Source organism: Somniosus microcephalus, chromosome 11, assembly GCF_052327205.1.
Source record: "Somniosus microcephalus isolate GS21.2 chromosome 11, FLI_Smic_1.0, whole genome shotgun sequence".
In the NCBI taxonomy this organism is placed as follows: domain Eukaryota; kingdom Metazoa; phylum Chordata; class Chondrichthyes; order Squaliformes; family Somniosidae; genus Somniosus; species Somniosus microcephalus.
Window position 1 is genome coordinate 232720588 of NC_140997.1, and position 118199 is coordinate 232838786.

A 118199-nucleotide genomic window follows, 5' to 3' on the forward strand; every position below is an offset into this window, starting at 1 on the left:
TTACTCTAACTTGGCCATCTCTCTGTGGAAGGACTGGGGGGGCATCCATGCTCACAACATGCTGTTAGTCTGAGTTCAGAGATTGTACCTAGCATCTGACTGTGGCAGCGGCTTCTCACCAAGTCCAACAAAACCACTGATTACCCGAGTCACTGATGTGCCAGGGACTTGTCAGTATGCACCCCCTCGTTCTCTTTTCCCCGCCCCCCCCCCCCCCCCCAAAAGTGGGAGGGAGTAGTTTCCAATTAAAATGGGAGAAAAATCATACACTTGGAGCTATACAATATAACTAGCCAAACCAGGGGGGGAAAACACTTCTGGAATGTTATATATTGTCAACTTTAATACAGCTCCTAAAACAAAAGCAAAATATGGTGGATGCTGGAGATCTGAAATAAAAACAGCAAGTGCTGCAAACACTCTGAAGCAATGTTCCTGCTAATTTTCTTTTGGGTGCGTAGGCACTTTAAGGGGCTGTGCGACCTGTTCAAATAACAGCGCACGTGCAGTTTTTACCATCAAAATGTGTTGAGCCGGCTGTGTGGGGCCTGCAGATTGGTCACCATCTGTGGAGAGAGGACAGACAGAGTTAACGTTTCAGGCCGATGACCTTTCGTCAGAACTTTTGAGAACCTGGGTTGGTCACGGTCACCAGCCTGCTCTACTGTGGCCAATCGCTACTCTTTCTCATTGGCTTCCAGCTATCTACTCAGTGGATCGGGTTCAGGATGATAAATGCACTTTTTTTTTTTTGAAGGGAAAGCCCAGTGTGGGGCTCAAACTCCAAACAATCCAACCTTTTCAATCCCTGCTCCCTATCACTTGTGCCTAATCGGCTCAAATCCATTTATACAGTTCAGTGCATAGGCCTTCCCTGGCAATCCAATTCCACAATCCTACTGCCCTTTGGGTGATGTTCCTACTGACTCCTTAAATGTCAATTAAGTTAACTCCATCTCCTTGTTGACCAATTTCTATTTTTTTTTATTCATTCACAGGATGTGGGCAAGGCTGGCATTTATTGCCCATCCCTAATTGCCCTCAAGTGGTGGTGAGCTGCCACCTTGAACTGCTACAGTTTTTTTGTAGTGGATAACTGAGTGGCTTGCTAGGCTATTTCAGAAGGCAGTTAAGAGTCAACCACCACAGTGTTTGGAGTCACACATAGACCAGACCGGGTGGCAGATTTCCTTCCCTAAGGGACATTAGTGAACGAGGTGGGTTTTTACAACAATCCAATAATTCCATGGTTACCATTACTGATGCTAGCTTTTTATTCCAGATTTATTTAATTAACTGAATTTAAATTCCCCAGCTGCCGTGGTGGGATTTGAACTCACATCTCTGGATCATTAGTCCAGGCCCCTGGATTACTAGTCCAGTAACATAACCACTATCCTACCATACCCTCCATTCCTCCTGTTGCTCACTTCTCTTCTATCATCATCCTAAGATGGAGAATCTATTGCAATGAATTGCCTGCCTTGTATTCCCTGGTGAGTGTACCTCCTGCGGGTTTAATTGTGCTAAAGTCTTTCAGTACAACCACATTGACATTGCCACATTCATTGGCTATGCAGTGCTTTGGAATATCCTGCAGTCATGAAAGGTGCCAACAGCAGTGTGGGAGCACCTTCACATGGACTGCAGCAGCTGAAGAAAATAATCACCACCACCTTCTCGGGGGCAAGTGCAGACGGGCAATAAACGCCAGCCTTACCTGTGACACCCACATTCCACGAATCAACTTTAAAAAAAAAAATTTCAATAGTTATCCCATAGAAATTGCTGATTGACCACAGCTAGGAGGACACAGGTTTAACCTCACGCACTAATTTTAGATGAAAATGCCTTGCACACAATACAGGTAAACGTACTTCACACGTAGATATTTACTGAACAAACATCTACCACCATTCAATAACCAAGGAAATAAAGCACTCTCAATGATCAAATAGTGCTCGTCTTACAATTTTACCAATAAATGCACAAAATAAAATGGTTGAAATTCATGCGACTATAAGCATTGAGATCGCAGGTTAATCCCCCTTCATAATTATGAAAACTTCAGTCAGGTCAACGCTAAGGCTGTTCTTTTCTAATGAGCCCCCAGGTATGTCCACTGTGAAAGTCTATCATGAGGCGCAAATAAAATGTTATATTAGTGTGACTATCATTAAAGAGGGGGTACCTGATGCCTGAGCCTCTTGGAACCAAGTGGTGTGGGGGACATCCACTTGCATCAGGTAATTGTGTGCTGTTTTGGTCGTCTTATCTGAGGAAGGATGTTCTTGCCATGGAGGGAGTGCAGCGAAGATTCACCAGACTGATACCTGGGATGGCAGGAATAACGTATGAGGAGAGATTGGGTCAATTGGGCTTATACTCGCTGGAGTTTAGAAGAATGAGAAGGGATCTCATTGAAACTTATAAAATTCTAACAGGACTAGACAGATTGGATGCAAGAAGGATGTTCCCGATGGTCGGGGAGTCCAGAACCAGGGGTCACAGTCTAAGGATAAGGGGTAAGCCATTTAGGACAGAGAAAACAAAAAAGGTGACTCAACCGTGGCTAACAAGGGATATTAGGGATAGCATAAGATCCAAGGAGAGGACATATAAATTGGCCAGAAAAAGGAATAACCTGAGGATTGGGAGCAGTTTAGGATTCAACAAAGGAGGACAAAGGGATTAATTAAGAAGGGGAAAATAGAATATGAGAGTAAGCTAGCAAGGAACATAAAAACTGACTGTAAAAGCTTTTATAGATATGTGAAGAGAAAAAGATTGGTGAAGTCAAGTGTAGGTCCCTTGCAGTCAGAATCAGGGGAATTTATAATAGGAAACAAAGAAATGGCAGACCAACTAAATTCATACTTTGGTTCTGTCTTCACAAAGGAGGACACAAATAACCTCCCAGAGATGCTGGGGAACATAGGGTCTGATGAAAGGGTGGAACTGAAAGAAATTAGTATTTGTAGGGAAATGGTGTTAGGAAAATTGATGGGACTGAAGGCCGATAAATCCCCAGGCCCTGATAATCTACATCCCAGGGTACTTAAGGAAGTGGCCCTAGAAATAGTAGATGCATTGCTGGTCATCTTCCAGAACTCGATAGACTCTGGAACAGTACCCATGGATTGGAGGGTAGCTAATGTTACCCCACTATTTAAAAAAGGTGGTAGAGAAAAAGCGGGGAATTATAGACCAGTAAGCCTGACAGCGGTAGTGGGGAAAATGCTAGAGTCTATTATAAAAGATGTAATAGCAGAGCACTTGTGTGGTAAACCTCTGTTTGTATTCCACTGTGTACATGTCTGTACATGCCTCGGCTGACTCCTCCCACGAGTCCAGGTATAAAGGTGACTGCTCCACAGTCCCTCTGTATTCTGGACTGGTCGACCACTCGAGGCATACCTTCATTCTCTTGTTAATAAAAGCCTGTTAGTTACTCGCTTAACCTCAGTCTTTTGAGTGATTGATAGCGCATCAACTTGGAAAGCAGTGACAGGATCAGACAAAGTCAACATGGATTTACAAAAGGTAAATCATGCTTGACTAATCTACTGGAATTTTTTGAGGATGTAACTGGTAAAATAGATAAGGGAGAACCAGTGGATGTGGTGTATTTGGACTTTCAGAAGGCTTTCGATAAGGTCCCACATAAGAGATTAGCGTGCAAAACTAAGGCACATGGGATTGGGGGCAAGGTATTGACTTGGATAGAGAACTGGTTGGCGGACAGAAAGCAAAGAGTTGGAATAAACGGGTCGTTTTCCGAGTGGCAGGCAGTGACTGGTGGGGTACCGCAAGGATCGGTCCTAGGACCCCAGCTGTTCACAATATATATTAATGATCTGGACGAGGGAATTGGATGTAATATCTCCAAATTTGCAGACAACACAAAGCTGGGTGGGAGGGTAAGCTGTGAGGAGGATGTTGTGAAACTCCAGTACGATTTGGACAGGTTGGGTGATTGGGCAGAAACATGGCAAATGCACTATAATGTGGATAAATGTGAGGTTATCCACTTTGGTGGCAAAAACAGGAAGGCAGACTATTATTTGAACGGCAATAGATTGGGAGAAGGGGAAGTGCAGCAAAGAGACCTGGGTGTTCTTGTGCACCAGTCACTGAAGGTAAGCATGCAGGTGCAGCAGGCGGTTAAGAAGGCAAATGGTATGTTGGCCTTCGTAGCAAGAGGGTTCGAGTACAGGAACAAGGATGTCTTGCTACAGTTGTACAGGGCCTTGATGAGACCGCACCTTAAGTATTGTGTGCAGTTTTGGTCGCCTTACCTGAGGAAGGACGTTCTTGCCATGGAAGGAGTGCAACGAAGATTCACCAGGCTGATACCTGGGATGGCAGGAATGACGTATGAGGAGAGATTGTGTCGATTGGGCTTATACTCACTGGAGTTTAGAAGATTGAGAGGGGATCTCATCGAAACCTATAAAATTCTGTCAGGCCTGGACAGACTAGATGCAGGAAGGATGTTTCTGATGGCCGGGGAGTCCAGAACCAGGGGTCATAGTCTAAGGATAAGGGGTAAGCCATTTAGGACTGAAATGAGGAGGAATTTCTTCACCCAGAGAGTGGTGAACCTGTGGAATTCTCTGCCACAGAGGGCGGTGGAGGCCAGTTCATTAAATATATTCAAGAAAGAGTTGGATATATCTCTTAAGGCTAAAGGGATCAAGGGATATGGGGAGAAGGCAGGGACAGGGTACTGAATTTGGATGATCAGCCATGATCTTATTAAATGGCGGAGCAGGCTCGAGGGGCCGAATGGCCTACTCCTGCTCCTATCTTCTATGTTTCTATGTAGAGCTCCATCCCTCTAGACATAGTCAAATACTCCAGGAGGCTATAAGCACACAACTCCCCACACCAAGCAACTCATCTATAGTTGAAGAATAAAAGCCGAAACTCTCGTTTAAACGGCAGCTAAATATCCAGAATTCTCTATTAACCGGCAAAATTCTCACTCCGAAAACAACACCTCAATAACCGGCAATGTTGCCGAGTCCGAGTCTCCCGCGGTGGCCGAGTTAGTCAGTGGGGGTAGTTCTCCAAACTGCCACTACTCGGCTTCTTGGCGCTGTCGGAAGTCGGAACACCTCAATAACAGGAGTCTGACTCTCCCGCGCTGCCGGAGTCTCTTCCGATCCGCCATTTTTCTGTGTCTCTCCATCTTTATCGTGAATTATCTCCCCCATCTTGCATTATGGAATTCCCAAAAGTTGGTCCAAGTACTGTACTTAATCAAGCATCTTCCACCATCCATTTAACACAGCATTCTGTAGGTGAGGACCCAATTACTGTATACTGCACATTTCTTGATATTTTTATTTTTGTTTGTTAAAAATAGCCTCGGTAGATAACCCTCTCCGTCATCCGGAATTTTTAATCAACCGGCACCATCCCGGCCCCGTCGGTGCCGGATTCCAAAGAGTTTCCTGTATTACGACAGGTGACCAAAGGTTTGGGTCAATGCAGTCGGTTTTAAGGAGTGTCTTATAAAGGAGGAGAGATCTAGGGAGGGAATTCCAGAGCTTGGGGCCCAGAGAGCTGCAGACACGGCCGCCATGGTAGGGCAAAGGGAGTCGGGGACATGCAAGAGTCAACACCCTTGGGTTAGGGAAGAATTAAAAGCAGACAGGTTTCCCAATCTTGCTCCCTGTGCAGTGACTCCTGCTGAATGGTGAGGACAGGGATGGGTTGAGGTATGATGTCCCTTCTGCTAAAACTCACTCTCTAGGCTCAGCTATGAAGAATGTTCTGACGAAGGGTCTTCGACCCGAAACGTTGACTCTATTTCTCTCTCCACGGATGTTGCCTGGCCTACTGAGTTTTTCCAGCATCTTCACAGAATCACAGAAACCCCACAGTGCAGATAGAGGCCATTTCGGCCCATCGAGCCTGCACCGACACATATCCCACCTGATCCCCGTAACCCCTACACCAACACATATCCCACCCTATCCCCGTAACCCCACGTATTTAATCCCCCTAACACTAAGGGTCAATTTATCATAGCCAATCAACCTAACCCGCACATTTTTGGACTGTGGGAGGAAACCGGAGCACCCGGAGTAAACCCACGCAAACACGGGGAGAATGTGCAAACTCCACACAGACAGTCGCCCGAGGCCGGATTCTAACCCGGGTCCCTGGCGCTGTGAGGCAACAGTGCTAACCACTATGCCACCGTGCTGCCCCTGTTGATCTTCTGTTGTTAGTTCGGATTTCCAGCATCTGCAGTATTTTGCTATCGTATGAAGAATGGTCGTTGTACTGGAGGGCAGCTGATGTCCGTCAGTCCAGGTGAAGCCCAGCGGAGACAGTCAGGAGAGGAGAGAAATGACATTGACTCTAACAAGTTATGTAGAGACTAGGGAAGATGGGATTGTTCTTCTTAGAGCCAATAAGATTAAGGGGAGATTTGTTAGAGGTGCTCAAAATCATGTGGGGTTTCGATAGAGTAAATAAAGAGAAACTGTTTCCATTGGCAGGAGGGTCGATAACCAGAGGACACAGATTTAAGATAATTGCAAAAAAACTGAGGGAGATGAGGAGCTTTTTTTTACACAGCGAGTTGTTGTGATCTGGAATGCGCTGCCTGAAAGCAGATTCAATAGTAACTTTCAAAAGAATTGTGTATATACTGACAAAGTTAAAATTTGCAGGGCTCTGGGGAAAGAGCAGGGGGGAGTGGGACTAATTGGAGAGCTCTTTCAAAGAGCCGGCACAGGCACGATGGGCCGAATGGCCTCTTTCAGTGCCATTAAGTAACCAACTCATCTTCAGCATCTCGCTTTAATAGGGAGACCCGAGGAATGAGAAAGGGTGCAAGAAATCTTCCAAAGATTGGATTAAAAAATGCACTAAATCCACCCATATTTGATGCAGCCAGGCACTGGGGGAGGTCTGTAACCCAACTGTAGAAATATCCCCAAACAGCGGCGTACAACGGCCGAGCGTTGGTGAAAGCACTTCGAAATGACAATGCAAGAGCAAGTCTTTCCCTGACACCCGTCCCTCGGCACGGTCCCTGGCGTCAATTAGCCCTGAATGGGGAATGGAGGCCAATTCATTAAATATATTCAAGAAGGAGTTGGATATATTTCTTAAGGCTAAAGGGATCAAGGGATATGGGGAGAAGGCAGGGACAGGGTACTGAGTTTGGATGATCAGCCATGATCTCATTGAATGGCGGAGCAGGCTGGAGGGGCCGAATGGCCGACTCCTGCTCCTATCTTCTATGTTTCTATGTAACTCTGATTTAACCGTTTACAATTTCGGTACTTTTTTTTTGCATTTTAAAAATCAAACTTTTAACGGGAAGGAGACGGCCGAGAACGGGTTAAATCTCAGTCTTGATGCATTTGCACCTTAAATTATTTATAAAATTAAGAAAAAGACATGCATTCTCACCTCCAGGGGCACAGCCAAAAGGCAAATTTAGCAAAACAAATTCTCTGCAGTATCTAACGAGATGAATTCCAACAAATGGTGTGATGCATGCAATTTGCATTATTGCCGATCAATTTGGATTTATAGGGAAATTGATATTGTAAAGATTTGCTGAATAGAACTTGCAGTAAAGGATGAAAAATATATATTTTTAAATCAAGGATCATTTATAAAAATCAAAAATCATTTTTTTTAACCAATTTGACCAAAAGAGAGATTTTGCATGCAGATTATCTTTACTGATGAACATGATTTTTGCAGCTTGTGAAGTTTGGATGGTTCCCAGTTCTTTCTGGGCTCGGATCTGGCTCTTGCTGTGAAATTGTAACTCACCCAATGGCCAGAGCCGCATTACCGCCGGCGGCCGCGCGGGGGCGCGCACTGTGTTTGTTGCAACAAATTAAAAGGCAATTTATTGTAAAGTTTTGCACCGAAAGTCGATAAATGCGCACCGGGCGGAGGGCGCGCCCTCCCTTTTATGTCGGGGCGCTGCTTTTAGGCGGACCCGACCCCCGGCAGGGTGCGAAATCCCCGCTTAAAGGGGCGACCCCCATCTCCAGGCGGCCGGTGTGCGTGGGGAGCCGGGGCCAGTTGCGGGATATTCGGCCTTTAACGCCGGCGGATCGGCCGCCCGCCCTGCCCAGCGGCTGGGAAACAGCCCGGGCTGCCCGCCTGGCCCCCGCCCGCTGCAATCGGGGCCGGGTTCCGGCCGGGAAGCCGCCGGGAAGGCGGTGCAAGAAACACAAGTTAATGCGGATCGTGGCCCGGGCTGTTGATGTTTTCATTGACGTTCGCTCCCAGCGGCCAAATAGCGGCTGCGCAAAAAAATCCTCCGCAGCCGGAGATTGCAGAGCAAGAATTGAGCATCAGAGCCAGAGGAGGAGGCATCGGAATCAGAATCACAGCCTTGCATTCGCGTTTCTGCAATCCAATTCCAATTGTTTGCAATTAATATTTTTTTGCAATTAACATTTGTTTTTTTTGCTTTGTGCTTTGCAATAATTTTGATTGCAATTTAAGAACAAATACCATGTCTGCAGAAGTGGAAACGCTGCCTGTTGCTCCCGCCGAGGAGGAGGAGGAGGAGGAGGAGAAAAGCCCGGCCAAGAAGGCAGCGGGATCCAAGAAGAAGAAATCGGGCAAGGGCAAGAACCAGCAGGGCAAGTACAGCGCCCTGCTGGTGGAGATCGTGCAGAGGCTGGGCGCCCGCAATGGCTCCTCGCTCGCCATCATCTACAAGGAGGCGAAGACGGTGCCCTGGTTTAACGAACAGCAAGGTCGCACCTACCTGCGGTACGCCCTGCGGGCGCTGCTGCTCAACGGCACCCTCAACCAGGTGAAGGGCAAAGGGGCCAATGGCTCCTTCAAGCTGACCAAGAAAGCGGAGGGCGGCCCGGCGGCCAAGAAGAAGAGGTCGGCCGCCACCACCAGCAGCTCCACCTCCAGCAGCTCCAGCAGCAGCTCCAGCAGCCGGGCCAGGAAACCCAGCAAGAAAGGCGCCGCCAGCAAGAAGGCGGAGACCAGAAAGAGCCGCTCGGGGACCCCCAGCAAAAGCAAGAAAGGCAAAGGGGCCAAGAAATCCAAATCCAAGAAAGCTTAAAGAGGCTTTTTTATTTTGGGGGTGGGGAGGGAGGGGATGTATTGTGTTGTTGCAAAATTAAAAAAAGAAATAAATGCAGCTGATTTTTTGATATTAACATTTTCCCGAGTCGTTGTCTAAACCTCTCTGGGGTTTGTTTTTTGTAGTTTGAGAAGGCGGGAAGTTTCATCTTGATATTATTTTTTGTATATTTTACTTTCTCCACAAAGCCGGTTGACATTTTCCGCTCCTCGGGATTGTAGCTTTTTTTTTAGTGATGTTTGTCCAACTAGAAGTTTATGTTTCTTTTTTTTTAATTCCGTAAGTTGTTTTAATTAATAACAATCATGATCACCAAACCTCGCGGGTGAAACAAACCTGGGTCCAACATTTTTTTGTTGTTAATTTCCTGTTGGGAACTTTTTTTTGGTGTTGCAACTTTTGCTACACTTTGAATTTGTATCTTTTTATAAATTGGTCGGAATAATCTGACTCGATCGCGGGGATGCAATTTGCTTTTTGTTCAAATGGCTCTTTTTTGACTCGTTCATAAGGGGGGGGGGGAAAACCGCGTTAGGAAAAAATAATTAGCAAGAAATAAATGTTTCCAGGAAAGAAATCCCGGCTGATTTTTAAAAATGTTCTCGCTGTTGTTTCCATTGTTTCTGCTTTAAATATATATATTTTTTAAAAAGAGGAGGAAGCCGCTCATTTGCTGATCCCTTGGTAACTGTCTCCTTGGTAACGCTGTCAGCCAATCACGGTGCAGCCCAAATAAAGGCGACACTGGAGGCGGGAGAAATCTCTGCGCTGATTGGTGGCTCCAATCTTTGCAACTTTAAGCTCCGGCTTTAAATTGTTTTTAAAACTCCCCCTTTTTTTTGTTTGAATCAAATTCCAATCGGGTGAAGAAATACAAAGTTTGTACCTAAAATTGCAAAAAAAAAAGGGACCAAAGGTGAGAATAATTCGCCTCCCACCCCCTTCACTTGATTTAAAAAAATGCAACTGACCAGCTGGGAAAAAATAAATCAGTTTGTTTGCAGACAGCCTTTGGATTCTTTGCAAAATGCACGGAGGGACTCAGAGTCCGAGGTGTCTGCAGGCTGTGTGTGTGTGTGCCGTGTGTCTCCGGTGCATTGCCAGAATCTCGCCAGGTGCCTTCTCTTGTTTCGGGTTCAGACCGATTTAAATCGGACGCTGCCTTGCCCGGGGATCCAAGGGAAAAGCGCCGTTCCTTTTTTGTTGTTGTGTTTCAGATTTTGATGTTTCCAAGCGAATATCTTGAGAACCAAGTGTTGAGCAGTTTGCATAAGTTGTCAGAACACTACAATGTTAATGCTGTAACTTCTGAACCCACAACTGTGCAGTCTACATGCAAAATTAATAAATGTTTTAAAAAGACAAAAAAAACACTGGACTTCCTGTCTTGCCCCTCACGCCTGGTTGGGGGGAGGGGGGGGGGGTGACCCCTTCAGGGGTGATGTCAGGAAGCATTTCACACAAAGGGTGGTGGAAATCTGGAACTCTCCCCCCGCCCAAAAAGAAAAGCTGGATGCCAGGGTCAAATTAACATTTCAAAACTGAGATTTTTATTAAGGGTTATGAAGTAAATGGAGCAGAGATGGAGATCATCCATAATCTAATTGAATGGTGGATCAGGCTCGACGGGCTGAATGGCCGCCTCCTGTTCCTATTCTCCTTTTTGTCCCGTGTATCTTGGGGTCCCATCACTAGATTTCCAACCACCTCTTCGCACCCTCTTCATTTTATTTAATTCTTCTTAGGCAGTCCCTCGGAACCGAGGATGACTTGCTTCCACATTAAAAATGAGCTCGCAGGTTACTGATGAGTCCAATGCGGGACCTACAGTCTCTGTCACAGGTGGGGCAGACGGCGGTTGAAGGGGCAGGTGGGTGGGGTACTTGGGTTGACGTGCGCTCCTTGCGCTGCCTGCGCTTGGCTTCCGCTTGCTCCCGGCGAAGAGACTCGAGGTGTTCGGCGCCTTCCCGGAAGCTTCTCCTCCACTTTGTGCGGTCTTGGGCCAGGGATTCCCAGGTGTCGGTGGGGATGTTGCACTTTTTCAAGGAGGCTTTCAGGGTGTCCTTGAAGCGTTTCCTCTGCCCACCTGGGGCTCTCTTGCCGTGTCGAAGCTCTGAGTATAGCGCTTGTTTCGGGAGTCTCGTATCGGGCATGCGGACAATGTGACCCGTCCATCGGAGCTGATCGAGTGTGGTCAAAGCTTCGATGCTGGGGATGTTGGCCTGAGCGAGAACACTGACGTTGGTGCGCCTATCCTGCCAATGGATTTGCAGGATCTTGCGGAGGCAGCGTTGGTGGTACCTCTCCAGTGCTTTGAGGTGCCTGCTGTACATGGTCCATGTCTCTGAGGCATACAGCAGGGCGGGTATCACTGCTGCTCTGTAGACCATGAGCTTAGTGCCGGGTTTGAGGTCCTGGTCTTATTAATACATTTCTTTGGTGTCACCATCCAGAAATAGGAGTCTGTTCCAGGCAATGTTCCCACTGGGCTGTGCAGTCACACGGCGGTCTGGAGGACCCGCGCAGGCCGCTCACTGGCTTTTATACGGGAGAAACTGGGCATGTGTGAAAATTTGATTGGGCCGCGCAGCCAGTTAACGGGACCACGCACCAAAAAAAAGGGAACATTGGCCCCAGGCATATTCCGAGGCCACCCGATGCTACCTCGCTGACATCTCTTGCCACGGCCTGATCGACAGTAAGATGTCGGTGAGTCAAAATTTCCTGCAGCGCAACGCTTGCAAGAAAACACCATCTGCTCCACTCCCCCCGGCGACTCCCAACAAACCCGGGCTGAGTTTGCAGAGTTGACGAACTGACCCTGAGCTGAGTGTCCATTCCTGCACCATTTCCACTGCCAAGATACCTAACCCTCCCCCACTCCACCGAAACCGCAAACGAAGGGGTGTCATAAGAACATAAGAAATAGGAGCAGGAGTAGGCCAATCGGCCCCTCGAGCCTGCTCCGCCATTCAATAAGATCATGGCTGATCTGATCCTAACCGCCAATCCACTATCACAGAACCATCTCCTGAATCTAACAGAATTAGACACACGAAATAGGAGCAGGATCAGTCTACATGACCCCTGGGCCCGCTCCGCTACCCACAGGGCCATGACTGATCCGAACCTAGACTCATGTCCAAATTCCTGCCCGCTCCCCGTAACCCTTACTTCCCTTTACTTCTAGGAAACTGTCTATTTCTGTTTTAAATTTATGTAATGATGTAGCTTCTACAGCTTTTTGGGGCAGCATATTCCGTGGACCTACCCTCTGAGTGAAGTAGCTCCTCCTCATCTCAGTTTTGAAAGAGCAGGCGCTTATCCTAAGACTATGCCCCCTAGTTCTAGTTTCACCCATCATCTGGAACATCTTCCCCGCATCCACCCGGTCCAACCCCTTCACAATCTTATATGTTTCAATAAGATCGCCTCTCATTCTTCTGAACTCCGATGAGTAGAGTCCCAATCTACTCAACCTCTCCTCATATGTCCATCCCCTCATCCCCGGGATTAACCGAGTGAACCTTCTTTGTACTGACTCGAGAGCAAGTATGTCCTTTCTTAAGTATGGACACCAAAACTGTACGCAGTATTCCAGGTGCGGTCTCACCAATACCTTGTACAACTGAAGCAATACCTCCCTATTTTTATATTCTATCCCCCTAGCAATGAAAGCCAACATTCCATTGGCCTTCTTAATCACTTGCTGGATGTCGAAGCACATCCCTCACCCAGCATCACTAAAACATGATCTGGTCATTTATCTCATTGCTGCTTGCTGTGCGCAAATTGGCTGCCGCGTTTCCTACATTACAACAGTGACGACAATACAATCAGCAGTTCACTGATGTCCTTTAGGGAAGGAAATCTGCTGTCCTTACCCGGTCTGGCCTACATGTGACTCCAGACCCACAGCAATGTGGTTGACTCTTAACTGCCGCTCTGAACTGGCTGAGCGAGACACTCGGTTGTATCAAACCATCAGGAAAAGCTTCACTACGCGGACTGCAGCGGTTCAAGAAGGCGGTTCACCACCAACTTCTCGAGGGTAATTAGGGATGGGCAATAAATGCTGGCCTTGCCAGCAACGCCCACATCCCATAAATGAAATTAAAAAGTACTTCTTTGGCTGTAAAGCGCTTTGGGACATTCTGAGGTTGTGAAAGGCAAGTTATTAATTTTCTACTGCTTTTAATGTTCACATGTAAGGTGTTGGTTCCCATCACCGGGGACACGGACCAGTCGGTGCCACAGAAGCCTCTCGGTGCCCGAATGCGGCTCAGCTCTGCCACCTACTGCAGGCCCACAGGTAGTGCACCTGTGCCTGGGCAGGTTTGTTCCCTGTCCAGAATCAGCAGCAGCAGCCGGGATGGGTTTAGTCCCTGCCTTCCGCAGGAGTCGTTCTTGCAATAAACAGAAAAAAATAGTTCCAGCTGCTCGAAATCTAGAAAGCAAATCAGGAAATGCCGGAAACATTCAACACCCGCAGCAAGAATGGCCAGTTGGTGTTTTGGACAATCCTGAAAAATAACAGACAAATAGGAATGGGATCAGAAAAAACAGACTGTACCCCAGTGAGAGTCAGTGTCTGTGGAACTGTACCCCAGTGAGAGTCAGTGTCTGTGGAACTGTACCCCAGTGAGAGTCAGTGTCTGTGGAACTGTACCCCAGTGAGAGTCAGTGTCTGTGGAACTGTACCCCAGTGAGAGTCAGTGTCTGTGGAACTGTACCCCAGTGAGAGTCAGTGTCTGTGGAACTGTACCCCAGTGAGAGTCAGTGTCTGTGGAACTGTACCCCAGTGAGTGTCAGTGTCTGTGGAACTGTACCCCAGTGAGAGTCAGTGTCTGTGGAACTGTACCCCAGTGAGAGTCAGTGTCTGTGGAACTGTACCCCAGTGAGAGTCAGTGTCTGTGGAACTGTACCCCAGTGAGAGTCAGTGTCTGTGGAACTGTACCCCAGTGAGAGTCAGTGTCTGTGGAACTGTACCCCAGTGAGAGTCAGTGTCTGTGGAACTGTACCCCAGTGAGAGTCAGTGTCTGTGGAACTGTACCCCAGTGAGAGTCAGTGTCTGTGGAACTGCACCCCAGTGAGAGTCAGTGTCTGTGGAACTGTACCCCAGTGAGAGTCAGTGTCTGTGGAACTGTACCCCAGTGAGAGTCAGTGTCTGTGGAACTGCACCCCAGTGAGAGTCAGTGTCTGTGGAACTGTACCCCAGTGAGAGGCAGTGCCTATGGAACTGAACCCAAGTGACAGTGTATGTGGAACAGTACCCCAGTGAGATTCAGTGTCTGTGGAACTGTACCCCAGTGAGTGCCTGTGGAACTGTACCCCAGTGACAGTCAGTGTCTGTGGAACTGTACCCCAGTGAGAGTCAGTGCCTATGGAACTGTACCCAAGTGACAGTGTCTGTGGAACAGTACCCCAGTGAGATTCAGTGTCTGTGGAACTGTTCCCCAGTGAGAGTCTGTGTCTGTGGAACTGTACCCCAGTGAGGGTCAGTGTCTGTGGAACTGTACCCCAGTGAGAGTCAGTGTCTGTGGAACTGTACCTGAGTGAGAGTCAGTGTGTGTGGAACTGTACCCCAGTGAGAGTCAGTGCCCGTGGAACTGTACCCCGGTGAGAGTCAGTGTCTGTGGTACTGTACCCCAGTGAGAGTCAGTGCCCGTGGAACTGTACCGCAGTGAGAGTCAGTGTGTGTGGAACTGTACCCCAGTGAGAGTCAGTGCCCGTGGAACTGTACCCCGGTGAGAGTCAGTGTCTGTGGTACTGTACCCCAGTGAGAGTCAGTGTCTGTGGAACTGTACCCCAGTGAGAGTCAGTGCCCGTGGAACTGTACCGCAGTGAGAGTCAGTGTGTGTGGAACTGTACCCCAGTGAGAGTCAGTGCCCGTGGAACTGTACCCCGGTGAGAATCAGTGTCTGTGGTACTGTACCCCAGTGAGAGTCAGTGTCTGTGGATCTGTACCCCAGTGAGAGTCAGTGTCTGTGGAACTGTACCCCAGTGAGAGTCAGTGTCTGTGGAACTGTACCCCAGTGAGAGTCAGTGTCTGTGGAACTGTACCCCAGTGAGAGTCAGTGTCTGTGGAACTGTACCCCAGTGAGAGTCCGTGTCTGTGGAACTGTACCCCAGTGAGAGTCAGTGTCTGTGGAACTGTACCCCAGTGAGAGTCAGTGTCTGTGAAACTGTACCCCAGTGAGAGTCAGTGCCTATGGAACTGTACCCAAGTGACAGTGTCTGTGGAACAGTACTCCAGTGAGATTCAGTGTCTGTGGAACTGTACCCCAGTGAGAGTCAGTGTCTGTGGAACTGTACTCCAGTGAGTGTCAGTGTCTGTGGAACTGTACCCCAGTGAGAGTCAGTGTCTGTGGAACTGTACCCCAGTGAGTGTCAGTGTCTGTGGAACTGTACCCCAGTGAGAGTCAGTGCCCGTGGAACTGTACCGCAGTGAGATTCAGTGTGTGTGGAACTGTACCCCAGTGAGAGTCAGTGTCTGTGGTGCTGTACCCCAGTGAGAGTCAGTGTCTGTGGATCTGTACCCCAGTGAGAGTCAGTGTCTGTGGTGCTGTACCCCAGTGAGAGTCAGTGTCTGTGGATCTGTACCCCAGTGAGAGTCAGTGTCTGTGGAACTGTACCCCAGTGAGAGTCAGTGTCTGTGGAACTGTACCCCAGTGAGAGTCAGTGTCTGTGGCACTGTACCCCAGTGAGAGTCCGTGTCTGTGGAACTGTACCCCAGTGAGAGTCCGTGTCTGTGGAACTGTACCCCAGTGAGAGTCAGTGTCTGTGGAACTGTACCCCAGTGAGAGTCAGTGTCTGTGGAACTGTACCCCAGTGAGAGTCAGTGCCTATGGCACTGTACCCAAGTGACAGTGTCTGTGGAACAGTACCCCAGTGAGAGTCAGTGTCTGTGGAACTGTACCCCAGTGAGAGTCAGTGTCTGTGGAACTGTACCCCAGTGAGAGTCAGTGCCTATGGAACTGTACCCAAGTGACAGTGTCTGTGGAACAGTACCCCAGTGAGATTCAGTGTCTGTGGAACTGTACCCCAGTGAGAGTCCGTGTCTGTGGAACTGTACCCCAGTGAGAGTCAGTGTCTGTGGAACTGTACCCGAGTGAGTGTCAGTGTCTGTGGAACTGTACCCCAGTGAGAGTCCGTGTCTGTGGAACTGTACCCCAGTGAGAGTCAGTGTCTGTGGAACTGTACCCCAGTGAGAGTCAGTGTCTGTGGAACTGTACCCCAGTGAGAGTCAGTGTCTGGAACTGTACCTGAGTGAGAGTCGGTGTCTGTGGAACTGTACCCCAGTGAGAGTCAGTGTCTGTGGAACTGTACCCCAGTGAGAGTCAGTGTCTGTGGATCTGTATCCCAGTGAGAGTCAGTGTCTGTGGAACTGTACCCCAGTGAGAGTCAATGTCTGTTGAACTGTACCCCAGTGAAAGTCAGTGTCTGTGGAACTGTACCACAGTGACACAAAGCTGGGTGCGCGTGTGTGCCAAGAAACTCCAGGATGATTTGGACAGGTTGGGTGATTGGGCAGATGCAATATAACGTCGATAAATGTGAGGTTATTCACTTTGGTGGCAAAAACAGGAAGGCAGATTATTATCTGAATGGCAATAGATTGGGAGAAGGGGAAGTGCAACGAGACCTGGGTGTCCTTGTGCACCAGTCGCTGAAGGTAAGCATGCAGGTGCAGCAGGCGGTTAAGAAGGCAAATGGTATGTTGGCCTTTGTAGCGAGAGGGTTTGAGTACAGGAACAAGGATGTCTTGCTGCAGTTGTACAGGGCCTTGGTGAGACCACACCTTGAGTATTGTGTGCAGTTTTGGTAGCCTTATCTGAGGAAGGATGTTCTTGCCATGGAAGGAGTTCAGCGAAGATTCACCAGGCTGAAAACTGGGATGGCAGGAATGACGTATGAGGAGAGATTGGGTCGATTGGGCTTGTACTCGCTGGAGTTTAGAAGAATGAGAGGGGATCTCATTGAAACTTACAAAATTCTGACAGGACTGGACAGACTAGATGCAGGAAGGATGTACCCGATGGTCGGGGAGTCCAGAACCAGGGGTCACAGTCTAAGGATAAGGGGTAGGCCATTTAGGACAGAAATGAGGAGGAATTTCTTCACCCAGAGAGTGGTGAACCTGTGGAATTCTCTACCACAGAAGGCAGTAGAGGCCAATACATTAAATATATTCAAGAAGGAGTTGGATATATTTCTTAAGGCTAAAGGGATCAAGGGGTATGGGGAGAAAGCAGGGACAGGCTACTGAATTTCGATGATCAGCCATGATCACATTGAATGGCGGAGCAGGCTCGAGGGGCCGAATGGCCTACTCCTGCTCCTATCTTCTACGTTTCTATGTTTCTATGAGTGTCAGTGTCTGTGGAACTGTACCCCAGTGAGAGTCAGTGTGTGTGGAACTGTACCGCAGTGAGAGTCAGTGTGTGTGGAACTGTACCCCAGTGAGAGTCAGTGCCCGTGGAACTGTACCCCGGTGAGAGTCAGTGTCTGTGGTATTGTACCCCAGTGAGAGTCAGTGTCTGTGGAACTGTACCCAGTGAGAGTCAGTGTCTGTGGAACTGTACCCCAGTGAGAGTCAGTGCCTATGAAACTGTACCCTTGTGAGATTCAGTGTCTGTGGAACTGTACACCAGTGAGAGTCAGTGCCTATGAAACTGTACCCTTGTGAGATTCAGTGTCTGTGGAATGTTACCCCAGTGAGAGTCAGTGCCTATGGAACTGTACCCAACTGACAGTCAGTGTCTGTGGAACTGTACCCCAGTGAGATTCAGTGTCGGTGGAACTGTGCCCCAGTGAGAGTCAGTGTCTGTGGGACTGTACCCGAGTGAGAGTCAGTGCCCGTGGAACTGTACCCCTGAAGGACGTCGCTTTTAACCGGGTCCACACCCAGATCCCAAGAGGACCCCCCCCCCCCCCGATCACCAAAGACCAACGGGATACAGACCAGGACTACTACAGAGACCACCACCACACCAACCGGGACCAGAGAGGATCCCCACGCACAACAACAATGTCGGACCTGCACCACTCCTGTCCTACAGGGGAACAGGACCACCCCCAGCCAGGCAGAGGGAGAGGTGCTCAGGGCGTACGCAATACCACAGGCAGAGACAATCCATTAAGAGACATAATGCAGACGATCAGCAGCATCCACTCCCGCCTTATGGATCAGAAAAAAATAAGGACTAGTTGTTAGAAAGAGTTGTAACCAATTATCCTCAGCGTTTATAGACAATTGAAATGTTCTTTTTTCCCCATTTAGACACGACAAACACATATCACTATTTATCATATTTTAACCCATCACAGTAAAAGATCAATTTTAGCATGAAATCCTTATATATCTCAACCTGGAATATCCAAGGTCTACGCTCTTCTATGCTTGGCATGAAGAGTGAGACTCCAGAGTTCCTAGATGAGATTAAAAATCTAGATATTATCTTTTTACAGGAAACCTGGTGTAGAGGAGAAGGACACACTGGCTGTCCCCATGGGTACACAGAGCTGGTGGTCCCCTCCAATAAATTGCCAGGAGTTACCCAGGGCAGAGAATCTGGACGCATACTGATTTGGCTTAAAGCAGAGCTTAGGAATTACATTAAATTTATAAAAAAGGGCGAAAACCACCTATGGCTCAAAATTAAGAGGGGCGTCATCTCCAGCATGAAAGATGTTTTCATTTGCACACTCTATATCCCCCCGACAGAATCCCCGTACTTTAAAGAGGACACCTTCTCCAACATAGAGAGGGAGATTATCCAATTCCAGGCCAAGGGAAATGTGTTGATCTGTGGGGACCTCAACTCAAGAACGGGAGAAGAACCAGACTTCACCAATAATCATGGGAATAATTACATATTTGGGAATAACCACTTTGATCTCCCTTCCCATCCACACAGGCATAACTGCGACAAACAGACAAATGCTAACGGAAAACAGCTCCTGCAGCTCTGTCGAAGCCTGGGTCTGTACATTGTCAATGGTAGGTTCATGGGAGACTACCTAGGAAGATCCACCTATTGCTCACCTCTTGGCTTCAGCACCGTAGACTATATGATTACCGATCTGGACCCATCCTCTTTCAGAGTATTCACAGTCAAACCACAAACAACACTGTCAGATCACAGTCAAATTACTGCATATCTTAAAAGGACAGAAACAACCAACACAGAAACACAACCCAGTAAACTGTACAACATTAAAAAATCCTACAGATGGGCCAAAAACAGCACGGAAAAATACCAGAAAGCAATTAGCAATCAATCAACTCAAGCTCTCTTGGACACCTTTCTGGAAAATACATAAACACACAATAAAGAAGGCGTAAACCGGGCAGTGAATAACCTAAATAATATTTTTGATAATTTGGCATCAATGTCAAACTTGAAAGTTCGCAAGAACAAACCCAAAACAAAAAACTACGAAAAATGGTTTGACTCCGATTGCCAGAACATAGAAACATAGAAACTAGGAGCAGGAGTAGGCCATTCGGCCCTTCGAGCCTGCTCCACCATTCAACGAGATCATGGCTATTCATCCAAACCCTAGCACCTGATCCCTACACCGACAGCCATCCCACCCAAGCCCTATCCCCGTAACCCCACATATTTAATCCCCCCTAACACTAAGGGCCAATTTTTATCATGGCCAATCAACCTAACCCGCACATCTTTGGAAAAAACTCAGAAAAATATCAAACCAAAAACACAGACAACCAGAAAACGAGGAATTACGCCTTACTTATTGTCAGGCACTAACGCAATACAAAAACACACTCAGAACCAAGAAAGAGCAGTATATTAAGAATACACTCATCTCCATTGAGGAATCCATTAATTCCAATTGTTTCTGGGACAACTGGAATACATTACACAAAAAACAACACGACGAATTGGCCATTCAAAATGGAGACACATGGGAAAACCATTTTGAAAAATTATACCAGAAAAACACACTAAGCCCAGAGCAATACCAAATATGCGAAAAACTGGAAAAGCTCGAATTTGCCATAAAAGATAACCAAAACCCGATAGACCCCATAATATCTGAAAAAGAACTATTTGAAAAACTCAAGGACCTGCGACCAGGAAAAGCTTGCGGTGCAGATGGCATCCTAAGCGAGATGATTAAACACACGGACGATAAAATGAAATTGGCTATACTGAAACTCTTCAACTTGGTTCTGAGTGTCGGTTACTTCCCTGATATCTGGAACAAAGGACTCATAACGCCCATATACAAAAGTGGAGACAAAGTTGACCCAAATAACTATCAAGGCATCTGTGTAAACAGTAACCTGGGGAAGGTTTTCTGTAGTATCATAAACAAAAGACTTATAAACTTCCTTGAGGAGCACAATGTCTTGAGTAAAAGCCAAATTGGATTCCTACCAAACTACAGAACATCAGATCATATCTTCACCCTGCAGACCCTAATTGACAAACATGTTCATCAAAACAAAAGCAACATTTTTGCCTGCTTTATACATTTCCAGAAGGCTTTCGATTCCATCTGGCACGACGGCCTATTCTTGAAACTTATTGAAAGTGGTGTAGGGGGAAAAACATATGATGTAATTAAATCAATGTATACAAACAATAAATGTGCAGTTAAAATTGGAGACAAACAAACAAAATACTTCCCACAGGGGCATGGTGTGACGCAGGGCTCGCCCATCTCACCGACACTCTTTAATATTTACATAAATGAATTGGCAAAACTACTTGAACAATCTACAGCACCCGGCCTCACCCTATATGAATCCAAGGTTAAATTCCTCCTCTATGCAGATGACCTGGTTCTGCTGTCACCAACTAAGGAGGGTCTACAGCAGAACCTGGATCTGCTAGAGTCATTCTGTCAGACCTGGGCCCTGACAAAAAAACCCAAAAAAACCAAAGTCCTTGTGTTCCAGCAAAGATCCAGACATCAGGGACCCAGAATAAATTTCACACTAGGAACAACTAAAATTGAACAAACCACTAACTACACATACTTGGGCTTAAAAATCAGCTCTACGGGAAATTTTCACCTGGCTGTGAATGAACTGAAAGAGAAAGCTAGAAGGGCTTTCTATGCCATTAAAAAATCAATCCAAATAGAAATCCCGATTAGCATTTGGCTCAAAATTTTTAAATCAGTAATTGAACCAATTGCACTCAATGGCAGTGAGGTGTGGGGACCGCTAACACAACAAGAATTTGCAAAATGGGACAAACACCCAATTGAGATCCTACATGCAGAATTCTGTAAAAGTATCCTCCGGACTCAAAGGAAAACAGTAAACAATGCATGCAGGGCAGAACTAGGCCAATATCCATTAATAATTACTATCCAAAAAAGAGCCACCAAATTTTGGAAACACCTAAAAATGAGCAACCCCCACTGCTATCATTACGAAGCCCTGAAATGCCAAGAGAGGACCATAAAGAAGAATACCCTCAGTCAACTAGTCCTGGGACTCAGTGAAGTAACTACTAACACTACTAACAATAACCAGCCCCAGGACAGTGACATCGTAGCACAGAGAATTCGACCCAACACAATTGTCACGAAGCAAAAGGAAAAATATCTGTCATATTGGGCAGAAACAACAAAAACCCAAAACAAACGCATTTGCTACTTGGCCCTAAACAGACAATACAACATGGCTGAATACCTGACCATGGTAAAGGATAGCAAACTGAGAAAAACCTTGACAAGGTACAGACTTAGTGAACATAGCCTGGCCATCGAAAAAGGCAGACACAGACAGACCCGGCTGCCAAGAGAGGACAGGATATGCTCTCATTGCAGACAGGGAGTGGTGGAGACAGAGATGCACTTCCTCACAGCTTGTGGAAAATATCAGGGCATCAGGGAGAATTTCTACCCAAAATTCACAAAAATATGCCCTGAATTCAGAAATTTGAATGACGACCAAAAACTCCCATACCTACTAGGGGAACAGAGAAATTGTGTAACCTTAGCGGCACACTATGTTACAGCTTGCCATAAACAGAGGGACAACCATTAAACCTAAGAAAAGAGTATATACAAATTATACGAATGTATATTTATACACTCAGGGATATATCTGTTTATACAATGTATGGCTAGATCTGCGTTTATGCGTCCAACCATAAATGTTTTTCAATGCTTTGGCAACATAAGATGTACCTTATCATGCCAATAAAGCGATTTGAATTGAATTGAATTGAATTGAGAGTCAGTCTGTGTGGAACTGTACCTCAGTGAGAGTCAGTGCCTGTGGAACTGTACCCCAGTGAGGGTCAGCGTCTGTGGAACTGTACCCCAGTGAGAGTCAGGGTCTGTGGAACTGTACCCCAGTGAGAGTCAGTGTCTGTGGAACTGTACCCCAGTAAGAGTCACTGTCTGTGGAACTGTACCCCAGTGAGAGTCAGTTTCTGCGGAACTGTACCCCAGTGAGAGTCAGTGTCTGTGGCACTGTACCCCAGTGAGAGTCAGTGTCTGTGGAACTGTACCCCAGTGAGATTCAGTGTCTGTGGAACCGTACCCCAGTGAGAGTAAGTGTCTGTGGAACTGTACCCCAGTGAGATTCAGTGTCTGTGGAACTGTACCCCAGTGAGAGCCAGTGCTTATGAAACTGTACCCTTGTCAGATTCAGTGTCTGTGAAACTGTACCCCAGTGAGAGTCAGTGCCCGTGGAACTGTACCCCCGTGAGAGTCAGTCTGTGTGGAACTATACCGCAGTGAGAGTCACTGTCTGTGGAACTGTACCCCAGTGAGAGTCAGTGTCTGTGGAACTGTACCCCAGTGAGAGTCAGTGCCTATGGAACTGTACCCCAGTGAGAGTCACTGCCTATGAAACTGTACCCCAGTCAGAGTCAGTGTCTGTGGAACTGTACCCAGTGAGAGTCAGTGTCTGTGGAACTGTACCCCAGTGAGAGTCAGTGTCTGTGGAACTGTACCCCAGTGAGAGTCAGTGCCTATGGAACTGTACCCCAGTGAGAGTCACTGCCTAAGAAACTGTACCCTAGTGAGAGTCAGTGTCTGTGTAACTGTACCCAGTGAGAGTCAGTGTCTATGGAACTGTACCCCAGTGAGAGTCAGTGTCTGTGGAACTGTACCACAGTGAGTGTCACTGTCTGCGGAACTGTACCCCAGTGAGAGTCAGTGTCGGTGGATCTGTACCCCAGTGAGAGTCAGTGTCGGTGGATCTGTACCCCAGTGAGAGTCAGTCTGTGTGGAACTGTACCCCAGTGAGAGTCAGTTTCTGCGGAACTGTACCCCCGTGAGAGTCGGTGTCTGTGGAACTGTACCACAGTGAGATTCAGTGTCTGTGGAACTGTACCCAAGTGAGAGTAAGTGTCTGTGGAACTGTACCCCAGTGAGAGTCAATGTCTGTGGAACTGTACCCCAGTGAGGGTCAGTGTCTGTGGAACTGTACCCAAGTGACAGTCAGTCTCTGTGGAACTGTACCCCAGTGAGATTCAGTGTCTGTGGAACTTTACCCCAGTGAGAGTCAGTGCCTATGGAACTGTACCCCAGTGAGATTCAGTGTCTGTGAAACTGTGCCCCAGTGAGAGTCAGTGTCTGTGGAACTGTACCTCAGTGAGAGTAAGTGCCTGTGGAACTGTACCTCAGTGAGGGTCAGCGTCTGTGGAACTGTACCCAAGTGACAGTCGGTGTCTGTAGAACTGTACCCCAAGTGACAGTCAGTGTCTGTGGAAATGTACCTCAGTGAGAGTAAGTGCCTGTGGAACTGTACCTCAGTGAGAGTCAGTGCCTGTGGAACTGTACCTCAGTGAGAGTCAGTGTCTGTGGAACTGTACCCTAGTGAGGGTCAGCGTCTGTGGAACTGTACACAAGTGACAGTCAGTGTCTGTGGAACTGTACCCCAGTGAGAGTCACTGCCTGTGAAACTGTACCCCAGTGAGAGTCAGTGTCTGTGTAACTGTACCGCTGTGAGAGTCAGTGTCTGTGGAACAGTACCCCAGTGAGAGTCAGTGTCTGTGGAACTGTACCCCAGTGAGAGTCAGTGTCTGTGGAACTCTACGCCAATGAGAGTCAATGTCTGTGGAACTGTACCGCAGTGAGTGTGACTGTCTGCGGAACTGTACCCAGTGAGATTCAGAGTCTGTGGAACTGTACCCCAGTGAGAGTCAGTGTCTGTGGAACTGTACCCCAGTGAGAGTCAGTGTCTGTGGAACTTGTACCTCAGTGAGAGTCACTGCCTGTGGAACTGTACCTGTGACAGTCAGTGTCTGTGGAACTGTACCCCAATGAGAGTCAGTGTCTGTGGAACTGTACCCGAGTGACAGGAAGTGTGTGTGGGACTGCACCCCAGTGAGAGTCAGTGCCCGTGGAACTGTACCACCGTGAGAGCCAGTCTGTGTGGAACTGTACCCCAGTGAGAGTCAGTGTCTGTGGAATTGTACCCCAGTGAGAGTCAGTGTCTGTGGAACTGTACCCCAGTGAGAGTCAGTGTCTGTGTAACTGTAACCCAGAGAGAGTCAGTGTCTGTGGAACTCTATCCCAATGAGAGTCACTGTCTGTGGAACTGTGCCCAGTGAGAGTCAGTGTCTGTGGAACTGTACCCGAGTGACAGGAAGTGTGTGTGGGACTGTACCCCAGTGAGAGTCAGTGCCCGTGGAACTGTACCCCAGTGAGAGTCAGTGTCTGTGGATCTGTACCACAGTGAGAGTCAGTGTCTGTGGAACTGTACCCCAGTGAGAGTCAGTGCCTATGAAATTGTACCGTTGTCAGATTCAGTGTCTGTGGAACTGTACCCCAGTGAGAGTCAGTGCCTGTGGAACTGTACCCGTGACAGTCAGTGTCTGTGGAACTGTACCCCAATGAGAGTCAGTGTCTGTGGAAATGTACCCGAGTGACAGTAAGTGTGTGTGGAACTGCACCCCAGTGAGAGTCAGTGCCCGTGGAACTGTACCACCGTGAGAGTCAGTCTGTGTGGAACTCTACCCCAGTGAGAGTAAGTGCCTGTGGAACTGTACCGCAGTGAGAGTCAGTGTCTGTGAAACTGTATGCCAGTGAGAGTTAGTGTCTGTAGAACTGTACCCCAGTGAGGGTCAGTGTCTGTGGAACTGTACCTATGTGACAGTCAGTCTCTGTGGAACTGTACAACAGTGAGATTCAGTGTCTGTGGAACTGTACCCCAGTGAGAGTCAGTGCCTATGAAACTGTACCGTTGTCAGATTCAGTGTCTGTGGAGCTGTACCCCAGTGAGAGTCAGTGCCTGTGGAACTGTACCCGTGACAGTCAGTGTCTGTGGAACTGTACCCCAATGAGAGTCAGTATCTGTGGAACTGTACCCGAGTGACAGTAAGTGTGTGTGGAACTGCACCCCAGTGAGAGTCAGTGCCTGTGGAACTGTACCACCGTGAGAGTCAGTCTGTGTGGAACTGTACCCCAGTGAGAGTAAGTGCCTGTGGAACTGTACCTCAGTGAGAGTCAGTGCCTGTGGAACTGTACCTCAGTGAGAGTCAGTGTCTGTGGAACTGTACCCTAGTGAGGGTCAGCGTCTGTGGAACTGTACCGCAGTGAGAGTCAGTGTCTGTGAAACTGTATGCCAGTGAGAGTTAGTGTCTGTGGAACTGTACCCCAGTGAGGGTCAGCGTCTGTGGAACTGTACCACAGTGAGAGTCAGTGTCTGTGGAACTGTAACCCAGTGAGGGTCAGTGTCTGTGGAACTGTACCCCAGTGACAGTCAGTCTCTGTGGAACTGTACCCCAGTGAGATTCAGTGTCTGTGGAACTGTACCCCAGTGAGAGACAGTGCCTATGAAACTGTACCCTTGTCAGATTCAGTGTCTGTGGAACTGTACCCCAGTGAGAGTCAGTGCCTATGGAACTGTACCCAAGCGACTGTCGTTGTCTGTGGAACTGTACCCCAGTGAGATTCAGTGTCTGTGGAACTGTACCCCAGTGAGAGTAAGTGTCTGTGGAACTGTACCCCAGTGAGAGTCAGTCTCTGTGGAACTGTACCCCAGTGAGATTCAGTGTCTGTGGAACTGTACCCCAGTGAGAGTCAGTGTCTGTGGAACTGTACCCCAGTGAGAGTCAGTGCCTATGGAACTGCACCCAAGCGACTGTCGTTGTCTGTGGAACTGTACCTCAGTGAGATTCAGTGTCTGTGGAACTGTACCTCAGTGAGAATCAGTGCCTGTGGAACTGTACCTCAGTGAGAGTCACTGTCTGTGGAACTGTACCCTAGTGAGGGGCAGCGTCTGTGGAACTGTACCCAAGTGACAGTCAGTGTCTGTGGAACTGTACCCAGTGAGATTCAGAGTCTGTGAAACTGTGCCCCAGTGAGAGTCAGTGTCTGTGGAACTGTACCCGAGTGAGAGTAAGTGTGTGTGGAACTGCACCCCAGTGAGAGTCAGTGTCTGTGGAACTGTACCTCAGTGAGAGTCAGTGCCTGTGGAACTGTACCTCAGTGAGAGTCGGTGCCTGTGGAACTGTACCCCAGTGACAGTCAGAGTCTGTGGAACTGTACCTCAGTGAGAGTCAGTGCCTGTGGAACTGTACCTCAGTGAGAGACAGTGTCTGTGGAACTGTACCCGAGTGAGGGTCAGCGTCTGTGGAACTGTACCCAAGTGACAGTCAGTGTCTGTGGAACTGTACCCCAGTGAGATTCAGTGTCTGTGGAACTGTATCTCAGTGACAGTCACTGCCTATGAAACTGTACCCCAGTGAGAGTCAGTGTCTGTGTAACTGTACCCCAGTGAGAGTCAGTGTCTGTGGAACTGTAACCCAGTGAGAGTCAGTGTCTGTGGAACTGTACCCCAGTGAGAGTCAGTGTCTGTGGAACTGTACCCCAGAGAGAGTCAGTGTCTGTGGAACTGTACCCCAGTGAGAGTCAGTGCCCGTGGAAATCTACCCGAATGAGAGTCAGTGTCTGTGGAACTGTATGCCAGTGAAAGTTAGTGTCTGTGGAACTGTACCCCAGTGAGGGTCAGCGTCTGTGGTACCGTAACCCAGTGAGATTCAGTGCCTGTGGAACTGTACCCCAGTGACAGTATGTGTCTGGGGAATTGTACCCCAGTGAGAGTCAGTGTCTGTGGAACTGTACCACAGTGAGAGTCAGTGTCTGTGGAACTGTACCCCAGTGAGAGTCAGTGTCTGTGGAACTGTACTGCAGTGAGAGTCAGTGCCTGTGGAACTGTACCTGAGTGAAAGCCGGTGCCTGTGGAACTGTAGCCCAGTGAGGGTCAGCGTCTGTGGAACTGTAACCCAGTGAGATTCAGTGTCTGTGGAACTGCACCCCAGTGAGAGTATGTGTCTGTGGAATTGTACCCCAGTGAGAGTCAGTGTCTGTGGAACTGTACCTCAGTGAAAGCCGGTGCCTGTGGAACTGTACCCCAGTGAGAGTCAGTGTCTGTGGAACTGTACCTCAGTGAAAGCCGGTGCCTGTGGAACTGTACCTCAGTGAGAGTCAGTGCCTGTGGAACTGTACCTCAGTGAAAGCCGGTGCCTGTGGAACTGTAGCCCAGTGAGGGTCAGTGTCTGTGGATCTTTACCCCAGTGACAGTCAATGTCTGTGGAACTGCACCCCAGTGAGAGTCAGTGTCTGTGGCACTGTACCGCAGTGAGAGTCAGTGTCTGTGGAACTGCACCCCAGTGAGAGTCAGTGTCTGTGGCACTGTACCGCAGTGAGAGTCAGTGTCTGTGAAACTGTATGCCAGTGAGAGTTAGTGTCTGTGGAACTGTACCCCAGTGAGGGTCAGCGTCTGTGGAACTGTAACCCAGTGACAGTCAGTGTCTGTGGAACTGTACCCCAGTGAGAGTATGTGTCTGTGGAATTGTACCCCAGTGAGATTCAGTGTCTGTGGAAAGGTACCCCAGTGAGAGTCAGTGCCTATGAAACTGTACCGTTGTCAGATTCAGTGTCTGTGGAACTGTACCCCAGTGAGAGTCAGTGTCTGTGGAACTGTACCCCAGTGAGAGTCAGTGCCCGTGGAACTGTACCACTGTGAGAGTCAGTCTGTGTGGAACTGTACTCCAGTGAGAGTCAGTGTCTGTGGAACTGTATCTCAGTGAGAGTCAGTGCCTGTGGTTCTGTACCTCTGTGAGAGTCGGTGCCTGTGGAACTGTACCCCAGTGAGGGTCAGCGTCTGTGGAACTGTCCCCAAGTGACAGTCAGTGTCTGTGGAACTGTTCCCCAGTGACAGTCAGTGTCTCTGGAACTGTACCTCAGTGAGAGTAAGTGCCTGTGGAACTGTACCTCAGTGAGAGTCAGTGCCTGTGGAACTGTACCTCAGTGAGAGTCAGTGTCTGTGGAACTGTACCCTAGTGAGGGTCAGCGTCTGTGGAACTGTACCCCAGTGAGAGTCAGTGCCTGTGGAACTCGACCCCAGTGAGAGTCAGTGTCTGTGGAACTGTACCGCAGTGAGAGTCAGTGTCTGTGAAGCTGTATGCCAGTGAGAGTTAGTGTGTGTGGAACTGTACCCCAGTGAGGGTCAGCGTCTGTGGAACTGTACCCCAGTGAGAGTAAGTGTCTGTGGAACTGTACCCCAGTGAGAGTCAGTGTCTGTGGAACTGTACCCCAGTGAGGGTCAGTATCTGTGGAACTGTACCCCAGTGACAGTCAGTCTCTGTGGAACTGTACGCAGTGAGATTCAGAGTCTGTGAAAGTGTACCCCAGTGAGAGTCAGTATCTGTGGAACTGTACCCCAGTGAGGGTCAGTTTCTGTGGAACTGTACCCCAGTGACAGTCAGTCTCTGTGGAACTGTACCCCAGTGAGATTCAGTGTCTGTGGAACTGTACCCCAGTGAGAGTCAGTGCCCGTGGAAATCTACCCGAATGAGAGTCACTGTCTGTGGAATTGTACCCAGTGAGAGTCAGTGTCTGTGGAACTGTACCCCGGTGAGAGTCAGTGTCTGTGGAACTGTACCCCAGTGAGAGTCAGTGTCTGTGGAACTGTACCTCAGTGAGAGTCAGTGCCTGTGGAACTGTACCTCAGTGAAAGCCGGTGCCTGTGGAACTGTAGCCCAGTGAGGGTCAGTGTCTGTGGATCTTTACCCCAGTGACAGTCAATGTCTGTGGAACTGTACCTCAATGAGAGTAAGTGCCTGTGGAACTGTACCTCAGTGAGAATCAGTGCCTGTGGAACTGTACCTCAGTGAGAGTCAGTGTCTGTGGAACTGCACCCTAGTGAGGGTCAGCGTCTGTGGAACTGTACCCAAGTGACAGTCAGTGTCTGTGGAATTGTACCCCAGTGAGATTCAGTGTCTGTGGAACTGTACCCCAGTGAGAGTCACTGCCTATGAAACTGTACCCCAGTGACAGTCAGTCTCTGTGGAACTGTACCCCAGTGAGATTCAGTGTCTGTGGAACTGTACCCCAGTGAGAGCCAGTGCCTATGAAACTGTACCCTTGTCAGACTCAGTGTCTGTGGAACTGTACCCCAGTGAGAGTCAGTGCCTATGGAACTGTACCCAAGTGACAGTCGTTGTCTGTGGAACGGTACCCCAGTGAGATTCAGTGTCTGTGAAACTGTGCCCCAGTGAGAGTCAGTGTCTGTGGAACTGTACCCGAGTGAGAGTCAGTCTGTGTGGAACTGTACCCCAGTGAGAGTCAGTGTCTGTGGAACTGTACCTCAGTGAGAGTCAGTGCCTGTGGAACTGTACCTCAGTGAAAGCCGGTGCCTGTTGAACTGTAGCCCAGTGAGGGTCAGTGTCTGTGGAACTTTACCCCACTGACAGTCAATGTCTGTGGAACTGTACCTCAGTGAGAGTAAGTGCCTGTGGAACTGTACCTCAGTGAGAATCAGTGCCTGTGGAACTGTACCTCAGTGAGAGTCAGTGTCTGTGGAACTGTACCCTAGTGAGGGTCAGCGTCTGTGGATCTGTACCCAAGTGACAGTCAGTGTCTGTGGAACTGTACCCAGTGAGATTCAGAGTCTGTGAAACTGTGCCCCAGTGAGAGTCAGTGTCTGTGGAACTGTACCCGAGTGAGAGTGAGTGTGTGTGGAACTGCACCCCAGTGAGAATCAGTGCCCGTGGAACTGTACCCCCGTGAGAGTCAGTCTGTGTGGAACTGTACCCCAGTGAGAGTCAGTGCCTGTGGAACTGTACCTCAGTGAGAGTCGGTGCCTGTGGAACTGTATCCCTGTGAGGGTCAGCGTCTGTGGAACTGTACCCAAGTGACAGTCAGTGTCTGTGGAACTGTACCCCAATGACAGTCAGTGTCTGTGGAACTGTACCTCAGTGAGAGTCAGTGCCTGTGGAACTGTACCTCAGTGAGAGACAGTGTCTGTGGAACTGTACCCTAGTGAGGGTCAGCGTCTGTGGAACTGTACCCAAGTGACAGTCAGTGTCTGTGGAACTGTACCCCAGTGAGATTCAGTGTCTGTGGAACTGTACCCCAGTGAGAGTCACTGCCTATGAAACTGTACCCCAGTGTGAGTCAGTGTCTGTGGACATGTACCTTAGTGAGAGTCAGTGTCTGTGGAACGGTACCCCAGTGAGAGTCAGTGCCTATGAAACTGTACCGTTGTCAGATTCAGTGTCTGTGGAACTGTACCCCAGTGAGAGTCAGTGTCTGTGGAACTGTACCCCAGTGAGAGTCAGTGCCCGTGGAACTGTACCACCGTGAGAGTCAGTCTGTGTGGAACTGTACTCCAGTGAGAGTCAGTGTCTGTGGAACTGTACCTCAGTGAGAGTCAGTGCCTGTGGTACTGTACCTCTGTGAGAGTCGGTGCCTGTGGAACTGTACCCCAGTGAGGGTCAGCGTATGTGGAACTGTCCCCAAGAGACAGTCAGTGTCTGTGGAACTGTTCCCCAGTGACAGTGAGTGCCTCTGGAACTGTACCTCAGTGAGAGTAAGTGACTGTGGAACTGTGATTCAGTGAGAGTCAGTGCCTGTGGAACTGTACCCCAGTGAGAGTCAGTGTCTGTGGAACTGTACCCTAGTGAGGGTCAGCGTCTGTGGAACTGTACCCCAGTGAGAGTCAGTGCCCGTGGAACTCGACCCCAGTGAGAGTCAGTGTCTGTGGAACTGTACCGCAGTGAGAGTCAGTGTCTGTGGAATTGTACCCCAGTGAGAGTCAGTGCCCGTGGAACTCTACCCCAATGAGAGTCACTGTCTGTGGAACTGTACCCCAGTGAGAGTCAGTGTCTGTGGATCTGTACCACAGTGAGAGTCAGTGTCTGTGGAACTGTACCCCAGTGAGAGTCAGTGTCTGTGGCACTGTACCGCAGTGAGAGTCAGTGTCTGTGAAACTGTATGCCAGTGAGAGTCAGTGTCTGTGGAACTGTACCCCAGTGAGAGTCAGTGTCTGTGGAACTGTACCGCAGTGAGAGTCAGTGTCTGTGAAACTGTATGCCAGTGAGAGTTAGTGTCTGTGGAACTGTACCCCAGTGAGGGTTAGCGTCTGTGGAACTGTAACCCAGTAAGATTCAGTGTCTGTGGAACTGTACCCCAGTGAGAGTATGTGACTGTGGAATTGTACCCCAGTGAGGGTCAGTGCCTGTAGAACTGTACCCGTGACAGTCAGTGTCTGTGGAACTGTACCCCAATGAGAGTCAGTGTCTGTGGAACTGTACCCCAGTGAGAGTCAGTGCCCGTGGAAATCTACCCGAATGAGAGTCACTGTCTGTGGAATTGTACCCAGTGAGAGTCAGTGTCTGTGGAACTGTACCCCAGTGAGAGTCAGTGTCTGTGGAACTGTACCCCAGTGAGTGTCAGTGTCTGTGGAACTGTACCTCAGTGAGAGTCAGTGCCTGTGGAACTGTACCTCAGTGAAAGCCGGTGCCTGTGGAACTGTAGCCCAGTGAGGGTCAGTGCCTGTGGAACTTTACCCCAGTGACAGTCAATGTCTGTGGAACTGTACCTCAATGAGAGTAAGTGCCTGTGGAACTGTACCTCAGTGAGAATCAGTGCCTGTGTAACTGTACCTCAGTGAGAGTCAGTGTCTGTGGAACTGCACCCTAGTGAGGATCAGCGTCTGTGGAACTGTACCCAAGTGACAGTCAGTGTCTGTGGAATTGTACCCCAGTGAGATTCAGTATCTGTGGAACTGTACCCCAGTGAGAGTCACTGCCTATGAAACTGTACCCCAGTGTGAGTCAGTGTCTGTGGACATGTACCTTAGTGAGAGTCAGTGTCTGTGGAACTGTACCCCAGTGAGAGTCAGTGGAACTGTACCCCAGTGAGAGTCAGTGCCTGTGGAACTGTACCCCAGAGAGAGTCAGTGCCTGTGGAATTGTACCCCAGTGAGAGTCAGTGTCTGTGGAACTGTACCACAGTGAGTGTCACTGTCTGTGGAACTGTACCCCAGTGAGAGTCAGTGTCTGTGGATCTGTACCACAGTGAGAGTCAGTGTCTGTGGAACTGCACCCCAGTGAGAGTCAGTGTCTGTGGCACTGTACCGCAGTGAGAGTCAGTGTCTGTGAAACTGTATGCCAGTGAGAGTTAGTGTCTGTGGAACTGTACCCCAGTGAGGGTCAGCGTCTGTGGAACTGGAACCCAGTGACAGTCAGTGTCTGTGGAACTGTACCCCAGTGAGAGTATGTGCCTGTGGAATTGTACCCCAGTGAGATTCAGTGTCTGTGGAAAGGTACCCCAGTGAGAGTCAGTGCCTATGAAACTGTACCGTTGTCAGATTCAGTGTCTGTGGAACTGTACCCCAGTGAGAGTCAGTGTCTGTGGAACTGTACCCCAGTGAGAGTCAGTGCCCGTGGAACTGTACCACTGTGAGAGTCAGTCTGTGTGGAACTGTACTCCAGTGAGAGTCAGTGTCTGTGGAACTGTATCTTAGTGAGAGTCAGTGCCTGTGGTTCTGTACCTCTGTGAGAGTCGGTGCCTGTGGAACTGTACCCCAGTGAGGGTCAGCGTCTGTGGAACTGTCCCCAAGTGACAGTCAGTGTCTGTGGAACTGTTCCCCAGTGACAGTCAGTGTCTCTGGAACTGTACCTCAGTGAGAGTAAGTGCCTGTGGAACTGTACCTCAGTGAGAGTCAGTGCCTGTGGAACTGTACCTCAGTGAGAGTCAGTGCCTGTGGAACTGTACCTCAGTGAGAGTCAGTGTCTGTGGAACTGTACCCTAGTGAGGGTCAGCGTCTGTGGAACTGTACCCCAGTGAGAGTCAGTGCCTGTGGAACTCGACCCCAGTGAGAGTAAGTGTCTGTGGAACTGTACCCCAGTGACAGTCAGTGTCTCTGGAACTGTACCTCAGTGAGAGTAAGTGCCTGTGGAACTGTACCTCAGTGAGAGTCAGTGCCTGTGGAACTGTACCTCAGTGAGAGTCAGTGTCTGTGGAACTGTACCCTAGTGAGGGTCAGCGTCTGTGGAACTGTACCCCAGTGAGAGTCAGTGCCTGTGGAACTCGACCCCAGTGAGAGTCAGTGTCTGTGGAACTGTACCGCAGTGAGAGTCAGTGTCTGTGAAGCTGTATGCCAGTGAGAGTTAGTGTGTGTGGAACTGTACCCCAGTGAGGGTCAGCGTCTGTGGAACTGTACCCCAGTGAGAGTAAGTGTCTGTGGAACTGTACCCCAGTGAGAGTCAGTGTCTGTGGAACTGTACCCCAGTGAGGGTCAGTATCTGTGGAACTGTACCCCAGTGACAGTCAGTCTCTGTGGAACTGTACGCAGTGAGATTCAGAGTCTGTGAAAGTGTACCCCAGTGAGAGTCAGTATCTGTGGAACTGTACCCCAGTGAGGGTCAGTTTCTGTGGAACTGTACCCCAGTGACAGTCAGTCTCTGTGGAACTGTACCCCAGTGAGATTCAGTGTCTGTGGAACTGTACCCCAGTGAGAGTCAGTGCCCGTGGAAATCTACCCGAATGAGAGTCACTGTCTGTGGAATTGTACCCAGTGAGAGTCAGTGTCTGTGGAACTGTACCCCGGTGAGAGTCAGTGTCTGTGGAACTGTACCCCAGTGAGAGTCAGTGTCTGTGGAACTGTACCTCAGTGAGAGTCAGTGCCTGTGGAACTGTACCTCAGTGAAAGCCGGTGCCTGTGGAACTGTAGCCCAGTGAGGGTCAGTGTCTGTGGATCTGTACCCCAGTGACAGTCAATGTCTGTGGAACTGTACCTCAATGAGAGTAAGTGTCTGTGGAACTGTACCTCAGTGAGAATCAGTGCCTGTGGAACTGTACCTCAGTGAGAGTCAGTGTCTGTGGAACTGCACCCTAGTGAGGGTCAGCGTCTGTGGAACTGTACCCAAGTGACAGTCAGTGTCTGTGGAATTGTACCCCAGTGAGATTCAGTGTCTGTGGAACTGTACCCCAGTGAGAGTCACTGCCTATGAAACTGTACCCCAGTGACAGTCAGTCTCTGTGGAACTGTTCCCCAGCGAGATTCAGTGTCTGTGGAACTGTACCCCAGTGAGAGCCAGTGCCTATGAAACTGTACCCCAGCGAGAGTCAGTGTCTGTGGAACTGTACCCCAGTGAGAGCCAGTGCCTATGAAACTGTACCCTTGTCAGACTCAGTGTCTGTGGAACTGTACCCCAGTGAGAGTCAGTGCCTATGGAACTGTACCCAAGTGACAGTCGTTGTCTGTGGAACGGTACCCCAGTGAGATTCAGTGTCTGTGAAACTGTGCCCCAGTGAGAGTCAGTGTCTGTGGAACTGTACCCGAGTGAGAGTCAGTCTGTGTGGAACTGTACCCCAGTGAGAGTCAGTGTCTGTGGAACTGTACCTCAGTGAGAGTCAGTGCCTGTGGAACTGTACCCCAGTGAGAGTCAGTGTCTGTGGAACTGTACCTCAGTGAGAGTCAGTGCCTGTGGAACTGTACCTCAGTGAAAGCCGGTGCCTGTTGAACTGTAGCCCAGTGAGGGTCAGTGTCTGTGGAACTTTACCCCACTGACAGTCAATGTCTGTGGAACTGTACCTCAGTGAGAGTAAGTGCCTGTGGAACTGTACCTCAGTGAGAATCAGTGCCTGTGGAACTGTACCTCAGTGAGAGTCAGTGTCTGTGGAACTGTACCCTAGTGAGGGTCAGCGTCTGTGGATCTGTACCCAAGTGACAGTCAGTGTCTGTGGAACTGTACCCAGTGAGATTCAGAGTCTGTGAAACTGTGCCCCAGTGAGAGTCTGTGTCTGTGGAACTGTACCCGAGTGAGAGTGAGTGTGTGTGGAACTGCATCCCAGTGAGAATCAGTGCCCGTGGAACTGTACCCCCGTGAGAGTCAGTCTGTGTGGAACTGTACCCCAGTGAGAGTCAGTGCCTGTGGAACTGTACCTCAGTGAGAGTCGGTGCCTGTGGAACTGTATCCCTGTGAGGGTCAGCGTCTGTGGAACTGTACCCAAGTGACAGTCAGTGTCTGTGGAACTGTACCCCAATGACAGTCAGTGTCTGTGGAACTGTACCTCAGTGAGAGTCAGTGCCTGTGGAACTGTACCTCAGTGAGAGACAGTGTCTGTGGAACTGTACCCTAGTGAGGGTCAGCGTCTGTGGAACTGTACCCAAGTGACAGTCAGTGTCTGTGGAACTGTACCCCAGTGAGATTCAGTGTCTGTGGAACTGTACCCCAGTGAGAGTCACTGCCTATGAAACTGTACCCCAGTGTGAGTCAGTGTCTGTGGACATGTACCTTAGTGAGAGTCAGTGTCTGTGGAACGGTACCCCAGTGAGAGTCAGTGCCTATGAAACTGTACCGTTGTCAGATTCAGTGTCTGTGGAACTGTACCCCAGTGAGAGTCAGTGTCTGTGGAACTGTACCCCAGTGAGAGTCAGTGCCCGTGGAACTGTACCACCGTGAGAGTCAGTCTGTGTGGAACTGTACTCCAGTGAGAGTCAGTGTCTGTGGAACTGTACCTCAGTGAGAGTCAGTGCCTGTGGTACTGTACCTCTGTGAGAGTCGGTGCCTGTGGAACTGTACCCCAGTGAGGGTCAGCGTATGTGGAACTGTCCCCAAGAGACAGTCAGTGTCTGTGGAACTGTTCCCCAGTGACAGTGAGTGCCTCTGGAACTGTACCTCAGTGAGAGTAAGTGACTGTGGAACTGTGATTCAGTGAGAGTCAGTGCCTGTGGAACTGTACCCCAGTGAGAGTCAGTGTCTGTGGAACTGTACCCTAGTGAGGGTCAGCGTCTGTGGAACTGTACCCCAGTGAGAGTCAGTGCCCGTGGAACTCGACCCCAGTGAGAGTCAGTGTCTGTGGAACTGTACCGCAGTGAGAGTCAGTGTCTGTGGAATTGTACCCCAGTGAGAGTCAGTGCCCGTGGAACTCTACCCCAATGAGAGTCACTGTCTGTGGAACTGTACCCCAGTGAGAGTCAGTGTCTGTGGATCTGTACCACAGTGAGAGTCAGTGTCTGTGGAAATGTACCCCAGTGAGAGTCAGTGTCTGTGGCACTGTACCGCAGTGAGAGTCAGTGTCTGTGAAACTGTATGCCAGTGAGAGTCAGTGTCTGTGGAACTGTACCCCAGTGAGAGTCAGTGTCTGTGGAACTGTACCGCAGTGAGAGTCAGTGTCTGTGAAACTGTATGCCAGTGAGAGTTAGTGTCTGTGGAACTGTACCCCAGTGAGGGTTAGCGTCTGTGGAACTGTAACCCAGTGAGATTCAGTGTCTGTGGAACTGTACCCCAGTGAGAGTATGTGACTGTGGAATTGTACCCCAGTGAGAGTCAGTGTCTGTGGAACTGTACCCCAGTGAGGGTCAGTGCCTGTAGAACTGTACCCGTGACAGTCAGTGTCTGTGGAACTGTACCCCAATGAGAGTCAGTGTCTGTGGAACTGTACCCCAGTGAGAGTCAGTGCCCGTGGAAATCTACCCGAATGAGAGTCACTGTCTGTGGAATTGTACCCAGTGAGAGTCAGTGTCTGTGGAACTGTACCCCAGTGAGAGTCAGTGTCTGTGGAACTGTACCCCAGTGAGTGTCAGTGTCTGTGGAACTGTACCTCAGTGAGAGTCAGTGCCTGTGGAACTGTACCTCAGTGAAAGCCGGTGCCTGTGGAACTGTAGCCCAGTGAGGGTCAGTGCCTGTGGAACTTTACCCCAGTGACAGTCAATGTCTGTGGAACTGTACCTCAATGAGAGTAAGTGCCTGTGGAACTGTACCTCAGTGAGAATCAGTGCCTGTGTAACTGTACCTCAGTGAGAGTCAGTGTCTGTGGAACTGCACCCTAGTGAGGATCAGCGTCTGTGGAACTGCACCCAAGTGACAGTCAGTGTCTGTGGAATTGTACCCCAGTGAGATTCAGTATCTGTGGAACTGTACCCCAGTGAGAGTCACTGCCTATGAAACTGTACCCCAGTGTGAGTCAGTGTCTGTGGACATGTACCTTAGTGAGAGTCAGTGTCTGTGGAACTGTACCCCAGTGAGAGTCAGTGGAACTGTACCCCAGTGAGAGTCAGTGTCTGTGGAACTGTACCCCAGAGAGAGTCAGTGCCTGTGGAATTGTACCCCAGTGAGAGTCAGTGTCTGTGGAACTGTACCACAGTGAGTGTCACTGTCTGTGGAACTGTACCCCAGTGAGAGTCAGTGTCTGTGGATCTGTACCACAGTGAGAGTCAGTGTCTGTGGAACTGCACCCCAGTGAGAGTCAGTGTCTGTGGCACTGTACCGCAGTGAGAGTCAGTGTCTGTGAAACTGTATGCCAGTGAGAGTTAGTGTCTGTGGAACTGTACCCCAGTGAGGGTCAGCGTCTGTGGAACTGGAACCCAGTGACAGTCAGTGTCTGTGGAACTGTACCCCAGTGAGAGTATGTGCCTGTGGAATTGTACCCCAGTGAGATTCAGTGTCTGTGGAAAGGTACCCCAGTGAGAGTCAGTGCCTATGAAACTGTACCGTTGTCAGATTCAGTGTCTGTGGAACTGTACCCCAGTGAGAGTCAGTGTCTGTGGAACTGTACCCCAGTGAGAGTCAGTGCCCGTGGAACTGTACCACTGTGAGAGTCAGTCTGTGTGGAACTGTACTCCAGTGAGAGTCAGTGTCTGTGGAACTGTATCTCAGTGAGAGTCAGTGCCTGTGGTTCTGTACCTCTGTGAGAGTCGGTGCCTGTGGAACTGTACCCCAGTGAGGGTCAGCGTCTGTGGAACTGTCCCCAAGTGACAGTCAGTGTCTGTGGAACTGTTCCCCAGTGACAGTCAGTGTCTCTGGAACTGTACCTCAGTGAGAGTAAGTGCCTGTGGAACTGTACCTCAGTGAGAGTCAGTGCCTGTGGAACTGTACCTCAGTGAGAGTCAGTGCCTGTGGAACTGTACCTCAGTGAGAGTCAGTGTCTGTGGAACTGTACCCTAGTGAGGGTCAGCGTCTGTGGAACTGTACCCCAGTGAGAGTCAGTGCCTGTGGAACTCGACCCCAGTGAGAGTAAGTGTCTGTGGAACTGTACCCCAGTGACAGTCAGTGTCTCTGGAACTGTACCTCAGTGAGAGTAAGTGCCTGTGGAACTGTACCTCAGTGAGAGTCAGTGCCTGTGGAACTGTACCTCAGTGAGAGTCAGTGTCTGTGGAACTGTACCCTAGTGAGGGTCAGCGTCTGTGGAACTGTACCCCAGTGAGAGTCAGTGCCTGTGGAACTCGACCCCAGTGAGAGTCAGTGTCTGTGGAACTGTACCGCAGTGAGAGTCAGTGTCTGTGAAGCTGTATGCCAGTGAGAGTTAGTGTGTGTGGAACTGTACCCCAGTGAGGGTCAGCGTCTGTGGAACTGTACCCCAGTGAGAGTAAGTGTCTGTGGAACTGTACCCCAGTGAGAGTCAGTGTCTGTGGAACTGTACCCCAGTGAGGGTCAGTATCTGTGGAACTGTACCCCAGTGACAGTCAGTCTCTGTGGAACTGTACGCAGTGAGATTCAGAGTCTGTGAAAGTGTACCCCAGTGAGAGTCAGTATCTGTGGAACTGTACCCCAGTGAGGGTCAGTTTCTGTGGAACTGTACCCCAGTGACAGTCAGTCTCTGTGGAACTGTACCCCAGTGAGATTCAGTGTCTGTGGAACTGTACCCCAGTGAGAGTCAGTGCCCGTGGAAATCTACCCGAATGAGAGTCACTGTCTGTGGAATTGTACCCAGTGAGAGTCAGTGTCTGTGGAACTGTACCCCGGTGAGAGTCAGTGTCTGTGGAACTGTACCCCAGTGAGAGTCAGTGTCTGTGGAACTGTACCTCAGTGAGAGTCAGTGCCTGTGGAACTGTACCTCAGTGAAAGCCGGTGCCTGTGGAACTGTAGCCCAGTGAGGGTCAGTGTCTGTGGATCTGTACCCCAGTGACAGTCAATGTCTGTGGAACTGTACCTCAATGAGAGTAAGTGCCTGTGGAACTGTACCTCAGTGAGAATCAGTGCCTGTGGAACTGTACCTCAGTGAGAGTCAGTGTCTGTGGAACTGCACCCTAGTGAGGGTCAGCGTCTGTGGAACTGTACCCAAGTGACAGTCAGTGTCTGTGGAATTGTACCCCAGTGAGATTCAGTGTCTGTGGAACTGTACCCCAGTGAGAGTCACTGCCTATGAAACTGTACCCCAGTGACAGTCAGTCTCTGTGGAACTGTACCCCAGTGAGATTCAGTGTCTGTGGAACTGTACCCCAGTGAGAGTCAGTGTCTGTGGAACTGTACCCCAGTGAGGGTTAGCGTCTGTGGAACTGTAACCCAGTGAGATTCAGTGTCTGTGGAACTGTACCCCAGTGAGAGTATGTGTCTGTGGAATTGTACCCCAGTGAGAGTCAGTGTCTGTGGAACTGTACCCCAGTGAGGGTCAGTGCCTGTGGAACTGTACCCGTGACAGTCAGTGTCTGTGGAACTGTACCCCAATGAGAGTCAGTGTCTGTGGAACTGTACCCGTGTGACAGTAAGTGTGTGTGGAACAGCAGCCCAGTGACAGTCAGTGCCCGTGGAACTGTACCACCGTGAGTGTCAGTCTGTGTGGAACTGTACCCCAGTGAGAGTCAGTGTCTGTGGAACTGTACCTCTGTGAGAGTCAATGCCTGTGGAACTGTACCTCTGTGAGAGTCAGTGTCTGTGGAACTGTACCCCAGTGAGAGTCAGTGTCTGTGGAACTGTACCCCTGAGAGAGTCAGTGTCTGTGGAATAGTACCCCAGTGAGAGTCAGTGCCCGTGGAACTCTATCCCAATGAGAGTCACTATCTGTGGAACAGTACCCCAGTGAGAGTCAGTGTCTGTGGAACTGTACCACAGTGAGTGTCACTGTCTGTGGAACTGTACCCCAGTGAGAGTCAGTGTCTGTGGATCTGTACCACAGTGAGAGTCAGTGTCTGTGGAACTGTACCCCAGTGAGAGTCAGTGTCTGTGGAACTGTACCGCAGTGAGAGTCAGTGTCTGTGAAACTGTATGCCAGTGAGAGTTAGTGTCTGTGGAACTGTACCCCAGTGAGAGTCACTGCCTATGAAACTGTACCCCAGTGTGAATCAGTGTCTGTGGACATGTACCTTAGTGAGAGTCAGTGTCTGTGTAACTGTACCCCAGTGAGAGTCAGTGTCTGTGAAACTGTACCCCAGTGAGAGTCGGTGTCTGTGGAACTGTACCCCAGTGAGAGTCAGTGTCTGTGGAACTGTGCCCCAGTGAGAGTCAGTGTCTGTGGAACTCCACCCCAATGAGAGTCAATGTCTGTGGAACTGTACCCAGTGAGAGTCGGTGTCTATGGATCAGTACCCTAGTGAGAGTCAGTGTCTGTGGAACTGTACCACAGTGAGTGTCACTGTCTGTGGAACTGTACCCCAGTGAGAGACAGTGTCTGTGGATCTGTGCCCCAGTGTGAGTCAGTTTCTGTGGAACTGTACCCCAGTGAGAGTCAGTGCCTGTGGAACAGTACCGTAGTGAGAGCCAGTGTCTGTGAAACTGTACGCCAGTGAGAGTTAGTGTCTGTGGAACTGTACCCCAGTGAGGGTCAGCATCTGTGGAACTGTACCCCAGTGAGATTCAGTGTCTGTGGAACTGTACCCCAGTGAGAGTGTCTGTGGAACTTTACCCCAGTGAGAGTCAGTGTCTGTGGAACTGTACCCCAGTGAGAGTCAGTGTCTGTGGAACTGTACCCCAGTGAGAGTCAGTGTCTGTGGAACTGTACCCCAGTGAGAGTCAGTGTCTGTGAAACTGTACACTAGTGAGAATCAGTGTCTGTGGAACTCTACCCCAGTAAGAGTCAGTGTCTGTGGAACTGTACCCCAGTGAGAGTCAGTGTCTGTGGAACTGTACCCCAGTGAGAGTCAGTGCCTGTGTAAATATACCCCAGTGCGAGTCAGTGTCTGTGGAACTGTACACCAGTGAGTATCAGTGTCTGTGGAACTGTACCCCACTGCGCGTCAGTGTCTGTGGAACTGTACCCCAGTGAGAGTCAATGCCTGTGGAACTGTACCTCTGTGAGAGTCAGTGCCTGTGGAACTGTACCTCAGTGAGAGTCAGTGTCTGTGGAACTGTACCCCAGTGAGAGTCAGTGTCTGTGGAACTGTACCCCTGAGAGAGTCAGTGTCTGTGGAATAGTACCCCAGTGAGAGTCAGTGCCCGTGGAACTCTACCCCAATGAGAGTCAATATCTGTGGAACAGTACCCCAGTGAGTGTCAGTGTCTGTGGAACTGTACCACAGTGAGTGTCACTGTCTGTGGAACTGTACCCCAGTGAGAGTCAGTGTCTGTGGATCTGTACCACAGTGAGAGTCAGTGTCTGTGGAACTGTACCCCAGTGAGAGTCAGTGTCTGTGGAACTGTACCGCAGTGAGAGTCAGTGTCTGTGAAACTGTATGCCAGTGAGAGTTAGTGTCTGTGGAACTGTACCCCAGTGAGAGTCACTGCCTATGAAACTGTACCCCAGTGTGAATCAGTGTCTGTGGACATGTACCTTAGTGAGAGTCAGTGTCTGTGTAACTGTACCCCAGTGAGAGTCAGTGTCTGTGAAACTGTACCCCAGTGAGAGTCGGTGTCTGTGGAACTGTACCCCAGTGAGAGTCAGTGTCTGTGGAACTGTGCCCCAGTGAGAGTCAGTGTCTGTGGAACTCCACCCCAATGAGAGTCAATGTCTGTGGAATTGTACCCAGTGAGAGTCGGTGTCTATGGATCAGTACCCTAGTGAGAGTCAGTGTCTGTGGAACTGTACCACAGTGAGTGTCACTGTCTGTGGAACTGTACCCCAGTGAGAGACAGTGTCTGTGGATCTGTGCCCCAGTGTGAGTCAGTTTCTGTGGAACTGTACCCCAGTGAGAGTCAGTGCCTGTGGAACAGTACCGTAGTGAGAGCCAGTGTCTGTGAAACTGTACGCCAGTGAGAGTTAGTGTCTGTGGAACTGTACCCCAGTGAGGGTCAGCATCTGTGGAACTGTACCCCAGTGAGAGTCAGTGTCTGTGGATCTGTACCCCAGTGAGAGTCAGTGTCTGTGGAACTGTACCCCAGTGAGAGTCAGTGTCTGTGGCACTGTACCGCAGTGAGAGTCAGTGTCTGTGAAACTGTATGCCAGTGAGAGTCAGTGTCTGTGGAACTGTACCCCAGTGAGAGTCAGTGTCTGTGGAACTGTACCGCAGTGAGAGTCAGTGTCTGTGAAACTGTATGCCAGTGAGAGTTAGTGTCTGTGGAACTGTACCCCAGTGAGGGTTAGCGTCTGTGGAACTGTAACCCAGTGAGATTCAGTGTCTGTGGAACTGTACCCCAGTGAGAGTATGTGACTGTGGAATTGTACCCCAGTGAGAGTCAGTGTCTGTGGAACTGTACCCCAGTGAGAGTCAGTGCCTGTGGAACCGTACCTCAGTGAGAGTCGGTGCCTGTGGAACTGTATCCCTGTGAGGGTCAGCGTCTGTGGAACTGTACCCAAGTGACAGTCAGTGTCTGTGGAACTGTACCCCAATGACAGTCAGTGTCTGTGGAACTGTACCTCAGTGAGAGTCAGTGCCTGTGGAACTGTACCTCAGTGAGAGACAGTGTCTGTGGAACTGTACCCTAGTGAGGGTCAGCGTCTGTGGAACTGTACCCAAGTGACAGTCAGTGTCTGTGGAACTGTACCCCAGTGAGATTCAGTGTCTGTGGAACTGTACCCCAGTGAGAGTCACTGCCTATGAAACTGTACCCCAGTGTGAGTCAGTGTCTGTGGACATGTACCTTAGTGAGAGTCAGTGTCTGTGGAACGGTACCCCAGTGAGAGTCAGTGCCTATGAAACTGTACCGTTGTCAGATTCAGTGTCTGTGGAACTGTACCCCAGTGAGAGTCAGTGTCTGTGGAACTGTACCCCAGTGAGAGTCAGTGCCCGTGGAACTGTACCACCGTGAGAGTCAGTCTGTGTGGAACTGTACTCCAGTGAGAGTCAGTGTCTGTGGAACTGTACCTCAGTGAGAGTCAGTGCCTGTGGTACTGTACCTCTGTGAGAGTCGGTGCCTGTGGAACTGTACCCCAGTGAGGGTCAGCGTATGTGGAACTGTCCCCAAGAGACAGTCAGTGTCTGTGGAACTGTTCCCCAGTGACAGTGAGTGCCTCTGGAACTGTACCTCAGTGAGAGTAAGTGACTGTGGAACTGTGCCTCAGTGAGAGTCAGTGCCTGTGGAACTGTACCCCAGTGAGAGTCAGTGTCTGTGGAACTGTACCCTAGTGAGGGTCAGCGTCTGTGGAACTGTACCCCAGTGAGAGTCAGTGCCCGTGGAACTCGACCCCAGTGAGAGTCAGTGTCTGTGGAACTGTACCGCAGTGAGAGTCAGTGTCTGTGGAATTGTACCCCAGTGAGAGTCAGTGCCCGTGGAACTCTACCCCAATGAGAGTCACTGTCTGTGGAACTGTACCCCAGTGAGAGTCAGTGTCTGTGGATCTGTACCACAGTGAGAGTCAGTGTCTGTGGAACTGTACCCCAGTGAGAGTCAGTGTCTGTGGCACTGTACCGCAGTGAGAGTCAGTGTCTGTGAAACTGTATGCCAGTGAGAGTCAGTGTCTGTGGAACTGTACCCCAGTGAGAGTCAGTGTCTGTGGAACTGTACCGCAGTGAGAGTCAGTGTCTGTGAAACTGTATGCCAGTGAGAGTTAGTGTCTGTGGAACTGTACCCCAGTGAGGGTTAGCGTCTGTGGAACTGTAACCCAGTGAGATTCAGTGTCTGTGGAACTGTACCCCAGTGAGAGTATGTGACTGTGGAATTGTACCCCAGTGAGAGTCAGTGTCTGTGGAACTGTACCCCAGTGAGGGTCAGTGCCTGTAGAACTGTACCCGTGACAGTCAGTGTCTGTGGAACTGTACCCCAATGAGAGTCAGTGTCTGTGGAACTGTACCCCAGTGAGAGTCAGTGCCCGTGGAAATCTACCCGAATGAGAGTCACTGTCTGTGGAATTGTACCCAGTGAGAGTCAGTGTCTGTGGAACTGTACCCCAGTGAGAGTCAGTGTCTGTGGAACTGTACCCCAGTGAGTGTCAGTGTCTGTGGAACTGTACCTCAGTGAGAGTCAGTGCCTGTGGAACTGTACCTCAGTGAAAGCCGGTGCCTGTGGAACTGTAGCCCAGTGAGGGTCAGTGCCTGTGGAACTTTACCCCAGTGACAGTCAATGTCTGTGGAACTGTACCTCAATGAGAGTAAGTGCCTGTGGAACTGTACCTCAGTGAGAATCAGTGCCTGTGTAACTGTACCTCAGTGAGAGTCAGTGTCTGTGGAACTGCACCCTAGTGAGGATCAGCGTCTGTGGAACTGCACCCAAGTGACAGTCAGTGTCTGTGGAATTGTACCCCAGTGAGATTCAGTATCTGTGGAACTGTACCCCAGTGAGAGTCACTGCCTATGAAACTGTACCCCAGTGTGAGTCAGTGTCTGTGGACATGTACCTTAGTGAGAGTCAGTGTCTGTGGAACTGTACCCCAGTGAGAGTCAGTGGAACTGTACCCCAGTGAGAGTCAGTGTCTGTGGAACTGTACCCCAGAGAGAGTCAGTGCCTGTGGAATTGTACCCCAGTGAGAGTCAGTGTCTGTGGAACTGTACCACAGTGAGTGTCACTGTCTGTGGAACTGTACCCCAGTGAGAGTCAGTGTCTGTGGATCTGTACCACAGTGAGAGTCAGTGTCTGTGGAACTGCACCCCAGTGAGAGTCAGTGTCTGTGGCACTGTACCGCAGTGAGAGTCAGTGTCTGTGAAACTGTATGCCAGTGAGAGTTAGTGTCTGTGGAACTGTACCCCAGTGAGGGTCAGCGTCTGTGGAACTGGAACCCAGTGACAGTCAGTGTCTGTGGAACTGTACCCCAGTGAGAGTATGTGTCTGTGGAATTGTACCCCAGTGAGATTCAGTGTCTGTGGAAAGGTACCCCAGTGAGAGTCAGTGCCTATGAAACTGTACCGTTGTCAGATTCAGTGTCTGTGGAACTGTACCCCAGTGAGAGTCAGTGTCTGTGGAACTGTACCCCAGTGAGAGTCAGTGCCCGTGGAACTGTACCACTGTGAGAGTCAGTCTGTGTGGAACTGTACTCCAGTGAGAGTCAGTGTCTGTGGAACTGTATCTCAGTGAGAGTCAGTGCCTGTGGTTCTGTACCTCTGTGAGAGTCGGTGCCTGTGGAACTGTACCCCAGTGAGGGTCAGCGTCTGTGGAACTGTCCCCAAGTGACAGTCAGTGTCTGTGGAACTGTTCCCCAGTGACAGTCAGTGTCTCTGGAACTGTACCTCAGTGAGAGTAAGTGCCTGTGGAACTGTACCTCAGTGAGAGTCAGTGCCTGTGGAACTGTACCTCAGTGAGAGTCAGTGCCTGTGGAACTGTACCTCAGTGAGAGTCAGTGTCTGTGGAACTGTACCCTAGTGAGGGTCAGCGTCTGTGGAACTGTACCCCAGTGAGAGTCAGTGCCTGTGGAACTCGACCCCAGTGAGAGTAAGTGTCTGTGGAACTGTACCCCAGTGACAGTCAGTGTCTCTGGAACTGTACCTCAGTGAGAGTAAGTGCCTGTGGAACTGTACCTCAGTGAGAGTCAGTGCCTGTGGAACTGTACCTCAGTGAGAGTCAGTGTCTGTGGAACTGTACCCTAGTGAGGGTCAGCGTCTGTGGAACTGTACCCCAGTGAGAGTCAGTGCCTGTGGAACTCGACCCCAGTGAGAGTCAGTGTCTGTGGAACTGTACCGCAGTGAGAGTCAGTGTCTGTGAAGCTGTATGCCAGTGAGAGTTAGTGTGTGTGGAACTGTACCCCAGTGAGGGTCAGCGTCTGTGGAACTGTACCCCAGTGAGAGTAAGTGTCTGTGGAACTGTACCCCAGTGAGAGTCAGTGTCTGTGGAACTGTACCCCAGTGAGGGTCAGTATCTGTGGAACTGTACCCCAGTGACAGTCAGTCTCTGTGGAACTGTACGCAGTGAGATTCAGAGTCTGTGAAAGTGTACCCCAGTGAGAGTCAGTATCTGTGGAACTGTACCCCAGTGAGGGTCAGTTTCTGTGGAACTGTACCCCAGTGACAGTCAGTCTCTGTGGAACTGTACCCCAGTGAGATTCAGTGTCTGTGGAACTGTACCCCAGTGAGAGTCAGTGCCCGTGGAAATCTACCCGAATGAGAGTCACTGTCTGTGGAATTGTACCCAGTGAGAGTCAGTGTCTGTGGAACTGTACCCCGGTGAGAGTCAGTGTCTGTGGAACTGTACCTCAGTGAGAGTCAGTGCCTGTGGAACTGTACCTCAGTGAAAGCCGGTGCCTGTGGAACTGTAGCCCAGTGAGGGTCAGTGTCTGTGGATCTGTACCCCAGTGACAGTCAATGTCTGTGGAACTGTACCTCAATGAGAGTAAGTGCCTGTGGAACTGTACCTCAGTGAGAATCAGTGCCTGTGGAACTGTACCTCAGTGAGAGTCAGTGTCTGTGGAACTGCACCCTAGTGAGGGTCAGCGTCTGTGGAACTGTACCCAAGTGACAGTCAGTGTCTGTGGAATTGTACCCCAGTGAGATTCAGTGTCTGTGGAACTGTACCCCAGTGAGAGTCACTGCCTATGAAACTGTACCCCAGTGACAGTCAGTCTCTGTGGAACTGTACCCCAGTGAGATTCAGTGTCTGTGGAACTGTACCCCAGTGAGAGCCAGTGCCTATGAAACTGTACCCTTGTCAGACTCAGTGTCTGTGGAACTGTACCCCAGTGAGAGTCAGTGCCTATGGAACTGTACCCAAGTGACAGTCGTTGTCTGTGGAACGGTACCCCAGTGAGATTCAGTGTCTGTGAAACTGTGCCCCAGTGAGAGTCAGTGTCTGTGGAACTGTACCCGAGTGAGAGTCAGTCTGTGTGGAACTGTACCCCAGTGAGAGTCAGTGTCTGTGGAACTGTACCTCAGTGAGAGTCAGTGCCTGTGGAACTGTACCTCAGTGAAAGCCGGTGCCTGTTGAACTGTAGCCCAGTGAGGGTCAGTGTCTGTGGAACTTTACCCCACTGACAGTCAATGTCTGTGGAACTGTACCTCAGTGAGAGTAAGTGCCTGTGGAACTGTACCTCAGTGAGAATCAGTGCCTGTGGAACTGTACCTCAGTGAGAGTCAGTGTCTGTGGAACTGTACCCTAGTGAGGGTCAGCGTCTGTGGATCTGTACCCAAGTGACAGTCAGTGTCTGTGGAACTGTACCCAGTGAGATTCAGAGTCTGTGAAACTGTGCCCCAGTGAGAGTCAGTGTCTGTGGAACTGTACCCGAGTGAGAGTGAGTGTGTGTGGAACTGCACCCCAGTGAGAATCAGTGCCCGTGGAACTGTACCCCCGTGAGAGTCAGTCTGTGTGGAACTGTACCCCAGTGAGAGTCAGTGCCTGTGGAACTGTACCTCAGTGAGAGTCGGTGCCTGTGGAACTGTACCACTGTGAGAGTCAGTCTGTGTGGAACTGTACTCCAGTGAGAGTCAGTGTCTGTGGAACTGTATCTCAGTGAGAGACAGTGTCTGTGGAACTGTACCCTAGTGAGGGTCAGCGTCTGTGGAACTGTACCCAAGTGACAGTCAGTGTCTGTGGAACTGTACCCCAGTGAGATTCAGTGTCTGTGGAACTGTATGCCAGTGAGAGTCAGTGTCTGTGGAACTGTACCCCAGTGAGGGTCAGCATCTGTGGAACTGTACCCCAGTGAGAGTCAGTGTCTGTGGATCTGTACCCCAGTGAGAGTCAGTGTCTGTGGAACTGTACCCCAGTGAGAGTCAGTGTCTGTGGCACTGTACCGCAGTGAGAGTCAGTGTCTGTGAAACTGTATGCCAGTGAGAGTCAGTGTCTGTGGAACTGTACCCCAGTGAGAGTCAGTGTCTGTGGAACTGTACCGCAGTGAGAGTCAGTGTCTGTGAAACTGTATGCCAGTGAGAGTTAGTGTCTGTGGAACTGTACCCCAGTGAGGGTTAGCGTCTGTGGAACTGTAACCCAGTGAGATTCAGTGTCTGTGGAACTGTACCCCAGTGAGAGTATGTGACTGTGGAATTGTACCCCAGTGAGAGTCAGTGTCTGTGGAACTGTACCCCAGTGAGAGTCAGTGCCTGTGGAACTGTACCTCAGTGAGAGTCGGTGCCTGTGGAACTGTATCCCTGTGAGGGTCAGCGTCTGTGGAACTGTACCCAAGTGACAGTCAGTGTCTGTGGAACTGTACCCCAATGACAGTCAGTGTCTGTGGAACTGTACCTCAGTGAGAGTCAGTGCCTGTGGAACTGTACCTCAGTGAGAGACAGTGTCTGTGGAACTGTACCCTAGTGAGGGTCAGCGTCTGTGGAACTGTACCCAAGTGACAGTCAGTGTCTGTGGAACTGTACCCCAGTGAGATTCAGTGTCTGTGGAACTGTACCCCAGTGAGAGTCACTGCCTATGAAACTGTACCCCAGTGTGAGTCAGTGTCTGTGGACATGTACCTTAGTGAGAGTCAGTGTCTGTGGAACGGTACCCCAGTGAGAGTCAGTGCCTATGAAACTGTACCGTTGTCAGATTCAGTGTCTGTGGAACTGTACCCCAGTGAGAGTCAGTGTCTGTGGAACTGTACCCCAGTGAGAGTCAGTGCCCGTGGAACTGTACCACCGTGAGAGTCAGTCTGTGTGGAACTGTACTCCAGTGAGAGTCAGTGTCTGCGGAACTGTACCTCAGTGAGAGTCAGTGCCTGTGGTACTGTACCTCTGTGAGAGTCGGTGCCTGTGGAACTGTACCCCAGTGAGGGTCAGCGTATGTGGAACTGTCCCCAAGAGACAGTCAGTGTCTGTGGAACTGTTCCCCAGTGACAGTGAGTGCCTCTGGAACTGTACCTCAGTGAGAGTAAGTGACTGTGGAACTGTGCCTCAGTGAGAGTCAGTGCCTGTGGAACTGTACCCCAGTGAGAGTCAGTGTCTGTGGAACTGTACCCTAGTGAGGGTCAGCGTCTGTGGAACTGTACCCCAGTGAGAGTCAGTGCCCGTGGAACTCGACCCCAGTGAGAGTCAGTGTCTGTGGAACTGTACCGCAGTGAGAGTCAGTGTCTGTGGAATTGTACCCCAGTGAGAGTCAGTGCCCGTGGAACTCTACCCCAATGAGAGTCACTGTCTGTGGAACTGTACCCCAGTGAGAGTCAGTGTCTGTGGATCTGTACCACAGTGAGAGTCAGTGTCTGTGGAACTGTACCCCAGTGAGAGTCAGTGTCTGTGGCACTGTACCGCAGTGAGAGTCAGTGTCTGTGAAACTGTATGCCAGTGAGAGTCAGTGTCTGTGGAACTGTACCCCAGTGAGAGTCAGTGTCTGTGGAACTGTACCGCAGTGAGAGTCAGTGTCTGTGAAACTGTATGCCAGTGAGAGTTAGTGTCTGTGGAACTGTACCCCAGTGAGGGTTAGCGTCTGTGGAACTGTAACCCAGTGAGATTCAGTGTCTGTGGAACTGTACCCCAGTGAGAGTATGTGACTGTGGAATTGTACCCCAGTGAGAGTCAGTGTCTGTGGAACTGTACCCCAGTGAGGGTCAGTGCCTGTAGAACTGTACCCGTGACAGTCAGTGTCTGTGGAACTGTACCCCAATGAGAGTCAGTGTCTGTGGAACTGTACCCCAGTGAGAGTCAGTGCCCGTGGAAATCTACCCGAATGAGAGTCACTGTCTGTGGAATTGTACCCAGTGAGAGTCAGTGTCTGTGGAACTGTACCCCAGTGAGAGTCAGTGTCTGTGGAACTGTACCCCAGTGAGTGTCAGTGTCTGTGGAACTGTACCTCAGTGAGAGTCAGTGCCTGTGGAACTGTACCTCAGTGAAAGCCGGTGCCTGTGGAACTGTAGCCCAGTGAGGGTCAGTGCCTGTGGAACTTTACCCCAGTGACAGTCAATGTCTGTGGAACTGTACCTCAATGAGAGTAAGTGCCTGTGGAACTGTACCTCAGTGAGAATCAGTGCCTGTGTAACTGTACCTCAGTGAGAGTCAGTGTCTGTGGAACTGCACCCTAGTGAGGATCAGCGTCTGTGGAACTGCACCCAAGTGACAGTCAGTGTCTGTGGAATTGTACCCCAGTGAGATTCAGTATCTGTGGAACTGTACCCCAGTGAGAGTCACTGCCTATGAAACTGTACCCCAGTGTGAGTCAGTGTCTGTGGACATGTACCTTAGTGAGAGTCAGTGTCTGTGGAACTGTACCCCAGTGAGAGTCAGTGGAACTGTACCCCAGTGAGAGTCAGTGTCTGTGGAACTGTACCCCAGAGAGAGTCAGTGCCTGTGGAATTGTACCCCAGTGAGAGTCAGTGTCTGTGGAACTGTACCACAGTGAGTGTCACTGTCTGTGGAACTGTACCCCAGTGAGAGTCAGTGTCTGTGGATCTGTACCACAGTGAGAGTCAGTGTCTGTGGAACTGCACCCCAGTGAGAGTCAGTGTCTGTGGCACTGTACCGCAGTGAGAGTCAGTGTCTGTGAAACTGTATGCCAGTGAGAGTTAGTGTCTGTGGAACTGTACCCCAGTGAGGGTCAGCGTCTGTGGAACTGGAACCCAGTGACAGTCAGTGTCTGTGGAACTGTACCCCAGTGAGAGTATGTGTCTGTGGAATTGTACCCCAGTGAGATTCAGTGTCTGTGGAAAGGTACCCCAGTGAGAGTCAGTGCCTATGAAACTGTACCGTTGTCAGATTCAGTGTCTGTGGAACTGTACCCCAGTGAGAGTCAGTGTCTGTGGAACTGTACCCCAGTGAGAGTCAGTGCCCGTGGAACTGTACCACTGTGAGAGTCAGTCTGTGTGGAACTGTACTCCAGTGAGAGTCAGTGTCTGTGGAACTGTATCTCAGTGAGAGTCAGTGCCTGTGGTTCTGTACCTCTGTGAGAGTCGGTGCCTGTGGAACTGTACCCCAGTGAGGGTCAGCGTCTGTGGAACTGTCCCCAAGTGACAGTCAGTGTCTGTGGAACTGTTCCCCAGTGACAGTCAGTGTCTCTGGAACTGTACCTCAGTGAGAGTAAGTGCCTGTGGAACTGTACCTCAGTGAGAGTCAGTGCCTGTGGAACTGTACCTCAGTGAGAGTCAGTGCCTGTGGAACTGTACCTCAGTGAGAGTCAGTGTCTGTGGAACTGTACCCTAGTGAGGGTCAGCGTCTGTGGAACTGTACCCCAGTGAGAGTCAGTGCCTGTGGAACTCGACCCCAGTGAGAGTAAGTGTCTGTGGAACTGTACCCCAGTGACAGTCAGTGTCTCTGGAACTGTACCTCAGTGAGAGTAAGTGCCTGTGGAACTGTACCTCAGTGAGAGTCAGTGCCTGTGGAACTGTACCTCAGTGAGAGTCAGTGTCTGTGGAACTGTACCCTAGTGAGGGTCAGCGTCTGTGGAACTGTACCCCAGTGAGAGTCAGTGCCTGTGGAACTCGACCCCAGTGAGAGTCAGTGTCTGTGGAACTGTACCGCAGTGAGAGTCAGTGTCTGTGAAGCTGTATGCCAGTGAGAGTTAGTGTGTGTGGAACTGTACCCCAGTGAGGGTCAGCGTCTGTGGAACTGTACCCCAGTGAGAGTAAGTGTCTGTGGAACTGTACCCCAGTGAGAGTCAGTGTCTGTGGAACTGTACCCCAGTGAGGGTCAGTATCTGTGGAACTGTACCCCAGTGACAGTCAGTCTCTGTGGAACTGTACGCAGTGAGATTCAGAGTCTGTGAAAGTGTACCCCAGTGAGAGTCAGTATCTGTGGAACTGTACCCCAGTGAGGGTCAGTTTCTGTGGAACTGTACCCCAGTGACAGTCAGTCTCTGTGGAACTGTACCCCAGTGAGATTCAGTGTCTGTGGAACTGTACCCCAGTGAGAGTCAGTGCCCGTGGAAATCTACCCGAATGAGAGTCACTGTCTGTGGAATTGTACCCAGTGAGAGTCAGTGTCTGTGGAACTGTACCCCGGTGAGAGTCAGTGTCTGTGGAACTGTACCTCAGTGAGAGTCAGTGCCTGTGGAACTGTACCTCAGTGAAAGCCGGTGCCTGTGGAACTGTAGCCCAGTGAGGGTCAGTGTCTGTGGATCTGTACCCCAGCGACAGTCAATGTCTGTGGAACTGTACCTCAATGAGAGTAAGTGCCTGTGGAACTGTACCTCAGTGAGAATCAGTGCCTGTGGAACTGTACCTCAGTGAGAGTCAGTGTCTGTGGAACTGCACCCTAGTGAGGGTCAGCGTCTGTGGAACTGTACCCAAGTGACAGTCAGTGTCTGTGGAATTGTACCCCAGTGAGATTCAGTGTCTGTGGAACTGTACCCCAGTGAGAGTCACTGCCTATGAAACTGTACCCCAGTGACAGTCAGTCTCTGTGGAACTGTACCCCAGTGAGATTCAGTGTCTGTGGAACTGTACCCCAGTGAGAGCCAGTGCCTATGAAACTGTACCCTTGTCAGACTCAGTGTCTGTGGAACTGTACCCCAGTGAGAGTCAGTGCCTATGGAACTGTACCCAAGTGACAGTCGTTGTCTGTGGAACGGTACCCCAGTGAGATTCAGTGTCTGTGAAACTGTGCCCCAGTGAGAGTCAGTGTCTGTGGAACTGTACCCGAGTGAGAGTCAGTCTGTGTGGAACTGTACCCCAGTGAGAGTCAGTGTCTGTGGAACTGTACCCCAGTGAGAGTCAGTGTCTGTGGAACTGTACCTCAGTGAGAGTCAGTGCCTGTGGAACTGTACCTCAGTGAAAGCCGGTGCCTGTTGAACTGTAGCCCAGTGAGGGTCAGTGTCTGTGGAACTTTACCCCACTGACAGTCAATGTCTGTGGAACTGTACCTCAGTGAGAGTAAGTGCCTGTGGAACTGTACCTCAGTGAGAATCAGTGCCTGTGGAACTGTACCTCAGTGAGAGTCAGTGTCTGTGGAACTGTACCCTAGTGAGGGTCAGCGTCTGTGGATCTGTACCCAAGTGACAGTCAGTGTCTGTGGAACTGTACCCAGTGAGAGTCAGTGTCTGTGGAACTGTACCCGAGTGAGAGTGAGTGTGTGTGGAACTGCACCCCAGTGAGAATCAGTGCCCGTGGAACTGTACCCCCGTGAGAGTCAGTCTGTGTGGAACTGTACCCCAGTGAGAGTCAGTGCCTGTGGAACTGTACCTCAGTGAGAGTCGGTGCCTGTGGAACTGTACCACTGTGAGAGTCAGTCTGTGTGGAACTGTACTCCAGTGAGAGTCAGTGTCTGTGGAACTGTATCTCAGTGAGAGACAGTGTCTGTGGAACTGTACCCTAGTGAGGGTCAGCGTCTGTGGAACTGTACCCAAGTGACAGTCAGTGTCTGTGGAACTGTACCCCAGTGAGATTCAGTGTCTGTGGAACTGTACCCCAGTGAGAGTCACTGCCTATGAAACTGTACCCCAGTGTGAGTCAGTGTCTGTGGACATGTACCTTAGTGAGAGTCAGTGTCTGTGGAACTGTACCCCAGTGAGAGTCAGTGTCTGTGGAACTGTACCCCAGTGAGAGTCAGTGTCTGTGGAACTGTACCCCTGAGAGAGTCAGTGCCTGTGGAATTGTACCCCAGTGAGAGTCAGTGCCCGTGGAACTCTACCCCAATGAGAGTCACTGTCTGTGGAACGGTACCCCAGTGAGAGTCAGTGTCTGTGGATCTGTACCACAGTGAGAGTCAGTGTCTGTGGAACTGTACCCCAGTGAGAGTCAGTGTCTGTGGCACTGTACCGCAGTGAGAGTCAGTGTCTGTGAAACTGTATGCCAGTGAGAGTCAGTGTCTGTGGAACTGTACCCCAGTGAGAGTCAGTGTCTGTGGAACTGTACCGCAGTGAGAGTCAGTGTCTGTGAAACTGTATGCCAGTGAGAGTTAGTGTCTGTGGAACTGTACCCCAGTGAGGGTTAGCGTCTGTGGAACTGTAACCCAGTGAGATTCAGTGTCTGTGGAACTGTACCCCAGTGAGAGTATGTGTCTGTGGAATTGTACCCCAGTGAGAGTCAGTGTCTGTGGAACTGTACCCCAGTGAGGGTCAGTGCCTGTGGAACTGTACCCGTGACAGTCAGTGTCTGTGGAACTGTACCCCAATGAGAGTCAGTGTCTGTGGAACTGTACCCGTGTGACAGTAAGTGTGTGTGGAACAGCACCCCAGTGACAGTCAGTGCCCGTGGAACGGTACCACCGTGAGTGTCAGTCTGTGTGGAACTGTACCCCAGTGAGAGTCAGTGTCTGTGGAACTGTACCTCTGTGAGAGTCAATGCCTGTGGAACTGTACCTCTGTGAGAGTCAGTGTCTGTGGAACTGTACCCCAGTGAGAGTCAGTGTCTGTGGAACTGTACCCCTGAGAGAGTCAGTGTCTGTGGAATAGTACCCCAGTGAGAGTCAGTGCCCGTGGAACTCTACCCCAATGAGAGTCACTATCTGTGGAACAGTACCCCAGTGAGAGTCAGTGTCTGTGGAACGGTACCACAGTGAGTGTCACTGTCTGTGGAACTGTACCCCAGTGAGAGTCAGTGTCTGTGGATCTGTACCACAGTGAGAGTCAGTGTCTGTGGAACTGTACCCCAGTGAGAGTCAGTGTCTGTGGAACTGTACCGCAGTGAGAGTCAGTGTCTGTGAAACTGTATGCCAGTGAGAGTTAGTGTCTGTGGAACTGTACCCCAGTGAGAGTCACTGCCTATGAAACTGTACCCCAGTGTGAATCAGTGTCTGTGGACATGTACCTTAGTGAGAGTCAGTGTCTGTGTAACTGTACCCCAGTGAGAGTCAGTGTCTGTGAAACTGTACCCCAGTGAGAGTCGGTGTCTGTGGAACTGTACCCCAGTGAGAGTCAGTGTCTGTGGAACTGTGCCCCAGTGAGAGTCAGTGTCTGTGGAACTCCACCCCAATGAGAGTCAATGTCTGTGGAACTGTACCCAGTGAGAGTCGGTGTCTATGGATCAGTACCCTAGTGAGAGTCAGTGTCTGTGGAACTGTACCACAGTGAGTGTCACTGTCTGTGGAACTGTACCCCAGTGAGAGACAGTGTCTGTGGATCTGTGCCCCAGTGTGAGTCAGTTTCTGTGGAACTGTACCCCAGTGAGAGTCAGTGCCTGTGGAACAGTACCGTAGTGAGAGCCAGTGTCTGTGAAACTGTACGCCAGTGAGAGTTAGTGTCTGTGGAACTGTACCCCAGTGAGGGTCAGCATCTGTGGAACTGTACCCCAGTGAGATTCAGTGTCTGTGGAACTGTACCCCAGTGAGAGTGTCTGTGGAACTTTACCCCAGTGAGAGTCAGTGTCTGTGGAACTGTACCCCAGTGAGAGTCAGTGTCTGTGGAACTGTACCCCAGTGAGAGTCAGTGTCTGTGGAACTGTACCCCAGTGAGAGTCAGTGTCTGTGAAACTGTACACTAGTGAGAATCAGAGTCTGTGGAACTCTACCCCAGTCAGAGTCAGTGTCTGTGGAACTGTACCCCAGTGAGAGTCAGTGTCTGTGGAACTGTACCCCAGTGAGAGTCAGTGCCTGTGTAAATATACCCCAGTGCGAGTCAGTGTCTGTGGAACTGTACACCAGTGAGTATCAGTGTCTGTGGAACTGTACCCCACTGCGCGTCAGTGTCTGTGGAACTGTACCCCAGTGAGAGTCAGTGTCTGTGGAACTGTACCTCTGTGAGAGTCAATGCCTGTGGAACTGTACCTCTGTGAGAGTCAGTGCCTGTGGAACTGTACCTCAGTGAGAGTCAGTGTCTGTGGAACTGTACCCCAGTGAGAGTCAGTGTCTGTGGAACTGTACCCCTGAGAGAGTCAGTGTCTGTGGAATAGTACCCCAGTGAGAGTCAGTGCCCGTGGAACTCTACCCCAATGAGAGTCACTATCTGTGGAACAGTACCCCAGTGAGAGTCAGTGTCTGTGGAACTGTACCACAGTGAGTGTCACTGTCTGTGGAACTGTACCCCAGTGAGAGTCAGTGTCTGTGGATCTGTACCACAGTGAGAGTCAGTGTCTGTGGAACTGTACCCCAGTGAGAGTCAGTGTCTGTGGAACTGTACCGCAGTGAGAGTCAGTGTCTGTGAAACTGTATGCCAGTGAGAGTTAGTGTCTGTGGAACTGTACCCCAGTGAGAGTCACTGCCTATGAAACTGTACCCCAGTGTGAATCAGTGTCTGTGGACATGTACCTTAGTGAGAGTCAGTGTCTGTGTAACTGTACCCCAGTGAGAGTCAGTGTCTGTGAAACTGTACCCCAGTGAGAGTCGGTGTCTGTGGAACTGTACCCCAGTGAGAGTCAGTGTCTGTGGAACTGTGCCCCAGTGAGAGTCAGTGTCTGTGGAACTCCACCCCAATGAGAGTCAATGTCTGTGGAACTGTACCCAGTGAGAGTCGGTGTCTATGGATCAGTACCCTAGTGAGAGTCAGTGTCTGTGGAACTGTACCACAGTGAGTGTCACTGTCTGTGGAACTGTACCCCAGTGAGAGACAGTGTCTGTGGATCTGTGCCCCAGTGTGAGTCAGTTTCTGTGGAACTGTACCTCAGTGAGAGTCAGTGCCTGTGGAACAGTACCGTAGTGAGAGCCAGTGTCTGTGAAACTGTACGCCAGTGAGAGTTAGTGTCTGTGGAACTGTACCCCAGTGAGGGTCAGCATCTGTGGAACTGTACCCCAGTGAGATTCAGTGTCTGTGGAACTGTACCCCAGTGAGAGTGTCTGTGGAACTTTACCCCAGTGAGAGTCAGTGTCTGTGGAACTGTACCCCAGTGAGAGTCAGTGTCTGTGGAACTGTACCCCAGTGAGAGTCAGTGTCTGTGGAACTGTACCCCAGTGAGAGTCAGTGTCTGTGAAACTGTACACTAGTGAGAATCAGTGTCTGTGGAACTCTACCCCAGTAAGAGTCAGTGTCTGTGGAACTGTACCCCAGTGAGAGTCAGTGTCTGTGGAACTGTACCCCAGTGAGAGTCAGTGCCTGTGTAAATATACCCCAGTGCGAGTCAGTGTCTGTGGAACTGTACACCAGTGAGTATCAGTGTCTGTGGAACTGTACCCCACTGCGCGTCAGTGTCTGTGGAACTGTACCCCAGTGAGAGTCAGTTTCTGTGGAACTGTACCCCAGTGAGAGTCAGTGTCTGTGGAACTGTACCCCACAGAGAGTCAGTGTCTGTGGAATTGTACCCCAATGAGAGTCAGTGCCCGTGGAACTCTACCCCAATGAGAGTCAGTGTCTGTGGAACTGTACCCCAGTGAGAGTCAGTGTCTGTGGAACTGTACCACAGTGAGTGTCACTGTCTGTGGAACTGTACCCCAGTGAGAGTCAGTGTCTGTGGATCTGTACCACAGTGAGAGTCAGTGTCTGTGGATCTGTACCCCAGTGAGAGTCAGTGTCTGTGGAACTGTACCGCAGTGAGAGTCAGTGTCTGTGAAACTGTATGCCAGTGAGAGTTAGTGTCTGTGGAACTGTACCCCAGTGAGGGTCAGCGTCTGTGGAAATGTAACCCAGTGAGATTCAGTGTCTCTGGAACTGTACCCCAGTGAGAGTATGTGTCTGTGGAATTGTACCACAGTGAGAGTCAGTGTCTGTGGAACTGTACCCCAGTGAGAGTCACTGCCTATGAAACTGTACCCCAGTGTGAGTCAGTGTCTGTGGACATGTACCTTAGTGAGAGTCAGTGTCTGTGTAACTGTACCCCAGTGAGAGTCAGTGTCTGTGGAACTGTACCCCTGAGAGAGTCAGTGCCTGTGGAATTGTACCCCAGTGAGAGTCAGTGCCCGTGGAACTCTACCCCACTGAGAGTCACTGTCTGTGGAACTGTACCCCAGTGAGAGTCAGTGTCTGTGGATCTGTACCACAGTGAGAGTCAGTGTCTGTGGAACTGTACCCCAGTGAGAGTCAGTGTCTGTGGCACTGTATCGCAGTGAGAGTAAGTGTCTGTGAAACTGTATGCCAGTGAGTGTCAGTGTCTGTGGAACTGTACCCCAGTGAGTGTCAGTGTCTGTGGAACTGTACCGCAGTGAGAGTCAGTGTCTGTGAAACTGTATGCCAGTGAGAGTTAGTGTCTGTGGAACTGTACCCCAGTGAGGGTTAGCGTCTGTGGAACTGTAACCCAGTGAGATTCAGTGTCTGTGGAACTGTACCTCAGTGAGAGTATGTGTCTGTGGAATTGTACCCCAGTGAGAGTCAGTGTCTGTGGAAATGTACCCCAGTGAGGGTCAGTGCCTGTGGAACTGTACCCGTGACAGTCAGTGTCTGTGGAACTGTACCCCAATGAGAGTCAGTGTCTGTGGAACTGTACCCGTGTGACAGTAAGTGTGTGTGGAACAGCACCCCAGTGACAGTCAGTGCCCGTGGAACTGTACCACCGTGAGTGTCAGTCTGTGTGGAACTGTATCCCAGTGAGAGTCAGTGTCTGTGGAACTGTACCTCTGTGAGAGTCAATGCCTGTGGAACTGTACCTCTGTGAGAGTCAGCGCCTGTGGAACTGTACCTCAGTGAGAGTCAGTGTCTGTGGAACTGTACCTCAGTGAGAGTCAGTTTCTGTGGAACTGTACCCCAGTGAGAGTCAGTGTCTGTGGAACTGTACCCCAGAGAGAGTCAGTGTCTGTGGAATAGTACCCCAGTGAGAGTCAGTGCCCGTGGAACTCTACCCCAATGAGAGTCACTATCTGTGGAACAGTACCCCAGTGAGAGTCAGTGTCTGTGGAACTGTACCACAGTGAGAGTCAGTGTCTGTGGAACTCTACCCCAGTGAGAGTCAGTGTCTGTGGATCTGTACCACAGTGAGAGTCAGTGTCTGTGGAACTGTACCCCAGTGAGAGTCACTGCCTATGAAACTGTACCCCAGTGTGAATCAGTGTCTGTGGACATGTACCTTAGTGAGAGTCAGTGTCTGTGTAACTGTACCCCAGTGAGAGTCAGTGTCTGTGAAACTGTACCCCAGTGAGAGTCAGTGTCTGTGGAACAGTACCCCAGTGAGAGTCAGTGTCTGTGGATCTGTGCCCCAGTGAGAGTCAGTTTCTGTGGAACTGTACCCCAGTGAGAGTCAGTGCCTGTGGAACAGTACCGCAGTGAGAGCCAGTGTCTGTGAAACTGTACGCCAGTGACAGTTAGTGTCTGTGGAACTGTACCCCAGTGAGAGTCAGTGTCTGTGGAACTGTACCCCAGTGAGAGTCAGTGTCTGTGGAACTGTACCCCAGTGAGAGTCAGTGCCTGTGTAAATATACCCCAGTGCGCGTCAGTGTCTGTGGAACTGTACACCAGTGAGTATCAGTGTCTGTGGAACTGTACCCCACTGAGCGTCAGTGTCTGTGGAACTGTACCCCAGTGAGAGTCAGTTTCTGTGGAACTGTACCCCAGTGAGAGTCAGTGTCTGTGGAACTGTACCCCAGAGAGAGTCAGTGTCTGTGGAATTGTACCCCAGTGAGAGTCAGTGCCCGTGGAACTCTACCCCAATGAGAGTCAGTGTCTGTGGAACTGTACCCCAGTGAGAGTCAGTGTCTGTGGAACTGTACCCCAGTGAGAGTCAGTGTCTGTGGAACTGTACCCCAGTGAGAGTCAGTGCCTGTGGAACTGTTCCCCAGTGAGAGTCAGTGTCTGTGGAACTGTACCCCAGTGAGTGTCAGTGTGTGTGGAACTTTACCCCAGTGAGAGTCAGTGTGTGTGGAACTGTACCCCAGTGAAAGTAAGTGTCTCTGGAACTGTTCCCCAGTGAGAGTCAGTGTCTCTGGAACTGTTCCCCAGTGAGCGTCAGTGTCTGTGGAACTGTAGCCCAGTGAGAGTCAGTGTCTGTGGAACTGTACCCCAGTGAGAGTCAGTGTCTGTGGAACTGTACCCCAGTGAGAGTCAGTGTCTGTGGAACTGTTCCCCAGTGAGAGACCATGTCTGTGGAACTGTACCCCAGTGAGAGTCAGTGTCTGTGGAACTGTACCCCAGTGAGAGTCAGTGTCTGTGGAACTGTCTTCTTCTTAGGCAGTTCCTCGGAACCGAGGATGAGTTCCTTCCACATTAAAAATGAGTTCTCAGGTGACTGATGAGTCCAATGCGGGACCTACAGTCTCTGTCACAGGTGGGGCACACGGTGGTTGAAGGGGCGGGTGGGTCGGGTGCTTGGTTTGACGTGTGCTCCTTGCGCTGCCTGCGCTTGGCTTCCGCTTGCTCCCGGCGAAGAGACTCGAGGTGTTCGGCGCCTTCCCGGATGCTTCTCCTCCACTTTGTGCGGACTTGGGCCAGGGACTCCCAGGTGTCGGTTTGGATGTTACACTTTTTCAAGGAGGCTTTGAGGGTGTCCTTGAAGCATTTCCTCTGCCCACCACTAGCTCTCTTGGTGTGTCGCAGCTCCGAGTAGAGCGCTTGTTTTGGGAGTCTCGAATCAGGTATGCGGACGATGTGACCCGTCCATCAGAGCTGGTCGAGCGTGGTCAAAGCTTCGATGCTGGGGATGTTGGCCTGAGCAAGAACACTGATGTTGGTGCACCTATCCTGCCAATGGATTTGTAGGATCTTGCGGAGGCAGCGTTGGTGGTACCTCTCCAGTGCTTTGAGGTGCCTGCTGTACATGATCCATGTCTCTGAGGCATACAGCAGGGCGGGTATCACTGCTGCTCTGTAGACCATGAGCTTAGTGCCGGGTTTGAGGTCCTGGTCTTCAAACGCTCTCTTCCTCAGGCGACCGAAGGCTGCACTGGCACACTGAAGGCGGTGTTGGACTTCGTTTTCGACGTCTGCCCTTGTTTACAGTAGGCTCCCGAGGTATGGAAAGTGGTCCACGTTGTCCAAGGCCTTGTCGTGGATTTTGATAATCGGGGGGCAGTACTGTGTGGCAGGGGTAGGTTGGTAGAGGACCTTTGCCTTACAGATGTTTAGTGTAAGGCCCATGCTCTCGTACGCTTCGGTGAAGGTGTTGACGATGGTTTGGAGTTCGACCTCCGAGTGAGCGCAGACGCAAGCATCATCTGCATACTGTAATTCGACGACAGAGGAAGGGGCGACCTTGGATCTGGACTGGAGGCGATGGAGGTTGAACAGTTTCCTGTTTGTTCTGTAAATTAGCTCCACTCCAGCGGGGAGCTTACTGAGGATGAGATGGAGCATTGCAGCAAGGAAGATAGAGAACAGCGCTGGTGCGATGACACAGCCTTGCTCGACCCCTTGCTTGGTTCGTATGTGAATTGGGTCTGTGGTGGGACCATTGGTCAGGATCACGGCTTGCATGTCGTCGTGAAGCAGGCGGAGGATCGTGACAAACTTTTGAGGGCTGCCGAATTTGAGGAAGACACTCCATAATCCCTCACGGTTGACAGTATCGAAGGCCTTTGTGAGATCAAAGGCGGCCATGTACAGCGGTTGGTGCTGTTCCCTGCCTTTCTCTTGTAATTGACGCGCGGTGAAGATCGTGTCCATGGTGCCCCTTAGTGGGCGGAATTGGCATTGCGACTCTGGGAGGAGCTCTTCAGCCACTGGGAGAAGGCGATTGAGGAGGATTCTTGCGATGACTTTCCCTGTGGCAGACAGCAGGGAAACTCCTCTTTAATTACCGCAATCGGACTTGTCACCTTTCTTGAAGATGGTCACAATTATGGCATCTCTGAGATCCCCTGGCATGCTCTCCTCCTTCCAGATAAATGAGTTCAGGAATTCGCACCAGTAGTGCTTCTCCGCTATGCTTTAGTGCCTCGGTGGGGATTCCATCTGCTCCTGAGGCCTTGTTGTTCTTCAGTTGTCGGATGGCCTTTTCAACCTCATGCCGGGCTGGGGTTGTGCTGAGATGGTGGCGGGTAGCATGCTGCGGGATGGAGTTGAGGACACTCGTGTCGAAGACAGAGTCGTGGTTAAGGAGATCTTCGAAGTGCTCCTTCCAGCGGGCACTGACTGCTCCCCTGTCCTTGATGAGTACTTCTCTGTTCTTGGCCCGCAGTGGGGAAGGGCCTTGGGTGCTTCGGCCGTAGATGGTCTTGACTGCGCTAAAGAATTCACGCAGGTCGTGGTTGTCGGCTAGCTGCTGGATCTCCTGCACTTTCTCCACCCACCATCTGTTCTTTAGGTTGTGAGTTTTTTGTTGGACCTCGGCCTTCAGGCATCTGTAGAGCTGCTTTCTTGCTCTCGAGTTGTGTTGCTGTTTCCAGATCAGGAATGCCTTGCGCTTGCGGCTTATTAGCTCCTGGATCTCCTGGTTGTTCTCGTCGAACCAGTCTTGGTGTGTCCTGGTCGAGTGACCGAGCGTCTCTTCACAGGTGCTGATTATGCAGGCCATGTTCTAAGCATTTCGACAGGAGGAGGGTACCGTTGGAGTTGGCTTTCCCTACCCCCTCTCTGCCGATCACACCTCCCCAGAGGTCTGTGTCCTTTCCAACTCTGGCGTTAAAGTCGCCAAGGAGGATCATCTTGTCGCCTGTTGGGATTTGGGATAGGGATTGTTCCAGGCTGGAGTAGAATCCCTCTTTGGTCTCGTCTGTGGCTTCCAGTGTTGGGGCGTATGCACTGATGACCGTAGCGCACTGGTTCCGGGCGAGGGTGAGTCGAAGAGTTATGAGGGGCTTGTTTATACCACTAGTGGAGTCCCTGAGACGCCCAGCCAGTGAGAGTGAGTGCCCGTGGAACTGTACCCCAGTGAGAGTCAGTGTCTGTGGAACTGTACCCCAGTGAGAGTCAGTGTCTGTGGAACTGTACCCCAGTGAGAGTCAGTGTCTGTGGAACTGTACCCCAGTGAGAGTCAGTGTCTGTGAAACTCTACCCCAGTGAGAGTCAGTGTCTGTGAAACTGTACTCCAGTGAGAGTCAGTGTCTGTGGAACTGTACCCCAGTGAGAGTTAGTGTCTGTGGAACTGTACCCCAGTGAGGGTCAGTGTCTGTGGAACTGTACCCCAGTGAGAGTCAGTGTCTGTGGAACTGTACCCCAGTGAGGGTCAGTGACTGTGGAACTGTACCCCAGTGAGAGTCAGTGTCTGTGGAACTGTACCCCAGTGAGAGTCAGTGTCTGTGGAACTGTACCCCAGTGAGAGTCAGTGTCTGTGGAACTGTCCCCCAGTGAGAGTCAGTGTCTGTGGAACTGTACCACAGTGAGAGTCAGTGTCTGTGGAACTGTACCCCAGTGAGAGTCAGTGTCTGTGGAACTCTACCCCAGTGAGAGTCAGTGTCTGTGGAACTGTACCCCAGTGAGAGTCAGTGTCTGTGGAACTGTACCCCAGTGAGAGTCAGTGTCTGTGGAACTGTACCCCAGTGAGAGTCAGTGTCTGTGGAACTGTACCCCAGTGAGAGTCAGTGTCTATGGAACTGTACCCCAGTGAGAGTCAGTGTCTGTGGAACTGTACCCCAGTGAGAGTCAGTGTCTGTGGAACTGTACCCCAGTGAGAGTCAGTGTCTGTGGAACTGTACCCCAGTGAGAGTCAGTGTCTGTGAAACTCTACCCCAGTGAGAGTCAGTGTCTGTGAAACTGTACTCCAGTCAGAGTCAGTGTCTGTGGAACTGTACCCCAATGAGAGTTAGTGTCTGTGGAACTGTACCCCAGTGAGGGTCAGTGTCTGTGGAACTGTCCCCCAGTGAGAGTCAGTGCCTGTGGAACTGTACCCCAGTGAGGGTCAGTGACTGTGGAACTGTACCCCAGTGAGAGTCAGTGTCTGTGGAACTGTACCCCAGTGAGAGTCAGTGTCTGTGGAACTGTACCCCAGTGAGAGTCAGTGTCTGTGGAACTGTCCCCCAGTGAGAGTCAGTGTCTGTGGAACTGTACCCCAGTGAGAGTCAGTGTCTGTGGAACTGTACCCCAGTGAGAGTCAGTGTCTGTGGAACTGTACCCCAGTGAGAGTCAGTGTCTGTGGAACTGTACCCCAGTGAGAGTCAGTGTCTGTGGAACTGTACCCCAGTGAGAGTCAGTGCCTGTGGAACTGTACCCCAGTGAGAGTCAGTGTCTGTGGAACTGTACCCCAGTGAGAGTCAGTGTCTGTGGAACTGTACCCCAGTGAGAGTCAGTGTCTGTGGAACTGTACCCCAGTGAGAGTCAGTGTCTGTGGAATTGTACACCAGTGAGAGTCAGTGTGTGTGGAACTGTACCCCAGTGAGAGTCAGTGTCTGTGGAACTGTACCCCAGTGAGAGTCAGTGTCTGTGGAACTGTACCCCAGTGAGAGTCGGTGTCTGTGGAACTGTTCCCCAGTGAGAGTCAGTGTCTGTGGAACTGTACCCCAGTGAGAGTCGGTGTCTGTGGAACTGCACCCCAGTGAGAGTCAGTGTCTGTGGAACTGTACCCCAGTGAGAGTCAGTGTCTGTGGAACTGTCCCCCAGTGAGAGTCAGTGTCTGTGGAACTGTCCCCCAGTGAGAGTCAGTGTCTGTGGAACTGTACCCCAGTGAGAGTCAGTGTCTGTGGAACTGTACCCCAGTGAGAGTCAGTGTCTGTGGAACTGTACCCCAGTGAGAGTCAGTGTCTGTGAAACTCTACCCCAGTGAGAGTCAGTGTCTGTGAAACTGTACTCCAGTGAGAGTCAGTGTCTGTGGAACTGTACCCGTGAGAATTAGTGTCTGTGGAACTGTACCCCAGTGAGGGTCAGTGTCTGTGGAACTGTCCCCCAGTGAGAGTCAGTGTCTGTGGAACTGTACCCCAGTGAGGGTCAGTGACTGTTGAACTGTACCCCAGTGAGAGTCAGTGTCTGTGGAACTGTACCCCAGTGAGAGTCAGTGTCTGTGGAACTGTACCCCAGTGAGAGTCAGTGTCTGTGGAACTGTCCCCCAGTGAGAGTCAGTGTCTGTGGAACTGTACCCCAGTGAGAGTCAGTGTCTGTGGAACTGTACCCCAGTGAGAGTCAGTGTCTGTGGAACTGTACCCCAGTGAGAGTCAGTGTCTGTGGAACTGTACCCCAGTGAGAGTCAGTGTCTGTGGAACTGTACCCCAGTGAGAGTCAGTGTCTGTGGAACTGTACCCCAGTGAGAGTCAGTGTCTGTGGAACTGTACCCCAGTGAGAGTCAGTGTCTGTGGAACTGTACCCCAGTGAGAGTCAGTGTCTGTGGAACTGTACCCCAGTGAGAGTCAGTGTCTGTGGAACTGTACCCCAGTGAGAGTCAGTGTCTGTGGAACTGTACCCCAGTGAGAGTCAGTGTCTGTGAAACTCTACCCCAGTGAGAGTCAGTGTCTGTGAAACTGTACTCCAGTGAGAGTCAGTGTCTGTGGAACTGTACCCCAGTAAGAGTTAGTGTCTGTGGAACTGTACCCCAGTGAGGGTCAGTGTCTGTGGAACTGTCCCCCAGTGAGAGTCAGTGTCTGTGGAACTGTACCCCAGTGAGGGTCAGTGACTGTGGAACTGTACCCCAGTGAGAGTCAGTGTCTGTGGAACTGTACCGCAGTGAGAGTCAGTGTCTGTGGAACTGTACCCCAGTGAGAGTCAGTGTCTGTGGAACTGTCCCCCAGCGAGAGTCAGTGTCTGTGGAACTGTACCCCAGTGAGAGTCAGTGTCTGTGGAACTGTACCCCAGTGAGAGTCAGTGTCTGTGGAACTGTACCCCAGTGAGAGTCAGTGTCTGTGGAACTCTACCCCAGTGAGAGTCAGTGTCTGTGGAACTGTACCCCAGTGAGAGTCAGTGTCTGTGGAACTGTACCCCAGTGAGAGTCAGTGTCTGTGGAACTGTACCCCAGTGAGAGTCAGTGTCTGTGGAACTGTACCCCAGTGAGAGTCAGTGTCTGTGGAACTGTACCCCAGTGAGAGTCAGTGCCTGTGGAATTGTACCCCAGTGAGAGTCAGTGTGTGTGGAACTGTACCCCAGTGAGAGTCAGTGTCTGTGGAACTGTACCCCAGTGAGAGTCAGTGTCTGTGGTACTGTACCCCAGTGAGAGTCGGTGTCTGTGGAACTGTTCCCCAGTGAGAGTCAGTGTCTGTGGAACTGTACCCCAGTGAGAGTCGGTGTCTGTGGAACTGTACCCCAGTGAGAGTCAGTGTCTGTGGAACTGTACCCCAGTGAGAGTCAGTGTCTGTGGAACTGTACCCCAGTGAGAGTCAGTGTCTGTGGAACTGTCCCCCAGTGAGAGTCAGTGTCTGTGGAACTGTACCCCAGTGAGAGTCAGTGTCTGTGGAACTGTACCCCAGTGAGAGTCAGTGTCTGTGGAACTGTACCCCAGTGAGAGTCAGTGTCTGTGGAACTGTACCCCAGTGAGAGTCAGTGTCTGTGGAACTGTACCCCAGTGAGAGTCAGTGTCTGTGGAACTGTACCCCAGTGAGAGTCAGTGTCTGTGGAACTGTACCCCAGTGAGAGTCAGTGTCTGTGGAACTGTACCCCAGTGAGAGTCAGTGTCTGTGGAACTGTACCCCAGTGAGAGTCAGTGTCTGTGGAACTGTACCCCAGTGAAAGTCAGTGTCTGTGGAACTGTACCCCAGTGAGAGTCAGTGTCTGTGAAACTCTACCCCAGTGAGAGTCAGTGTCTGTGAAACTGTACTCCAGTGAGAGTCAGTGTCTGTGGAACTGTACCCCAGTAAGAGTTAGTGTCTGTGGAACTGTACCCCAGTGAGGGTCAGTGTCTGTGGAACTGTCCCCCAGTGAGAGTCAGTGTCTGTGGAACTGTACCCCAGTGAGGGTCAGTGACTGTGGAACTGTACCCCAGTGAGAGTCAGTGTCTGTGGAACTGTACCCCAGTGAGAGTCAGTGTCTGTGGAACTGTACCCCAGTGAGAGTCAGTGTCTGTGGAACTGTCCCCCAGCGAGAGTCAGTGTCTGTGGAACTGTACCCCAGTGAGAGTCAGTGTCTGTGGAACTGTACCCCAGTGAGAGTCAGTGTCTGTGGAACTGTACCCCAGTGAGAGTCAGTGTCTGTGGAACTCTACCCCAGTGAGAGTCAGTGTCTGTGGAACTGTACCCCAGTGAGAGTCAGTGTCTGTGGAACTGTACCCCAGTGAGAGTCAGTGTCTGTGGAACTGTACCCCAGTGAGAGTCAGTGTCTGTGGAACTGTACCCCAGTGAGAGTCAGTGTCTGTGGAACTGTACCCCAGTGAGAGTCAGTGCCTGTGGAATTGTACCCCAGTGAGAGTCAGTGTGTGTGGAACTGTACCCCAGTGAGAGTCAGTGTCTGTCGAACTGTACCCCAGTGAGAGTCAGTGTCTGTGGAACTGTACCCCAGTGAGAGTCGGTGTCTGTGGAACTGTTCCCCAGTGAGAGTCAGTGTCTGTGGAACTGTACCCCAGTGAGAGTCGGTGTCTGTGGAACTGTACCCCAGTGAGAGTCAGTGTCTGTGGAACTGTACCCCAGTGAGAGTCAGTGTCTGTGGAACTGTACCCCAGTGAGAGTCAGTGTCTGTGGAACTGTCCCCCAGTGAGAGTCAGTGTCTGTGGAACTGTACCCCAGTGAGAGTCAGTGTCTGTGGAACTGTACCCCAGTGAGAGTCAGTGTCTGTGGAACTGTACCCCAGTGAGAGTCAGTGTCTGTGGAACTGTACCCCAGTGAGAGTCAGTGTCTGTGGAACTGTACCCCAGTGAGAGTCCGTGTCTGTGGAACTGTACCCCAGTGAGAGTCAGTGTCTGTGGAACTGTACCCCAGTGAAAGTCAGTGTCTGTGGAACTGTACCCCAGTGAGAGTCAGTGTCTGTGGAACTGTACCCCAGTGAGAGTCAGTGTCTGTGGAACTGTACCCCAGTGAGAGTCAGTGCCTGTGGAACTGTTCCCCAGTGAGAGTCAGTGTCTGTGGAACTGTACCCCAGTGAGTGTCAGTGTGTGTGGAACTTTACCCCAGTGAGAGTCAGTGTGTGTGGAACTGTACCCCAGTGAAAGTAAGTGTCTCTGGAACTGTTCCCCAGTGAGAGTCAGTGTCTCTGGAACTGTTCCCCAGTGAGCGTCAGTGTCTGTGGAACTGTAGCCCAGTGAGAGTCAGTGTCTGTGGAACTGTACCCCAGTGAGAGTCAGTGTCTGTGGAACTGTACCCCAGTGAGAGTCAGTGTCTGTGGAACTGTTCCCCAGTGAGAGACCATGTCTGTGGAACTGTACCCCAGTGAGAGTCAGTGTCTGTGGAACTGTACCCCAGTGAGAGTCAGTGTCTGTGGAACTGTCTTCTTCTTAGGCAGTTCCTCGGAACCGAGGATGAGTTCCTTCCACATTAAAAATGAGTTCTCAGGTGACTGATGAGTCCAATGCGGGACCTACAGTCTCTGTCACAGGTGGGGCACACGGTGGTTGAAGGGGCGGGTGGGTCGGGTGCTTGGTTTGACGTGTGCTCCTTGCGCTGCCTGCGCTTGGCTTCCGCTTGCTCCCGGCGAAGAGACTCGAGGTGTTCGGCGCCTTCCCGGATGCTTCTCCTCCACTTTGTGCGGACTTGGGCCAGGGACTCCCAGGTGTCGGTTTGGATGTTACACTTTTTCAAGGAGGCTTTGAGGGTGTCCTTGAAGCATTTCCTCTGCCCACCACTAGCTCTCTTGGTGTGTCGCAGCTCCGAGTAGAGCGCTTGTTTTGGGAGTCTCGAATCAGGTATGCGGACGATGTGACCCGTCCATCAGAGCTGGTCGAGCGTGGTCAAAGCTTCGATGCTGGGGATGTTGGCCTGAGCAAGAACACTGATGTTGGTGCACCTATCCTGCCAATGGATTTGTAGGATCTTGCGGAGGCAGCGTTGGTGGTACCTCTCCAGTGCTTTGAGGTGCCTGCTGTACATGATCCATGTCTCTGAGGCATACAGCAGGGCGGGTATCACTGCTGCTCTGTAGACCATGAGCTTAGTGCCGGGTTTGAGGTCCTGGTCTTCAAACGCTCTCTTCCTCAGGCGACCGAAGGCTGCACTGGCACACTGAAGGCGGTGTTGGACTTCGTTTTCGACGTCTGCCCTTGTTTACAGTAGGCTCCCGAGGTATGGAAAGTGGTCCACGTTGTCCAAGGCCTTGTCGTGGATTTTGATAATCGGGGGGCAGTACTGTGTGGCAGGGGTAGGTTGGTAGAGGACCTTTGCCTTACAGATGTTTAGTGTAAGGCCCATGCTCTCGTACGCTTCGGTGAAGGTGTTGACGATGGTTTGGAGTTCGACCTCCGAGTGAGCGCAGACGCAAGCATCATCTGCATACTGTAATTCGACGACAGAGGAAGGGGCGACCTTGGATCTGGACTGGAGGCGATGGAGGTTGAACAGTTTCCTGTTTGTTCTGTAAATTAGCTCCACTCCAGCGGGGAGCTTACTGAGGATGAGATGGAGCATTGCAGCAAGGAAGATAGAGAACAGCGCTGGTGCGATGACACAGCCTTGCTCGACCCCTTGCTTGGTTCGTACGTGAATTGGGTCTGTGGTGGGACCATTGGTCAGGATCACGGCTTGCATGTCGTCGTGAAGCAGGCGGAGGATCGTGACAAACTTTTGAGGGCTGCCGAATTTGAGGAAGACACTCCATAATCCCTCACGGTTGACAGTATCGAAGGCCTTTGTGAGATCAAAGGCGGCCATGTACAGCGGTTGGTGCTGTTCCCTGCCTTTCTCTTGTAATTGACGCGCGGTGAAGATCGTGTCCATGGTGCCCCTTAGTGGGCGGAATTGGCATTGCGACTCTGGGAGGAGCTCTTCAGCCACTGGGAGAAGGCGATTGAGGAGGATTCTTGCGATGACTTTCCCTGTGGCAGACAGCAGGGAAACTCCTCTTTAATTACCGCAATCGGACTTGTCACCTTTCTTGAAGATGGTCACAATTATGGCATCTCTGAGATCCCCTGGCATGCTCTCCTCCTTCCAGATAAATGAGTTCAGGAATTCGCACCAGTAGTGCTTCTCCGCTATGCTTTAGTGCCTCGGTGGGGATTCCATCTGCTCCTGAGGCCTTGTTGTTCTTCAGTTGTCGGATGGCCTTTTCAACCTCATGCCGGGCTGGGGTTGTGCTGAGATGGTGGCGGGTAGCATGCTGCGGGATGGAGTTGAGGACACTCGTGTCGAAGACAGAGTCGTGGTTAAGGAGATCTTCGAAGTGCTCCTTCCAGCGGGCACTGACTGCTCCCCTGTCCTTGATGAGTACTTCTCTGTTCTTGGCCCGCAGTGGGGAAGGGCCTTGGGTGCTTCGGCCGTAGATGGTCTTGACTGCGCTAAAGAATTCACGCAGGTCGTGGTTGTCGGCTAGCTGCTGGATCTCCTGCACTTTCTCCACCCACCATCTGTTCTTTAGGTTGTGAGTTTTTTGTTGGACCTCGGCCTTCAGGCATCTGTAGAGCTGCTTTCTTGCTCTCGAGTTGTGTTGCTGTTTCCAGATCAGGAATGCCTTGCGCTTGCGGCTTATTAGCTCCTGGATCTCCTGGTTGTTCTCGTCGAACCAGTCTTGGTGTGTCCTGGTCGAGTGACCGAGCGTCTCTTCACAGGTGCTGATTATGCAGGCCATGTTCTAAGCATTTCGACAGGAGGAGGGTACCGTTGGAGTTGGCTTTCCCTACCCCCTCTCTGCCGATCACACCTCCCCAGAGGTCTGTGTCCTTTCCAACTCTGGCGTTAAAGTCGCCAAGGAGGATCATCTTGTCGCCTGTTGGGATTTGGGATAGGGATTGTTCCAGGCTGGAGTAGAATCCCTCTTTGGTCTCGTCTGTGGCTTCCAGTGTTGGGGCGTATGCACTGATGACCGTAGCGCACTGGTTCCGGGCGAGGGTGAGTCGAAGAGTTATGAGGGGCTTGTTTATACCACTAGTGGAGTCCCTGAGACGCCCAGCCAGTGAGAGTGAGTGCCCGTGGAACTGTACCCCAGTGAGAGTCAGTGTCTGTGGAACTGTACCCCAGTGAGAGTCAGTGTCTGTGGAACTGTACCCCAGTGAGAGTCAGTGTCTGTGGAACTGTACCCCAGTGAGAGTCAGTGTCTGTGAAACTCTACCCCAGTGAGAGTCAGTGTCTGTGAAACTGTACTCCAGTGAGAGTCAGTGTCTGTGGAACTGTACCCCAGTGAGAGTTAGTGTCTGTGGAACTGTACCCCAGTGAGGGTCAGTGTCTGTGGAACTGTACCCCAGTGAGAGTCAGTGTCTGTGGAACTGTACCCCAGTGAGGGTCAGTGACTGTGGAACTGTACCCCAGTGAGAGTCAGTGTCTGTGGAACTGTACCCCAGTGAGAGTCAGTGTCTGTGGAACTGTACCCCAGTGAGAGTCAGTGTCTGTGGAACTGTCCCCCAGTGAGAGTCAGTGTCTGTGGAACTGTACCACAGTGAGAGTCAGTGTCTGTGGAACTGTACCCCAGTGAGAGTCAGTGTCTGTGGAACTCTACCCCAGTGAGAGTCAGTGTCTGTGGAACTGTACCCCAGTGAGAGTCAGTGTCTGTGGAACTGTACCCCAGTGAGAGTCAGTGTCTGTGGAACTGTACCCCAGTGAGAGTCAGTGTCTGTGGAACTGTACCCCAGTGAGAGTCAGTGTCTATGGAACTGTACCCCAGTGAGAGTCAGTGTCTGTGGAACTGTACCCCAGTGAGAGTCAGTGTCTGTGGAACTGTACCCCAGTGAGAGTCAGTGTCTGTGGAACTGTACCCCAGTGAGAGTCAGTGTCTGTGAAACTCTACCCCAGTGAGAGTCAGTGTCTGTGAAACTGTACTCCAGTCAGAGTCAGTGTCTGTGGAACTGTACCCCAATGAGAGTTAGTGTCTGTGGAACTGTACCCCAGTGAGGGTCAGTGTCTGTGGAACTGTCCCCCAGTGAGAGTCAGTGCCTGTGGAACTGTACCCCAGTGAGGGTCAGTGACTGTGGAACTGTACCCCAGTGAGAGTCAGTGTCTGTGGAACTGTACCCCAGTGAGAGTCAGTGTCTGTGGAACTGTACCCCAGTGAGAGTCAGTGTCTGTGGAACTGTCCCCCAGTGAGAGTCAGTGTCTGTGGAACTGTACCCCAGTGAGAGTCAGTGTCTGTGGAACTGTACCCCAGTGAGAGTCAGTGTCTGTGGAACTGTACCCCAGTGAGAGTCAGTGTCTGTGGAACTGTACCCCAGTGAGAGTCAGTGTCTGTGGAACTGTACCCCAGTGAGAGTCAGTGCCTGTGGAACTGTACCCCAGTGAGAGTCAGTGTCTGTGGAACTGTACCCCAGTGAGAGTCAGTGTCTGTGGAACTGTACCCCAGTGAGAGTCAGTGTCTGTGGAACTGTACCCCAGTGAGAGTCAGTGTCTGTGGAATTGTACCCCAGTGAGAGTCAGTGTGTGTGGAACTGTACCCCAGTGAGAGTCAGTGTCTGTGGAACTGTACCCCAGTGAGAGTCAGTGTCTGTGGAACTGTACCCCAGTGAGAGTCGGTGTCTGTGGAACTGTTCCCCAGTGAGAGTCAGTGTCTGTGGAACTGTACCCCAGTGAGAGTCGGTGTCCGTGGAACTGCACCCCAGGGAGAGTCAGTGTCTGTGGAACTGTACCCCAGTGAGAGTCAGTGTCTGTGGATCTGTCCCCCAGTGAGAGTCAGTGTCTGTGGAACTGTCCCCCAGTGAGAGTCAGTGTCTGTGGAACTGTACCCCAGTGAGAGTCAGTGTCTGTGGAACTGTACCCCAGTGAGAGTCAGTGTCTGTGGAACTGTACCCCAGTGAGAGTCAGTGTCTGTGAAACTCTACCCCAGTGAGAGTCAGTGTCTGTGAAACTGTACTCCAGTGAGAGTCAGTGTCTGTGGAACTGTACCCGTGAGAATTAGTGTCTGTGGAACTGTACCCCAGTGAGGGTCAGTGTCTGTGGAACTGTCCCCCAGTGAGAGTCAGTGTCTGTGGAACTGTACCCCAGTGAGGGTCAGTGACTGTTGAACTGTACCCCAGTGAGAGTCAGTGTCTGTGGAACTGTACCCCAGTGAGAGTCAGTGTCTGTGGAACTGTACCCCAGTGAGAGTCAGTGTCTGTGGAACTGTCCCCCAGTGAGAGTCAGTGTCTGTGGAACTGTACCCCAGTGAGAGTCAGTGTCTGTGGAACTGTACCCCAGTGAGAGTCAGTGTCTGTGGAACTGTACCCCAGTGAGAGTCAGTGTCTGTGGAACTGTACCCCAGTGAGAGTCAGTGTCTGTGGAACTGTACCCCAGTGAGAGTCAGTGTCTGTGGAACTGTACCCCAGTGAGAGTCAGTGTCTGTGGAACTGTACCCCAGTGAGAGTCAGTGTCTGTGGAACTGTACCCCAGTGAGAGTCAGTGTCTGTGGAACTGTACCCCAGTGAGAGTCAGTGTCTGTGGAACTGTACCCCAGTGAGAGTCAGTGTCTGTGGAACTGTACCCCAGTGAGAGTCAGTGTCTGTGAAACTCTACCCCAGTGAGAGTCAGTGTCTGTGAAACTGTACTCCAGTGAGAGTCAGTGTCTGTGGAACTGTACCCCAGTAAGAGTTAGTGTCTGTGGAACTGTACCCCAGTGAGGGTCAGTGTCTGTGGAACTGTCCCCCAGTGAGAGTCAGTGTCTGTGGAACTGTACCCCAGTGAGGGTCAGTGACTGTGGAACTGTACCCCAGTGAGAGTCAGTGTCTGTGGAACTGTACCGCAGTGAGAGTCAGTGTCTGTGGAACTGTACCCCAGTGAGAGTCAGTGTCTGTGGAACTGTCCCCCAGCGAGAGTCAGTGTCTGTGGAACTGTACCCCAGTGAGAGTCAGTGTCTGTGGAACTGTACCCCAGTGAGAGTCAGTGTCTGTGGAACTGTACCCCAGTGAGAGTCAGTGTCTGTGGAACTCTACCCCAGTGAGAGTCAGTGTCTGTGGAACTGTACCCCAGTGAGAGTCAGTGTCTGTGGAACTGTACCCCAGTGAGAGTCAGTGTCTGTGGAACTGTACCCCAGTGAGAGTCAGTGTCTGTGGAACTGTACCCCAGTGAGAGTCAGTGTCTGTGGAACTGTACCCCAGTGAGAGTCAGTGCCTGTGGAATTGTACCCCAGTGAGAGTCAGTGTGTGTGGAACTGTACCCCAGTGAGAGTCAGTGTCTGTGGAACTGTACCCCAGTGAGAGTCAGTGTCTGTGGAACTGTACCCCAGTGAGAGTCGGTGTCTGTGGAACTGTTCCCCAGTGAGAGTCAGTGTCTGTGGAACTGTACCCCAGTGAGAGTCGGTGTCTGTGGAACTGTACCCCAGTGAGAGTCAGTGTCTGTGGAACTGTACCCCAGTGAGAGTCAGTGTCTGTGGAACTGTACCCCAGTGAGAGTCAGTGTCTGTGGAACTGTCCCCCAGTGAGAGTCAGTGTCTGTGGAACTGTACCCCAGTGAGAGTCAGTGTCTGTGGAACTGTACCCCAGTGAGAGTCAGTGTCTGTGGAACTGTACCCCAGTGAGAGTCAGTGTCTGTGGAACTGTACCCCAGTGAGAGTCAGTGTCTGTGGAACTGTACCCCAGTGAGAGTCAGTGTCTGTGGAACTGTACCCCAGTGAGAGTCAGTGTCTGTGGAACTGTACCCCAGTGAGAGTCAGTGTCTGTGGAACTGTACCCCAGTGAGAGTCAGTGTCTGTGGAACTGTACCCCAGTGAGAGTCAGTGTCTGTGGAACTGTACCCCAGTGAAAGTCAGTGTCTGTGGAACTGTACCCCAGTGAGAGTCAGTGTCTGTGAAACTCTACCCCAGTGAGGGTCAGTGACTGTGGAACTGTACCCCAGTGAGGGTCAGTGTCTGTGGAACTGTCCCCCAGTGAGAGTCAGTGTCTGTGGAACTGTACCCCAGTGAGGGTCAGTGACTGTGGAACTGTACCCCAGTGAGAGTCAGTGTCTGTGGAACTGTACCCCAGTGAGAGTCAGTGTCTGTGGAACTGTACCCCAGTGAGAGTCAGTGTCTGTGGAACTGTCCCCCAGCGAGAGTCAGTGTCTGTGGAACTGTACCCCAGTGAGAGTCAGTGTCTGTGGAACTGTACCCCAGTGAGAGTCAGTGTCTGTGGAACTGTACCCCAGTGAGAGTCAGTGTCTGTGGAACTGTACCCCAGTGAGAGTCAGTGTCTGTGGAACTGTACCCCAGTGAGAGTCAGTGTCTGTGGAACTGTACCCCAGTGAGAGTCAGTGTCTGTGGAACTGTACCCCAGTGAGAGTCAGTGCCTGTGGAATTGTACCCCAGTGAGAGTCAGTGTGTGTGGAACTGTACCCCAGTGAGAGTCAGTGTCTGTCGAACTGTACCCCAGTGAGAGTCAGTGTCTGTGGAACTGTACCCCAGTGAGAGTCGGTGTCTGTGGAACTGTTCCCCAGTGAGAGTCAGTGTCTGTGGAACTGTACCCCAGTGAGAGTCGGTGTCTGTGGAACTGTACCCCAGTGAGAGTCAGTGTCTGTGGAACTGTACCCCAGTGAGAGTCAGTGTCTGTGGAACTGTACCCCAGTGAGAGTCAGTGTCTGTGGAACTGTCCCCCAGTGAGAGTCAGTGTCTGTGGAACTGTACCCCAGTGAGAGTCAGTGTCTGTGGAACTGTACCCCAGTGAGAGTCAGTGTCTGTGGAACTGTACCCCAGTGAGAGTCAGTGTCTGTGGAACTGTACCCCAGTGAGAGTCAGTGTCTGTGGAACTGTACCCCAGTGAGAGTCAGTGTCTGTGGAACTGTACCCCAGTGAGAGTCAGTGTCTGTGGAACTGTACCCCAGTGAGAGTCAGTGTCTGTGGAACTGTACCCCAGTGAGAGTCAGTGTCTGTGGAACTGTACCCCAGTGAGAGTCAGTGTCTGTGGAACTGTACCCCAGTGAGAGTCACTGTCTGTGGAATTGTACCCCAGTGAGAGTCAGTGTGTGTGGAACTGTACCCCAGTGAGAGTCAGTGTCTGTGGAACTGTACCCCAGTGAGAGTCAGTGTCTGTGGAACTGTACCCCAGTGAGAGTCAGTGTCTGTGAAACTGTACCCCAGTGAGAGTCAGTGTCTGTGGAACTGTTCCCCAGTGAGAGTCAGTGTCTGTGGAACTGTACCCCAGTGAGAGTCGGTGTCTGTGGAACTGTACCCCAGTGAGAGTCAGTGTCTGTGGAACTGTTCCCCAGTGAGAGTCAGTGTCTGTGGAACCTTTACCTTGGCAACAGTGATTATATTCTGGAGTGGGGGTGAAACAGAAATTGGGCCACTTTTGCATGTAAAACTTTCCTTCTGTATTTGACTGAGGCATGGCCGCACCCTTCCTGTTCCAAGGCTCTGGCATTCCCTCCGCCTCTCCACCTCTCCCTCACCCTGGAAGACGCTCCTTATAACCTACCTCTCTGCCCCATCTGCCCTAATATCTCCTTATGTCTTTCGGTGTCAAATTTTGTCTGACAATGGTCCGGTGCTGCCTTGGAACGTTTTTACTATGTTAAAGGTGCCATGAAAATGAAAGTTGTTGTTGTTTTTGTTAGCCAGTACAGTGAGTGCCAGCAGGCTATCCAACCATGGGGGGAAGATGCCACTTGGGGTACGGTCATGCAGTAGAGTTCCTCAGTTGAAATCCTGCCATGGCATCTTGTGAAATTGAATTCAGTAAATGTGGCAGTTACTTGGGGTGAGTATTTATTGTCCAACCTATTGATACAACTGAGTGACTCGCTGGGCCATTTCAGAGGGGCAGTTAAGAAACAACCACATTGCTGTGGGTCTGGAGTCACAAATAGGCCAGACCGGGTAAGGACAGCAGATTTCCTTCCCTAAAGGACATCAGTGTGCCAGTTGCGACAATCTGACAGCTTTTTACTTCCAGATTTTTTAAACTGAATTCAAATTCTTCAACTCGGTGGGATTGTGAACTCGCAGTCTCTGGATTATTGCCCCATGACATATCCACTACACGCCCCCTCATGAATCTTTCCGTTCATGTAGAAATGACTCATGAGCTAACACTGGGTGGCCAGCTGGTGGTGCCGTCCAAGGAGTATAAATACTCGGGCGTGGGCTCAGCTTGCTCAGGACGTTTCTGTAACCAGGAACTAGTGATGTAACTAGAATCTCATGGTTGTGAAACAGTTGATTAAAGCCTGGTTTTATACTCAAACCAAGTGATTATAGTTTTCTTACATGACTACTGAATCCCTATTTCTGGGCTGGCACCAGAGAAATGACCATCATAGGTGCCTGATTGTCTTAGAAACCCACCTGGTTCACTATGGACCTCAATGACCCCTATTTGGTTTGACCTACATGGAACAGGAAGAGGTCGTTCAGCTCCTCGAGCCTGTTCCACCATTCAATTAGATCATGGCCAATCTGTACCACAACTCCATCTACCTGCCTTGGTTCCGTAACCCTTAATACCCTTACCTAACAAAAATCTATCGATCTCAGTTTTAAATTTTTCAATTGACCGCCACAGCTTTTCGGGGGAGAGAGTTCCAGATTTCCACCACACTTTGTGTGAAGAAGTGCTTCCTGACATCACCCCTGAACGGCCTGGCTCTAATTTTAAGGTTCTGCCCCCTTGTTCTGGACTCCCCCCACCAGAGGAAATAGTTTCTCTCTCTCGACCCGATCAACTCCTTTAATCATCTTAAACACCTCGATCAGATCACCCCTTAATCTTCTAAACTCGAGGGAAGACAAGCCCAGTCTGTGCAACTTCGTAATTTAACCCTTTTAGCCCCGGTATCATTCTGGTGAATCTGCGTTGCTCCCAAGGCCAGTGTATCCTTCCTGAGGGGCGGGGCCCAGAACTGAAAGACAATAATAAGACTTTCATTTCTCCAGCACCTTTCACGACCTCAGGACGTCCCAACGCGCTTCACAGCCAATTAAGTACTTTTTGAAGTGTAGTCACTGTCGTAATGCAGGAAATGCGGCAGACAATTTATGCACAGCAAGCTCCCACAAACAGCAATGTGATAATGACCAGATAATCTGTTTTTAGTGATGTTGGTTGAGGGATAAATATTGGCCCCAGGACACCGGGGAGAACTCCCCTGTGCTTCTTTGAAATTGTGGCCGTGGGATCTTTTACGTTCACCTGAGAGAGCAGATGGGGCCTCGGTTTAACGTCTCATTCCAATAGACGGCACCTCTGACAGTGCGGCACTCCCTCAGTACTGCACTGGCGTGTCAGCCTGGATTTATGTGCTCAAGTCTCTGGAGTGGGACTTGAACTCATAAGCTTCTGATTCAAGAAGCAAGTGGGCTACCCACTGAGCCCCGGCTGACACCATGATGTGGAGCTCCAGATGGGGGCTAGCCAGAGCTCTGTACAGCTGTAACATCACTTCCACTACCTTGGTGTGACAGACCTCCAGAGATAAAGGTCAACGTTCCATGACTGCTCCCCGGTGTCCTGGGCCAATATTTATCCCTCAATCAACATCACTAAAACAGATGATCTGGCCATTATCACATTGCTGTTTGTGGGGTCTTGCTGTGCGCATATTGGCTGCTGTGTTTCCCACATTACAACAGTGACTACACTTCAAAAGTACTTCATTGGCTGTAAAGCGCTTTGGGACATCCTGAGGTCGTGAAAGGCGCTATAGACATGCAAGTCTCCCTATTTCTTTCGTTATTCTTGGTAAATATCTGGCGGAATTGAATGGCAGTCTGTTGTGGTTGAGCCGGGGTGACAGTTTCCACTTGGCCTTGGGCTCTGGTGGGGAAAATCGGCTCAGGTTTCCTGCTTCTGTTCACCATCCAATCACCTGTGCTGGAGAGTGTAGGTGGGGATATTGGGCGAGGGTGGAATCGGGCTTGTCTCCAGGCAGACAGTGGAAAGATGTTACACTGATGTAGTAGAGGGAGCAATTCCAGCACTGCGGCAGAGGCAACTTGTAGCATCAGTGTAGAGGGAGCTTTACTCTGTATCTAACCCGTGCTGTACCTGCCCTGGGAGTGTTTGATGGGACAGTGTAGAGGGAGCATTACTTTGTATCTAACCTGTGCTATACCTGCCCTGGGAATGTTTGATGGGACAGTGTAGAGAGAGCTTCAACCTCATGGTCATGGTAGCCTTGAGGAGGAGTTCATAGAATGTATCCGGGATGGTTTCCTAGAAGGGGGATTAAATACGTGGGGTTACGGGGATAGGGTGGGATATGTGTTGGTGTTAGGGGTTACGGGGATCGGGTGGGATATGTGTCGGTGCAGGCTCGATGGGCTGAAATGGCCTCCATCTGCACTGTGGGGTTTCTGTGATTCTGTGAACAGTATGTAATGGAACTGACCAGGGAGCAGGCTATCTTGGATCTGGTACTGTGTAATGAGACAGAATTTACAAATGATCTCATAGTAAAGGATCCTCTAGGAAAGAGTGGTCATAGCATGGTTGAATTTCAAATTCAATTAGAGGGTGAGAAAGTTGTATCTCAAACCAGTGTCCTGATCTTAAACAATGGCAATTACAATGGCATGAGGGCAGAACTGGCTAAACTGGACTGGAAAAATAAATTCAAAGGTAAGACAGTTGAAATGCAGTGGCGGACATTTAAGGAGATATTTTCTAACTCTCAACAAAAATATGTTCGTGAGAAAGAAATATTTTACAAGAAGGGATCACCATCTGTGGCTAACTAAGGAAGTAAAGGGTGGTATCAAATTGAAACGAAGGGATACAATATTGCCAAGATTGGTCGGAGACCAGAGGATTGGGAAATTTTTAAAAAACAGCAAAGGATGACTAAAAAAAGAGAAAATCAATTATGAGAGTAAACTGGCAAGAAATTTTAAAACTAAATGTAAGAGCTACTACAGGTATATAAAAAGGAAGAGAGTAGCTAAAGTAAACATTGGTCCCTTTAGAGGATGAGAATGGGGAATTAATAATGGGGAATGGGGAAATGGCAGAGATTCTGAACAAATATTTTGTATCTGTCTTCATGGTAGAAGACACTAACAACATCCCAATAATGGATAATCAAGTGGCCACAGGGAGGGGGGAACTAAAGACAATCACTATCACTGAGGAAATAGTACTTGGTAAAATAATGGGACTAAAAGACGACAAGTCCCCTGGACCAGATGGCCTGCATCCCAGGGTCTTAAAAGAAGTGGCTGCAGAGATAGTGGATGCATTGGTTGCAATATACCAAAATTCCCTGGACTCTGGAGAGGTCCCAGCGGATTGGAAAACCGCAAATGTAACACTCCTATTTAAGAAAGGAGACAGAAAGCAGGAAACTATAGACCAGTTAGCCTAACATCTGTCGTTGGGAAAATGCTGGAGTCCTTCATTAAGGAAGCAGTAGCAGGGCATTTGGAAAATCATAATGCAGTCAAGCAGAGTCAGCATGGTTTTATGAAAGGGAAATCATGTTTAACAAATTTGCTGGAGTTCTTTGAGGATGTAACGAGCAGGGTGGATAAGGGTGAGCCAGTGGATGTGGTGTATTTGGATTTCCAGAAGGCATTTGATAAGGTGCCACATAAAAGGTTACTGCATAAGATAAGTGTTCACAGAGTTGGGGGTAATATATTAGCATGGATAGAGAATTGGCTAACTAACAGAAAGCAGAGAGTCGGGATAAATGGGTCATTTTCCGGTTGGCAAACGGTAACTAGTGGGGTGCCACAGGGATCGGTGCTGGGGCCTCAACTATTTACAATCTACATTAATGACTTGGATGAAGGGACCGAGTGTAATGTAGCCAAGTTTGCGGATGATACAAAGATGGGCGGGAAAGCAAGTTGTGCAGAGGACTCAAAGAACCTGCAAAGGGATATAGACAGGCTAAGTGAGTGGGCAAACATTTGGCAGATGGAGTATAATGTGGGAAAGTGCGAGGTTATCCACTTTGGCAGGAAAAATAAAAAAGCAAATTATTTTTTAAATGGAGAGATTACAACATGCTAATGTTCAGAGGGACCTGGGGGTCCTTGTGCATGAAACACAAAAAGTTAGCATGCAGGTACAGCAAGTAATCAAAAAGGCAAATGGAATGTTGGTCTTTGTTTCAAGGGAGTTGGAGTATAAAAGCAGGGAGGTCCTGCTACACATGTACAGGGTATTGGCGAGACCACACCTGGAGTACTGCGTACAGTTTTGGTCTCCTTATTTAAAGAAGGATATACTTGCATTGGAGGCAGTTCAGAGACCATTCACTCAGTTAATTCCAGAGATGAGGGAGTTAATTTATGAAGAAAGGTTGAGCAGGTTAGGCCTATACTCATTGGAATTTAGAAGAATGAGAGGTGATCTTATTGAAATATATGATACTGAGGGGGCTCGACAGGGTAGATGCAGAGAGGATGTTTCCCCTCGTGGGGAAATCTAGAACTCGGGGGCACAGTTTCAGAATAAAGGGTCGCCCTTTTAGAGCTGAGATGAGGAGGAATTTCTTCTCTCAGAGGGTCGTAAATCTGTGGAATTCTCTGCCCCAGAGAGCTGTGGAGGCTGGGTCATTGAATATATTTAAGGTGGAGATAGACAGATTTTTGCAAGATAAGGGAGTGAAGGGTTATGGGGAGCGGGCGGGGAAGTGGCTTTGAGCCCAAGATCAGCCATGATCTTATTGAATGACGGAGCAGGCTCGAGGGGCCAAGTGGCCTACTCCTGCTCCTATTTCTAATGTTCTTATTTGTTCTGTATCTAATCCTGTGCTGTACCTGCCCTGGGAGTGTTTGATGGGACAGTGTAGAGAGAGCTTTACTCTGTATCTAACCCGTGCTGTACCTGCCCTGGGAGTGTTGGATGGGACAGTGTAGAGGGAGCTTTACTCTGTATCTAACCAGTGCTGTACTTGCCCTGGGAGTGTTTGATGTGACAGTGTAGAGGGGGCTTTACTCTGTATCTAACCCGTGCTGTACTTGCCCCGGGAGTGTTTAATACGACAGTGTAGAGGGAGCTTTACTCTGTATCTTACCCGTGCTGTACCTGCCCCGGGAGTGTTCGATAGGACAGTGTAGAGGGAGCTTTACTCTGTATCTAACCTATGCTGTACTTGCCCTGGGAGTGTTTGATGGGACAGTGTAGAGGGAGCTTTACTCTGTATCTAACCAGTGCTGTACTTGCCCTGGGAGTGTTTGATGTGACAGTGTAGAGGGGGCTTTACTCTGTATCTAACCCGTGCTATACCTGCCCTGGGTGTGTTTGATGGGACAGTGTAGAGGAAGCTTTACTCTGCATCTAACCCGTGCTGTACCTGCCCTGGGTGTGTTTGATGGGACAGTGTAGAGGGAGCTTTACTCTGTATCTAACCCGTGCTGTACTTGCCCTGGGAGTGTTTGATGGGACAGTGCAGAGGGAGCTTTACTCTGTATCTAACCTGTGCTGTACCTGCCCTGGGAATGTTTGATGGGACAGTGTAGAGGGAGCTTTACTCTGTATCTAACCCGTGCTGTACCTGCCCTGGGAATGTTTGATGGGACAGTATAGAGGGAGCTTTACTCTGTATCTAACCCGTGCTGTACCTGCCCCGGGAGTGTTCGATAGGACAGTGTAGAGGGAGCTTTACTCTGTATCTAACCTATGCTGTACCTGCCCTGGGAATGTTTGATGGGACAGTGTAGAGGATGTTTCGCTCCTGTGAATCATTTCATGATATTTTTCTTAGCAAAAGGCAGAGGCATGTTTCTTTTTGTTGTGAAGATTGCAGGGATCGGGCGGAGCGAGGCTGTGGATGGTAAGGATGTAGGCTTTGAAATCAACATGCTGCACAGTGAGCGTGAACAGGCTATTTGTCTGTGGTGGCATCACAGCCAAGCCCAACTCTAACCCAGGATGATTGAGGTCAGTTGTCGTGTCTCCGGTGCTGGGTGTCAGACACATTGAGCCATCAACCCTGGCATCTTGCCCATGTTGGGTTGGGGCTAAGAGTCTGTACAAGCATTGGTAGAATGATACTGTGAATGATACAACAACTTGCATTTATACAGCATCTTTAAACGTAGTAAATCATCCCAAGATGCTTCAAAAGAGCATTATAAAAAAAAACTGACACTGAGCCACATAAGGAGAAATTCGGCAGGTGACAAAAAGCTTGGTCAAAGAGGTCGGTTTTAAGGAGCAACTTAAAAGCGGAGGTGGAGAGGTTTAGGGAGGGAATTCCAGAGCTTAGGGCCCAGGCAGCTTTGGCACAGCCGCTGATGGCGGAGCAACGAATATTGCGGGTGCACAAGAGGCCAGATTTGGAGGAGCGGCTCTCCGGGGGTTCTGGGGCTGGAGGAGGTTACAGAGATAGGGAGGGGCGAGGCCTTAGAGGGATTTGAAAACAGGGATGAGAATTTTAAAATAGAGATGTTGCTTAACCGGGAGCCAGTGTAGGTCAGCGAGCACAGGGGGTGATGGGTGAACGGGACTGGGTGTGAGTTAGGACACGGGGCAGTGAGCACAGGGGTTGATGGGTGAACGGGACTGGGTGTGAGTTAGGACACGGGGCAGTGAGCACAGGGGGTGATGGGTGAACGGGACTGGGTGTGAGTTAGGACACGGGGCAGTTAGCACAGGGGGTGATGGGTGAACGGGACTGGGTGTGAGTTAGGACACGGGGCAGTGAGCACAGGGGGTGACGGGTGAACGGGACTGGGTGTGAGTTAGCTACACGGGGCATTGAGCACAGGGGTTGATGGGTGAACGGGACTGGGTGTGAGTTAGGACACGGGGCAGTGAGCACAGGGGGTGATGGGTGAACGGGACTGGGTGTGAGTTAGGACACGGGGCAGTGAGCACAGGGGGTGACGGGTGAACGGGACTGGGTGTGAGTTAGGACACGGGGCAGTGAGCACAGGGGGTGATGGGTGAACGGGACTGGGTGTGAGTTAGGACACGGGGCAGTGAGCACAGGGGGTGATGGGTGAACGGGACTGGGTGTGAGTTAGGACACGGGGCAGTGAGCACAGGGGGTGATGGGTGAACGGGACTGGGTGTGAGTTAGGACACGGGGCAGTGAGCACAGGGGGTGATGGGTGAACGGGACTGGGTGTGAGTTAGGACACGGGGCAGTGAGCACAGGGTGATGGGTGAACGGGACTGGGTGTGAGTTAGGACACGGGGCAGTGAGCACAGGGGGTGATGGGTGAACGGGACTGGGTGTGAGTTAGGACACGGGGCAGTGAGCACAGGGGGTGATGGGTGAACGGGACCGAGTGTGAGTTAGGACACGGGGCAGTGAGCACAGTGGGTGATGGGTGAACGGGACTGGGTGTGAGTTAGGACACGGGGCAGTGAGCACAGGGGGTGATGGGTGAACGGGACTGGGTGTGAGTTAGGACACGGGGCAGTGAGCACAGGGGGTGATGGGTGAACGGGACTGGGTGTGAGTTAGGACACGGGGCAGTGAGCACAGGGGGTGATGGGTGAACGGGACCGAGTGTGAGTTAGGACACGGGGCAGTGAGCACAGTGGGTGATGGGTGAACGGGACTGGGTGTGAGTTAGGACACGGGGCAGTGAGCACAGGGGGTGATGGGTGAACGGGACTGGGTGTGAGTTAGGACACGGGGCAGTGAGCACAGGGGGTGATGGGTGAACGGGACTGGGTGTGAGTTAGGACACAGGGCAGTGAGCACAGGGGGTGATGGGTGAATGGGACTGGGTGTGAGTTAGGACACGGGGCAGTGAGCACAGGGGGTGATGGGTGAACGGGACTGGGTGTGAGTTAGGACACGGGGCAGTGAGCACAGGGGGTGATGGGTGAACGGGACTGGGTGTGAGTTAGGACACGGGGCAGCAGAGTTTTGGATGAGCTGAAGTTTACGGAAGGTGGGAGGTCGACCGGGAGAGCATTGGAATAGTCGAGTCTGAAGGTAACAAAGGCATGGTTGAGGGTTTCAACAGTGGATGAACTGAGGCAGGGGCAGAGTCATGTTATTTTATGGAGGTGGAAATAGGCGGTCTTTGTTATGCTGCGGGTATGTGGTCGGAAGCTCATTCCAGGGTCAAATATGACACCAAGGTTGCGAACAGTGTGGATCAGCCTCAGACAGATGTTAGGGAGAGGGATGGAGTCAGTGGTTAGGGAACAGAGTTTGTGGTGGGTCCGAAAACAATGGCTTCGGTCTTCCCAATATTTAATTGGAGGAAGTTTCTGCCCATCCAGTACTGGATGTCGGACAAGCAGTCTGACAATAGAGACCGTGGAGGGGTCGAGAGAAGTGGTAGTGAGGTAGAGTTGGGTGTGCTCCGCGTACAGGTGGAAACTGACGCTGTGTTTTCGGATGATGTCGCCAAGGGGCAGCATGTAGATGAGAAACAGGAGGGGGCCAAGGATAGATCGTTGGGCAACACCAGAGGTAACGATGTGGGAGCGGGAAGAGAAGCCGTTGCAGGTGATTCTCTGGCTACGATTAGATAGATAAGAATGGAACCAGGCGAGTGCAGTCCCACCCAGCTGGACGACAGAGGAGAGGCGTTGGAGAAGGATGGAGTGGTCAACCGTATCAAAGGCTGCAGACAAGTCAAGAACGACAGGCTTCCTTGTCAGTCACATACGATGTCATTTGTGACTTTGAGAGCTGTTCTGTACTGTGGTCGGGGCAGAAACTGATTTGGAGGGATTAGAACAAGGATTCTGGGAAAGATGGGCACGGATTGGTGAGGAGAAAGCAGATTCAAGGACTTGAGAGGAAAGGGAGGCTGGAGATGGGGTGGTAGTTTGCAATGACGGAGGGGGTCAAGGGTTGTTTTTGAGGAGCGGGGCGATGATGGCAGATTTGAGGGGAGGGGGGAAAACAGTACCCAAGGAGAGAGAACCATTAACAATGTGAGCCAGAAAAGGAAGTTGGGTGGTCAGCAGTTTGGTGGGAATAGGGAGTGAGCAGGAGGTGGGTCTCATGGACAGGCAGGGCTCACCCCAGCTCACAATCTTGTGCTGCATGTCCAACGAATGACACTCAGTTACATGGGTAAACAACCATTTTGTTGACAGTTTTCACCACAGACAGTTATCCGGCTGGGAATCACTGTAGTTTTGTGTTCCCTATCCCTCCGGCTCCTGCTCATCGCCCAGCTGTTACAGATGTTCACTGTCAGCAAAACAGGAAAAAAAAAATCATTGCAAATTAGCAAATAAGTTCGATTCCCCCCTCAGCCGGGCAAAGGAGGGATAGTCACTCCTGCACCCACCCAGTCAGCTGAAATGTTATCCACAGCCCATGTTACAGAGCATTGAGGGAGAGGGGCAAATAATCAGTCACCATCTGAAGAGAGACAGCAACTCGGGATTTCTGTTGCGGATCCTTCCGAATGTTAATTCTGCCTATAACCCAAAGCATTAACCAGTCACACAGCGCAGAAGGAGGCCATCCTGCCGGTATCGGCTCTTTGAAAGGGCGATCCCATTAGTCCCACTCCCCCTGCTCTTTCCCATTTCAGCTACACACACAATTCTAATGCAGACCGACCCGACGTGCATTTCTGTTCTCTACATGTCGCCAGAAATTGGACCGAGGGCTACACACGTCCAAATGTTGGACATCCCGTGGAATCCGCCCCACAGTATATAATCAGGGCAACTTACACAGCATCAGGAGTGTTTCTGTACAATAACTGAAGGAGGTGGGGCTGGGGGCAGGGGGTGGGTGTGGGAGAGCTGGACTAGCGAACCCAACACGTGACAGAGGAAGAGTCAGATACACCAAGGCTGTGAATGGGCCAGTAACAAAGTTGGGACAGTGAAAAATCAGCAGCAATGTATTGTGTCCGGGGGGGGGGGGGGGGTAATTGGGGTCCAGGAATCACACTCACCTTCCCAAGGGGGAGGGAGAATTTTCCAAATTACTATTGTACAAAATGTGATTTTATACAGTATAAAAATAAAAACTAATGTATATAAAAAAATTAGAACCATGCGACAAGTAGCAAACAGGAAACCTCTACCCAAGGATCCGATATTTACATGGCAGAGTTGAGTCAATTTAAGGAAAAGCATTTCTTTCAGGGAATTTCCCCCCTCCCAAGAAAATGGATGTCCTGATAGCTGGACTCATTACATTGCATTTTAATCTCCTCCCCTTTCAACAAAAAAAATGGAATCATCACCCTCTGTACAGCTCACAGTTTCTGCTGACAATCATATTTACCCATGTGAATCTAGACAGCCATTGACAGCGAGGGGCTTTGCCAGTCAGTACATCTTCCTGTGCACCCCCCCATACACCAGCGGGAGCCCACGATGATTTATTCCCCCTCCACCCACCCCAAACCCAGATACCATTGCAGTACCCTCACTCCCTCAGTACTGCACTCTCAAAGGCATCGCCTCGAGGCGTTAAACAGAGGCCCCATCTTCCCTCTTAAGGTGAATGTAATCCCATGGCACTATTTCGAAGAGGAGCAGGGGAGTTCTCCCCGGTGTCCTGGGGCCAATATTTATCATAGAATGGTTACAGCACAGCAGGAGGCCATTCGACCCATCGAGCAATCAACATCACTAAACCAGATTAGCTGATCATTATCACATTGCTGTTTGTGGGAGCTTGCTGTGCGCAAATTGGCTGCTGCGTTTCCCACATTACAAGTGACTACACTTCAAAAGTACTTCATTGACTGTAAAGCACTTTGGGACGTCCTAGAAACATAGAAGATAGGAGCAGGAGTAGGCCATTCGGCCCCTCGAGCCTGCTCCACCATTCAATGCGATCATGGCTGATCATCCAAATTCAGTACCCGGTCCCTGCCTTCTCCCCATATCCCTTGATCCCTTTAGCCTTAAGAAATATATCTAACTCCTTCTTGAATATATTTAATGAACTGGCCTCCACCGCCCTCTGTGGTAGAGAATTCCACAGGTTCACCACTCTCTGGGTGAAGAAATTCCTCCTCATCTCTGTCCTAAATGGCTTACCCCTTATCCTTAGACTGTGACCCCTGGTTCTGGACTCCCCCGCCATCGGGAACAGCCTATAGAAATGGTGAAAAGCGCTTTAGAAATGCAAATGATTTCTTATTTCTCTGTATAACCTCCTTTATCTCCCCCTCCCCGCAAAAAAATAGAAAAGATGAAAGAAATCCAAGCATTGCATTTAATAAATTTTATTTCAATTAGCCCCCGGCAAACAAAAAAAATAAAACTAGTTCAAAAAACACTGGCTGCGATTAAAGTGCTAAAACTACAGACACAACATCTTAGAATCCCATGGGTTCTCCTCTGGAAAACAATGGGATAAAAAGGAGCCCATTAAACAAAACAGAGTTAAAAGAGTGTGTTTCTTCGCAGTAACTAGTCTCCGTATTGGGAAGTCAAATAAAAGCTGATGGGAGAAAAATGGACCTACAGACACTCGCTCTCCCCCAGCCTCGGAAAGTCAGTCAGTCACTCGGCTAGTTCCTGACTGAAAGGGCTTTAACTTTAAACAAACAAAGAAACCCCAGCAAATATAGCAGCTACAACTCGGAATGCAAAATACAATTCCTCGGGAGACACGACGCCCTTTTAATTTAAACAAACAACAACAGGATCGGAACCATTTCTTGCGAACTCCACAAAGTACAAAAGAAAAAATCACACACACACAGGATGGTGAAGACACAGGCAGGTTCCGCAAAGCACAGCGGATTTTCTGACCACGAGTCTTTTGTGTCGATTTCCTCTCAGTTTTTCGAAGTTCGTCGTGGAAATGAAAGGCTGGCGATCGGTTACATCAATACTACACGGAGATAAAAGGAGACCAAAGCGCGACGGGACTGGGGATTGATGTATCCAGAACCCCTCCCTCCCCAATAATTCCCCCACCCACCCCCAACAAATCAGAAGTTGCTCAAACAAACCCTCCCCCCCAATTGCCTCATTTTTTCGAAGTCTGGGTCTTCTTGGGTAAGAGCACGGCCTGGATGTTGGGCAGCACGCCTCCCTGGGCGATGGTCACCCCTCCCAGCAGCTTGTTGAGCTCCTCGTCGTTGCGGATGGCCAGCTGCAGGTGGCGGGGGATGATGCGGGTCTTCTTGTTGTCCCGGGCCGCGTTGCCGGCCAGCTCCAGGATCTCAGCCGACAGATACTCCAGGACGGCGGCCAGGTAGACCGGCGCCCCGGCTCCCACCCGCTCGGCGTAGTTGCCCTTCCGCAGCAGGCGGTGGACGCGGCCGACGGGGAACTGCAGGCCGGCCCGAGAAGATCGGGACTTGGCCTTGGCCCGTGCTTTGCCGCCGGTCTTACCTCTTCCAGACATCTTCGACTGCTGCTATAGAGCCGCCTCGGCGATACAGTGTCGCTGTGGCCGATTACAATGTAGCCGCTTGGCAATTTCTGCTACAAAGTAGCCGCTTGTCGAATGCTATTGTCGATTTCTGCTACAATGTAGTCAGTTTCTATTGTCGATTTCTGCTACAATGTAGTCAGTTTCTATTGTCGATTTCTGCTACAATGTAGTCAGTTTCTATTGTCGATTTCTGCTACAAATGTAGCCGCTTGTCTGTTTCTGCTACAATGTAACAAACAAGCAGCTTCTAGAACCGCATTGACTCCGCCCCCCCACCGCGTCACCGCATATTAATAAACCACCTGCACGTCACAAACAACTCACGGCCTGCCACCGGATTGGTCAAGCGCCGGCCAGCTCCCTCTCCCATTGGAGTTAATTTGGATCCTTCATTTGCATATTGCCGCATAGGCAAACAGCTCATTGGACTGGGAAGGCCTGTGTGCTGGGGGGGGTGGGGCGAGTTGGCTGCTTTTCATCCAAACCATCTGCTCACCGTGTATTTGAAGACAAAAAAACCCCACATAAATTACACTCTCATTTATTTGTATCCTCACACATCTCCCTCATTGCTTTCTGCCCTGTGCAGTCTTGGTTTTCCGGGCCTGGAGAGCGGGACAGCAACAAGAACAACTTGAATTTCTATCGCATCTTTAGTGCAGAGCAAAAGGCCCCCATGGCACTTTGCAAGAAGCGGCCACCGTGCCAAAGAAAGGCTTGATGGCCAAGAGTGCTTCAGTGAGCGAGTGGTCAATCTGTGCAACTGGCTCGCTGGGGAGACGGTGGAAGGAGTTAGTACTGATTCATAGAATTACAGAATGGTTACAGCACAGAAGGATAGTTGATTCATCATTCAAATAAAAAGACTTGCATTTATATAGCGCCTTTCATGACCACCGGATGTCACAAAGCGCTTTACAGCCAATCATAGAATCATAGAATGGTTACAGCACGGAAGGAGCCATTCGGCCCATCAAGCCCGTGCCGGCTCTCTGCAAGAGCACTTCAGCTAGTCCCACTCCCCCGCCCTTTCCCCGTAGCCCTGCAAATTCCTTTCCTTCAGCTACTTCTCCAACTCACTTTTGAAAGCCATGATTGCGGCAATATAGGTAAAAAACGGGATGAGGTCCTAAAAGCTGAATATAGGGAGTTAGGAGGTAAATTAAAAAATAGGACCTCAAAGGTAGTAATCTCAGGATTGCTACCAGTGCCACGTGCTAGTCAGAGGAGAAATAGAAGGATATTTCAGATGAATACGTGGCTAGAGGAATGGTGCAAGGGGGAGGGATTCAAATTCCTGGGTCATTGGAACCAGTTCTGGGGGAGATGGGACCAGTACAAACTGGACGGTTTGTACCTGGGTAGGACCAGGACTGATGTCCTAGGGGGAGTGTTTGCTAGTGCTCTGGGGGAGGGTTTAAACTAAAATGGTAGGGGGTTGGGAACCTGTGCAGGGAGACAGAGGAAAGGGAAGCCGTTGCCATGGAGATGAGGGCCACTCCCATGGGTGTAGAGGGGCATGTGGTGGTGCATTTTGGACCTTCTGGCATCCTGAGCAGCTCTTTGTCAGGTCCTCGATTTGCTGATCGATCCCCGGCCACCACACATAAGCCCTAGCAAGGCTTTTCATTTTCACCCCTCCCAGATGACCTTCGTGAAGCTCATTGAGCACTCTCTCCCTTAACTTGGGTGGAATTACCACTCGGGATCCACACATCAAGGTCCCCTGGCATACTGACAGCTGTTCTCTTCTGGATGAGAATGCTGGCAACAGTGAGTCGCCATGTGCTGGCCATCCCTTCACCGTCAAATCATATACCCGAGACAGTGTCGGGTCATTTCGGGTCTCCTTCTCTATACCAGCGTTAGTTACTGGCAAGCATTCAATTATAGTTGAATGAAATATTTCGACAGGATCCACTGCTGGTGCTTCCTCCGCAGTAGGCAGAGGCAGGCGTGATAGCCCGTCAGCGTTTCCATGCTGTTTCGTGCCCTTATACTCGATTTCATATTGGTGCGCCCCTAGAAAAAGGGACCATCTTTGTAGCCGTTGCGCAGTCATCACCGGAATGCCCTTCTTTGGATTAAAGATGGAGACAAGTGGTTGGTGGTCTGTCAGCAAGGTGAACTTCTGCCCGTGCAGATAGTGGTTGAACTTTTTCACTCCCCACACTAGGCTGAGGGCCTCCCTGTCAATCTGGGCGTAGTTACGCTCGGCTGAGGTTAGTGACCGAGACGCAAAGGCTACTGGCCTCTCCAACCCGTCTGGGAATTTGTGCGACAGCACCGCTCCAATGGTGATGCATCACACGCCAACCGAATTGGTAGTGCTGGGTTGAAATGAGCCAACACCTCTTTTGATGTGATCAATTCTTTGCTCTTCTGGAAAGCTCGTTTACATTCTTCATTCCACTTCCATGGTACCCCCGTTTGCAGTAGGGTGTTCAGTGGGTGTAGTGCTGTAGACAAATTCGGCAAGAACTTATGGTAATAGTTCACCAGCCCGAGGAACGACCTCAGTTGTGACACATTTTCCGGTGCCGGAGTCTTGACTACTGCCTCAATCTTTTCAGGGGACTTATGTAACCCCTCTTTATCAATAACTTGGCCACAATACGAGATCTGCTTCTGGAAAAACTCACATTTGTTTATGTGAGAATAGCCGCTTGTAGTCCCTTCGGTTTATGACTGTTAGGGCTGATCCTGTGTCCAATTCCATTTTCACTTGGACTCCTGCTATCTTGAGCGTGACCCAGATAGTTTGGTGATCCTCCGTTTTGATCACATTATGTAATTTCAGACAACCCAGCTCCTTGCTTCCGGAGTCTGTATCACTTTTCTGTTCGTCTGAACTACTCTCAGTCACCTTATGTACCTTCTTGTACTTCTCCTGTGGAGATTTCTTGCTGCTGGTTTTCTTTCCCGACCTGCAGACTCTTGCTATGTGTCCTACTTTTCCACACTGTCTGCACACTTTGTCCTTGAACCAGCAATCCTTATGGTCGTGTGTTGTTCTGCCGCAGCGATAGCACTTCACTGTTCCGTATGACATTTCATTTGTGCCATATTCTTGTGGTCTCCGTTGTATCTCTGCGCCCCCCTTGCTGCTGCTTCGTGTGATACTGCCATGCTGAAAGCCTTGTCCAGCGTAAGATCCTTTTCTGATAGAAGCCGTTTCTGGGTTCCTTCACTTTGAAGCCCACACACAAACTTGTCCCTTAAAGTATCTGCTAGTCTCGTTCCAAACTGGCAGTGTTTCGATAGCTTGCGCAGTTCCGTTAAATACTCAGCATTACTTTCATCTTTATGCTGGTTCCTTTTGTGAAACTTAAATCTTTCCGCTATCAGCGGCGGTGTGGGGTCTAAGTGGTCCTGTAGGATTGACACTATGTTTTCAAAATCCTTTTCCACTGGCTTCTCTGAGGTTACTAGGTTTCGCAGTAAGCCATACATTTTTGCACCCATTGAATTCAACAATACCAGCGCTTTCCTGTCATCTGGCACTTCATTCGCCTTGCAGTACACTTCTATGTGTTCGACATATGTCGTCCAATCTTCAACTTCATTGTCGAACGCTGTGACACTGCCACTCTTCGGCATCCCTGGGTGTGGTTAGACTGGCTCAAAATGGCGTTTCCTGCGCTTTCCTTTCTGCCCTGCTGACACTGCTCGGCCCTTGAACACCGGCTGCGCTCTGCACGTTTTCCTGCGCGCCTCTCTCCCCCGTTGACGCTGCTCGGCCCTTGAACACCGGCTGCGCTCTGCTCTCTCTCGTTGACGCCGCTCGGTCCTGAACACCGGCTGCGCCCTGTGCGCTCTACCCTCTCTCTCTCCCCCATCGACGCTGCTCGGCCTTTTTCTGTGCCGTCGGTCGGCTCTAGCCACCGCTGTCTGGGAAGGGTCTGCGCAGTACCTGTTGCCAACCCGTTTCGCTGGATCACCGTGCTGGAAAGCCAAGCCTTGCTCTCGACAGCCTCCCCTGCGATGCTCAATCTCCGCTGGATGACTGGGGGGTTTCCCGTGGTCGACGCCCGTGCTTCGGGACTCGGCCTTCTTCCACTGTTCTCCAGGAGCGAATCCCTGGGAGGTGATGCAGAGTTGCAGGTAGGTTTGAATCTGCTCGTCTCCAATGTTAGATCCGTGTATCTTGATGTTGTGTCCTTCAATAATTAGACAAGAGACTGCAGGGAACAATCAACAGGTGTTTACTGAATGAGGGTTACTCCAAAACTAACTGTACAGATCCCTACTCAGGGTTTATATACAGGTGTGGTCACTGCCGGTACTACAGTATACAGGAGCTGTAAAAAGTAGTTCTCCCCTTAAAGGTACATACACTACAGAAGCAAGGATAGAATCAAAAGACAGGAAGGAGAAAAGCAAAAGTGGCAGGCAGAGAAATCAAGGGTGTAAATCAAACATGGCCACAGTAAATAATAATTCTAAAAGGACTAAGAGTGTTAAAAAAACAAACCTGAAGACTTTGTATCTTAATGCGAGGAGCATTCGTAATAAGGTGGATGAATTAGCTGTGCAAATAGATTTAAATGGATATGATATCATTGGGATTATGGAGACATGGCTCCAGGGTGACCAAGGCTGGGAATTCAACATCCAGGGATATTCAATATTCAGGAAGGACAGGCAAAAGGGAAAAGGAGGTGGGGTAGCATTGCTGGTTAAAGAGGAGATTAACACAATAGTAAGGAAAGATATTAGCTCTGATGATGTGGAATCTGTATGGGTAGAGCTGAGAAATATCAAGGGGCAGAAAACGTTAGTGGGAGTTGTGTACAGACCCCCAAACAGTAATGCTGAGGTTGGGGATGGCATTAAATGGGAAATTAGAGATGTGTGCAATAAGGGCATGGCAGTTATCATGGGTGACTTTAATCTACATATAGATTGGGCTAACCAAATTAGTAACAATACTGTGGAGGATGAATTCCTAGAGTGTATACGGGATGGTTTCCTGGACCAATATGTCGAGGAACCAACTAGAGATCAGGCCATCTTAGACTGGGTATTATGTAATGAGAAAGGATTAATTAGCAATGTTCGGTCTTCACAAAGGAGGACACAAATAACCTCCCAGAGATGTTGGGGAACATAGGGTCTAATGAGAGGGACATACTGAATTAGTGAGGCCCCTTGGGGAGGAACGATCATAATATGATAGAATTCTTAATTAAGATGGAGAGTGAAGTAGTTGACTCAGAGACTAGGGTCCAGAATTTAAATAAAGGAAACTATGATGGTATGAGGCATGAGCTGGCTAGGATGGATTGGGGACCATTACTTAAAGGATTGATGGTGGATAGGCAATGGCAAACATTTAAAGATCGCATGGATGAACTACAGAATTTGTTCATCCCTGTCTGGCATAAAAATAAAACAAAAAAGGTGACACAACCGTGGCTAACAAGGGAAATTAGGGATAACATAAGATCCAAGGAGAGGACATATAAATTGGCCAGGAAAAGCAGCAAACCTGAGGATTGGGTGCAGTTTAGGATTCAGCAAAGGAGGACAAAATGATTAATTAAGAGGGGGGAAATAGAGTATGAGAGTAAGCTTGCAAGGAATATAAAAACTGACTGTAAAAGCTTCTATAGATATGTGAAGAGAAAAAAATTGGTGAAGTCACGCGTAGGTCCCTTGCAGACAGAATCAGGGGAATTTATAATGGGGAACAAAGAAATGGCTGACCAATTAAATACATACTTTGGTTCGGTCTTCACAAAGGAGGACACAAATAATCTCCCAGAGATGTTGGGGAACATAGGGTCTAATGAGAGGGAGGAACTGAATGAAATCAGTATTTGTAGGGAAATGGTGTTAGGGAAAGTGATGGGATTGAAGGCTGATAAATCCCCAGGGTCTGATAATCTACATCCTAGGGTACTTAAGGAAGTGGCCCTAGAAATAGTAGCTGCATTGCTGGTCATCTTCCAAAATTCTACAGACTCTGGCACAGTTCCCATGGATTGGAGGGTAGATAATGTAACCCCACCATTTAAAAAAAGTGGCAGAGAGAAAATGGGGAATTATAGACCGGTAAGCCTGACATCGGTAGTAGGGAAAATGCTAGAGTCCATTATAAAAAATGTACCTGTAATAGCAGAGCACTTGGAAAACAGTGACAGGATCGGACAAAGTCAACATGGATTTACAAAAGGTAAATCGTGCTTGACTAATCTACTGGAATTTTTTGAGGATGTAACTGGTAAAATAGATAAGGGAGAACCAGTGGATGTGGTGTATTTGGACTTTCAGAAAGGCTTTCGATAAGGTCCCGCATAAGAGATTAGCGTGCAAAGTTAAAGCACATGGGATTGGGGGGTAAGGTACTGACATGGATAGAGAACTGGTTGGCAGACAGGAAGCAAAGAGTTGGAATAAATGGGTCTTTTTCCGAGTGGCAGGCAGTGACTAGTGGGATACCACAGGGATCGGTGCTAGGACCCCAGCTATTCACAATATATATTAATGATCTAGATGAGAGAACTAGATGTAATATCTCCAAGTTTGCAGATGACACAAAGCTGGGTGGGCGTGTGTGCTGTGTGGAGGATGCCGAGAAACTCCAGGATGATTTGGACAGATTGGTGATTGGGCAGATGCATGGCAGATGCAGTATAATGTGGATAAATGTGAGGTTATCCACTTTGGTGGCAAAAACAGGAAGGCAGATTATTATCTGAATGGCAATAGATTGGGAGAAGGGGAAGTGCAACGAGACCTGGGTGTCCTTGTGCACCAGTTGCTGAAGGTAAGCATGCAGGTGCAGCAGGCGGTTAAGAAGGCAAATGGTATGTTGGCCTTTGTAGCGAGAGGATTCGAGTACAGGAGCAAGGATGTCTTGCTGCAGTTGTACAGGGCCTTGGTGAGACCACATCTTGAGTATTGTGTGCAGTTTTGGTCACCTTATCTGAGGAAGGATGTTCTTGCCATGGAGGGAGTGCAGCGAAGATTCACCAGACTGATACTTGGGATGGCAGGAATGATGTATGAGGAGAGATTGGGTCGATTGGGCTTGTACTCGCTGGAGTTTAGAAGAATGAGAGGGGATCTCATTGAAACTTATAAAATTCTAACAGGACTAGACAGACTAGATGCAGGAAGGATGTGCCCGATGGTGGGGGAGTCCAGAACCAGGGGCCATAGTCTAAGGATAAGGGGTAAGCCATTTAGGACTGAGATGAGGAGGAATTTCTTCACCCAGAGAGTGGTGAACCTGTGGAATTCTCTACCACACAAGGCAGTTGAGGCCAATTCATTAAATATATTCAAGAAGGAGTTAAATATATTTCTTAAGGCTAAAGAGATCAAGGGCTTTGGGGAGAAGGCAGGGACAGGGTACTGAATTTGGACGATCAGCCATGATCTCATTGAATGCCAGAGCAGGCTCGAGGGGCTGAATGGCCTACTCCTGCTCCTATCTTCTATGTTTCTATGATTGAATCTGCCTCCACCACCCTTTCAGGCAGTGCATTCCAGATCCTAACCACTCGCTGCTTAAAAAAGTTTTTCCTCGTGCCGCCTTTGGTTCTTTTGCCAATCACCTTAAATCTGGTTCTCGACCCTTCCGCCAATAGGAACAGTTTCTCTCTATCTACTCTGTCCAGTCCCCTCATGATTTTGAACACCTCTATCAAATCTCCTCTTGCCCTTCTCTGATTCAAGGAGAACAACCCCAGCTTCTCATGTCTATCCATGTAACTGAAGTCCCTCATCCCTGGAACCATTCTTGTAAATCTCCTCTGCACCCTCTCACATCCTTCCTATAGTGTGGTGCCCAGATTCGGACATAATACTCCAGTTGAGATTGAACCAGTGTTTTATACAGGTTCATCATAACTTATCATAGAATCATAGAAATTTACAGCACGGAAGGAGGCCATTCGGCCCATCGTGTCCATGCCGGCCGACAAAGAGCTCTCCAGCCTAATCCCACTTTCCAGCTCTTGGTCCATAGCCCTGCAGGTTACGGCACTTCAAGTGCATATCCAAGTACTTTTTAAATGTGATGAGGGTTTCTGCCTCTACCACCCTTTCAGGCAGTGAGTTCCAGACCCCCACCACCCTCTGGATGAGGAGATTTCCCCTCAAGTCCCCAATAAACCCCCTACCAATTACTTTAATCCATGCCCCCTTACGGCCCTGTTTTTGTACTCTATGCCTCTATTTATGAAGCCCAGGATCCCGTATGCTTTTTTAACCGCTTTCTCAACCTGCCATACCACCTTCACTGATTTGTGCACATATACCCCCAGGTCTCTCTGTTCATGCACCCACTTTAGGATTGTACCCTTTAGTTTATATTGCCTCTCCTCGTTCTTCCTACCAAAATGTATCACTTTGCACTTTTCTGCATTAAACTTCATCTGCCACATGTTGGCCCATTCCACCAGCCTGTCTATGATCTCTTGAAGTCTATCACTCTCCTCCTCACTGTTCACTATTCTTTCAAGTTTTGTGTCATCTGCAAATTTTGAAATTGTACCCTGTACTCCCAAGTCCAAGTCATTAATATATATCAAGAAAAGCAGTGGTCCTAGTTTGGGAGGACTAACAAGGCAAGGGAATACACAATGAGTGGTAGGACCCTAGGAAGGACAGAGGATCAGAGGGACCTTGGTGTGCTTGTACATAGATCCCAGAAGGCAGCAGGACAGGTAGATAAGGTGGTTAAAAAGGCATATGGGATACTTGCCTTCATTAACCGAGGCATAGAATATAAGAGCAGGGAGGTTATGATGGAGCTGTACAAAATGCTAGTTAGGCCACAGCTGGAGTACTGTGTGCAGTTCTGGTCGCCACACTATAGGAAGGATGTGATTGCATTGGAGAGGGTGCAGAGGAGATTCACCAGGATGTTACCTGGGCTGGAGCGTTTCAGCTATGAAGAGAGACTGGACAGGCTGGGGTTGTTTTCCTTAGAGCAGAGAAGGCTGAGGGGGGACCTGATTGAGGTGTACAAAATTATGAGGGTCATAGATAGGGTAGATAGAAAGGAACTTTTCCCCTTAGTAGAGGGGTCAATAACCAGGGGGCATAGTTTCAAGGTAAGGGGCAGGAGGTTTAGAGGGGATTTGAGGAAAAACTTTTTCACCCAGAGGGTGGTTGGAATCTGGAACTCACTGCCTGAAAGGGCGGTAGAGGCAGGAACCCTCACAACATTCAAGAAACATTTAGATGAGCACTTGAAACGCCATAGCATACAAGGCTAGGGACCAAATGCTGGCAAATGGGATTAGAATAGATAGGGCTTGATGGCCTGCGCAGACATAAAACTCTATAGGCTGAATTTTGATACTGGAGGCGTGTAGGAGGCAGGACTACAACTTTCAGGGTTGTAGTCCCGCCTCCATCGAGCTGTGGCCAACCCACGCGATTTTCACTTGATTGACCTTGTTGAACCCGCCCAGCGGGCTCAGTAGGCCAATTAATGGCCACCCGGCAACAGGTGACGTCACAGATTGAAATGTCATCTGTCAAGAGCTTTTGACAGATGAAATATCAGTGTTTGACAGCTGTTTGAAGCTGTCAAACACTGACAATCTGTACTCCAAGTTAATTCCTTCCTCTCAGGATGATTTAGAGATCTCTCCAGAACAGAAAGCTGAATGCTGCAACTTTTGACAGCTCGTGGCCATTCTGCTTTCTGTGCCGGTGAGATGAGGGACTCCCGAGACCTGAAGGAAGGAAGGCTGTAAAGGTAAGTAAATCTTCTTTAAACACTTTACACAGACCAAACACACTTACCTCTGCACTCATGCACCCATCACTCACCTGAACACCGGACATCTCGAACCCTCCAAGCCCTTCAGCCCGACGGTCTGCCTCGCTAACTTGGCGTGGTTTGGAGCCGCCGGGAATCCCACACTTCAGGAATAAAAATAGGGATTAGGTTAAAAACTGCCTGTTAACAGGCAGTTAATTGGCACTAATCCCTTTCCCGCCTCGGGGAGGCGGCTCCCAGCACAGGTCGGGTACCCGCCTCCTTTGAAACTGGCATGGAGGCGGTTTGGGGGCAGGAAGGGGTCGTGCCCTCCGATTTCGAGATTTTAACCCCGCACACGCCTCCAATCCCACCTCCATGACCCAATGAAAATCCTGACTATACCTACCCCTGGGGGACACCACTGTATACCTTCCTTCAGTCCGATAAACAACCGTTCACCACTACTCTGGTTTCTGTCACTTAGCCAATTTTGTATCCATGCTGCCACTGTCCATTTTATTCCATGGGTTTTAAATTTTCTGGCAAGCCTATTATGTGGCACTTTATCAAACGCCTTTTAGAAGTCCATGTACACCAGGTCAACCGCACTGCCCTCATCAACCCACTCTGTTACCTCATCAAAAACTCAATCAAGTTAGTTAAACACGATTTGCCTTTAACAAATCCATGCTGGCTTTCCTTAATTAATCCACAATTGTCCAAGTGACTGTTAATTTTGTCCTGGATTATTGTTTCTAAAAGCTTCCCCACCACCGAGGTTAAGCTGACTGGTCTGTAATTGCTGGGTTTATCTTTACACACTTTTTTGTACAAGGGTGTAATATTTGCAATTCTCCAGTCCTCTGGCAGCAGCCCCATATCTGAGGAGGATTGGAAGATTATGGCCAGTGCCTCCGCAATTTCCACTTTTACTTCCCTCAGCATCCTAGGATGCATCCCATCTGGTCCTGGTGACTAATTAACTTTAATTACAGCCAGCCTTTCTAGTACCTCCTCTTTATCAAATTTTAGCCCATCCAGTATCTCAACTACCTCCTCTTTCACTATGTCTTTGGCAGCATCTTCTTCCTTGGTGAAGACAGATGCAAAGTACTCATTTAGTACCTCAGCCATACCCCCTGCCTCCATGCGAAGGTCTCCTTTTTGGTCCCTAATCGGCCCTACCCCTCGTCTACTATCTGTTTACTATTTATATGCCAATAGAAGACTTTTGGATTCCCTTTTATGTTGGCTGCCATTCTATTCTCTCACTCTCTCTTTGCCCCTTTTATTTCCTTTTTCACTTCCCCTCTGAACTTTCTATATTCAGCCTGGTTCTCACTTGCATTCTCAACCTGACATCTGTCATATGCCCCTTTTTCTGCTTCATCTTACTCTCTATCTCTTTCGTCATCCAAGGAGCTCTGACTTTAGTTGCCCTACCTTTCCCCCTTGTGGGAATGTACCTCGACTGTACCTGAACCATCTCCTCTTTAAAGGCAGCCCATTGTTCCATTACAGTTTTGCCTGCCAATCTTTGATTACAATTTACTCGGGCCAGATCCGTTGTCAACCCACTGAAATTGGCCTTCCTCCAATTAAGTATTTTTACTCTAGATTGCTCCCTGTCCTTTTCCATAGCTAATCTAAACCTTATGATACTATGATCACTGTTCCCTAAATGTTCACCTACTGACACTTGCTCCACTTGACCTACCTCATTCCCCAGAACCAGATCCAGCAATGCCTCCTTCCTCATTGGGCCAGAAACGTACTAATCAAGAAAGTTCTCCTGAACACGCTAAAGAAATTCTTTCCCCTCTCTGCCCTTTACACTATTATTATCCCAGTCTATATTAGGATAGTTGATTCATTCAAATAAAAAGAAAAAGAGAGACTTGCATTTATATAGCACCTTTCATGATCACCAGACGTCCCAAAGCGCTTTACAGCCAATCATAGAATCATAGAATGGTTACAGCCGGAATGAGGCCATTCGGCCCGTCGAGCCCGTGCCGGCTCTCTGCAAGAGCACTTCAGCTAGTCCCACTCCCCCACCCTTTCCCTGTAGCCCTGCAAATTCCTTTCCTTCAGATACTTATCCAATTCCCTTTTGGAAGCCATGATTGAATCTGCCTCCACCACCCTTTCAGGCAGTGCATTCCAGATCCTAACCACTCGCTGCTTAAAAAAGTTTTCCCTCATGTCGCCTTTGGTTCTTCTGTCAATCACCTTAAATCTGTGTCCTCTGGTTCTCGACCCTTCTGCCAATGGGAACAGTTTCTCTCTATCTACTCTGTCTAGACCCCTCATGATTTTGAACACCTCGATCAAATCTCCTCTCAATTTTCTCTGCTCTAAGGGGAACAATCCCAGCTTCTCCAGTCTATCAATCTAACTGAAGTCCCTCATTCCTGGAATCATTCTCTAAGTACTTTTGAAGTGTGGTCACTGTTGTAATGTAGGAAACACAGCAGCCAATTTGTGGACAGCAAGCTCCCACAAACAACAATGTGATAATGACCAGTAAATCTGTTTTAGTGATGTTGATTGAGGGATAAATATTGGCCAGGACTCCCCTACTCTTCTCCGAGATAGTGCCATAGGATCATTTACGTCCACCTGAAAGAGCAGACGGGGCCTCAGTTTAACGTCTCATCTGAAAGACGGCACCTCCGACAGTGCAGCACTCCCTCAGTACTGCACTGGAGTGTCGGCTTAGATTTTTGTGGTCAAATCCCTGGAGTGGGACTTGAACCCACAACCTTCTGACACAGGCGAGAGTGCTACCCACTGAGCCACAACTCCATTATCATCAACAACTCCATTATCATTGTTTCATTTTTTTTAAATTCGTTCCTGGAATGTGGGCGTCGCTGGCAAGGCCAGCATTTATTGCCCATCCCTAATTGCCCCTTGAGAAGGTGGTGGTGAGCCGCCTTCTTGAACTGCAGCAGTCCGTGTGGTGAAGGTGCTCCCACAGTGCTGTTAGGGAGGGAGTTCCAGGATTTTGACCCGGCGACGGTGAAGGACCGGGGATATATTTCCAAGTCAGGATGGTGTGACTTGGAGGGGAACTTGGAGGTGGTGTGTTCCTATGCGCCTGCTGCCCTTGTCCTTCTAGGTGGAAGAGGTCGCAGGTTTGGGAGGTGCTGTCGAAGAAGCCTTGGCGAGTTGCTGCAGTGCATCTTGTAGATGGTACACACTGCAGCCACGGTACGCCGGTGGTGGAGGGAGTGAATGTTTAAGGTGGCGGATGGGGTGCCGATCAAGCTGCTTTGTCCTGGGTGGTGTTGAGCTTCTTGAGTGATGTGAGTTTCAGGGTGAACTAGATGGACCTTGGTATTTTTTTGTCTAGCACTTCCTATGTTCCAATGCGGTGGGTTTTAAGGAGGGTCTTAAAGGAGGAGAGGGAGGTAAAGAGGTAGAGAGCGGCTTAGGAAAGGATTTCCAGAATGTGGGGCCAAGGCGGCAGAAGGCACATCCACCACCGGTGGGGCAAAGGGGGAGGCTGCACAAGCGGCAAGAGTTGGAGAGTTCTGATTTTTGGGGAGGGGGTGAGGTTGTAGGGCTGGAGGTGGTTACAGGGATAGAGAGGGACAAGGCCATAGAGGGAATTAAATGCAAGGATGAGAATTTGAAATTGCAAGCCTTGGCTCTACCAATCCTTCTGTATAAGCAACCGAGCTGCTTGAATGTGGATCTGAGCATCTGGAGCGGGGGGAGGGGGGGTGAGTACAGGCTGATCCTTTTCATCACTTCCCCCCAACCCCACTAATTATAGGATAGTAGATAGCTTTGTTTATGTATTGCTGCCATGGCAACATGCCGAGATTGGTCATTAACCGTGTGCCATTGTGTAGTCTTACGCTATGTACTTAGGACAAGAAAAGGCTCTCAACAGCAGCAACAACAACTTGACTTTATACAACATCTGATGTAAGGAAACTCACTGAGCCCTCGGTTTGAGTATAAAACAAGGCTTTAATCAACTGTTTCACAACCATGAGATTCTAGTTACATCACTAGTTCCTGGTTACAGAAACATCCTGAGCAAGCTGGGCCCACGCTCAAGTATTTATACTCCTTGGACTGCGCCACCAGCTGGCCGCCCAGTGTTATTTCATGAGTCATTTCTTCATGAATGGTAAGATTCATGACAGCGTCTTTAACATAGTAAAACGTCCCAAGGTGCCTCACAGGAGCGTAAATCAAACAGAATTTGACACTGTCTCACAGGAGGAGATATTGGGCCAGGTGGCCAAAAAGCTTGGTCAAAGAGGTCGGTTTTAAGGAGCATCTTAAAGGAGAGAGGTGAAGAGGTGGAGAGGTTTAGGGAGGGAATTCCAGAGCTTAGGGCTGCCAATGGTGAAGCGATGGAAATCGGGCACATATTCACTCGCTGCACTTTTTACTAGACTTGTCCCAGCGTTCCCACTCTTCCTTCTCAGAAAAACACAGAGACCCATTCAGGAATCCTGTCAAAAATTCCTCTCTGACTCCTCAATAGAAATCTAAGCAAGTCCCAGGAGACCCCAATCCATTCGTTGTTGCCCAGAATCTTACCTTCCTTCTGCTGTGATCCTGTAATTTTCCAGATATGCATCTAAGCAGAAAGATTTGCATTTCTCCAGCGCCTGTCACGACCTCAGGATACCCCAGAGTGCTTCACAGCCAATGAAGTACTTTTTGAAGTGTGGTCACTGTTGTAATGTGGGAAACGCGGCAGCCAATTTGCGCACAGCAAGCTCCCACAAACAGCAATGAGATAATGACCAGATCATCTGTTTTAGTGATGTTGGTTGAGGGATAAATATTGATCAGGAGACCAGGGAGAACTCCCCCTGCTCTTCTTCGAAATAGTGCCATTCACCTGAGAGAGCAAACTTGGTTTAACATCTCACCTGAAGAGCAGGGGTGTTCTTCCTGGTGTTAGATGATTTATAAATAAAAGTTCTCGGGATGTGGGCATCGCTGGCAAGGCCCGCATTTATTGCCCATCCCTAGTTGCCCTGAGAACGTGGTGGTGGGCCTTCTACTGTTGTCCATATTCTTTGTAGCGGGATTGATACAACTGAGAGACTCGCTCGGCCACTTCAGAGGGCAGTTAAGAGTCAACGTTGGGTGTGGGACTGGAGTCACCTGTCGGCCCAGACCGGGTAAGGACGGCAGATTTCCGTCCCGAAAGGGACATTAGTGAACCGGTTGGGTTTTTATGACAATCCGACAGCCTCATGGTCACTTTTACTGAGACCAGCTTTTTAAAAAAGCAGAATTAAAATTGCTGCAGTGGGGATTTGAGCTCATGTTCCCTGGATTATTCACCCAGGCCTGCAGAATCCTGGTCCACTAACGATTGGGCGGGAGATGATAAGTGCCATGAATCTTATCATTCATGAAGAAATGACTCATGAAATAACACTGGGCGGCCAGCTGGTGGTGCCGTCCAAGGAGTATAAATACTCGGGCGTGGGCCCAGCTTGCTCAGGATGTTTTTATAACCAGGAACTAGTGATGTAACTAGAATCTCATGGTTGTGAAACAGTTGATTAAAGCCTTGTTTTATACTCAGATCAAGTGCTTATAGTTTTCTTACATCAATAAGTGAGTTGGGTAAATTGATGACAAGGTAGATGTTTTAAAACACCTGGAGGCCATTGAGAAAGGACTTGAGCTTTACTAACAGGTTGCTGAGCAAGCAACAGAAACAAGGCAAAGAGCAATTTCTTCTCTCGGCAGATAATAGTGTCCTTGAGGCAGGCTTACTGACAACAGTGTGTAAACCCTGCTCCCGTTCCCCACCGGCAGGCTGCACAAGTCAGGAACTCACAGAGATAAAGGGCTGGATTTTGTCAATGGGGACGTGATGGAGGCGGGACTCCCACTTTTTGGGTTGTAGTTCCGCCTCCATCGATTTGTGGCCAACCCACGCGATTTTCCCTTGATTGACCTTGTTAACCCCGCCCAGCGGGCTCAGCAGGCCAACTAAGGGACACCTGGTTACTGGTGACGTCAGCGATTGACATTTCATCTGTCAAGAGCTTTTGACAGATGAAAAATCAGTGTTTGACAGCTCTGTGAAGCTGTCAAACACTGACAATCTGTACTCTAACTTGAGTCCTTCTACTCAGACTCAGTTAGAGATCTCTCCAGACCAGAAAGCAGAGGCTGCAGCTTTTGATAGTTCAGCTGCCATTCTGCTTTCTGTGCTGGTGAGCTGAGGGACTCCCGAGAACTGAAGGAAGGAAGCCTGCAGGAGAAAGTAAAGGTAAGTAAAACTTATTAAAACACTTTACACTCACCTCACACACTTACCTCTGCACACATGCACCCATTACTCACCTGAACACCGGACATCTCGAACCCTCCAACCCCCGCAGACCGACGGTCCGCCTCGCTAACTTGGCGTGGTTCGGAGCCGTCGGGAAGCCCACACTTCAGGGCTAAAAATAGGGATTAGGCAAAAGACTGCCTGTTAACAGGCAGTTAATTGGCACAAATCCCCTTCCCGCCTCGGGGAGGCGGCTCCCAGCACATGTCGGGTACCCGCCTCCTGGGAAACGGACATGGAGGCGGGTTGGGGGCGGGAAGGATTCGTGCCCCCCGATTCTGCAATTTTTCCCCCACTCCCGCCTCCAAACCCGCCTCCACGGGACTTGGAAAATCGAGCCCAAAGTGTGCGGGATGTTACAATTTCTCAGACGCGTTGCTGAGAGTTTGAATAAAGAAAGAAAGACTTGCATTTCTATAGCGCCTTTCACAACCTCAGGACGCCGCAAAGCGCTTCACAGCCAATGAAGTACTTTTGAAGTGTAGTCACTGTTGTAATGTAGGAAACACGCCAGCCAATTTGCGCACAGCAAGCTCCCACAAACAGCAATAAAATAATGATCTATTTTAGTGATGTTGGTTGAGGGATAAATATTGGCCCCAGGACATCGGGGCGAACTCCCCTGCTCTTCTTCGACAAGTGCCGTGAGATCTTTTATGTCCACCTGAGAAGGCAAACAAGGCTTTGGTTTGATGTCTCATCCGAAAGGTGGCACCTCTGACAGTGCAGCACTCCTTCAGTACTGCACTGGGAGTGTCACAGGGACCGTAGCATAGGGCTGGAATAATGATCCAGAGACATAAGTTCAAATGTCAGCATGGCAGCTGTGGAATTTAGATACATTTAAAAAGAGAGTATCGGTAATGGTGGCCATGAAACTACCGGATTGTCGTAAAAACCCATCTGGTTCATGAATGTCCTTTAGGGAAGGAAATCTGCTGTCCTTACCCGGTCTGGCCTATTGTGACTCCAGACCCACAGCAATGTGGTTGACTCTTAACTGCCCTCTGAAATGGTCTAGCGAGACACTCAGTTGCAACAAACTGCTATGAAAAACAATAATAAGAATAAACCCAGACAGCAAAGGACTCAAACAAGGTAAAGGCGCACCCAGCCCAGTCAACCCTGCAGAGTCCTCCTCACTAACATCTGGGGACTTGTGCCAATATTGGGAGAGCTGTCCAACGGACTAGTCAAGCAACAGCCTGACATAGTCATACTCACAGAATCATACCTTTCAGCCAATGTCCCAGAATCCTCCATCACCCTGGGTATGTCCTGTCCCACCAGCAGGACAGACCCACCAGAGGTGGCGGCACAGTGGTATAGAGTCGGGGAGTGGCCCTGGGAGACCTCAGCATTGTCTCCGGACCCCGTGAAGTCTCATGGAATCAGGTCTAGCAAGGGCAAGGAAACCTCCTGCTGATTACCACCTACCGCCCTCCCTCAGCTGATGAATCAGTACTCCTCCATGTTGAACACCACTTGGAAGAAGCACTGAGAGTAGCAAGGGCACAGAATGTACTCTGGGTGGGGGACTTCAATGTCCATCACCAAGAGTGGCTCGGTAGCATCGCTACTGACCGAGCTGGCCGAGTCCTGAAGGACATAGCTGCCAGACTGGTCCTGCAGCAGATGGTGAGAGAACCAACACGAGGGAAAAGCCTACTTGACCTCGTCCTCACCAATCTACATTTCACAGATGCATCTGTCCATGACAGTATTGGTAGGAGTGACAACTGCACAGTCCTTGAGGAGATGAAATCCTGTCTTCACACTGAGGACACCCTCCACTGTGTTGTGTGGCACTACCACCGTGCTAAATGGGATAGATTCAGAACAAATCTAGCAGCTCAAAACTGGGCATCCATGAGGTGTTGTGGGCCATCAGCAGCAGAATTGTATATCACCACAATCTGTAATCTCATGGCCCGGCATATCCCTCACTCTACCATTATGATCAAGCTAGGGAACCAACCCTGGTTCAATGAGGAGTGTAGAAGAGCATGCCAAGAGCAGCACTAGACATACCTAAAAATGAGGTGCCAACCTGGGGAAGCTACAACACAGGACTACATGCATGCTAAACAGTGGAAGCAGCATGCTATAGACAGAGCTAAGTGATCCCACAACCAACGGATCAGATCAAAGCTCTGCAGTCCTGCCACATCCAGTCGTGAATGGTGGTGGACCATTAAACAACTAACGGGAGGAGGAGGCTCCGTAAATATCCCCATCCTCAATGATGGTGGAGCCCAGCACATGAGTGCAAAAGACAAGGCTGAAGTGTTTGCAACCATCTTCAGCCAGCAGTGCCGAGTGGATGATCCATCTCGGCCTCCTCCTGAGGTCCCCATCATCACAGAAGCCAGTCTTCAGCCAATTCGATTCACTCCACGTGATATCAAGAAATGGCTGAGCGCACTGAATACAGAAAAGTCTATGGGTCCTGACAACATCCCGGCTGTCGTGCTGAAGACTTGTGCTCCAGAACTAGCCGCGCCTCTAGCCAAGCTGTTCCAGTACAGTTACAACACTGGCATCTATCCGACAATGTGGAAAACTGCCCAGGTATGTCCTGCCCACAAAAAGCAGGACAAATCCAATCCGGCCAATTACCGCCCCACCAGTCTACTCTCAATCATCAGCAAAGTGATGGAAGGTGTCATCGACAGTGCTATCAAGCAGCATTTACTCACCAATAACCTGCTCACTGATGCCCAGTTTTGGTTCCGCCAGGACCACCCGGCTCCAGACCTCATTACAGCCTTGGTCCAAACATGGACAAAGGAGCTGAATTCCAGAGGTGAGGTGAGAGTGACTGCCCTTGACATCAAGGCAGCATTTGACCGAGTCTGGCATCAAGGAGCCCTAGTAAAACTGAAGTCAATGGGAATCAGGGGGAAAACGCTCCACTGGCTGGAGTCATACCTAGCACACAGGAAGATGGTTGTGGTGGTTGGAGGTCAATCATCTCAGCCCCAGGACAGCGCTGCAGAAGTTCCTCAGGGCAGTGTCCTAGGCCCAACCATCTTCAGCTGTGCTGGACATCCTGGAGAGATGTATGTTGGACATCTTGGGGAGTTAAGGGTTAACAGTCAAACTCCCTTGTTTCTTGAAGCAACAGGATTTCCAATATAAGCAGGATGGCTTTGAAATGTCTTGAACGGAAAGCACGGCTTGTCTTCTGATCTGTAAATTGCTTGTGTAAGGAAATAAGTGTTCGCAATAAAGTGTAACTCTAGGTTAGTAAAATATAATTTGAGGAAGTTTTGTTTAGCAGAAGTAGTTTTGAAGTAAACAAACTACAACTGTTTACATGAACAGTTTGTTTTCAAAGGATTTGGGAATAGACACGGCACACAGTCTTATCTATGACATTTTCCTTTGATGTAGTTGAAATATGGTGTATAAAGAGTCATGGTTTTCAACAGAGCATCAGGGGGCTCGAAAGATACAGAAACCGCAAAAGGCCACTCTCTGTATACAGTTAAGGCCAATCACCTTTACTTTGCATCAATAAAGTCTGTTGCGTATACTCCACTATGAAGTCGCGTGCTTGACGTAAGAAAACTACTAGGCACTTGGTCTAAGCTTTAATCAACTGTTTTACAACATGGAGATCTAGTTGTGTCCTTCACTAGTTCCTGTTAAGAATGTCCTGCGCAAGCTGGGCCCGTGCCCGAGTATTTATACTCTCCCTGGACAGCGCCACCCGCAGGTCGCTCAGCTGATTCATGTCAGTGCTTACTCGAAACATGTTGTTGTGAACCAGAGGAAAAAGGAGATCGACTGCTAACAAGCTGCTTCATCAATGACCTTCCCTCCATCATAAGGTCAGAAGTGGGGATGTTCGCTGATGATTGCAGTGTTCAGTTCCATTTGCAACTCCTCAGATAAAGAAGCAATCCGTGCCCACATGCAGCAAGACCTGGACAACGTTCAAGCTTGGGTTGATAAGTGGCAAGTAACATTCGCCACACAAGCGCCAGGCAATGACATTCAACGGGATTACCATCGCCGAATCCCCCACTATCAACATCCTGGGGGTCACCATTGACCAGAAACTGAACTGGACAAGCCACATAAATACTGTGGCAACAAGAGCAGGTCAGAGGCTGGGTATTCTGTGGCGAGCGTCTCACCTCCTGACTCCCCAAAGCTTTTCCACCATTTACAAGACACAAGTCAGGAGTGTGATGGAATTCTCTCCACTTGCCTGGATGAGTGCAGCTCCAACAACACTCAAGAAGCTCAACACCATCCAGGACAAGACATAAGCTTGGTCAAAAAGATAGGTTTTAAGGAGTGTATTAAAGGGGGATTGGGAGATGGAGAGGTTTAGGGAGGGAATTCCAGAGCTCAAGGCCATGGCCACTGAAGGCACGGCCACCAAAGGTGGAGCAAAGAAAATCGGGGATGCGCGAGAGGCCAGAATTGGAGCAGCGCAGAGAAAACAGAGGGTAATTGAGCTGGAGGAGCTGATAGAGATAGGGAGGGCCAAGGCCATGGAAGGATTTGAAAACAAGGATGAGAATTTTAAACTTGAGGCGTTGTCGGACCGGGAGCCAAGGTAGGTCAGCGAGCACAGGAGTGATGTGTGAACGGGGCTTGGTGTGAGTTAGGACACGGGGCAGTGAGCACAGGGGGTGATGGGTGAACGGGACTGGGTGTGAGTTAGGACACGGGGCAGTGAGCACAGGGGGTGATGGGTGAACGGGACTGGGTGTGAGTTAGGACACGGGGCAGTGAGCACAGTGGGTGATGGGTGAACGGGACTGGGTGTGAGTTAGGACACGGGGCAGTGAGCACAGGGGGTGATGGGTGAACGGGACTGGGTGTGAGTTAGGACACGGGGCAGTGACCACAGGGGGTGATGGGTGAACGGGACTGGGTGTGAGTTAGGACACGGGGCAGTGAGCACAGGGGGTGATGGGTGAACGGGACTCGGTGTGAGTTAGGACATGGGCAGTGAGCACAGGGGGTGATGGGTGAACGGGACTGGGTGTGAGTTAGGACACGGGGCAGTGAGCACAGGGGGTGATGGGTGAACGGGACTGGGTGTGAGTTAGGACACGGGGCAGTGAACACAGGGGGTGATGGGTGAGCGGGACTGGGTGTTAGTTAGGACACGGGGAAGTGAGCACAGGGGGTGATGGGTGAACGGGACATGTGTGAGTTAGGACATGGGGCAGTGAGCACAGGGGGTGATGGGTGAACGGGACTGGGTGTGAGTTAGGACACGGGGCAGTGAGCACAGGGGGTGTTGGGTGAACGGGACTGGGTGTGAGTTAGGACACGGGGCAGTGAGCACAGGGGGTGTTGGGTGAACGGGACTGGGTGTGAGTTAGGACACGGGGCAGTGAGCACAGGGGGCGATGGGTGAACGGGACTGGGTGCGAGTTAGGACACGGGGCAGTGAGCACAGGGGGTGATGGGTGAACGGGACTGGGTGTGATTTAGGACACGGGGTAGTGAGCACAGGGGGTGATGGGTGAACGGGACTGGGTGTGAGTTAGGACACGGGGCAGTGAGCACAGGGGGTGATGGGTGAACGGGACAGGGTGTGAGTTAGGACACGGGGCAGTGAGCACAGGGGGTGATGGGTGAACGGGACTGGGTGTGAGTTAGGACACGGGGCAGTGAGCACAGGGGGTGATGGGTGAACGGGATTGGGTGTGAGTTAGGACACGGGGCAGTGAGCACAGGGGGTGATGGGTGAACGGGACTGGGTGTGACTTAGGACACGGGGCAGTGAGCACAGTGGGTGATGGGTGAACGGGACTGGGTGTGAGTTAGGACACGGGGCAGTGAGCACAGGGGGTGATGGGTGAACGGGACTGGGTGTGAGTTAGGACACGGGGCAGTGAGCACAGGGGGTGATGGGTGAACGGGACTGGGTGTGAGTTAGGACACGGGGCAGTGAGCACAGGGGGTGATGGGTGAACGGGCCTGGGTGTGAGTTAGGACACGGGGCAGTGAGCACAGGGGGTGATGGGTGAACGGGACTGGGTGTGAGTTAGGACACGGGGCAGTGAGCACAGGGGGTGATGGGTGAACGGGCCTGGGTGGGGGGTGATGGGTGAACGGGCCTGGGTGTGAGTTAGGACATGGGGCAGTGAGCACAGGGGGTGATGGGTGAACGGGACTGGGTGTGAGTTAGGACACGGGGCAGTGAGCACAGGGGGTGATGGGTGAACGGGACTGTGTGTGAGTTAGGACACGCGGCAGTGAGCTCAGGGGGTGATGGGTGAACGGGACTGGGTGTGAGTTAGGACACGGGGCAGTGAGCACAGGGGGTGATGGGTGAACGGGACTGGGTGTGAGTTAGGACACGGGGCAGTGAGCACAGGGGGTGATGGGTGAACGGGATTGGGTGTGAGTTAGGACACGGGGCAGTGAGCACAGGGGGTGATAGGTGAACGGGACTGGGTGTGAGTTAGGACACGGGGCAGTGAGCACAGGGGGTGATGGGTGAACGGGACTGGGTGTGAGTTAGGACACGGGGCAGTGAGCACAGGGGGTGATGGGTGAACGGGACTGGGTGTGAGTTAGGACACGGGGCAGTGAGCACGGGGCGATGTGTGAACGGGACTGGGTGTGAGTTAGGGCACGGGGCAGTGAGCACAGGGGGTGATGGGTGAACGTGACTGGGTGTGAGTTAGGACACGGGGCAGTGAGCACAGGGGGTGATGGGTGAACGGGAATAGGTGTGAGTTAGGACACGGGGCAGTGAGCACAGGGGGTGATGGGTGAACGGGACTGGGTGTGAGTTAGGACACGGGGCAATGAGCACAGGGGGTGATGGGTGAACGGGACTGGGTGTGAGTTAGTACACGGGGCAGTGAGCACAGGGGGTGATGGGTGAACGGGACTGGGTGTGAGTTAGGACACGGCGCAGTGAGCACAGGGGGTGATGGGTGAACGGGACTGGGTGTGAGTTAGGACACGGGGCAGTGAGCACAGGGGGTGATGGGTGAATGGGACTGGGTGTGAGTTTGGACACGGGGCAGTGAGCACAGGGGGTGATGGGTGAACGGGACTGGGTGTGAGTTAGGACATGGGGCAGTGAGCACAGGGGGTGATGGGTGAACGGGACTGTGTGTGAGTTAGGACACGGGGCAGTGAGCACAGGGGGTGATGGGTGAACGGGACTGGGTGCGAGTTAGGACACGGGGCAGTGAGCACAGGGGGTGATGGGTGAACGGGACTGGGTGTGAGTTAGGACACGGGGCAGCGAGCACAGGGGGTGATGGGTGAACGGGACTGGGTGCGAGTTAGCACACGGGGCAGTGAGCACAGCGGGTGATGGGTGAACGGGACTGGGTGTGAGTTAGGACACGGGGCAGTGAGCACAGGGGGTGATGGGTGAACGGGAATAGGTGTGAGTTAGGACACGGGGCAGTGAGCACAGGGGGTGATGGGTGAACGGGACTGGGTGTGAGTTAGGACACGGGGCAATGAGCACAGGGGGTGATGGGTGAACGGGACTGGGTGTGAGTTAGTACACGGGGCAGTGAGCACAGGGGGTGATGGGTGAACGGGACTGGGTGCGAGTTAGGACACGGGGCAGTGAGCACAGCGGGTGATGGGTGAACGGGACTGGGTGTGAGTTAGGACACGGGGCAGCAGAGTTTTGGATGAGCTCAAGCTTACGGAGGATGGAAGATGGGAGGCCGGACAGGAGTGTGTTGGAATAGTCGAGTCTGGAGCTAACAAAGGCAGGGATTAGGGCATCAGCCGCAGATGAGCTGAGACAGTGGCAGAGTCGGGCGATGTTACGGAGCTGGAAGTAGGCGGTCTTGGTGATGGAGCCGATATGTGGTCGGAAGCTCATCTCAGGGTCAAATATGACACCAAAGCTGCAAATGGTCTGGAGCAGCCTCAGACAATGGACAGGGAGAGGGATGGAGTCGGTGGCCAGGAAGAGCGATGGAGTCGGTGGCCAGGGAGAGAGATGGAGTCGGTGGCCAGGGAGAGAGATGGAGTCGGTGGCCAGGGAGAGAGATGGAGTCGGGGGCCAGGGAGAGAGATGGAGTCGGTGGCCAGGGAGAGAGATGGAGTCAGGGGCCAGGGAGAGAGATGGAGTCGGTGGCCAGGGAGAGAGATGGAGTCGGTGGTTAGGGAGAGAGATGGAGTTGGTGGCCAGGGAGAGAGATGGAGTCGGGGGCCAGGGAGAGGGATGGAGTCTGTGGCCAGGGAGAGGGATGGAGTCTGTGGCCAGGGAGAGGGATGGAGTCGGTGGCCAGGGAACGGAGTTTGTGGCAGGGACCGAAGGCAATGGCTTCGGTCTTCCCGTTATTTAGTTGGAGGAATTTCTGCTCATCTGGTACTAGAGTTCGGACAAGCAGTGTGATAAATCAGACACAGTGGAGGAGTCGAGAGAGGTGGTGGTGAGGTAGAGCTGGGTGTGCTCAGCGTACATGTGGAAACTGAGGCTGTGTTTTCAGATGATGTCGCCAAGGGGCAGCATGTAGATGAGAACTAGGAGGGGGCCCAGGGTAGATCCTTGGGGGACCCCAGAGGTAATGGTGCTGGAGTGAGAAGAGAATCCGTTGCAGGTGATTCACTGGCTGCGACTGCTCAAGTCTCTGGAGCGGGATTTGAACGCACAACCTTATGACCCAGAGGCGAGAGCAAACACCTAAGTTGGCATAATAAGGGGCAGTGACCAGGACAGGGAGCCCAGGCTGATTTATAAAAAAACCTTTTCTCCCTGCCCCTGGTTATGCCTCAGCTCTGGACGCTTGCGCTGAATTTACCTGTTCCTGCCCCAGAAGAACTACGGACCTCCACCACGACACTGACTCAACTTTCTGGGTGGGGGGGTGGAGGGTCATGCACGGCTGGCAGCCGTCGGGATCCCTGGCACCGAGAGGGAGGCTGGCAATGCTAGTCCGAGCGGTGCTGCAGTAAACTGGCACCTGAAGAGGTGCAACCCAACACAGTGGGAGCAAAGCCCTCTGAGCCCAACCTAAAGACAGACTTGCATTTATATAGTGCCTTTCATGACCTCAGGACAACCCAAAGCACTTTACGGCCAATGAAGTACTGTCACTGTTGTAATGTAGGAAATGCGGCAGCCAATTTGTGCACAGCAAGCTCCCACAAACAGCAATGTGATAATGACCAGATAATCTGTTTTAGTGATGTTGGTTAAAGGATAAATATTGGCCCCAGGACACCGGGGAGAAGTATCCTGTTCTTGGTCGAATAGTGCCATGGGATCTTTTACATCCACGGGGCCTCAGTTTAACATCTCATCTGAAAGACGGCACCTTTGACAGTGCAGCACTCCCTCAGCACTGCACTAGATTGTTGTGTTCAAGTCTCTGGAGTGGGCCTTCAACCCACAACCTTCTGACTCAGAGGCGAGGGTGCTGCCCAGTGAGCCACGGCTAACACCACAAAGGAAAGGTTTTGGGCCATAAAGGGCAACAGTCTGCCTTCTGCGGCTTCCCCACGGCCTACTGGTTCTCCCTGGGGGCAGTGGCAGCTTAGGTGGAAGGCTGGGAAATGGGGGCCCCACCTCCCCATCATCAGTTACATGCAGCAGGGCAGGAAGGGGTGAAAGGTAGTGGCTGTCCCAATTGGAGTGAGCTTGGGAGGAAAGAGGAAAATTCAGGACAGGGCTGGACCCTGGAGGCGGAGTAGCAGTAAGAGCCAAGAGGCTGATCGCAAGTGTCAAGGGTTTGAGTATTGAGGAGAGACTCGAGAGAGTCGGAGTTTGGACGCCTGAAAGGAACTAACTAACAGGGGACTTTGTAAAGGTATTTTAGATAGTAAACAGCACAGGAAAGGTAAATCTGGAAAGGGATCGCCGCACTGTCAGAGGGGCAGTACTGAGGGAGCGCTGCACTGTCGGAGGGGCAGTACTGAGGGAGCGCTGCACTGCCGGAGGGGCAGTACTGAGGGAGCGCCGCACTGTCAGAGGGGCAGTACTGAGGGAGCGCTGCACTGTCAGAGGGGCAGTACTGATGGAGCGCTGCACTGTCGGAGGGGCAGTACTGAGGGAGCGCTGCACTGTCGGAGGGGCGGTACTGAGGGAGCGCCGCACTGTCAGAGGGGCAGTACTGAGGGAGCGCTGCTCTGTCAGAGGGGCAGTACTGATGGAGCGCTGCACTGTCGGAGGGGCAGTACTGAGGGAGCGCCGCACTGTCAGAGGGGCAGTACTGAGGGAGCGCTGCTCTGTCAGAGGGGCAGTACTGATGGAGCGCTGCACTGTCGGAGGGGCAGTACTGAGGGAGCGCTGCACTGTCGGAGGGGCGGTACTGAGGGAGCGCTACACTGTCAGAGGGGCAGTACTGAAAAACAACAAAGCTGCCGGCTCAGATGGGATTCCAGCAGAAATCCTTAAAAAAGGTGGCCCTGAGCTCCTAACACACATACATGCCTTCCTCCTAAAAATATGGCAGCAGGAAGAAATTCCACAAGATCTCAGAGACGCTTTGATTGTTACTATCTTTAAAAAGGGGGAAAAGTCGGTGTTGTAATGATCAGTAACCTGTCATTCTGGAATGGTACATTAGGTGGTGCTGTATGTATATAAGAGTGGGCTACCCACGATGCAGGAGGCTACCCACAAGGCAGCAGTCAAGATGGAGGCCTCTACAGACACTGTACCTAGTCCACATGTGCTCAATAAAGTGTCTAGCAAAAGCTAGCTGTTCTTAATAAAAACAACTAGTTATTAATGAACATAACATGGTACCAGGATTGGTAAGATCTGCTGAATATTGTGCAACGCGACATGGAGAATTTGAAGCCACCAGAGCGTTTGAAACTCACAGGAAATGTCGACTACAATTGGCAGACTTTTAAACAACAATTCAAACTCTACATTGCTGCCATCGGATACGGTACGAAGCCAGACGCAAGGAAAATAGCATTGCTGCTCATGGTTGCAGGCCCACAGGCGATAGAGGTATTTAATACATTTGTATTTAATCCAGAGGAGAACAGAGAAAAATTAGACGATGTGCTAAAGAAGTTTGATACACATTGTTCTCCCAAAAAGAATGAAACCTATGAGAGGTACATCTTCCGTTCTCGGACACAGCAGCAAAATGAGACTTTTGATAGCTTTTTGACTGATCTGAAACTGAAAGCACAGACATGTAATTTCTCTGAGCTGAAAGCATCCATGATTCGTGACCAGATTGTGTTTGGTATTCATGATAAAAAAGTCAGGGAACGTCTGTTGAGAGAAACCGAACTAACATTGGAAATTGCTGTGAAAATATGCCAAGCTAGCGAGCTAGCTCAAAAGCATGCCAAGACTTTCAGTGAAATCAATGATGATGCGATTGCAGTAAGTGCTGCTGTCGGTGCTGTGTCCTACAAGGGGAAGAAACATGGGCAGAACAGAAGTGAAAAGCAATCGGAGGAAGGAATTTTTAATTGTAAACGCTGTGGTTACAAACACCAGTTAAAACAATGTCCAGCATTTGGAAAAATGTGCACAAAATGTCATGGAAAGAATCACTTTGCCAAACAATGCTTTTCAAAAATAAAAACTAAGAAAGGGCAACGAGTTAATGTAATTGAGGACACTGATTTAAGTGAGACATGTTTTGTAGGAATGGTGTCATGTGACAATATCAAAAAGGATACAGAAAATGTGCAGCCCTCAGGAATTAACAATGCTGAACATAAAGTTAATGCAGTAAAAGAGGACAAATGGATGATCCCACTGCAGGTAAATGGAGCATTAGTTACATTGAAACTAAACACTGGGGCAAAAGCAAACTTAATCAGTATGAGTGACATTAACAATATGAAAGAAAAGCCCAAAATACAGAAAAAGTCAGTACTACTGAAGGACTATAATGGACAGAAAATAGATAGCTTAGGTGTATGCAGACTTAAAGTGACAGTCAAAGGCAAAGTGCATCATCTCATGTTTTCTGTTGTGGCTGAAGGACTTGATTCACTACTGGGTGACAAAGCTTGTGAGGACTTAGAACTGGTCAAGAGAGTCTACCATATAAACTGTGCCATAAGCAGACCAGATGACTCGGTGGATTCTGTAGTGAATAATTTCCAGGATGTGTTCAAAGGATTTGGAGTTCTACCATTCACTTACAAGATCCAGCTAAAGCAGGATGCTCAGCCAGTGGTACATGCTCCACGAAGAGTTCCAGCACCCCTGTGTGACCGGCTCAAGAATGAACTGGACAGAATGACCACACTAGGAGTCATCAGGAAAGTCGAAGAGCCAACAGACTGGATTAACTCCATGGTATGTGTAAAGAAAAAGAACAATGATTTAAGAATATGCATGGATCCAAAGGACTTAAATGCAAACATAAAACGTGAACACTACCAGATTCCCAAGCGAGAAGAAATCACCAGTGAAATGTCAGGTGCCAGATACTTTACAAAGCTCGATGCCTCACAAGGATTTTGGCAACTAAAACTGGATGAAGAGAGCACCAAATACTGTACCTTCAACACACCATTTGGCAGGTATTGTTTCCTCAGAATGCCTTTCGGGATAATATCTGCATCTGAAATCTTTCATAGAGCGATGGAACACATAATTGAAGGTCTGGAAGGAGTTTGGGTCTATGTTGATGACATCATCATCTGGGGTTCCACACTGAAAGAACACAATGAGAGACTGACTAAAGTACTACAGTACATACGCCGGAATGGACTGAAGCTCAACAAAGCCAAGTGTCAGTTTGGCATCCAGGAAGTCACTTTCCTAGGAGATAATCTATCTGGTAAAGGAATAGAGCCAGATATGGAAAAAGTAAACGCCATACTCAAAATGCCCCGACCCACTGACAAAAAAGGAGTGCTACGCATCATGGGGATGATAAACTTCATTGGAAAGTTCATTCCTAACTTGTCAGCCAAGACAGCCTGTCTGCGAGACCTGCTATGTAAAACAAATGAGTTCGCATGGACAGAAAGACATGAACAAGAGTGGATAAACCTCAAAACAGTGCTGACAACCACACCTGTACTCACCTTCTTTGACCCAACAAAAAGAATCAAAGTGTCAACAGATGCATCAAAAGATGGCCTAGGTGTGGTCTTGCTACAAGCAGAGGGTGAAGATTGGAAGCCTGTTGCCTATGCCTCCAGGTCTATGACTGATACTGAGTGTTGA

General features: G+C 50.3%; 2 protein-coding genes across 2 annotated transcripts; one reads left to right on the forward strand and one right to left on the reverse strand.

The window, feature by feature from the left end:
• Positions 1-321: 321 nt before the first annotated feature.
• Positions 322-89298, reverse strand: LOC147111335 (histone H2A). The gene is made up of 2 exons (XM_086002128.1): positions 88610-89298; positions 322-566 (listed from the first exon to the last, which is right to left on the reverse strand). The coding sequence occupies exon 1, from the start codon at positions 88989-88991 to the stop codon at positions 88611-88613; it is 381 nt and encodes a 126-aa protein (XP_085858254.1). The 5' UTR covers positions 88992-89298; the 3' UTR covers positions 322-566; position 88610.
• h1-10 (H1.10 linker histone) lies at positions 8299-9752 on the forward strand. Its single transcript, XM_086002124.1, has one exon. It carries the CDS (start codon positions 8507-8509, stop codon positions 9074-9076), a length of 570 nt encoding a protein of 189 aa, XP_085858250.1. The 5' UTR covers positions 8299-8506; the 3' UTR covers positions 9077-9752.
• Positions 89299-118199: the final 28901 nt, after the last annotated feature.

What these genes read in the sequence shown, in the direction of transcription:
- h1-10 (XM_086002124.1), top strand. Translation starts at nt 8,507, where the DNA reads ATGTCTGCAGAAGTGGAAACGCTGCCTGTTGCTCCCGCCGAGGAGGAG.
- LOC147111335 (XM_086002128.1), bottom strand. Translation starts at nt 88,991, where the DNA reads ATGTCTGGAAGAGGTAAGACCGGCGGCAAAGCACGGGCCAAGGCCAAG.